Source organism: Lonchura striata, chromosome Z (assembly GCF_050655825.1).
Source record: "Lonchura striata isolate lonStrDom1 chromosome Z, ASM5065582v1, whole genome shotgun sequence".
NCBI lineage: Eukaryota > Metazoa > Chordata > Aves > Passeriformes > Estrildidae > Lonchura > Lonchura striata.
In genome coordinates this window covers 3,400,628-3,524,655 of record NC_140740.1, presented here as the reverse complement: position 1 = coordinate 3,524,655, position 124,028 = coordinate 3,400,628, and the positions used below count along the sequence as shown (strand labels likewise).

Here is a 124,028-nt window from a genome sequence, read left to right as displayed (position 1 = left end):
ACCAGTGCTGGGCAACAAGCAAGCTAAGTGATAGAAATCAAAATGCCAGGAAGACACTGTCACCAGAGATGTATATTGCAAGGGATTTCTCGTCTGACAAGACCCAGCTGGAGAAATTTTGATAACCATCATCAGAAGCTTATCCTGGAGATTTTCACCTGACAGGATTCCAGCAATTTTCCACCAGTTCTGGGAAAGCACAATAATATGCTAAAGAAGACTTCCTTCCAAACCCAAGAAACTGTATAAAAATGGACCCCATAGAACTGAGCTGGGAGACCCACGGGGACTTTGGTGTGAAAGAGGCCAAGTCCTGAGTCCCCCCGACACTGATCGCCTGGCTCAGAGTTGAATCGCTTTGCGGTTTCTTTTTTTTTTTACCAAATTTACACTTCGACCATTTAATAGATTTCTTTCATTATTAAATCAGAGCATTCATTTATAACAAGGCTGAGCCCCTTCCCAGCTCCCTCAGCCTCTCCTGGGGCTCCATTCCCTTCCCCAGCCCCGTTCCCTCCTCTGGCCACGCTCCAGCCCCTCCACTCCCTGTGTGGGGGGCCCAAAAGTGACCCTGGGGTTTGAGGTGTGGTCCCAGCACTGCCCTGCTCCTGCTGCCACCCAGGGCTGGGACAACCCTGGCATCTTTGTCCTTCTTGGCCACCTGGACACCCTGGGCTCGTGTCCAGCTGCTGTCACAGCACCCCAGGACATTTTCCAGCCCCGTTTCCCCCATTCTGGAGCTGGGGGGTTGTTGTGACCCGAAGGCAGGACCCAGCACCTCACGCTGTTGTCCCTCACCCCAGTGTCATGTAGGTGCTTCACAAATCCTTCTTCTGGGCCTCTTGGAGGTGTGTGTGCCACGTTTACCAGCTTCCAGTCACCTGGGACCACCCTGGGTCGCCAGGAGTGCTAGCAAAGGGATGGAAATGGCTCAGGGCGCCTTCCACCAGCTCCTTCAGGATCCTGGGGTGGATCCCACCCAGCCCCGCTGATCTGTGGTTGTCCCAAGGGAAGCACAAGTCACACAGCATGTTACTGACCCCTTCTCCTTGGATTATTTCATCCTTTATTCCATTTCATGAAGGTGGGTACCCTCCCTCTGCCTTTTGCTGCTCCTGTGTCACTGCTTCCCCCTGCAGCTAATCAAGATTCTCCTTGGCCCTCGTTTGGATGCTGAGGGGTTTTTTGGGGTTTTTTTTTTGGGTTTTTTTTTGGTTTTGTTTGTTTGTTTGTTTTGTTTTGTGGTTTTTTGGGGGGTTTTTTGGGTTTTTGTTTGTTTGTTTTGGGTTTTTTGTTTGGTTTTGTTTTTTTGGTTTTTTTGTTTGTTTGGTTTTTTTTGTCTGTTACAGCAGTATCCAGATTAATTTCTGCTTTCTACCTTGGCCCGTCTGAATCATGAGACAGAGCAAAGGATGGCATAAAGCACTGACACCTCTGAGTAAGGCTGTGCTTGAGCCTCTTCTTCAGCCCTGCTTGTCCACTGATTTAAGTGCTGCCCAGAGTCTAGTTTATTGATGCTCCTTTAGCAAAGATTCCTCCTGGTTTATTCACCATGGACACAATCCTGAGGACCTGGTAATTACCAGCCTGGTTTGGCTCTGTTTAAACTGGCCCACCAAATGAAGTTGCCCTATTTATAAAAGGCAAACCAGAGCAGAAATTATACTCTCATCAAGAAGTCTGCCTATTTTTTTACTTTGTTCACACACATATATGTACGTGGCCTTATGTATGCATAATTATTACATTTTTAAATATATGTTCTATAGTATATTTAAAAATACATGTATAAATACGGCTCTTTTGAATGCTTTGCCTTTTTTTTTCTCCTATACTATAAGAGCTGTGTAGAAGAGACTATTACAAGAACAGTTCTAAGCTGTAAAACACAACCATTCACGGTGCCATGGACTTCAAGAAGAAAAGTTTCTGCAAAAGGGAAGGAAAGCTGGCTTTGCTGTGCTTCTCTTTTGTTAATCCAGATTAGTAAAAAGTTTTTTTGGCACAGCAAGTCCTTAAAAGTGTCACAGGGGTTTGGTTAGGATTTTGCTGTATGGGGTGGTAACCTGTTTGCTTCAGAGCTGAGAGATGCTGTCACTGCTTCCATCTCTGAGGTGGAGTAAGACAAATGCAGAACTCCTGCTTCTCTGCTTGTTTCTGTGTGCGTTTTTCATTGTGGTTGTAGGCATTTGGGAGAAAATTTCAGATTTTCACTTCAGATTCCATTTCTCCCAACATGCAGACCTGATCCCAAATTCATTGCCTGTTTAATTAAAAGTGCTCCTCCCAAAGTCACACGGCAAATTGTGGTTACTTCCTGGGCTCTTAACACTTGGTAAAACATGACCACTTGCTTTCTTTGGTTTATACCTCCACACTGGGTGTTTGGGCTGTGGCAGTGAGACAGATTGCGGGGTATAATTTTGGATAAAGTTATTGTGCTGTTGCCATCCTCAGTAATGGCCTCTGATAAACAACGTGGAGCTGCTTTAAAGAAGCACTGATACCCTGCTTGTTTGAACCTCCCTGGGAAACTTTCTGTGCCAAAGCTAAATGTGTTTACTCCGTGGCAGGAAACACATGGGGCAAAAGGAGACAGCGCATTGCAGCACCTGACATTTTGCTAATAGGACACTCACCTGTCACATGTATTTTCTGTCCAGATGTACAGCTTCTGACAATTTGGAAGTGAGCACAAACTGTTTTACTCTTTTAATTCTGCTTCTTCGCATGGATTTGCTTTCAGGCCACCATTCAGTCTGACACCAGGGTAGAGCTCCTGTCTCAGGGCAGTGAAAACATCTGGTGACCACAAGAAGACCAGCATCGCCCCATATTCTATCTCCAGGTTAAATATTTTTATGGGTTTTTTTTGTGTATGTGTGTATATGAAAGTGCATGTGTGCGTATGGTTGTATAAGAATGGAAGGTAAAACTGATCTCTGTTTTCTTCTCAAAGAAGGGATCTGTCACTTTATCCTTGAGGAAAGAGAGTGAAAATTTTAGTACCAAAAAAATAAACTCTAGTGGATGATGTTATCACATCATTTTAGAAGATTAGAGCAAAAGAGCTTCTGTCTGTGTTTTAGAAAAAGTTCTTTTATTTTAACACAGGGAGAAGTCATGGCAGCTGGCAGTACAGATCTGAGGCATTAAAGGGGTTCTTAACAGCCAAGGAAATTTTAACTGCCAAACACCTTATTAATGTGATTTTTTCCCAAAAAAAATTGGTTTCATTATTTTACATACAAGATTTTATGTGAATGTAATTGTTTGTGGCTAGAAGCTGCTCCTCTCAGGCATCCAGAGAGTAACAATTTGTCTCCACATGATGGCACTGGATGGCAGGGAGAGTGGACTGGACTAGAGTCCAGCCCTGTGAGGAAAAAATGACTTTTAATAGCCAGCAGTAGGGAGATAATCTGCCTGCCATGTGACACATGAATGCTGGGAATGGTTTGAAAAGTTGAGATCTCCTGGTCAGTCATGAATGCGAATGGAAGAGCTCAGTAAATGTAATAATAATAATAAAAAAAAGTACATTTAGCTGCTTTCAGCATCAGCACTGCAGTAATTTCAGCCTAAAAGATTTTGGTGTGTTCCAAAAATTGTTTCCCACTGGAAGTGTTGCCTTTAAGACAATAAAACATAACTCAGGTGTCTGTGTCCTATAGCTTGGTCAACTCCTTGCAAAAAGTGCTCTTGTGGAGTTTGATGGGACTGTTGTAAAATCTTATTGAATATTTCTCTTAAATTGATAGGAAATGTTCAGAAAGTAAATTTTGGACCAAAAAACACATGAAAATACTGAAAGTATCTGGACAGATAATTTTAATCTGACTATGGAGGTATAATAAGTAAAATTGGCTTAGTCAGTTTTACTTTATTAATAAACAAACAAAAAACTCTAATAAAAAGATCAAAATAATCACTATCCTGAGATGAGGCACCTTCCCATCAGCAGGAAACATCTTAACCTCTTACCCTTCCTGTTGTTTCTGAAGATATTTCTTTAATTGAAACATTCATTTCTTTACAAGGCCTCAGAAATATCTTGCTTTTCTATTTTTTTCCCTTCTTGGATTTTTTTTTTGCATGTAGTGCCAAAGAAATGAAAACTCACTGGATCAACAGTGGCAGATAGGTTTTTTTAAACTGGATAAATTAATTAAAACCAGCTATTTTTAACAGTCCTCTGTGTTTCACATGTAACCCGCTCCTTGGAGATCCTTGGATAGTTTAAATGCATATGAAAATTGGGGAGGCATAATTAATTCCAGCAGTATTCAGCCAATTGTTTCAGGCTTCTGGAGAAAATGCTGGAAATCATGCTTGTTTAATAAAAGGTCTTCAAAAGAAGATGTACCAGATAAAATTCATGACCATAACTTCCACTAGCCATATTTGTAAGTGCCACCTCTCTCTGTTCCTGTGCCTGTGACTCCAATCTATGTCAATGTTAGCCTTGCTGATTTCTCCTGTAATAATAATAATAATAATAATAATAATTATAATTATAATTATAATTATAATTATAATTATAATTATAATTATAATTATAAGTATTTTCTGCAAATAATTTGCAGTACTCTTCTCCCTCTTACGTAGCAGAGACCTCCTTTTCTTGGATTTTCAGCTAAATGGAAAATACCATTTTTCAGCATTTTTAAAAAATAAATATACATGAGAAAATACAAGCCTGTTAAGTATGTCAGTGTTGTGGATCTTTGCAAAGACACTTATATAATAGTGTGCATTTGGCCTGAATGTTTCACTTGATTAGATGTAGGTGGTGATGCTCTTCATAGCTCTGTCATCAGCCCTGGCTGGTTTCTCTGCTAATGAAAAAGCAAATGTCAGGTTTCTTTCTGTCCATATTAACCCCGTGCATATTCCTGTTCAGAAATGCATGCTTGGATACAAAACCTCCACTTCCTCCAGAGTGGGCAGGAACTTTTAGGAAACAACACAAAACCAAAAAATTAAACAAAAGAAAACAAAACAAAAGAAAACAACAGCTAAAAGCCAAAAAAAAAAAAAAAAAAAGGAAAAAAAAAAGAAAAAAAAAGAAGAGCATTTCAGACACTCTCTGTGCCATTTACTCCCATCCTGTCACTGCTGTGGAAATACAAGTTATGGTTCACAAACACCCACAGTGCAGCCACTGAAACAAGAGGAAGCACCTGGGTGCCAGCACAGCCAGCAAGGAAACCTGTGCCTCATGTCCACTCCAGTGAATGCTGAGAGGCTGCCTGACCATCCTTATGGGAAAAATGTCAGTGATCACCCACTTGGAAATAAATTTCCCCAGAGGGAGCACCCATGCCCATCAGTCCAGCATGATCACAGTGCCAAATTTTCATCTCTCCTTCACTGACTGCTGTAAGGAGTTATAAAGTTAGAATAATGCACTATCCTCCATCCTAAATTTTATGTTGTCTTACTTTTTACATATTAGTTTAAAACAATATGAATTTCAACCAACTTTGTAGGGAAAAACTGGGAAAATCAGACTAAGTAGTTTATTAAGCAGAGGCACCTAGGATGGACTGTAGGAACCAGAGAGGATGGTTCTCTTCTCATGTTAAAATTGTGCTTGCACTTCTTTTTTAAATTAGAGCCATGTAGAGCCATGTTTACACTCAGTCCTCTTGTGCTTTCCCAGGACTGCCTGGACATTCTGCCGAAGTAGCAAATAATGAAAAATCAGCCTAGCATCTGACAAGACTTAGTAGTGCACAGCTTTTTCTGGTTGCTTGTTTAAAGTTTTTTTCCCCACAGAAATTAGTAAGGATTTAATTGGTTAATGTTATTGTTCACATAAATATCTAAACTGTCTTTTGTTGCTGAGCCCACCCATGACAAACAAGTGCTTATGAGACTCAGAGTTTCCTCTGTGGTCTCTAGAGATGGATAGCCATATGAAGGCACATCAAATTAATTTAAGTGCTCTAAGACATTATCTGGAGTACTTGTGGTCATCTCGTGGTCAGATGCATACTTTCAGGCCTTTTCCTTCATTTTTCAGTCAATTTACAGCTTGAAACAGAAGTTTTCCATTTCAGCCTGTATGAATAGCAAGGGTCTCTATTCAAAAATTAAATCAAGTTTCAGCTATTTGTGTCCTCAAGTTTACTCACTTCTAAATTGACAAGATGTTCTCTCTTCACAAATATCTTTGTGCTTTACCTCTCCTATTTTATTTTGAATGTGTATTCAAACTTTTGTGTCTTCACTGCTTCTCTTCTATATGCAGACTGGAGAAAAAAGTATCGGCATGCTCAACTTATTCTAGGGCTAATGTACAGATTTATTCTTTAGCAAACACTGTGACAGCAAAAGGCCACTGTACTTGCACTTGTCTTTACTAAGGGCATAAGCTGAAAACAGAAAATTGCTTTAGATTTTTTCTGGGTTCTTCTTCCCGATCTTTCAGTTAAGTTTAAGAGATTTAAGGACTCATGTAGTCCATCCATTTGGAAGGTAAAGTTTACCACCAGCCACATCTCATTCTGTTGTGATACTTTGGCTCTTTTTCCTCCAGGGAGAAAATTCCTTGCCTTGGAGATAATCTTCTTTGTCAGTCCTCCACAGCACACTTTGGATGGGCACATTCTGCTGCAGCACTAGGACTTTAAAGTCCTTTTTTTATTAAAAGGCCATTTTGTGTTGGCCCCTCTTAAACATTTTCCTGCTCATCTCCTCTTTTCTTGAGTCCTAATCTCTGTTTTGTCGAAATCATAGGATCATAGAGTCGAAGGATCATGGAAAGGTTTGGGTTGGAAGGGACCTCAAAGCCCACCCAGTGCCACCCCAGCCATGGCAGGGACACCTCCCACTGTCCCAGCTGCTCCAGCCCCAGTGTCCAGCCTGGCCTTGGGCACTGCCAGGGATCCAGGGGCAGCCCCAGCTGCTCTGGGCACCTGTGCCAGGGCCTGCCCACCCTGCCAGGGAACAATTCCTGCCCAATATTCCATCCATCCCTTCCCTATGGCAGTGGGAAGCCATTCCCCCTTGTGCTGCTACTACATCTTATAAAAAAGTACCTCTCCAGCTCTTCTGGAGCCCCTTTAGGCCCTGGAAGGAGCTCTGAGGTCTCCCTGGATCCTTCTCCTCTCCAGGTGAACACCAACAGCTCTCCCAGCTTGGCTCCAACCTTCAGAGCATCTTTGTGGCCTCCTCTGGACCTGCTTCAGGAACTCCACATCTTCCTTACACTGGGGACCCCAAACCTGGATGCAGGTGAGTTTCATAATTTTTCCCTTCAAGCCCATATCTTGTTTGCTGCTGACTCCAGTTGTATTTGTGGTCACACCTGAGCCTCTTACAGTATTTAACTTATTCAATATGCTTATGTGGACAATCAGTTTTATCAGGTACCTCTTAGTCTTGTGCTGCCCCATCCTTACTAGGGGTTTTTTTGCCCTAATTCCCAAGAACCTGGGGCATTGTCTTTAAGGATGATACATATGCAAAATCAGTTATTTTCTTTTATAAGTGTTACTTTTTTTCATAAGGACACTGGGAGAACAGAGAACCTATCCACAAATGTCTGGTGGATATATTAGCAGGGAAAACACAGCCTTTTTCATCACAAATGCACCTTGAAGTCAGTCAGTCACAGATTTAGTGATTTGTAGTCAGTTGTGAACAGTTCTTTAAACATTTCTGTGAAGTTATTATTTGTACGATGAGGGGCATTTGATGTGGAGTTCAAAGCATTTCCAAACCAACCTGTGCCAGAAGAAGGGGCGTAAGAAACGTGGTGCCTGTTTTTCTTGGTAGCTAACGACAGAAATGACCATGATTTATGACACTTGTGAGAACCAGTTGAGCCCCAGGACTGCCAAATTAGAATAATGTGCACAGAGAAGCTCTCAAAACAATGTCGTGTGTTTTCCCTCTGTGTGAGTCAGAGCTCCTCCACTTGAGAGCCTCCAGCTACTCAAAAACTCGCCTGCTTTTCTCTCTTAGCAAGTTCAGAGGGTGCTGCCAACTCCAGAAATTCAGTTATGGCCATTTGATATTTTACTTAAAATCCAGTTCCTACGGGCTTGTGACCATGTGAGAACTTCAGCTTCCATTTAGAGAAAAATGAAGATTCTGCCATCAAAAGGCAGGATTTAAGGGCAAGTGGGACCTAAACACACACAGCCATCTCATAAAATGAAGGAGAAGGAGAAACATTCTTTGTTGGATGTCAGACAAACATCTACCAGAGTAATTCTGCTGTAATTGGTTTTGCCCTGGGAAAAATTCATGTTGGCTTCAAATAGTGCAACTGAAAAAACATTGATTTCAAGTTTTTGTTTGTAATGACAAGAATAGGCTGTGAATGGGACAATGAGATTTTCATCCCTATTTTTATGTTTTAAAGAAGATGTCACTTGGGTATTTTTAGTTGTTTAATATTAAACTTTTTTGAGAATTTTCATAGAAATGCCTTTAATTGGAAAATGCAGTATCTGCAGGATCAAAATCCTCTGCAGGGAACAACATTTTTCTGAAACAAAAGCAAACTCAGAGAATCTTTTACACAATTAAGAGATTATTATAAATATCTATCAAAAGAGAGTGAATTTTCTTTCCTGTTGAAGAAGCCCTCTATGCCTAACATTTTATTGAGCTGTTGTGCAGAAAAATGAAATCATTCAAGTCTACCAGGATAGCAGGTTCTCCTGAGCTGAAAGTGGAAAAAATCTAATTACTCTCCCCTTCAAAAGGGAGTATTTCAAATAATGTCTGTCAGTAGGAAAAAGGTAAACAGAATTTGTTAAACTCTCTGATCAGTGCTAACAGCACTTTTGGCTTGTTGTGTGTTTCTCTGCAGTATATACTCCAATTATTTTTTTTTATTTATTTAAAAAGCCTGAGGTCTCTATTTGAAGTCAAATGAGGATTTTGAACAATATCTTGCTTGTCTTACAGTTGACTAGCAATAAAGGAGTGAATTAGAGTTAATGAATTAATATTAGCTCCCACCAAACCAGAGCTAAGTCACCTAGGCAGGCAGCAGGGAAAAATCTGTCATACCACTGAAAAGCCTGAGAAACAAAAATGAAGAGTCTCCAGTTCTGATAAGCCACCTTCTCTCTTAAATTTCACAGGTGTGTCAGTATTATTTTATGTTTTAGTTTTACATGCATTTCACAGGAAATGTGGTTTCATAATGTGGAAAGCCTTATGGGTTACTAAGATTTAAGACCACCAGGAAGGTTTATGGATAAAAATTCTTGTGCTGGGCAAAGTGATCACCCCCCCATTTGGTAACAGTGTTAATTGCTGCAATCTTTAGTTAGAAATCCCCTTTCCTGAGCCTGCCTTTGACAAGGCTGAATGTTGAGATACTGGAAGGAGGTTTGAAAACCAGTAGTTGAGATTAATCAGAACCATTTAAGAGTAATGCAAATATTTTTTTTCGTCTTTATGACGTTTAACAAGATCTCCCAGAGCAATGCTTATTGTTCGTCTCCTTTTAAATTTTGACAGATCAGATATATCAAATGAGTCATAGAATCACAGGATAGAGCAGGTTGGAAGATCCTTTTGTGGGAAAGCAGCATCAAGGAGATTATCCAGCACCTTGTCCAATACTATCTTGAAAACCTCCAGAGATGGAGACCCCACCATATCTTCAGGGAGTTTGTTCCAGTGTTTGATAGTTCTCTCCATGAAAAAATATATCTTATTTCAAGATGAAATAGTTGCCATTTCTTATTAAAATAATTTAATAAGGATAGATAACACAAGGAAGACATTGAAATAGTCTTTTTATTTTCTTAAAATGCTTAAACCATTAAAGTAGTTAACCATTTAAAGCTTTAGCTTTATCACATTAAATTTAAAACACTACAATGACACTTTTCAACCTTCAAGGAAGTGATAGATAAATGACCCCCCAGAATTCAGGCCCTGGAGTTCTCCCCTTGTTTTGTCTCATGGTCTCACAGTGAGACCATAAGAAAGGTGACTGCTGGTGGTGTCAGGGGGTGTGCAATGAGTGTAAAGAGGTGTGGGTATGGATGGCTGAGACTTGCAGTTTGCCATTAATGGTCCTTTACCAGATATGCCTTTGGTTTATGGCATGAATATAATCTTAACACGTTAATATTTGTCTCCAAGTATGCACACATCCTCTGAGCTGGTATTTTCTTGTGGTTTCTTCCCAGGTGGTTTGATATACGGGAAACTTCTGCCCCTTCCTTTCAGCCATGTCACTTTTCTCCTGCTCCCATATGCACTTAAATGAAACCATGGGTTTGCAATTTTCTGTCCCTCAAGTCTTCTCTGCCTTCAGCCTTTTTTCCTATAGCTTCTCCCTATCCCCTCCCACAGCTTCTTTTCCCCTCTCTCCATGCTCAGAGGCTGCTGAAAACACTGAGTCTGTCTGCTCCCTTTTACCCTGGCTCTGCTCCTGTCCTCTGCCACGTCCATGGGTCCTCCCCTCTGTTCTAACCTCTTTGTTTCTAAGAAGAGGTGAGTGCACAGTCATTTTCCTCCCCAGCTCTGCACCAAGGCTTAGGATGTACTTTTAATCTGCAGCCTAAAGCCAATTTAATAATCAGCTCCTGCTGGAAGAAGCAGCCCTGCTCCTCTGTCTTCAGCTTCCCATCTCTTGAGATGCTGACTGGTCTGATGACAATATCTTTGTTTTGCTTCATTTGTAATTCCTCGGGTGAATTCTCCACACCTGATTTATGCTGCAGTTGCACATCAGCTGTGCCTGATGCAAAGGGAGCAGTGGCAGCCTTTGGGGCTGGAAGGTGGGGTGGGGGTGAGTTCGCCTGTTTCTGTCACACACACTGACTTTGTTGGACTCTGGAAAGCCTCTCTCAAAGCAAGAAGCAGGGGGAGGAATAGCTGGCTGCAGATTTTTCCAGCAGAAAAGGTCCTCAGTTCCTTGGTGCAAGTACCAAGGTATGGACAGCCTGGAGGAGATTGGAGGAGGGAGTGGAACTTCTCACTGCTGCCTGTTTAAAAGCATTCTGCACTAGCTTAGGTTCCGTTTATTGGTTTGGTGTTTTTCATTAGTGCTTCAAAGCAAAGGAAAAAGGCAGACAAAATAGTGTTATTTGACACCATTGCTGATTTTTGAAATATCAGGCTAAAGAAAGTGAGGGCTGTATTAACCAATTGCTTTTTAGAATGGGAATGTAGATGAACTTTATTGACCTATGATTCAAGCTAATAGTTATAAAATTTTTTTTGTGTATTTCTATTAGTAAATAAAATATTTTTTGACACAGAAAAATGAGGTATTATACAGTGAAGCATTGCTTCTTTTGAAATATCTTTTTCAAAGTACCATACTTTTCCCTTGATTGTCGCAGTTCAAGTTTAGTACAGAATCCTTCAGATTAATTTTAATTAATGCATTGTGGGCCTTTCAAATAAAACACACTACATTTGTTATTACCTTTTAAAACAGAGTTAAGTCATTTGACCCAGTCATGGAAAATGTGAGCTTATCTTGAATGTAAATTAACTGCAGTAGTAAATAGCTCTGTCTGTGTGTGTTTCCTTATGTGGACTCACATGCTTGTAGCTTTAATTAAGGACACTAATTTTACTTTTGGAGAATTATAAATTCCATGAGTCAGAACATTAAGTGGTTAGCATGAAGATATACTAGTTACTATTCCATTTGGAAAAGAGCATTGCATAACTTATCATTTGTCACATGAAATCTTTATGCTCCCAGTTGAAATGTTTGCAGCCTTTGTTCAGGTAGAATTCTTTACACTGAATTTATGACCATTTTCTAAAATTACTATACATTTATTTTTTATCATTTTTATAATTTATTTTATTCAGTTATTTCCTGCTCCAAATGCAGTGTATGACATTAGGTCAGCGACAACAGCAAACTGTGGGGGGAAAAGTCCCAATTTGGCTGTGTCAGTGTGAGCTGTTGCATTGCTGGGTGTGTAAAACATTCACAGTGGAATTCCCCTGGGTTTCACTGAGAAAGCACTGCCATCTTTGGTGTCTCTGGGTTAGCCAAAAGGATGACTTTCATTCCTTTAAGGCCCCAGTTTAACCAAAACAGTGAATAACAATTCACTTGGGCGTTACCATATTCCTCGCCTGGGATTCTGCAGCACATTGTACACAAATTTTAGCTGTATGGGTTTACTTTAAGGGAGCTACCTCTTCCTTTCATGACACACTCTCAAAGGATGACATCATTGCAAGAAGGGACACTTCTTTGTAAAGAAAGCAAGATTCTTGAAAGGGAAAAATATACTCATCATTCCAAATTGCTCCGAAGGTCAGCAATTGTGTCGCTGCCACAGCCAGCCTTTCTGCTGAGACAATCCTGTCTCACTTCTCAGCAGCAGCTCTCAGCTCTGAAAAGTTATTGAAAATGAGGGTAAAATCAAACTGCAGGAAAACCAGCAGCCTGCTCATTAAGCTTTCACATATCTTTCATCCTCATTATTCCAAAGGCCTTTATGTTATTTCAAGATGACTTTTAAGGCAAGCTAACTAATGTGGGTAAGGTAGTGGTTATAATTTCTTACTAAAATCTGTTCAGTGATGTTATTCTGGGGTTATTTTAATGAGAGTTGGACATAAAATATGTCTTGGCTTACATTATTGAACTGCATCACACCAAATCACAATTCCTGCATAATGTCTTTTGGAAGGCATCCTTCTTCAATCTTCAGAATTATAGCAATAAAATTGCACATTACTTGTTTAATTACCAGTAAGCCAATGGATTAAAGATAGATCTATCTGCCCACTCTTATTCTGCTGTATTCATGCAAAGTGTAAGTTTAAATCAGTGCTTTTCTGGAGCTGCCAGCCACCAGATTTCTAGTAATCTCTTACTTGCATACACCATCCATATTTTACCCAGCTGCCTGCAGAAACCAGCTGAAGGAAGAGAAGCAGAGTCTTTTACAAACCTTAATATTTTTGGCAGCAGAATTGCTGTCATGTTATGCTAGGTTTCACATCTTAGGCTCTACTGAGGCAAAATTGGGAAGTAGAGGGAAATATGGAGAAAGTAAATTAATTTTGAAATCTTGCCTTTTATAATGAGCTATGTAAATGATACTAAGAATGTTTTTGGTGTCATCATAGTGCACACTAAAGAATACAAATGAAGGAAAAATAAATCAGTATGAGTGCAGGATAATTTCCAAACTCTACTTCTGCATCCAATGCCACCTGTGGGTTAAGATGATTTAAAGCTGCATGTATCATAATGATGGTTTGAAAATATGTTGTCACCCCACAACTTACCTTTATTTCTTTTTCTCTCTTCCTTCTGCAGATAGACAATGCAGCTTTCTGTGCCCCAAAATTTGCTGTTTTCACTTGTTCTTAGGCAGATTTTAGGAGTCTCCTTAGGTTGGGATTGTATAAACACACATCAGTGTTGACCATCAGATTATGAAATATATTTACACTAAGTGCAAAACAAAATCTCTCACATCTTCCTCTGGCCAAGCCAGGATTTCAGACTCTCTGCTTTGTGCAGAGGCTGAGACAAAGTTACAGCAGTGGATGCAAAAGTGAGATAATCACTTATGTTAGGGCAGGAGAGAAGGGAAGCTTCTATAAAGTAAACTATATTTATGGTGTGTGACTGTTCCTTCAGATTTCTGAACAAGATTTCTGAACATTTTTAACCTCCCCAGTATTTTATCCTTCTCACTTTGCTCTGGCAGAGGTACATATTTCCTGTCCAGGATGTACCATCCTTTAGAAAAGTTCAATTTTTAAAAAAATGTTTTCAGTTTTATGTGGTCCCACCAGAAAAAAAAAAAAATTAAAACGAAAAAATTTAATCTGGCAAAGTGAATGTATGTGAGAGAGCTCAAGCTATTGTTGTGGAAAATGCTGGCTGATATATGGATCACAGGGATGAAATTCCAATGTAGAGCATGCTGAATAGACAAGGCAGGGAAGCAGGTTGTGCCATGTCAAGGTTTTCTTCTGAGGTTGCCACAGGGGAGCCAGGTGTGCTGCAGATAGTCCTACAAATGAGAATTTAGGAGTCCTACTACTTGCTTACTACACTCAGATAATGCCTAAATTATATTTTGAATGGTTTATATTAAGGGAGATATTTCATGCACCTTCACACGCCTGCCAAAGGAAACATTCCCAAAACAGGAAAAGCATCAGTGAGAGGAACCTCTTCAGGAAAAATGAAATTTCCGTGGTCCTTTCCCCTCTGAGTGGGGTGGCAGAGGACCTGCAAGAGGAACACCTGATACAGAGTGTGTGGCACAATGCTGCATGTTCTTCTTGTGGGAGCAGCAATTCAGGGCCCCCACCTCCAGCACCCAAATAAGTCACACATTCTGTGGGCAGACAAAAATAGAAGCACACTAACAACCTGGCAGGAGCATCTCTTGAGTTGCAGTGAATGTTTCAGTATTGCAGTTGTGGCTTTTTATCGAAATTAGTTGTTGTTTTTGGTTGTGGTTTGTTTTTTGGTTTTTCTTTCCTGCAAGGCTGCCTTTATTTACATTATTTGAAATGGATGTAAAGTTTGGAACTGAAGTACATGTAAATATTAAACATAATTATCTTCAAGTCTCCATTTTCAAAAAGGGCAAGCAAAGCAAAGCAAGTCAAAGCGATGGAAAATATTTTAATGGCCTTGGCTCAGAAAAAAGCTTTCTTTGAAGGGCACTAAAGGAACTTTCCCATTAAGTACCTGGAGCTGCAAATTCACCCCATTACCAGTGTTGTAGGAAATGACTTGAAATACCAATGCCTTATGGTATTTATTGAAGAATTTTACATTATTTTCATTCAAAGGCATCTGTGAAGCATAATATTTTCAAATCAAATAAGAGTCTTGGAGTTTGCCATCTCTGGGAATGGAAGCCAGGATATGATGCACTCATTGCAAACCCTAGTAGAACTGACTCTATAGCATCTGTGAAAACTAAAAGTCACACCCAAAAACTTGAGATGCCCAAAGCAATGTTAAGGGAACTATATGAATGTAGTACTGAAATCACAAACTCTCTCTGGCTAATGACTGCTGGAATTCAGAGGACTGATTTCCTGACTCCCAGCTTGGTCAGAGGCACCTCAGGGTTTTTCCATCTTATTTCCTGGATCCTGCTTTAACCTTACTGGGACCAGCTCCTAGCAGTAGCACTGCCTCCTCTGAGGTCTAGCTCATGGCAGCAGCACCCAGCTTTTACATGTCCATAAAATGTCACCTCGGATTACTTGTTCATTTTTTTTAATCCAATAGTTACATAATGTAAAATGTATATAAAGTGATAGGAGCAAACCTTCCCTTCCTTGGGAGTTCCTTCATTTGTAGATTTATGGATTTATAGAGTCTCATTGTTGTATGATAGCTTTTCCTCTAAAAGATGAATCATTCATTTTGTTTTTGCAGACTTGCTGGGTTTCTTAGAGCTGAGTGGATAACATTTTTTTCCACAATGAGGATTGTTTAAAGGGAAGTGTGTGATGACGAGTTTCTTCCTGACAAAAAGGTACTCCCAGGAAGAACATCAGCTTGCCTGGATCATAGAGCAGCAGTGCTGCAGAAATGTGTTACTGAGTCTGCAGCACCTTGTGTGATCTGAGAGTGCTTAAAGGCAAAATATAAAGCTTTTGTCCAATATTATGAAACCTCTATGTCAGAAATCTTCTGGGAATGCAGTTCAGCATCTTTTGTCAAGTCTCATCATGAAACTTCCAGACAAGGAGGGGTTTCTAAACCTTGTGAATTATTCTTCCAGAAGTTGCTTCCTGTAGCAAAGGGGCCCCAGGATACCCTTTCTGAAGCTCATCTAGAGAAACAGATCCTGAGGAAGGAGAACAGGGAGCTGAAAAATCCTTCCTGAAACATTCTCCTGCAGAAGCAGAGAAATACCATGTTGTGAGATTAATGGATTAATAGAGCAGACAGCTTTGTGACTTACTGAGGCGTGTTCTTGTGTAAATACTCTGTTAAGAGATGTGCAGGCAGCTGAAATAATGGTCACCTTCCCTCAGAGAGTGTGCCAGGCCTATGTCCCTGGATAGCTCTGGTTACCTGCAAAGGACAAGGTTCTGAGGGAGGCATGGATGGAGGTTTTGTGTGACAGCAGGAGGTGTTTTCCTCCTTGTTTACATTTGTGTGTGGTGCCTTGGAGTTGCCTACAACAGAGTCGCGACAGAGTTAAGAGAATAAAGTGGGTATTCATTAAAGGCCTTAAATAGATACACCTTTGGCAGTGCAAAAGCCTAGCAGAGGCTACACCCAAGATAGATGGTGGTCATGAGCTTTTCACACAATTATAAGTTTGGTCTATTTGCATATCTGGGTTGATTCTGCAATTACAGCTTCAGGTAATGAAGTCACAATCCCCTAGTTTGCTCCTCTCAGATTCATTTTTGTTTATACTTTTTGGAATCTGAGGCCTGGAAGGATTGTTGTGTCTGACCAAAATGTCAGGAGAGTTTACTAACACTCTACGTGGAGTTCAGAGCTGTCCACTAATGCAGCACAGGACCTGGAAAACAGAAAGGCTAAAATCTTAATGCATCACATAAAGCATGAGAAGCCAGGTGATGAATGGTCCCAAGCCAGACCACCCATGGGGTGTCCACAGAATGACAATCTCTGCACTGTGGTGACCTGGGTGGCAGCTCTGCATCATTTCTGCAAGCACAGTTTGTCCTGTTACGTGCACAAAACCGCAGTCCCACGCTCCACGAGGTTGACCCTGACAACCACAATGCAGCTGACACAGTTGATGTTTAAAAATAAAAGATGCCTCCACGGGAAAATCCTCATGGGTCAGAAAAAGGAAGATATTTCTGGTGAGCTTCAAATCTATTGTCCATAGGAGAAGTCTGAAAGAAATATGAGAGAATAATATCCTGTGTTCTTTCTCTGGTCTGTGAAAATACAGACTATCTGAAAATTGAACTTCACTGTTAAAGGACAGAGCAAATGACCAACATAAAATGGCTTGGGGTCTTAGTGTGAGAATATTCCTATTTGTCTGCTTTTAAGTAGAAACTCTCAGTTAAAAAAAAAAACAAAACAAAAAACCAAAACCAAAAACAAAACAAAACAACCTCACATTTTTTAATCAGTCTATCTGACTGACATTCTAAAACTGACTTTATTTTTCTCATGGGAAAGGGAAACAAGGACCTTTTTGCTTTAGTCATGTATTTCCCCCTCAAAATAAAAAGCAGCTAGGTCAAGAGCAGCTTTAGTACATGGAAATGAGTAAAGCTCCCAAGGCAAAAACACCTAGAGAGAAGTCCAGGAGTTAAGCAGCAAATGTTACTGACTATACCTCTCCCATTGCATGGTCAGATAATTTCTAAATAAAGTACACCACTGGCATCCTACTATCCACTATATTTTAAGGTAAGGGATTACAGAATTTGCCTGCAGACCATAAATCATCATCAGTATTCAGAATGACTGATACAAGTTGTTGTTAATTGTAGTTGTTAATTGCAAGTTGTGTTAATTGCAGTTAAACAGAATACTGGCAACAATCAATAGAGTAGAAGAGAGATGCAGCTTTTTGCTCTGATTTTGCAGAGATATGAGAATAGCTTGTGGGATTTTTTTAATCTTTTTGTTGGTGGGTTTTGGTGGGTTTTTTTTGGTTTTTTTTTTTTTTTTGGTGCACCTTTTGAATGTTAATATTCTGCTGGAGAAGGTTTCAGACAGTCTGCAGGGTGGCTGCTGTACTCAGCCAGGCAGGATCCTCTGCAAAGTTTCACATCTGAAATTATAGCCTTGCTTTAAGAAAACGACAGCACTGTGAGCTAATTGCTTCTTTCACAGAAATAGAATTTTCAGTTGAGTTCATGGGGCTTTTTTGTGCAAAATTCTAAGCCTTAAAAATGCAGATTTCTAACTTGTGTATTCATCATTCCTTTGACAGTCCCTGATATTTATGTTTAGAAATACAGGTGCAGAAGAATGGAAACTAAAGATTATTGTAACTACTCCAACTGCTGTGGGAAATGGTTCAAGTTCCTTCACAACTAGATGAAAGTATCTGTTTCACAGAAGTTGTCTAATGTTCTTCATTTATTTAATAAAGCTATGACTGTCTATTATGTCCTATATAGCAGGGCAGAATACTGATATCAGGCTTAAAAATAGCAATAATTAAATGAATGTCTACTGACTATCTTGTTGTGTATTCTTTGTCTATCTTGTGGAAAGTATATTGCAGTTCATCTTTCATTGATGCCAAAAAGCATAGTATAAAACCCATTCATTTCAATTTTCAGCTGCAAACATTGTTTTGGTGTGGATCTGTGGCTGGTAAGATAACAAGTTTCCAGCTTGCTGATTCATCTGGATGTCAGCTATGTTGGTACCTCTAAAAGATTTAGCAATTTTGGTTATGTTATTAAGAGTACACATTTAAGGTATTTGCTGTGGAGAAGGGTTTCAGGGCTGGTGTCTGTTGTGCCTGCAAATGCACTGAGTAATTCAAGCTTTTAGCATAACCTTGATTTTTTTTTAAGTATAAATCATCCTCACACACCTTGCGTAGATGAATTCAAAATATTTTGTGCAGACATTTGCACATTAAAGGGGAGTTTGCATTTTAAACATTTCACAGTGCATTAAGTAAAATGGTATTGGGGAGGGTCTACAGCAAAAAGAACAGATCAGTTTCTAGCACTGTTTTATTGTTGAAATTAAATCCATCAACTTCCGTTAGCAATGCCAACACTTGAATAGTGCACCGATAGGCTTTTTTAGCACAGAGATCTGTCTTTAAAAGCTGTTCAAAGAAGGAGAATTTGTGCCTGCAGGAGGAAGGTAATTTCAGCCTGGCATCAAATTTTCAAGAAGAAAAGGATGATGCACAGGTGAAAAGGGCATTGCTGGTGTATCCATTTAGACTGTGCAGCAAACTACACTGCAGGATACCTTATGGAGGGATGTAATTTAATTTGTTAGCCTGGTGTTTTCTGTACTCAGAAAGTTTTGTTTAGTTAAGGTAGGTTTAAAATGTCAGTCACAGCAACTGAGGTGTGAGTGAATGGAAACATCTTTGCCCAGTTTGTGCACAGATGTTTGAGCCTGAAGAAACTTGCCATGTGTTTTTGTAGCTAAGGAAGTGAGTAATCAGTGAAACTAGTATGGGTGGTATAGGAAAATCATGCACATGGTCTTGGCACAGCTGTGTGCTTGCTAAATTCCATGAGATATTTCATAATGGAAAACCAATTGCTCCACTAATATAGGATACCTGCATATCAGGATCATGTTGTGGAGCACCCAGCGATGTCGTGGGACTGGACAGTTCCCTCCAGTCCATCTCAGGTGAAAGAGAAGGGCAAAAGAAGTCCCCACGTGTCAACTTAAAAGAGAGAGACGAACATCCTCTTGGTTGTGGTTATTGCTTAATTGCAATTTTTATCAGCAAATTTTGAAAGGCCAAAACATGTAAGTGGTTATTAAATCAGCAGAACTGTGCAAAGACTTGCAGTGGTAGGATCTTTGAGTCTCCTTAGCAAGACTGCAGGCCCCTGTGCCTCAACTGGTTTTCTGCTGATCACATTCCTCCTTTGAACTTGCTGGTTTCAGAGGCTTATCTATTTCTTGCTTGTAATTTACACAGAACATTGTGCAGTGAATGCCCTATCAAGAAATAGCAATTAGTAGGCGCTGCCAGTCCATTGTTAATGTTTCTACTTAAAATATTTGCTTGAGTGTGTCACATTTCAGCCTGGAAGCCTTCAACAGTTTCTGGAGCTACCAGTATGTCACCATTGTTAATCTCTGTGTACCTCTGATTATATTGGGGCAAATTATGGCAGCTGAAGGTCAGCTCCAGAGCTTCTGTGTCTCAGAGAAATGTGTGGTGTATTGCAGCAACATGGCTGGAGTGATCCACAAGTATTAATAGCTATTATCCCACTCAGGTGTTTAGCCTGATCCCAAAAGGAAAATAATGGACTGCATGTGCTTATCACTGACTAATTAACTACTTTTATCTTTTTGAAAATCAGGTTACTTCAAAACTGGAAAGATACTCTGTACAAAACTTTGTCTATTCTAAGTTTTGCCATTTAAAACCAGTGTATCAAAAGCTGATCTTTCCTGGCACTCACAGATTTTCCATGTGCTGCACTTTTCTCCCATGGTTGTTAACTTCATTCAGATAATGCCTAGAAAAAAATGCCAGGAAAACCTTTCCTGAAGCAGATTGGCCTGTGAAAGCAAGCACAGTTACTGTCTTGTGTGATAACAGCTTCAAGAATTACTTTTAACTGTGTATGATGTGTATATAATGCTGAAATAACATTAAAGGCTGTGACATAATGTGTGTGCTGAAAGCTTCCTGTAGCCAGAATATCAGAGGTCTTTTAGAATTGGGCACCACCACCTTTGGCACAGTGGTACACTGTCTCCATTTATATCTTTCTTCTTTTTCAATAGCAATGTTATTTATCACAATTCTGTATTTCCTTCATCAGGTGGGCAACTTCTCAGGTGAAAAAAAAAAAAAACAAACCAAACCAAACCAAACCAAACCAAACCAAAACAAAACAAAACAAAAGAGTCTCTTTATTAAACTGGTTATTCCTAAAGTTTTATCGCCTTCTATTATTCAGTCCTCTTCAATTTTATCAGTTGGTGGCTGAGCCATTGCTTTTACTGAGGTTTATAAATCTTTACTGCCCCCAGTCTCATGAAATGTCTCATGTAATCCTGTGAATGTTTCACCTTTGTGTGCTTCATGCTGCTTTTTTGTTCTATTTCTTTTCCTTCCTCCACTCCTAAGACAATGTTCAGCTGACGTAGCCCTGTTCTTCAACCATTTTTGAGGCATTTCTTTTCCTGGGAATACTTTGCAAGTAATTTCAGAGGTGCCAGTGACCGGGCCTAGACTGACTGTGGCATCCAGCATTGCCTCCTTCCTGCTGGAGGGAAGATCCAATATTCAAGGGAGGAGGAAATGAAGGTGGGCAGACACTCAGACAGACATTTTAGGGAGCAGACATGCCAGGCAGGCAGTAGCACAGCATATGCTCTGCTCTCTAGAAACAGCCAAGCTGAATCCCAAATCCTGGCAATTTTCTTTATGTGTCAGATCTGGTGATATAAAAAATATTTTCTTGCTAACTGTGTCTGTAAGTCTGACACTGGTTTTCAGTAAGAAGAGGAAACATTTGACCTTGAACTAAACTACTATTTGACTTACTTCAGGCTTCCTTCCAAAATCTTTTCTCATTTCAAACAAAAGTTATTTATGCTCTGGATAAATGCTGCAGTGCTGCAAGCACTGAGTGGCTGCTGCCTTCCATTGTGAGGGGCACATGAATTTTGTCAGCCGGCAGCAGATCCTGGTCCATCCCACATCCAAACATTTTTGGTCATTGTGTATGAAACCATGGCTACATTTGCTTTTCTAGCCTCTCCCCCACCAGCTTAGAGGAAGATCAGCTGCAGTTCATCCATCCTGCAGCAATGCTCTTGCTTAAAGACTAGAATTATGGAGGTTTATTTAGCGCCCTGACAAAGAAATATCCCAGGATGTCTCATTATTTTGTTTCTTTTTCATGTTTTTCCAAATATTGCGGCAGTTGCAATGCATAAATATGCACAAAATTATTTTAATTAAATAAAAAAGCAAATTAAGTTCTTGAAGGTAGATTAATTAATATTCTCACTGTGAAAAATAGAATAGTTTGTGTTAGCAGAACACTTCAGAATTGTTCAGAATTGGAACAATATGTACTATATATAATCTCTCGCAAAAAGCTAAGAGACACTAGAGTACATAATCTCTTTTTACAGAAACAAGAGTCTGTAGAGAAAGGTCTAATTTGGTTTTTCAAGCTCCGAAGTCTCTTCTTACTCTGTATCCAAACACAAATGAGGAAGTGTCCCATTCCATAAGATTGAAAGGTCTAAAACACTTCCAGAAAAAAAAAATTCTCTGTTTTCCCATGTATTCAATAAGATGCTCTTTCTTAGCAATAAGCAGTGATTAATATTAGTAAATCACCGTAATCTTTGTTGGAAGTGATATGTAATTATTTTGGTCTATCTTTGTCTTTTTCTGCCCAAACTAATTTCTACTGAGACTATTTTTCGTTTTGCTCTTTCAACAGCTTATCCAAATTAATTTCAGTTTGCATGTGTTTCAAGCCCTGTGTTTCCACCATTCACTCAGTCTGTTTATATGACTGAAACATTGGTGCTAAGAATCCACAAATAACCACCGTGCACCTTTATCTAGAAATGTCTTTGAAAGCATTTCTACTAGGGAGATCCATCCCTGGAAGTCAATGTAAACAAAAACATGTCTGCAGGACAGATCAGGGAAAGAAAGGTTGTAAAGATTGCATAAAAATTAGTAGATATACTTGAATTCCAAGTGGATATTTGCAAGCATTGTTGAGCAGCATTGGAACATTATAGCAGTAACAGCATCTGCTGTCCTGCCAGGAGGGAAAAAAAAAAAACCACACTGCACACAGATGAGTCTTGAAAAAGATCCCAGTGATGCCAGGCTTCGTAAACATCGTGAAGTGGGGAGGGAAGGCACATGCTGCCTGTTTTCAGGCAAAGTTTTGGATGCAGCTGTTTTGCTCATCCTCTAATAAAGCCAAGCAGTTGGGAGGCTTTCCTTGATGCTTTGGCTGGCAGCCTGCGAGGGGACAGTCAAAGCCATCCCTGTGGCTGGTACAGCTGGGGCTCTGCTGACTCATCCCAGCCGAGGCTCTGGCTCTGGCTGTGGCACTTGGAGTTATTTATTTCCCTTTGCTGCATGTCCCATCCATCGGGTAAAGGTTGCTGCTATTTGCAGCAGAGGCAGCGAAAGGAGGGGTGGCTTTCCACGGTGGCTATCACAGTTCACAGCAGGGCAACCAGACCCCAAAAGCAGCTCCCTGATGAGCTGGCATAAAGGAGCTGGGCTGTGACTTGCAGCTCGCTGCAGGGCTGATAACCTTTGGCAGAAGGTAACCTCGGCAGGAGGGGACAAGAACACAGCCACCTTCTCCAGCAGCCAGGAGGTACTGGCACTAACTGCATCACTGTTGGTGCCAAGATGCCCAGATCATAGCAAAGTGAAGCTCTCAGGTAATTTCCCAAAGGCAGTGACAGTGTGGTGTACAAGAAATGTTCCTGTTGGCGCACTAAACGCTGCCTAAAGCCATGTGTTGACAATATTTATGAAGGAGCAGTAACAGTGTTTCTCCCACTCTCCTGGGATTTCTCTCCTGTGTCAGGTTCTGTTTATTTGAGGGCTCCGTAAATGTTGTTTTCTTTTAAAAGAGAAAGACCTTTCCTTATAACTGCACCCCAGAGGGGGAGATGATGGCTCTGATCAAGGAGATGTGGAACAGTGCTCAAGTGAAGCAATTTCATTCTTATGTGGACTATGGAAGTTGCTAACTGAGGACTATTTTGGAGAACTTGGCTGGCCAGCATCTCTGGTATGTTTGGAAGCATCCTAAGGAGGTATTTTTATAAATCACTGGGATAAGGCAGTCTATTAAGGGTAATTTAATACTGCTGGGCAGTCACTTCAAGTCAGCATATCTGTGAATATTGCTAAATGGACTGTAGCAAAGATAGAAAATTCACACCAGTTCCCCCACTGCAGAAGAGAATTTTTCCATTACACTACCAAAGTCTTGCAGAGGCTTTCTGAAAACATGATGGTGATTCAGTCTTGTGACATCTCACTTTCTCTTTTCTCCTCTTGAGAAACCAGACCAGCCTTTGAATGGAAAGATTATTATTCCAGTGCTCAGAGGAGTCTCTGGCACATCACTACATCTCACAAGGATATGTATGTACTCTGGAAAGACTGAAATATTAATAAGATTGGAAGGGGAGGGCTTATGTGCTAATGCAGTTGTGCTCAGGCAGCTCTGCATCACTCTGCTATGGGCTTTTGTTTATTCCATCAGTTTCTGTAGAAAATCCTGTGCAACCTTTAAAAATTCCTTTTGGAATTAAAATTTCCTGATGTAATTAAAGCAACTATACTATACATGATGTGGAATTGAAGGAAATATGTGTTATTTTTTTAATATAGTTTTTTTAAATACCACATTTATGTTAGTTTCCTCTGTGTCAGTACAAGGAGTTCAAGTGAAAGGGTTACTCTCTCCCTGGAGAGATAAGGCCAAATAAGGACAGGCTAAAACTCTTTGTTGGAAGACACCAGGGAGCAAAGCTCTTTTACTCTAGTGAGGATGTCAAGAATTTTATATCTCAGACATGACCTTTAAATGACAGTGCTGGACTAACAGCAGGGAGCTGAGAGGGGATTCTGTTCTCAGTGACGTCTGGAGGGTGTGTGTGAGAACAGCCCTGATGCTGCTTCTGTACTGCAGTCAGTGTTGTCCCAAATATGGGTTCTACCCAGAGTGCAAGAAGATAAATTGATAGATAGATGATTGATAGATAGATAATTTGATAGATAAATAATACATAGATGAAGAAGAAATATTTGTTTACTCCCTGCACAGAGATGGGGTAAATCCACAGAGCAACCATGCCAGCTCCCCACTTTTACACCCTTCAAACAGTGACTGATCAACATCTCCCCTGCAAAAAACAATATTAAACTACATTAATTGGTATTAAATATTTTCTCATCTTCACTTAAATACCACTGATTTTACCCCTCATGCTCTGTGTGGAAGTGGATGATGTGGCTAAGGAGCATCTACAGCCAATGGGTGTGAACTTTGCTGTGCCAATGGCTACAGGCTAGCATAAAAAAGTTCAACTCAGCATCTTGCGTGGCCTTATCAACTGCTTCTTCCTGCTTTATCTCCCTCCTTGGTGGATTTTTGGTGCCATTCCCCTCCACTTGTTGCTTTTTTGGTAGATTTATTGCATTGTCTTGTTCTCAGGTCTCCTCAGTAGGACCTTGACCCGTGGTTACATGTTTCTGTCCTGCAGAGAGAGCAGTTTGATTCTTTGTCTTACACACACAATGAGAGGTTTGGGTGCAACCTGTGTGGGCATGAGCTGACTCTAGAGCAGCTCACGTGTCAGGAATGACACATAGGAATCCACAGCTCCCTGCCAGAACCACGCAGGGATTATGGATGGGTACGTGTTGGACCTTCAGGGAAATGTACCCACCCTTGCCACACAACTGGCAGGATCTGAGCTCTCTTTTAAAGGAAGGATCCATCATTAACAGCTGACTGGGAGAGAAAAATAACCCATCAGTTGACTGATGCAGCTGACAGCAGGGCAAACTTCTCCAGAAACCAGAGATGTGGTGTGTGAGGTTGAATGGACTTAAATAATGTTTCAAAAATCAGGGTTATGTGTGAATTGAAGGAAATATGAATAAAAAAAACTTGTCTTATTTGTATTTTGTATTTTTATTTGTCTTACTTGTATTTTTTGTGATTTTTTTTTTTTCTGCTGTGAACTCTGAGAAAATGTGTAATGCTTAATTTTGACACAGTGGTCCATGAAGCATAAATAAATTATCTTTTACCACATAAGGCCCCAAAGGAGGCCTGGAGGTACTTGAAGTGTGTCTGCCTGGCCTGTGAGCCCATTGGGATGGGTACAGAAGGATTTTGCAGATTTAGAGCCCTACATAGAGGTATTAGAGCTACCCACATGAGTTGTGATCTCAGGGGATAATTTCAAGGAGTCCAGCTAAGGAATTGTAACTTCTTCTCTGAACTAGAGACTGTTTGGTTGGACTTTATATTAAATTTGGCTCAAAAATCAAAAAACTTTCCCATGACAATGGAAAGCAGCCCACAGACCCCCACAGACTGCATGGAAGAAGACAGAAACCTTGGATCTGCAGCAAGACTGGGATTGTAGCAGTGACCTGAATTTTCTTCAACACAGAATCTAGTTTTTTTTCCTAGCCTTGTTTATTTAAATATGCTTAGTCATATGTCTGTGCTTATGGCAAATGTTCTATTCACACTGATGTTGTCTGCATTAAAATAAAACTATTGGTTTTCCACCTTGCACATCCTGTTTTCAGTGCTTCTGGAGCTCTGCTACAGAGTTTTGGATTCTTTTAATAGGCAGATTTGGTAAAATTTCTGCAGCATTAACAGGTGAGGCTGCCATGGCTCCTGTTCTTTTGTTGTCATTGCACTAAAAGCAGCTAACATCAAAGCAATTTCTCTATTTTCCCTTCTTGGTGCACCAATGAAGGCTCCCCATAATGCCCTTAAACATCTCCATCATCACTGTCATGGTCTACAAGGAGCAGCAAGGAGTGAAAGGTCTTTCTCAAGGCAGCAGAGACAAAGAAGACTTATAATCCATTCTAAATCAGAATGTGTGAAGTGTTTCCCATGTTGAAGTGCTTAATGCATGTACAGTCAGTTTTTAATTTTTTTCTTTTTTTTTTTTTTTTTAGGAGCAATGTCACTGGTTGTTAAGCTCTAACAGTTCCTATAAATGCCACAGCGTTCCCATGGTGACAGTACACTTTCACAAGCTTTCAGATATAGGAGAACATATCTTTATTCATGATGTTTGGCTGCTACTTTAGTCTCATAAAGCAGGCATTAAATTTACCATTGATAGCGTCACTTCTGTATTCTATCACTATTTTTGGTTAGGCTTTGCAACAGAATGAGATGTTTGGTTTTTTTGCTTTCCTTTTTGATTTATTCTTGCTTTTATTACAACTTGAAAATTGTCCTTTTTCTTTAGAATCTCTGTAGAGACTTTGAGGTTTTTAGAATAATTTTATTAATGCCTTCTAATCAATTTGGATAGATAAAAAAAAATCTCACTTGTGCAAGGTTTAACCACCTGTTAAAAAAATCTTGCTGGTATTTTCTGTGTTTTGTCTTTTATGGTGAACAGCAAAATTGCATAACAGAAAGGAGTGACCACAAAGCATTACTGTGCATGGGGCAGTTGTGTAAAAATGAGATTCTCCTCGGTTTACCATCTGGATTTCCTGGTGCCAGAAATCCAATGTGCCTGTGCACTGCACATTGCTGCTTTTCTTTCTTAAACATGATTGGCATAAGGCAAATTTTTTTCCTCCACCTACCTTGTTTTTCAGAGTGTTTTGCCTTAGGTGGACTTTTATGCCTCAGGACTTCTTTTTCCCCTGTAGTTTTTTGTTCTGTTTGGGGTTCCAAGTTCTATCTGCCTGTTGCCAAAGCTTTCCTTCTCCCAGGAAGGGTCATTTTCAGATGCAACAAGCAAGAAGGCATACTACAGTGGCCCAGGTAACAAAACATAAAATCAGAGCTTTAAATCAGAGCTTTTCATCTTGAGTTGTGATTTTCGTTTCATTTTTCCTTTCCCCTGTAGTTTACAGGCTACCTGCTCAAGATTATTTTTTTTTAGTCTTTGTAGTTCTTACTGTAAACATGGACAAATCACTTCCTTTAACACACAAAAAGCACATCCATTAACCCAGCCTGAGTGGGTTGTGCACAAAAATGGAGCTGATTTCCTTGAGGTACTCTGGTATGTTGGCCCTACATTTCTCACTAGCAATTATTTTAATACAGGGTAAATTTACCAAATGATGCAGTGCTCTCAGCTTTTCTGAGCTTCTCTCTGGACCATATGGAAAATGAGTGTTATTAAAGTAGCATAATGCTTGTGTTCAGATTAATGAAAATGAAAGGTTTGAGTTGAGCACAATATAAAGTTCTGTGGAATTTCAGTGATTGGTGTGTGTGTTGCTGGTTACACAGCAGCAGGCACACAAATAATAAACAGAACCACAATTTGCTAAATATATCCTCAAGGTCAACACAAAAACTTCTTGCCTGAAAGAAAAGAATAAGGCAGAAATGCCATATACAGCAGTATATCAAGACCAGGAAGTCTCCAATGTGTTTAGGAAATAATTATTTACAACTAAAATGTGGAGTAACAAGATTTCTAGTAGCCCAAGTAGAGAATGTTTTATCTCAGCACTGAATTCTGATTCAGCAATCCTTGCTAAGCTCCTTGTCAGACACTTGATACAGATATCCACGATACAGCAGAATCCACAGTTAAATGGTATGAACTGCACAAAAATCCTCATGTAGCACTCACTACGGCCCATGTAACTCTTCTTGCTCTTAATTCTCTTGGGAGGTGTCTGGGAAGTGTGGGTTATGTTAACATTAAAAGGATGCATCAACATTAGGGGTAAATAAAGGATTTTTTTTATTTTTTTTTTTTGTCTGCACATTAGTATCAGCATTAGTGGAGGTTGTTGATAAGCACATCAAGTCACAGACTCAGCAACACTGTTCAGTCATTCCAAGTGCATTTTCTTGCAGTCACACTGGAAGCAGATCAGCTGCCTGAAGTCCGCTCTCATGGAGGTTAATTTCTAGGGGATTTCTTTCACACAGGCCAATTTAAATAGTAGGGGGAGTTTCTCTTTGAAATTTTCATCATCAAGTTTTCAAATTACAAAACTAGAGAGCTGATTGCAAGTAATCTAATTTTCTTTTTTTTTTTTTTCTCTCCATGAAGAAGTATACAAAGGATAATTTGATGATTGAGCAATGGAAAATAGGAAAAGAGGAAAACAATATATTTCCTTTTCTTTAAAGCCCCTTTCAAATCTTCCTTGCAACTTTTTACCTGTTCCAAACCCCACCCCTGACCAAAAAAAAAAAAAAAAAAAAAGAAAAAGAAAAAAAAGAAAAAAATCAGAGAGAAATGCAAGAACAGAAGAACAGACTAAAAAGCCCTTTTCTGCAATCAATTTCAATGTCTCCTTGGGCAGGCAAGAATAGTTCTTTTCTTAATACTGGAAGGCTACTGATCTACAATTTATTTCCCCTTCATAAAGCCCCATTTGGTAAATTCTTTCAAATTACCTGAATGCCTATCTATATTCCTCATACTTGTATAACTCATTTCTTCTTCTATACTCTGATGTGTTTAGCCCATTTTCTCTCCAACAACATTAAAGCTATGAAATGCCAAGGTGTTATGTAGCAACTCACAGCAGAACAGGACAGTCTCCCATGTCATGGTTTGATGAGTAGTGCCCACACACCTTTTCATTTCAGGAGCCAGCTTTTGAGAGCAAGGATTAGTGACAAATCATTGTGGCTGATGAAATGCAAACCCACCCAGAAGTAATCATGACGCTGTTTTCCTCATCCTGTCTGGTTTCTATTGCAAATATTGAGTATACTAGAGACTTTTGGACAGGTTTCCTGGTTTTATTTATCCAGGTATGGGGTTTCAGCACCTCCATTCTATTAGATTGTATGGATGCAAGGAAAGTGCCTTTCTGTTTTATGTGAAGAATTACAGCTACCATCCATAGTTTAAATAACTGCTTTTCTAAAAAGAAAGATTTGTATTGGTTTAGGCTATGTCCACATACCTCAGTTTTTAGAGAACTCATTTTTTTCTTTTTCCTCTACAGATCCTCAGTATTATCTTCCTTTTTTATTATTTTTTTTTATTTTTCCAAAGAAAATAAGAACATACAGAAACATGTTTTTGAAAAGCTGTCATTTTCTGCCATTTTTCATTCAGAAATTTGGAATAGGACAGAAAGAGAAAGAGCTGCCTATTTCTCAACTCCTTCCCAAACTGGAGAACAGGATCAATGGAAGTTGTCTCAGCTAGGACTCACCTTCTGGCTCATTACTTGTGAAAATTAATTATTTCTCTGGGGAAGTTGTTTTGAAATCTATAAGCCCTCCACAGAAAACAAAATCTTATCTCAGTAGAACCATAATACAAGAAGATCAATAGCCAAACAAATACAGTGCAAAGCAAAAGCTGCTAGAAGAGTGTTGTCTGTTCATGACCTGTGGGCTGTTGATATAATGCAATGAAGTTTTATTTTGTTTTTATTGATCCAGAATAATTTCACAGCTTTCAAGTTGACAAGTATGTGGGATCTGTATTTTGACTTTGCTTCTTCCAGGCCCACATCTGATTTTCACTGGTACATTATGGTTAGAGTAAGTTCACCTAAGGTCAGTTCTGTGAGGCTGAGTCTGAGTGTCCTTAGCTTCAGGCTCTGTCACACTGAATGCAAAATATGCTTTTAGAGATTGCAGTCTCATCAGGGGTGGGGGTTGTGGAGGTGAGAGAACATAAGGGAACTTTCACAGAGTGGTTAGCAGACAAAATGCACCTCGTGCCAGCTGAAACCCTTCTTTCTGTAGATTCATGTAGACATGCTGGTCATTATGAACCCAAAATTCATAGCATGTACAAAGCCTAAGAAGAAACCTATGAAAACACTACTTTTCTTTCAAATAGGATTTCCTGTCTTCTCAGAAATAAGCTGCTCTTTGTAGTGCCAAAATGTTTATCATGGAGGGATTTTGTATGCTGAGGCTACCAGTGTGTTTTCTGTTGGGGTTATCGGAGAGGTGTGATCACTGATACTCTGTTCTTTTTGTCCACACATCTGTTCTTTTGAATTGTGCACAATAAAACAAAATTGGACTCTGTGCCTGATGAAGAATCTGAGGACAGAAAAACTGATGGCTTACAACAATGGGTGCCTAATAATTAAAACTATGGTTTTGTGTAACTTGGAAGTAGTCGAGTGCTATTTTTAGGACAAAAATACTTTTCTTCCAACTTTCAACATCAGATCAAGCAAGCTTTTTTGTACCTTGATAAATGTAAGGAAACAATTACTTGATTGTTTGTTTTTACTAGCTGTATATAAATAAACTGCAGACATGTTCACAGGTCTACCAGAGAGTGACACACAGTACAACTGCCAGCTTAAGGCAGAATGTATCAGAAGCAGCATGAATCAAAAAGAATAGTACTTTGGGAAAGAAACAAAACACGTCATCTGACATGTGCATGCATGAAAGATAAAAACAGAAGCAGAGGCAAATACTGCCTCTTGTGCTCTGCACACAGTAGATATTACAGAGGGGTGAAGCAGCAAGGAGCAACTGCAGACATTCGATGTGAGACCCTAACCCAAAAAAGTGAACCAATTTGCTCTTAGCTGACCTAAGCCTGCAGGAACATGGAGCTGCCTTTGATGCTGCACTGCAATGCTAAATTTAATGGAATAAAAAAAAAAAAAAAAAAAAAAAAAAAAAATAAAATTAAAAGTAGCTATTTCTATTTTGTCTTTAATTAGTGGACTTATTCCACATGCAGCAGAGTCCATTTCAGGCTATTCATCTTCATCTTTCAGTATGCTAGTAAAAATCATACAGGGGAAAAAACCTCATAATTTGTGGAAATTGTTCTTTTATAACACACCAAGAGCTATTCAGTTCGGAGTACAGCTTGTTTTTCCTCTGGCCCTCTTCTGAAGCATCACCCTTATTTATCATATCTGTTTCAGCCATGCTGAAGCACAGTATAAAATTAACTCCAAGCTAAACAATTTATACTGTAATAATTCTGCCTGGAAAGCGTTTGGGACAGATGAAAAGCATTCTTTTCATCTGGTGGTGGGATCAGCCTTAATGAGACATTTCAGGTGGGTCAGATGGGATGGTTATGCTTGAACATGAAATGTTCATTTCTCCCTGGGTTTGTGCTGGGGGACTGACCCGGCAGCAGGAGAGTCTCAGCTCCTTCACCATTAGATGACTCTGTTTGATTATACAGTTTTCAGAAGGCTTTACAGAAGATCTGTCATAAAAATAAAACCAAATTGGTCAAAGCCGTTTTGGGAGAGAAGAATGCCCTGGAGGGATGATGGAAAAAATTGACTTTTTTCACACTGTATTGATAACCTATTGATGTTCCAAAAGGTAGTAACTCCACAATGTAAACAGGAGAGTAACTATGACCTTTTGTGAATACTTATATGAACACGGATTTGATTTCTGCATGTGAGGTTTTAAAAACTGTAATAAAGTGTTTAGTTGGTGAGGTGGTTTTTCTCCTCCCCTCCCACTAAAAATAGAAAAAAATCTGTGCATTACAAGTAATCAGCAGACATACTGCAGTACTTGAAGTGCTTACTACAATTTCCCTATGAGTATTAAACTTTTGATAACCTCCTTATTAGTAATATTCAGTCAGCTGCTTTGAGTTATTTTGTATACCCAGTAAATTGCCTTTTCCTACTTTTAAAAAGTTATAAATAAAACAAATCTTTTGACATTCCTGGTAACTTGGAAAACAAGTATCTACTTCATCTGGTGATGTCATTTAATTCACATGTTTCTCCTCCACATAATAATAATAATAATAATAATAATAATAATAATAATAATAATAACAACAACAATAATAATTCACATCTGCAAGATATGAGGGTGCTAGATATACCCACAATAACCAGATAATATAAAATGGAAACTGAAATTAACATATGCAATTAAATTAAATGCAATGGAATTAAAATATGCTCAGTGAGGGGAGGTTTTATGTTATTAATGTCTATCTTTAGAATATTGTGTAAAGATTGAAAAATATAATCACTATCCTATAAATTTGGTAAGTTGCCCAACTTTCAGTCATCACAGCTGGATTTAAAAACTGGGTGTTGTTTACAAATTTTTCTGACTTTGGGGCTATATTTGAGATTGGAGAAGGCTTTGATAAAACTAAATACACAGTGCTAACATATGTGAGATTACTTCAACTATTTCCCAGCTGATTCCTGAAGAAGTGGTGACCTCTCTTGGTGTAAATGTCAAAGGCTCTTCTGTGACCTTGTTGTGACATGGCTGACTCCCATTCTTCCTTACCATGGTATTTAAACAAGTCAAGATTTATCTTCTAGAGCTAGAAGTATTTTAAGACATATATTTGGATCAGTGCTGGCTTCTTTATTCTTTTCTACCACAACATCTGGCTAAGGAGTTCCTGACTCTGCTGTTTAGTGCTTACCACAGTTTGAGCTGAATCTCAGGTGGACAGCATTGGTTATTTAAGATTTGCTTTTCTTCTTCCTAATAGTGTGACCCACTGGTGTCAGCTCTGGTGGACAGAAGAGCAGCTAGACTGGCTCAGTTTCTCCACAGCTCCCTAGAGCCCTGAGGAGCACTTTTGTCTGTCAGTAGCTGACACAGCCTATGCAATACTGCGTCAGCTGTGCCAGGCACACACCTTCCTCCCGAGGCTATGAGGAAAGTGCTGAGAGCCTGTACGCCTGATTAATCCCACTGAGCTCAGGAAGTGCCATGGATCAAACATGCCAGGCCTGGATCAAGCCCAGGAGGCTCAAAGGGGTTATCAGAGTCCTGCTCCTCAGTGCCCATTGCTAGTGAGAGGATGAGCTTGGAAACACAGCCCAGAGAGAGGGAGGGAAGGTCTGCAGGGATGGTCAGGATTACTCAGCTGGGGACTGAGCAAAGGCCAGCCAAGTGCAGTTTGACAAGGGAAGGTGCAGGATTGTGCCCCTGGGATGGTGCAAGCCTGGATGCACAAACAGATGGGGAATGAGAGGCTGGGAAAGGGACGGAGTCCCGGTCAGCAGCAGTGCCCTGGAGCCAGGAGGGACATCCCTGTCCTGGGGGCACGGAAAAATACTGCTTATAATTTCAAAAGAGTAGCGAGACTACTGAACGTACTCCAGGATCTTCCTTCTAAGTTCTCCGAACTTCTCACTGGGTCTGTAGTATAAAAACAAGCCCCGATAACTGAATTTGTTTTCCTTCTTTCATTTTCCAGCAAAAACTGCCATGCGAATTTGTGCAAAAGCCTGGAAACACGGCGGTCAGCGGCAGCGCCCGGAGCCAGGAGGGACATCCCTGTCCTGGGGGCTCCGGCCCAGCATGGCCGGCCGGGCCAGGGAGGGATTGTCCCGCTCTGCCCTGGGCCGGGGGGCTCAGCTGGAATTTTGTGTGCAGCTCTGGGCAGGGCAATGTCAAAATGCCATTGAGGAGGCCGTGGGGACATGCAGGGCCGTGGCGAGGGGCAGCTCCGCCGGGAGCAGCTGAGGGCACTCGCTCTGCTGGGATGGAGGAGAGCCAGGGGAGACCTCAGGGCAGCTCTGCAGCTCCTCGTGAGGGACAGAGGAGGGGCAGGCACTGAGCTCTGCTCTGCGGGGACGAGGACAGGGACAGGAGATGGCCCGAGCTTGTGCCATTAGGTGGATATGAGGAAAACGTTTTTCACCTAGAGACTGGCTGGGCACTGGAACAGGCTCCCCAGGGATGTGACCACAGCATCAAGCCTGTCTTGAGTAGGAGAAGGTTTTGGACAACACTCTCAGGTGCATGGTGTAATTTTTGGGGTAGTCCTGTGCAGGGCCAGGAGCTAGACTTGATAGGCTTTGTGGGCCTCTTCCAACGCAGGCTGTTCTATAATTCTGTGATTCTAAGTCTCTTCTTTAGCAGGTAATTCTGTCCTGCTCACTGGCATGTTTTTATGGAGAAGAAACTATCAAGTTCCTTGCCACTGAGTTCCTTCACAGCTGAGAAGGATAAGGGTAAAATGGCAGCAGGAAAGAATTTTGGCCTGAAGTTGTGTCAGAGAGGTTCAGCTTGGATATCAGGAAAAGGGTCTTCCCCCAGGGGGTGGCTGGGCACTGGAAAACGCTCCCAGGGAGGTGGTCGCAGCACCAGACTGAGAGTCCAAGAAGAATTTGGACAATGCCTTGGGCATGTGGTGTGATTCTTGGGGATGTGGAATTGTGATTCACGGTCTGGAGTTGGACTCAAGGATCCTTGTGGGTCTCCTCCAAGCCAGCATATTCTGGTGATAAGACACCAGAGCAGCCAGGAGGACAAAGCAGGAACTTCACTCCTGCCACTGACCTTTGGAGAGGAGAACTGTGCCATAGAAAATAGCTTTGGTATATTTATTCCAGCACTTTCTCTGAACATTCATTTCCTGTAATCTGAGTTCATGTTCCTATTGTCTTTTTATCTTTATTGAGGGTGAGATAAAAATCTTGAAGGAGAGACTTGGCATCAGGGACAAAGGCAGCAAGTGTTTTCTGCCACAGATTATTACATTGTCCAGGATGGTAGAATTATATATATGCAATTAATGGGAGATTTCTCCTCATGATCTTCTTGGTTTTCAGCCTCTCCTTACACAGTGTAAAACAAATCATGGCACATCTGGACTGCAAGTATGGGCTATTTAATGCTCCTATTCAGAAAGAATTTCTTTGCCAGCTTTTGACATTTACAAGACTAACTAAACTTCAGTCTTTCCTGAGGAGAAAATTCCATATTCAAGCCCAAATTATGACATCAGAAGTGCAGCAACTTCAGCAAACCCAATAAATCTGACTTTATTTACCATTCAGTTCAAGGTTTCAATAATGAATTAGACAAAAAAAAAAAAAAAAAAAAAAAAAAAAAAAAAAAAAAATATATATATATATATATATATATATACACCAGTGTAAACTGGTGCAGTTGGTTACTAGAGTAACTGAGTAACTATGACCTAAATTACTCTTGGCAGTAGGCTAAACATGGAAGGGATGTAGGAAAAAGTCTTTGGCTCATGCAGATTGGATTGATCACCCTTCCTGGCAGTCCTACTTATGTACTGATGATAAAGGTGGCTTTGTTCATCATTAATGAATGAATTAAAATATGATGATAATCATGTTAGTTACACTTCAGAAACATGTATTTCTGTTAAATAGTGAAAAGTTGACCACTTCGGCTATGGAACAGTTGCTTGACAGTGTGGAAAGCAAATTTGTGTGAGGCAGCAGCAGGCTGCTTGATTTGAAACGTTACATTTTACTGGGTGCAAAATTTAAGGAGCAGCATATGATTGCCACAGCTCTCTCCCTGACTGAGTGGTGTGTATTAGATCTCCCTGAAGTGGCTCTCTGCTCAAAGATGCTTTTAGGAAAAGGGTTAATTCTCTGTCATGAGAAAAAAATGCAACAGAAAAACAGGGAAGCATAGCCAGAATGAAAGAAAAGAGAAATAATCGATTTCCCATGTACTAACAGAAGTATGCAGCAGTAACAAACCTGACATGCACGCACACACAAAAAGAAGAGTGTGGAGTAACAGAGCGACCTCAACACAAAGAAACCACATGAAACCACGTAGTTACACTGAGATCCCCTGCATCACTGCAAACAATTTACTTTTGATTACCAGAAACCTGCCTGTGCCTAAAGCACCATTTTAAGCTCCACTTGCTCTTGTAAAATGGAGGCTCAGCCTCAGTAGAGCTGCTGGTTATTTATGACTTTTTTTGCTAAAAATCTGCAGGGTGCTAAAATGACAGAGCTCCTGCACTGTCTTACATAGAACAGGCTGTTTTAGAAAGAATAGAGATTGCTTCCTATCTCTTTGGGTGTATCCTTTCAGTGGAAGAGAGACTATTTCCTGTTCTTTTTGTTACAGAAGAGTTTAGGCTAACCAAGCACTCTTTAGAGCATATACCAGCTTTAAAAACACAAGCCTGTGAGATTGTTAGATGTTTTTCAAGCCACGGATAGTTATTTGAATTGGGTTTTGTGGGGGTTTTCTACGTGGTAGCACTTTCTGGCACAGCCTGTCTGCAATGGTGATGGCTGAGAATGAACAAGGAGCACTGTCTGTGCTCTGATGTCTGTTAAGCAGTTTATTAAGAAAGGATGTTCAGCCTCTTTCATTAAAGCTTAAGGAAAAGTTCCCTCTTGGAGTTCTCCACAAATGCCACCCAACAATTTTATGATATCAGTAAGGGTATTTGCTTCCATGCAAAAAGAAGGGAAGAAAAGAAAGAAAAGTAATAAAAAAAAAAAAAACAAACCAAAAAAACCCCCAGAAAAACCAAAAAACCCCTTTATCTGAAGTGGCACGTCTTCAAATTACAGATTCATGGACTTGTCAAGATTGGAAAAGACCATTAACTCAGCACTACCATTTTCATCACTAAACTGTATCCCCAAGTGCCCCATCTATGTGCTTTAAACACTTCCAGGAATGGTGATTCCACCACTTCCCCAGGTAGCATGTTCCAATGCCTCACCACACTTGCAGCAAAGAAATTTCCCTAAATATCCAATCTAAACCTCCCCTGGCCCAGCCTGAGGCTCTTCCCTCTGCTCCTGTCCCTATTCCAGGAGCAGAGCCCGACCCCCTGGGTGTCCCCCACCCCACTGGCCTCATCCCATGGATCCAGCTTGTCCTGATCCCTCTGCAGAGCCCTCCTGCCCTCCAGCAGATCCACATCCCAGCCTGGTGCTGTCAGGAACTGACTGAGGGGGCCCTCAATCTCCTCATCTTGGTCCTCAATGAAGAAATTTAACAGGGCTGGCCCCAGTACAAATTCCTGAGGAGCCCCAGGGGTGCCCAGTCCTGGCTCAGAGAACACTTGACTTCTCCAGGTTGTGAGCAGCCAATTTATCCATAAGAAGCCTGTGGGAAAGGGTGGCATAGACTTCAATAAAGGCTCCAGAGCCTTTCCCTCATCCCCTAGCTGGATCACATCCTCATAGGAGATCAATCAATCTTGCCTAAGTCCAAGCTGTCTGGGCCTTATCCCTCGTTGTCCTGCACACATTAGCACTCAAGCTGATTTTAGCAGCTGCTAGTCAGAAAAGTGTTAAAAGACAAACCCAGCTGACACAAAGGACTTCTAATTAAAAATAATAAAAAAAAAAAAAACCAAAAAAAAAAACCCCAAAAAACCCCAAAACAACAAAAAACAAACAAACAAAAAAAACCCCCACATGCTTAAATAAAGGGTAAATATACCATTATCCAGCTGGGATGAAGGGAGATGTGTGGGTGGCAGGGAAACACTGACTGACCCCGCATGAGGTTCCCTAGAGCTGGGAGAGTTTCTGTGAGATTCTGAGGGTTAGTTAGAAAATCTGAGAGGAGGGTGTAGGAAGGAAGTATCCTCTATGATAGTATCATATCATAGAGGATATGAGAGCTCACCACCACTGCTCCAATGGCCTCTGGCTGTCCAAAGTCTCGCAGCCTTGTGACTCACAGCCTTGCTGTTTTTAAGCTGGGACAACATCAGATGTCTCTGATTCTTAGCAGAACATCTTTAGTCCTGGAAGGACAGAGAAAAACATGTGTGGCATGGGCATATACCTGCATGTAAACTGAAATTTCTGGTGTTCTGGTTCTTTGTTCGTGGGACTGCCCACCCAAAGTAGGCAGCTGAGGAGGAAAAAAGTTGTTTTGGGATGCTCACTGCTTCGAAGAGGGAATCTTCTTAGGAAATGCAGAAATGGTTACAGTTGCTTGGTTGTTTGTTGTTTTGTTGGTTTGGTTTTTTTTCATAACGTCAACAGAAGAGACAGGCTCTAGGAGAAATTACAGTCCCAAATTTACTGCAACTTAAGGGTGATGAAGGTCGCAGAAAATGATGCCTTGTGGTAGAGACAAGCTTCGGCTCTTGGAAAAAAAAGCTGTGGAGTCTTGAGATGTGGTGGGATTTGTGTGATGTTAGGGCACTTAATGTATGAAGGAAGACACCAAACTGAATATAGAGATCCCGTGGTTTATGTTCCACTAAACAGAACCAGGCTTTGCCCAGCTGGAGGTGCAAAGTAGTGCCCTATACCTCACAAACTCTTACAAAAGGTCTGCTGTGCTCTACCTACAGCTAGAGCTGATAGAGCTGATCTGCTGACTGCCCCACTGGGACCTGTGTTTGGCTGCTCTTTTGCCTAATCATTTCAGGTTTGTTTGCCTCCTACTTCTGCGTGCTTCACACTTAATTTACAAGTGGCTGAAAGCCAGTTCCTGTGAGAACTTAGTCCCTTTGCAGACGTTCTCAATTATTTATGCCTTTCTTCAACAGTGAGTCTATTGTTCTTCTGCCCTGTCTGCAATGAATCCTTGTCTCCACTGTGTGAGGAGTATTCTCTGTTATACAAGGATGCTCCATTATTTTTTGCAATAGCTGGTCTCAAATTACCAAAAAGCTAGACAGTTTTTTTAGGTGATGATTTAAAGAAATCTTATTTGGAGCACATAACCATGATGCAGTGGGCAGAGTAATAACCTTTACAGGAAAGAACGTACGTGGGGGAAAGGAGTGACTGATGCCCCACTGAGCTGCAAACATTTGCTGACCAGATGATTCATAGAAAATTAATATAGTGGTGCAAATCCCAGTTGTTTTAGGGATAGAAATGGTGATTCTATTTTCTTCTCTTTTTGCCTGTATGTAGTATCTGCTTTCAATTATCCTCATAATATTCTCCGCAAGTGACTAGGTCTCTACCTTTCTTAATTGCTTTAATTATTTTTTTTCTTCTCCTTCCTTGAAAAATGTTGAATTTTGTTCAGCACCAGGCCATTCTGCCCATGCGTACTAGCAGGCAAGTTTATTACTGATCACACATGTTACTTTTGCTGTGACTTCTCAGAATTGTCTGTTGAGATTTTGCTTGCTCCACTTCAGCATTGATTTCTACACTGTGCTCCAATTTAATGTAGAACATTCTTCTTAGCTGTTGTATTATAATTTCTCCCATTTCATTCTTCTCTTTAAATAGTTCTTTTACTCTTACCTATCTCATTATTTGTTTCAGATAGCATCATTCAGCTGCTTTTTAGCTTTTGTTACAATTTCTATAAAATGTCTTCTTTGTGATTAAAACATTTATGGAAATGTTCTACTCTGTTCACATTGAGTTCTTATCTAGCCAAACCATCCTTCCTTCTCCTGTCCTTCTCAGATTGAAAACCAAGCGAGAAAAAGATTAACAGGACATCCGTTTTTCACAAAGGATTTTAAAAAAAGGAAAAATCTGCATGTTCTACTGGACAATGATGAAAGTCATCCTAAGAGACTTTTAGGCAAGGAATAGTGGTACAGATGGTAGAAGGTACAACAGAATCGTAAATGAGCAAAAATAGTATTTTAGGTCAAAGGTTCTTTTTCCCTCTACATTCTTAATTTTATTTAGTGAACTGTTTGTAGTTGTCAAACCATTTCTTGCAGGGAATGTTCTATTTGATGAATTCTGCATGTTGTTCAAGGGAATATGCTGTCTATGGGTATCTTGCTGGGTATACCTTCTGTCTTTAAATCTCTAAAAATAATTATGAGATTAGAATTTTTCTGCAGCTATTCCTAAGTTAAGTGAGCCTTACATAGATAAAGCAGAAGGGGAAAATCATTATTTTGTCCACAGTCATCAAAACCAGGCAGAATTCTTGGCACATATGCTGAATATTTACATATGCTTAATATATGCTTAATAATAGTGTTTGGGGGGTTGGGGGGACCATGGTTCTTGCAGCTTTTGAAACCAGTGAAGTTGACCAGGAAGTAAACTTGTTTAATCTTAGTGTGGCTAAGATGTAAATTCTCCATCCAAGCATTCCTAGTTTGCTTATTTTGCCATGTGGAAGGATGAAACTGGTGAATTTGAGTGAGGATATATATGGGTTAGGTACCCCTTGGCCTGCCTCTGTGCCAAAGCACAAAATTAAAATGAAGACTCAAAGCATCCTGGAGTAAGGTACTAATTATAAATCATGTTAGGATGCTTCTCTAAGAGTTTTTTATTTATTTCTCAAGGTTGAAATATGGATGGACAAACACTTAAAAATCTCTGCTCTGTTTGCAAACAACAGGTGACAGTTTTGAATTACAGTGTTCTTACATATACAAGCTGGTGTAACAGAACACATAACTTCCTCAAATTTTAAAATATTTTTACTTTCTAACAGCAGCAATGCTTGACTGAAATATAATTCCTCTGGGACCTCTGCCTGTTGAAATTAGCAGCGATTTCCGGTGATTTCTTTTAACCTTCATGGAGGGTGGTTCTCTCACTGCCCACCTTGTGTCTATAGTGTGTTGGTGCTTTGCAAAGGTGTGTTTACACTTTTCACAATTACACTTGTTAGTGTAATTAGTCATTGGAAGAGCAATGACTACCTAGGGCTATGTCTGAATAGAAGCCTGTTCATAGGAAAAACCTTGCCCACTGGTGAAATTACTGTATCAAAAATGTTTTCAAATGTTGAAAATGCACTAATATCAATGCTGTAAAAGCACTGATATTGATGTATGGTATTTTCTTGCCCACAGACAATAAATTCTGAACTTTCTGTGGTAGACTCAGTCTGTTTTGCAGCTGTAAACTATTGATATTTAGCTGCTGAAAACCTCATAATGGAAAGTTCATAACATGATGACATAAGAAAAGAGGAAGGAGGTGAGCATTGCTTTGTCCTAAGTAAGATAATTAGGAAGTTTCTTCTTCTGCACCACTAGCTTTAGTAATTTTATTACTTTATTACTTTCTAGTCATTTAGGAAATTTGGCTGTGAAATTAAGGAATTAAAAAGCTGTGATATTTTTCCCTATAATCTAGGTAAAAGCACTGATTCCTTTTAACTCAGACTGTAGATTTGCTTCAACTGCAGTAAAAAGAAGCCTGAATGTAAGGAGCCTTGAGTTCCCTGTGTTTTAGGAGGTTAGGAAAGCAAGCTGACCAAAAGAACTTCAGATTCAGACACTAGCTCTTCAGAAAATGGTATAAATTGCCCAGGTTTCATGCATCTTCTGTTATATAAATCTCTGTTTTGAAAATGAACTTCAGCCTGGTTGCCTTGAAGGTGGGGGGAGGAACCATTAATTAGCAAGAACAATGTAGTAGAGTTTAAAAATGTAGAAGTCGATGAGGTATTAATTCACTGAAATCCAAACAAAACCCCTGTAAAGTCAACCAAAAGGGGTGGAAAGGGGTGGGAAAGGGTGGATAACAAGGCAATCATTTATTCTTATAATTTGCTATGAAGACATGGAAAAATACCATGCCCAGCACATGCACTCAGCAGAAATCTCTCTTTAGACAGAGACACAGGGGAAAAAATGTTGTCTGCTGAGCTAACACATTGCTTAATCAAGATTTCACAAGCAGAATTCCTCCTTGCCACTTGGAGAGTGATTAAATTTTGGCTGAACACATCTGACTATTGTAGAAACCTAATCTAAGAAACTAAGCTTCTGCAATTATGTGACCTGTCTTACTTGATTATTAAGGCATTTCAAACTTTCCATGGATTTCAAAATGGGGACAAGAATCTTGCAGATGAGTTTCCAGACAGGCAGAAGGTAGAAGAAAGAGAGCATGCTAATTATGATATCCCATTTAACACCACATCAATTTGACTTCTTTTCCATGTAGCCATCAGCAAGACTTCATCACAGGTATGTCAATCAGGGAGAGACATAGATCATTTAGATCAACACTCCCTTACTGTCTTTTCATCTGGGAACTCTCTGAAGGCAAAAAATGAAATAATCAAAAAGTGCTGGTGAGCAATAGAGAGTTAAGAGTTGGAATTCCTGAAGTGCAAATAAAAAGGAGAAGTAATGATGGCTCATTTAGTTTTGCTGTCTCAAAGACACATCTATTAAACTCAGTCTTCTGCATGTAAAAACAAATTCTAGATGCCTTTGCAGGTTTTAAACTTCTAAAAGAACTTTAAACCTGACTTTGGAGTCACTTTTGGCCTACTTGATCTCATTAAATTATGAACCACAGCCCAAGTGTTCTCAGCTAGAGCCTTCAAACTCCTCAGTGAAAGCAGGCACTGTTGGGAAGATCAATCTTTAAAAATAGTGAGTTTCACTCATGACAGAAATCCTAGCAATTGTCCTTTATTTTCTAGATTCACAGAGAAAACTTGCACTCTCTCTTTGAATCATGTGGGAGGGAGAGCACTTTGAAAGCAGTCAGATTCTCATTGGTAACATCATACGTAGCAAGAAAAATTAGAAAATTCTTTAGTCTTTGCTCCTATATCACCTGTAATAACATGACCTGAGCTTAAGTAAATGCCTGGATTAATTAATTAAAGAAATATAATTCACTTATCAGAAAACAAACTAAGGGTATACAGCCCTGAGAACATGTTTGGCAGACCCAAAATGAATGGATGAATATGGCCATAAGTTTTGAGAATAAAAGCGTCCAAGATGCAATTATTTGTTTAATGTTATGAACTTAAAATTGCAGAGGTTCAGAATGGATTCCACAGCAGGTTAGCTGTTTTTGTAGTATTTAAAAGTACAGCTTCCAGAGAAGCCAGTGAAACTTTTTGTTATTTCACCCATATCAGTACTCTTCAAGCATTGTTTTGTATTTTCCTGTGTCATTTTTGATTTGGGATGTCAAGATAAATTTTGCATGTATCTTGATTTATGTTGTCAAGTATAATTTAGATCTGTAAACAAAATCTGAAAGTTTCCATTCTCTCTCAGCCATCTATTAATCACTCTGTGTTTAGTCAGAGCAAGCTAAATGATCCAGATCTTACAGTACTGCTGTACTTTCATAGTACTTTTCATTGTACTGATTCAAACACTGCAAGGTTTGAAATAAACATGTTTGTAAACTAATATGTTTATAAGTAAATAGGTTTGTAATGTAATAGGGCTAATAGAAACTTCAGAGGTGCTAAAGAGACTTGATGGATGATGCTTCTAGGCTCTAAATGCCATTTAAAATGCCAGTCTTGAGCTTACAGCTGACCTGCTTGTGTCCTGTGAGCCACAGATGGTGCCAGCATGTCACAAATAACCATCCTGAGTCAGAGCTGGGATCATTATTGGCTCTTTTCAAGTGGTGTTTGTCCCTTGTCCCTGATAAGTGAAAGGGCTTATCAGTTCTGATAGTGTTCTCTTGCTAGAAATTGATCAAAACACTGTGAATAGCAGATGCTGCTTTGGACATTTGGGATCTATTTTAGAGCACCATAATGATCAGCTCAGTGGCAGACCACTAAAAATGTTTGTGAGAGGACATTCCTGAATGAAAATTTCCCTTCCTTTCTGTGGAAGTAGAACTATAACTGTACCAGAAGACTCTTTGATATGACAGAATCCTCCAGACAAGCTTGGAAGCATAAAAGGTGCCAGAGGAAAGCAGGGATAATAAATATTGAAAGCTCTGAGATCTGTAGCTCTCTGTGTCCCATGAAAACAGGGCTAATATCTTCACCAGAGAAGCCACAAAAACTGGATTCCAGCATCTTGAAGTGATGGGAGATTCCATCACTGCATTTACTGGGAAGAACAAGTAATATTGCTGAGGGCTTGCAGCCTGTTAGAGTCCCTCTGTTTCTGTCCAAATGGGCTTGGTGGAGCTCAGGTGATACAGGCAGGCATAAGGAATATTCCAAGGGGCACGTGGGCTTGTAGCCTCAAGTGGAAAAGTTAAGACTTTATGGTCTCTGCCAGGATTTTAATGACTCACGGCAGGAGAGCCTGAGGGCACGGTAAAGTTCCTCTGTTGCAAGTTTATAGTTACATCTTGTTGAACATCAAAAATATTAGACACCAATTTTGCCTTATCTATAGACTTCTGGTGATGCTACTGAATTAGTAATGGAATTAAAAACCTGCATGAGTTCTCTGTGGGTTCTGAATCCATTTTGTACAGGATTCATAGAATTCTTTTATAGAACAGAGGCTCTGTGCACCCATACTGCTGTATGTTGTTTGATTTCAAGGCTATGAATTTGTCAGCCTCTTTATTAAATGTCAAAAAGTGCCTCATCAGATAGTTTTCTTAATATGCTGCCACTTCAGATTCCTGACAGAAATTATGAGACTGTGGGAGGGAAGTCTATTATCTCACAATTCACCTTTGTTTGGCAATGTCAGTGTTGATCCACCATAGAACATTTATTTTGAAACTTTGAGGCTTTTGAAAAGCATAACCTATTTCAAAATGCTGTGTACTCAGCAGTTTTCTAGGTTATTATATCTTACTTGATTTTTCAACAAACTGCACTTCTACCTATGACTTATGAATTGTGAAAATCAGTTGGATTTTCTGGGAACTTGGAAGACTAGGATATCCTTATGTAGGACTTTCAAACCCAGTCGATTCAGAATTATAGATAATAATATGACTTTGAATATGGAGCCTGTGATCAAATCCAATTGCACAGAGAGACATCCCTTTCCAAATTTGGTTTCCATATAGGCACTGTTCTGCTGAAAGAGAGCTGTGAATCTCCAGGGTCCCAGAAAACTCTGGCACCATGCCCTAGTCCTCCATTGCCACACTAATTAAGAGTTACTCCTCTTAGCATTCATTTATGTCACGTTTAACATAGGTGTGGCATCTAGGTCAGCAGAACTGCCTTGCCCTAGCAGTTTACCCCTTTCCTAAGTCTCTATGGCACCTAGTAATATTTTTTCCTCAAAAACAACTTTTTTTTTTTTTTAATTAGGACAAATTGATTAAGATTTGTCTCAAAAATGGTGGAATAAGCAACCTAACAGTAAGGTAAAAGTTTGGGCTACAGTTTTCTCAGCCTGTAGCCACACAATTTAAAAATATATGCTCCAGAAGCAGAGGTGTGAATTACTTATGAACGTTAATAAATATTTTTTCAAAGCAGAAAATATTAAGAAAAAAAGACCACTCTGCTTCCCACTCCCATACTAAGTTAACACAGATCTATAGTATTAGTTTGAAGGAGGTAATATAACAGGGTTGAAATGAAAAATTTTAGGTTTTAATGAACATATATTGCCTTTTTATTCTGATCTTCTTTGAGAATTCTTATGCTGCAGACCAGTGGCTGAATCAAATGGAAATACACATGCCTCTGATCAGTCAAAAAGGAAGCTGCACTCATTAAATATTGAATTCCAAGTAGGCTCTTCCCAAAAGCAAAATAATATAATGCTGGAGCTGAATGTGTTCACCAGCTTTGCCAGCTATGAGTGAGTGTGGGCTGAATCATGACAGTTTTCCTCATTGTTATGGAAGCTCAAAACATTTCTAAAGAACTGTTTTCTGTCATGAAAATTGATGTTCCCTCAGTGTCTTCTGTTGGCAAACCATCACTTCTGGCATATTCTTCCTAGGGGTTAAATTTTAAATAAATCATGACATTTTGTCAGTTGGCTTTGATGGTGCCTGTTTGGAGCTGCATTTCTCATTCTTCATACCTTTTCTCCCATGTTTTTTACCTGCAGGATGTACTCCACAAGGAGTACTCCTGTTTCTGCTCATCTTTCTGATTCATTTCCACCACATGGAACAGAACTTGGGTTTTATTACCTGGCAAAAACAAAAAAAAAAATCTTTTCAACTGGCCTAGCTATTGTGATCATGTTCTTACAATGCATGGGAGATGGAGAGGAGCTGAGACATCTGTGAGGTTGAAAGCCACAGCCTGAACTGATTCCTTCCTGCTTGTGAGCAGATGGGAGGTGGTTTCTGTGCAGGCTCACTGAGCAAAGATTCTCACAAGTTGCCTGATGTTAGAGACCTTTAAAAAAAAAAATCATAATTCTTTGCAAATGGTAATCCTCATAAAATCATTACTCTTTCAAAATCTTCTTTTAAAATCTCAATGACAATATAATTGTCCACAATCCCATTGTAGAAAATTTGCAGTGAGTGCAAAAAATTACAGTATTTTGAGAGAAATAAAGTAGACTGCTCACCTTCAGGACCCCCTTTGAATAGGAGAACAAACACTGGACATGGAAATAATATTTTAAATTTTTTTTGTGTAGGAAATATTGAGGCTACCAGAACAGTGAAATACAATTTTCTTGCTAAATGTAAGAAAATTCTGCTAAGAAGCAGAACCTTGTTTTGGCTGCATAACAGTTGCTGTCTCTTCTTAGGGCTTGTCAAGAGATAAGAAACTGCCACAAGGCTCTAAAATTATGTTGGAAGAAAAGGTTTGTTAACCAGACAGGTCTGGCAGCAGAGTAGTCTTGATCCTAAGAGTACAAAAGCTGCATGTGACAGCCATGGGAGCTGCAGTTCCAGTGTGGACAGGCTCTAGGTCACTGTGGCACTCACATCAAAAGGAAAGAAATTATAAAAGGGTTATAAAAAAGGATTATAAAAATGGTTAAAAGGTGCAGTACTAGGAGTTTATTGTGCATGAAAGATGGTGCTGACCTTATTGTTAGAGATGGTTATTTTATATAAATAAAAAAAATTACATTCACATTCACATTCACATTCACATTTATATATATTTATTTATATTTATATTTATATTTATATTTATATTTATATTTATATTTATATTTATATTTATATTTATATTTATATTTATATTTATAGTTATAGTTATAGTTATAGTTATAGTTATAGTTATAGTTATAGTTATAGTTATAGTTATAGTTATAGTTGTTATAGTTATAGTTGTTATAGTTATAGTTGTGTATAATTATATATTAAAACAATTTTTTATATAACTATATATATATATATATTTATAATATAGAATACCATAATTTTAATGTGCTGCAGATGACCCAAGAGAGAAAGGATTATCCTAGACACCTCTGATGTGCACATAATGTGCTGTGTAGTTGGGTTTTAATTCCATTGGGTATTGCCATGCCATGAGGATCTGAGCACTCATAAAATGATTTTTCGTAGCATCCAAGTGTTTCATATAATCTAAAATATCTTGCTAGTAAAATAGGTATTTATGATTTTTTTTTTCAGTTGTGACTGTGACAATGCAAAAGACCATTGGTTTTATGAGATATCTTGGGTTTTTTGAAACAGGCTATGAGATTGTCCAGCTAACTATGTGCTTTACCAAACCTATCCCACTGGGTGTAATATTTCTCATTTATCTCAGTGGCAGAAGGCTTCTCTGACTATAACTGTACTATTCTGGGACACAAAAGTTTTATTTTTAAATGCATATGAACAAAGGTAGAGCACTCTTTATAATTATCCCTTCAAAACCTGAAATTACATCTTTGTCAGCTTTCACTTTTCTTTTACAGAAGACACAAAAACAATCATTAAAACAATTTCCATGAGAAGATTACAATTCCTGGATATAGTAACTGAATTTCAGGTGAGAAAGGAAATTACTTTTGTGGTGATAGCAAACTGTAGAAAAAGAAACAGAAAAATTAAAGTTCCTGAAATTTGTGTTAGCATAAGCAGAAATATACAAACCTCACAATCCTTGATTTAGTAGATGAGGGCATTTTATTTTAATTATTTTCTTGAGCTGTTTGTACCACAGTAAAGTAAAGAAATGAGAATTCAGTAGGAAAATAACTTTTGGATCAAGACTACTTGATCCAAAAAATGGGAGTGTAAACATTTCATGCATAATTTTATTTCTATTACTTCTCCCTTTTTTTTTTTTTGCTACTAATGCCCCCAAAACTGGCATTCAGAAGAATTTTTTTGAGAGGGGAGGATTATTTATAAATTAATTGTACATTAATTACATGGCATGTTTTGTTTAAAAATATATTTGAAGAGGTAAATTCTTGATATCTTTAAGGTATAACTGCAGTTCACATGAACTTGTTCATTCAGAGATAAGAAAATAACATGTTGAGGAAGTTCAGGATGTCTTTATGGATTTCAATTTGTGGAGAAAAATCAAATAAATAAATTTAAATTAAGTTTTCTCAGCTACCTCATTCATGCTTACACTGGGCACCACCAAGTGGAATATATACCTGAGTTCCTGTAGTATTATCTTAAGCAACAGTGTGATTTTGGATTAATAAAAAGTGTTTGGATACAAAACCAGTAGAATGTGGCTGTGTGTTTGTGCATGAAAATATATGTATTCACACACATAAATTACACTTTGAAATATGTAGCTCAGATTTAGGCATAAATCTTGCCCTCTCTGCAAAGGAGCTTTTTTGTGTTGATTTCAAGAGAAGGAGAACTGAGTCCATCTAAACTAATATATCTCTTTACAATAGAATATGTGGGAGTCTGTATGGGTTTAGCAAGACAAAAAGGTTAACCAATTTGTAATGGTAAACAAGTATGATTTTAATTTTCTGTTTGTTGAGGTTGTGGGTGGATATTTTGGTCTTGCATTCCTCCTTTTCTCTTCAGGCATTAGCCACATTTCAAAGGGGCTATTGTTTAAGTATATTCGTGATGCAGTTGCTGACAAAAGGAACGCTGTATTTCACTATTTCTGTGCTTATTTACACTCTGTGTAAGCATATTTTCGTCCTAGCTGTGGCATGCCAGGTCAGTTAAATAGGAATTTCAGGGTCTGCCTGGAGGTGGAAAGCATAATGACCAATCATCATCCCATGTGCCTTCCACTTGCTCTGGCAGCTCAATTGCACACTTAGTGCTGTGCTGTCATTGGCAGCTGCAAAGACAAAACCTCCCCCTCTCCCAGGCAATTCTACACCCCCAAAGCTGTGTAATTGTTTATTGCAATTAAAACCTTTATCTGAGACTCCCAGTAAGGTCCAGGTTTTACCCAATTTCCTTATACACCCTAATGTGGTGACCAAATCCCAGATACCTGTCTCGAAATATCTCTTAATTTAGAGTGTAAACAGCAGGGTAAATCTGTGCAGAAATTCAGTTCCACATTTGTGACTGGGCCTTTTAGGATCTTTGGTTGGTGGGTTTTTATAGATACCTATATTTCAGGGAAAGTGCCAGGTGATTTTCTTTAAGCCAGGTCTGAGCTGTGGAGAAGGATTCTCTAATGTTCCGTAGCTCAGCCCCAGGTTTACCTTAAGTGCAATTGAGGCAGTCCAATTAAGCACAATTAAAGTGCATCTTTGTAGATTCTTGCAGCTTTTTAATGCATTGTATTTACCATAATGGAACACTGTATAATTTCACCTCTTTAACCCGAGGGCTGCTTGAAGGAAAGAGAATTACTTTCACTGCAACATCTGCCAAGTCTATTTGGGGAAAAGAACAGAGATCTGTGTGGTGGCTCTAAATAGACCTTGGTATTTACAAGCCAAGAGAATCCTCCTCCTGTCTGTCCACCACCTCTGTGTGGAGAGAAACCCAGCTAAAGGCTCTCAACACACCTTCTAGCTCCATACCATTTCTGCAGTATTTAAAGTAGCTTACAAGTAATTTCCTTCGTACCTTCTTTTATAGGAGGTTTGCCACAGTACATGGAACATATTTGTGAGAGAGGAAAATACTTACCATGCCCTGGTAATTAAATTAAACAGGAATTAAATGTCTGCAAGGTGTTGCCAAGATGCCACTGCTATTGTTTTTGAAAGGGAAAGCTGGGGCTAAATATGATTTTCTGTCTTCCTGCAAGATATGGATCAATCCAGTACTGGGAATTTGTGTTTTGATTAGCATTAAGGGCATTTTGGTTATTGCAGAAGAGATTTTGAGGAGTATGGTTTTAATTGGACACATTTAAATTCTTCTTTGCTTAGTATTGTCTTCCATTATTTTTCTGAAAACATTATTTCATTTCAACTTTTGTAGATTCTCCATGAATAAAGAAAATGGATTAGTAACTTTGAAATAGTCCACACCAGCCAACTGTGCAAATTATCATAAGGATGTGGGTTTTAGGAAAGAAAACTGAAACTAAACAAATGCAAATTTAGGAAGGAGGGAGGTGTGTTATGCATTGATCACATGCAAAAAGTTAAATATTTAGCTTAAAATTATAAACTAATTTAGAGAGCCTGAAAAGAAACTGTGACTCGTGCCTTAATGTGGAAGTGGAACACAAGGGAAAATTAGTTTCTAGTGTGGAATATTTACAAACCACCTGATCACCCATTAGCTGCACCAGTTATACCAAAGAAAGAGCTTGTCTCCTTTTAGCATTACTTTTATCAGTTTATAAATTTAGACAATGACCTTAAATCAAGTAAGTTCCCATGTCATATCCAGTTCCCTTGACTCACACCAGCACAAATATTCCTAAACTGCTAGGGACTTATTCAGAAGGCTCAGAGAGGTGTAGTGGCTTGAAAGGTACTCTTTACAAAGTGTGTCTCCAGCAAAAATGTCCCACTAATTTAATTTTTTATTGAAGCTAAGAATAGTTTAGGTATAATCCTGTCTAGGGACAGGGATGAAGGAAAAAACATCTCCCAAGGCCCTATTTTTACCTATGACTCTATTATTAAAATGTCCAGGTTTTCCTGGAATTCAATATGCATATTAAGATGCAAAAAACCTGAAGCCTAAATGCTCATTTTACAGCAGCTCAGACTTTGAGGTGTTGTTCACTGAGGTCTCAGAGGAAAATGGCATAATGTACTAAAGCAGTTCAAGTACACGTTGTGCAGATTCAGGGTTAATAGAGAACTACACTGATTTATTTTAAGAAAAAATGAAAGAAAAATATGGTTAGGCTTTCCTATGACACCATAAGAAAAGTTCAAGATTTTTTTCCAGCTAAGGCATCCTTCTTCCAGTAATTCTGTTGGGGGAAATAAATGCAAGGGGTAATATATCAGAGGAAAAAATTCTGAGAAGTGTTGTGAAGTGTTCAACAAATTTGTTAGTGTCTTGTTTAAATTAGCAAGACTGTAGAGTCACTACTAAAATAACACAAAAAGAACCAAAAAGCTGCATCCCGGGACCCTGCTGACTTTCTGAGAGCAGTGTTGTGTTTTTGTTCTGCTCTGAACTGATGCAGCATTTAATTTTCTGCCACCAAATAAAACAAACCAAACAAACAAACAAAAAAAAACCTCCCCAAGTTAAGTAAGTCACAGTCAATCTGCTTTTGCAAGATTACAATCTTCAAAAACTCTCAGTCAGAGAGTGCTTCATAAGGTTAGAATAAATTAACACAGCCAGTATTTATGTAATTATTAGATTATAGATTGATAAGATTTGTGCTTGAAAGAGGAAGCAAGTCAGAGCATGCAAGTGGCTGCTGGAGCAGTAAATTTTCAGCAAACAGCCATGATATGCAGCAATATTCTGCTAAAGCCTTATGGTTCTTGAACCCCCAGAAGACAATGGGAAACAATATTTCACTGGCATTCATGCCTGTGCCATCCTATTGTCTTCAGATTTTCCCACAGACCATCAACAGAGCAAAAACCCTTAAAAGTTTCAAGGTTTTTCTCTTTTTCTTTTCCCCACTAGCCTACTAGAACAGTATAAAAATGTCCAAGGAAGGCCTTTAAACCTAAGGGAGGAGAAATCTTGGGAATAATTCTGAACTCCTCAAATGCACTGCCACTCTGAAAGCTTCTGCTTTTCTGGCTCACTGGAAGCTGAACAGCTGTACTCTGAGGGATAATTAGGCCATGGAAATAAATTGTGGAGGCCTCTGCATTCTCTGACCCTTTGATTAATTTGGGACATCTCAAGTCTTTATCTGAGCCTGAAATTTTAGATCTGAGTGTTTCATTTACTTAGTCCTTTCAGAGTGGTTACTGCTTTAAGCATAGGCAAGACAAGCTTAGCTCATGTTCATGAATATGAAATATCACCTCATCGTGCCTTCACTCACCACCTTTTAATTTGGCATATGACCTTTCTAATAATTTATAATTAGGAAATAGTATCCTAGATACCTGAAGCGATCAGGCTGCTCAACAATGGAAAAGAATTTGCTTGAGACTCTTTCTTTGGACTACAAATGCTGCTGATCACATGGCAACGAGTGTCTATACCTCTCATTTGATCTAAATTGAGTCAGGTTTGATACTAACTTGGAAAATAATTTTGGAGAAGTGATGGAGTTATGCTGTGAAAAGATTCATCCTAATCCACTGCTCGTAACAATTGGGTTTTTCAGGGCTGAACAGAGGCTGGTAGGATTGCTTCAGATTTAGAAAGTGCATATTACATGAAGTGAAATATTTTCATCCATTTCAAAAGTGTCAAACCTGAATTTTCCTCTTGAAGAGTCAATGGGATATTGCATGTAGGTATGAGGGGTAGCCTTACATTTTTATGCTGGAAACTCATTTGCTAAATCAAGGCTGGCAGTTACTTTACATTGGCAGAGGGAAATATTTTAAATTTTATAAAGTCACTGAAATTCCAGAAAACAATGTGGATAAATTCTGATGGTCACTACAAATTTTCAGGCAAAACTTATTTAAAAACAGCTAATTGGACTGACATATGGAGCTGACTTAGCTTTGAAAGCAGGGAGCTCATGGGATGGAGATTTGCTGCATTTTGGAGTCTTCTGCTCTATTCACTTAGTTAAGAATGGAAATGGGATTCAGCTGCTAAAGGAAAGTCCCCTCACACCATGTGGTACTGGCAGGACATCTTTGTCCTGAAGAGTGATCCTGCCCTTCTCCAACATGGATAAGAAGTCCAGGACAGTGATCCTGCTTCAGCAATCAGTTGAGGGAGACAAAAATAGCAGGACATATGTTCAGTGTATGACATTTGAGACTTTGAAAAGTCACTTGTCTTACTTCACACTTCACAGCCTGTAACTTATTTAAGAACTGCCTTCTGGCACCTCTTCTCTGCTTTGAAAAGGAACACTCCCTTCTGAGGGCAGGCACTGCTCACATCCTCTGTGCGCCTGGCTGAAATTCTGTCCTGCCTGGTAAACAATCTACAAAATTGAATTGTTCTCATGGGAAAAAGTCAAGCTGGACAGCTCTGTGACAGACTTCTGGAGGTTATGGGAAATCTAGGTTTTAATATGTTACTAAATTTTCAGCTTGTCCCTTTGCTGCTGCAGAGCTGACATAGTTCTATTGACTCCTGGAGAACAGAACTGATTGACATAGCTGAAATTCCTACCTTTAATTTTCCTTACACTGTAATCCCCTGCTTTAATGAGCTTTAAACCTGTCCTGTGGTTTTTAAACCAATGTAAGAACTTCTGTTTTGCTGTTTGCAATGAACAGAATCTGTATGTTTTAAACAGAATTTTCTGTTTCTTCTTTTAGACCTCTGTTGCTTCTTGAGTGAAATTTGCTCCTTACAGGAGGAGGAAAGAAATGTGGGAGCATAAAATAACCTGACTTTCATCAAGGCAGCTCTTTGCCTCCTGCATCTAAACAATAAATATATCCAAGTATCAAGCTCAGCTTGCCTTCTCTGGGTGCATTATGTAACATAGACTGTGTTGTGGTAGAAATTTGATTGCATTTTATTGTCTTGTGAAGTGGCTGGTTTTCAAGGGCTTTGTTTGTTTTAGCAGTAGATATTCTACTAATCAATTGTTCAACACCACTTGTACAGCTTTTCTAGGCTTTATTCTGTTGAATTTTAAATTCCTCTTCACTCACTGTTTTCATTGTAACACTTGGGTTTGCTGTTAGGACCATAAAATATACTTTGAAGCCTATAAAACAAGAAAATTCAGAAAGATTGAACTTCTGGGGAAAAATAACCATCAGAGAAATACTCCAGAAAGTTCAGAGATCAGTGAATGCACAGTGATGTTCTATTCACGTACTTCAGGTGGCAGTTCAAAGGTGAGCAAAAAGTGAACACATATGAAAAAGAATGGAGAGTAATCTAGATCCTTTGGCAGGGAGAGTTACTTGTTCAAAAGTGGTAGCAGAAATACAACAGAGTGCCAATTCATTACCCTTCTTTTCTGGAACCTGAAGATACAAGTCACTACCAGGATTAAAGCAGGCTGCGCTTTTCTCTCAGGCCAACTGTCTCTCACCAGGAAAGCAAGAAGGGCAGAAACTTGGAAAAAAAAAATAGAGTTTCTGATTGTAAGTGCCAATTGCTTTGATTTATCCCCACATTTCCATTTATTATTCTTTTTTCTCTTATATATACTTCTCTGGAAATTGTGTATTCACTTTGCTGATCTCTTAAAGATTTTTTTTAAATATAGGTTTTAAATTATCTCTTATTTCACACTATTCACTTACCCAAGGAACATTTTTATAGATATGAAGTTCAAATGTAGGAGAATCTAACCTACAAAAAGAAGATGCCAACAAATTAACACTGCAAGTCAGGCTTTTATATTGCAACCCTGGGTATATCAATATAATATAAACACTTGCTCCATAAATGACATTACAGTCATAGAATGAATAACCTAAATACTCTTTCCACCATCAAAATAATATCTTAGAGATGATCTGATCTTTGCTAAAATGAATTATGAAGCTTTGCTATTACTAATTATAAAATGTCATTAACTGTATTCTTTCAGGAAACAATGGTAAGTGTGCTTTAGGAATGAAAGTCTAATAGTAGTCACATGAAATCTAACTAAATCTAGGATATCTAAGTGAAATAGATTGATTCCTATCTTAAAAAAGAATTATGGCACCACTAGAAATTTGGTTTCTTAAATTAGTTTCAGATGCTTAAATTTCCTCCTTAGTTTCAGATGCTAACTACAAGGCAATAGAGAAAAAAAAAATCATATATCTAGAGGACCAACAGATTTCATTCAAAACCTGCGGAAGATAAGTAAACTATTTCACTGAAATGTATTGGCTTTGGGCAATGGCAGTTGGAAATTAATCTCTGTCACTCAATCTCAATACTGACTTTTTTTCTATATAGTACTTGAGAGCAAAAAAATTTTGTGGTTGTTCTAAATTCTCTGAAAAACAAATTACTGAGAAAGTCATTGGCAGTGTGATGGATGCTGTAAAATGAATGGGTTTGTGCTTAATATTCTTCAAGGCAATGTGTTTAAAACACACAGATTTCCAGAACGAAATTATTGTTCCGTCATGCTCAAATGCAACGCATGGTGGCAGAACTGTGAGGCTGCAGAGTCACTATGGGGTACGTCCTCCTGATTGTTCTAGGTGGTAATAAAGTAATTTCATGTCTAGATTTGCCAGAGAGCAGCTTGTTCCTAGTCATTGGCTCAGCTTGAATTTTGGTTACAGTAGGAGAATGCCAAACCAGGCAAAATGGGAAATTATTCCATCCTGAAATCAATGGCTTTCAGCTGCTGCATTTGCTCTGTATACAAGAGTGTGCAGACAGATTTTTGACATTTAAAAGACATTTCCTTTGTTGGCATATGCAGAAAAATGTATTTTAAAGGAGTATCAGTTGTGTCTCTTTGTAGATGATGCAGCCAAGTATTACAGGTAAAGTTTGATATGTTCTTCCAGTGCTTCCAGATCAGGTCAAAATTCCTCCTTCACAGATCATACTACTTATCAAAAAATAATCCTGTGATGTGCTTTCCAAAAGTTACAAAGAGTCATTAGTTTCCACAAAGCAGTGCTAACTTTTCAGCTTACTGGGTTCTGTGATGTGTGTCATACGTAACTGACACACAGCTATGGAAAAAATGTGCAAGTGGAACAATAAGTAAGTATAGACCTTCAATAGCTCACATTACATTGGCTGTTCATTTGCACTTGGATTTGCCAGGAACATTTTCTCAGAAAGTAAAGGCTCAATTTTTCAGTTTCAGCCAAACCCTTAATCATTTCTGTATATAATAGCTGGGGGGGAATAAGGATTTAACAATATTTGCATCAGCTAAGCATACAGAACTTTTACTTTCCTCCTGCCTTGGGTGCTTTTCCCTTAGACACTTAAAAGAAGGGGATCTGCTCCAGAAATTAGATCCCTGTGCCCTTTGCTAGACCAAAAGGCAAACACATGACAAGACATGTCCTTGTCCTGTGCTCTTGGAAAAGATTCCAGGTGCGCTTTTGTGTGTGTTGACTGTGTCAGCAGTTGTCTGCATTTTGGTTATATGAGATGAATGCAAGAACAACAGGGCAGAGAAAGAGAGCAGCAGGGATTAGTATGTCAGAAATGCTTCTGTGTCCTGATTCTGGCTGGCTGTGAGCATCTGAGTGACCTTTAGAAAAGAAAAAGGGTGAATAAGAAGACAGGGAACAGGTTCTGCCTGTCTGGAGGTAGGACAGTAGTTGGCCTCTATCCATCTGTAACTTTTTTTACTTTTTTTTTTTTACATTCTGCTTTTAAACATTTTTCAGTACCATAATATTTAGGATAATGTATCTGGCCTACTATTTCATGCAATTTAATATATCATTGGTGTTTGTCTAAATCAAATTTATCTGATAAAAACATAAAAAATTATGGTGTGTCTTTAAAAGTGTTGATTACAAAAAAAAAAGCTGGATGTTTGTGTGATTTTGAATGGAGATAGAGTAAAAATAGGCAAGTTGAGGTAAGAGCAAAAGGAAAACATTACATAAAATACATGTCAGGAAATGTAAATAGCTGGATGAGACACTCCAGACTGTTGCAGAGAAGTTGGGAAAGTCAGAGAGAGAGCACAGTAAACTGAAGAAGTACATTGTGTGAAGACAGGAATCATCTTGGGAATTACAAGCCAATGAGCTTACTTATCCAGAAATACACTGAGAAGATATGAATCAGTGTATAAAGGTCTAGGGAATAATAAAAACATTTAAAATGGCCAACATACTTACATCAAAGTAAAAAATCATACCTAGTGCTTTTCTTAGGCAGCATACCTGGTAAAGAAGACAGGAGAAAAATTGCCTGGATTTCAGCAAGAATTTTAACAGTTCTCTGTGAAATTTTCCTGATAAACTAGGGAGATAATTCTTCTTGAATTACAATACAACAAGGCAGAATTACATTTTATTGTGAAGCACATTTAAGTAAATTTTAAATCATTTTATGTCAGATTAGGGTACATCTCAGGTTTATGGAGATATATGGAAGATTTGGGAACAGTCAGATCAGTTGGATTGTTGCTAAATACTGTCATGACAAAGGAATGCTTTTCTGATGCATGATCAGTTATATGGAAAGTCAGAAATCAAAAGCAAATTGCTGTAAAATCAGGCAGATGAAACCCCTATAAGTTGTGTGCATATACATAATAAAATTATAATAAGGAAGGAAAATTTAAATAACTGCCTGGGAATTTTGCAGGCAGTAGTAAATATAAAAAAAAAAGGATTAAAAGTGTCAAAAGTGTTGGGTAAAGGCAGAAAACCTTCCTCATGTATTAAGTGTGTTGCTACATGGAAGTCATGAAGGGTTACAACACTTTGTTCTGGCAATGCCTTGTGTAGGTGCAGTGTCGAGCTTAAAACATTAAATAAAGGGCATGACATGGAGGAGGAGATTTGGGGATGGTTGTGTTAGAAGTGATTTGGTACATGCATTTCTGAAAGCATTGGGTTTTCCTTGCCCAGGCAAGAGAAAGCAGATTAAAGGAATAAGTTTCTCTGTGGCTCTGATGACTAGGGAACTGAGAAGTTTACTGCAGAGACAATAATTAGTTCTCCATTATCCAGGACAGGTAGGGACACAAGGAACTGGCAGAGCAGAAGGATATGGATAATTACATTATAGGCACAGAACACCCACACTTGATTGTGCAAGCCCTGCTTTGGCACTTCAATGCTTCCCAGACCTTATTTTACCAGACTTGCAAATTAGAGCAGTGGGAGGCACAGAGGAGAGATTCTCCAATTTTCCAGGCTTCTGGCTTGGGTGTTTATTAATTAATTAGTATTGCAATAATTGTAATTAGCATGATGGGAGAAGTTATTTGTCTGAATTTCTTATTATCAGAGGACCTTTCTTAAAAATAAGCAGTACTCATATAAGCATGTTTGTACCACACTGCTCTTCTGCTGAGGGCATAATGGATTCAGCATGATATAAAGCAGTTTATGTCCCTAGTCTCCAAATATAGAAACAGCTAAATGACAGAGTCTATCAACAACAACAACAAAATCTAGTTAATTGGTAAGAAATTTAGCAGCAGTCCCAAGACAATTTATGTCTAAATCCTAACAGAAACATTCTCAATAGTAAATTGTTCATTAACAATGAAGTTATATAAATGTGGTATGTTCCATCTCCATATTATACAGGACACATTATGTTATTAGACTGCTTTGTAATATTAAGTTGAATGTCTTCTCAAATTTAAAGTATCATCACCAGGAGGTTGGAACATCTGCTGTCAGCATTTTATCAAACAGTCAATTTATCAAACAAACTTGGAAATTTTTTCCTCCTTTTTCTCTTCTTGTGGCAGGGAAAACAGCCTATGACTGCACTGTTGATATTATCTAGTAAGATAGACAATATACCAGTGTGTGGAAGTTATTTTGGAGGGGAGGAACTAGGTAGGGAAAGAGTGAGAAGGACAAAAATTGAGAACTCCAGAGAAGAAGATGAATGAGGAATGATACAAAAGACTTCCAGCATATTTATTGAAAGGAATTAGAGAGGTTAATGAAGGACATTTGAGTATCCCCACTTTTGATTGAAATGGGGCTTCCCACTCCCAGGGGAACCATTCTTAGTCACAGTACACACACAACAGTTCTGCTTCTTCATTTCTATTTCATTTTTGGATCTTTCTTCTCTTCCCAGGTCATCATTTTTCCACATATGTTGTGCTTTACAAATGCATGCCTTCTAATTATTTTCTCTTTTTTTATTTTCTTCATTTTCTCTAATCCAAATCTCCTTCACCATGCCCTACCAAGCACAAGAAATCTCAGGCTTTACAATTTTAGGCACACATGAAGATGACTATTTAGTCTTTGTCAACATTGGTGTATATTTCTTTGTACTGAGTTATCCCAGCTCCGTGTAAAACATGACTGACAGGACAACAACATTGGGACAATACTATTTGCAACAACCCAATTTTAATCACTTAGATCCTTTGATTTTGTGCATAAGCTGCAAAGGCACTAAATTTAAATCCTTCTGAATATGATTTCTTTACAGAAAAAGAGTTACCCAGTGTGTCCTTCAAATGCAACCAAATTCTTCCACCTTAGCCGACTTCCAGATCACCAGAATTTATTTTTAGTGAAAGTATCACTTCTTGCCTCCTTTGCCCAAATGGCTGATGCCAGTAGCATTCCCATTTCTACTGGACATAGTAGCTTTGAAGATGAAAATCTGAAATTTTCCTTTAAAAGAGACTACAAGCAGAATATGCACACAAATAAAAAACTGAAATGGACTAATTTCTTAAACTACAATTTGGTTTCCTGGTCTGGAGTTTTCCACCGAAAGCAGTCCCTTCAAAAATTGGGAGTTTGGTGACAAGCTGTTGATAATTTTTGGTTTTTGTTTTTGGTTTTTTTTTTTTTTTTTTTTTTGTTTTGGTTTTGTTTTGTTTTTATTTTGTTTTTGTTTTGTTTTGATTTGATTTGATTTGTTTTTATTTGTTTTGTTTTGCCTTTTTTTTTTTGTCAGACAGGTTTTCAAAGCAGAAACTGAAAATTAAGTTCTGGTGATTAAGCGTTACTTGGCAATTCCTAAAACAAAGGTGGCATGTTGTTCACAGGCTGCATTTCCTTGCCTGTATTCCAGGCTCTGCTCCACTCACTTCTCTAAGAAACAGCGTCAAAGAACATGAACTGCATAAAGCAGAACTTGGAAAAATCTTAAATAAGGATGGATTTAAAATTTAATCAAACTCTCCTAGTAATCACCCATTGCTGACAGATCTACAGCCGGTGAAAGGTTTGTTTTATCTCTCTGCTAGTGCTGATTAGTCCTTTTTAAGCTCTTTCAAGCATTTTCATCAGCACCAAGCCACTATAGATTAAAACATTGCTGAATGTGAATTTGCTCCGGATTCATATATTCAGGACACCTCCATATTTAATTTAATTTAATCTTTGTTACAACAGTATGAATCATAGCCACTAAATTGTAAGTACTATATTACCAAACCAAGTCTAGTCTGATTGACCTTCAGAATCACAGATGCTCTCTCTTTTTGGGATAAATGCTAAATTAAAATTATTAAAAAGACCATTCCACTGTTATAAATTTTCAGCTGGCCACTCAGCTCAACACTGAACTTAGAGATGTAAGGTTTTCTAGTTCAGATAGCAGTTGGTTTGGTTAATTAACATACTTTCAAACACAGATTTGTTGTTTCAAATACAGATTTGCTAGCTCTGGTGTATTTATTCTACCCAATACAGATGGAGAAGTATTTCCTACATTTGCTGAATCTACCTTAAGAATGAGAGATCTGAACAAGCCAGGGGCTGACCTGAACATCTCAAACACTGGATGTTTCTAACTGAGAGTCAGTGTGCATATATTTCTAGGTGGTGAATTAAAGTTTGAAATGTTTATTCTCATTTATTTTATCAATACAGATGCTTCAAAACTGAGGCAATTTATTCATTTAAACTCAAAAACTTAGATGTAAAAAAAAAAATCAGTCTTTCAATTTTTTCTTACTTGCAAAGAAAAATAAAGTCAATGCATACCACTTACTCCTATTGAACATCTCTCCTGTGAAAAAAAGGATGAGAAAATTGCACTAATTCAACCTGAAAAAGAGAAGGCTCTGGAGAGACCTAATTGGGGCTTTTTTATGTATAAAGAGGACTAAAGAAGAAGAGACTTTTTACCACGATCTGAGGTGACAGGACAAGGGGTAGTGGATTAAAATTGAAAGAGGCTACATTTAGATCAGACATAAGGAAGATATTTTTCATTATGAAACATTGAAACAGGTTTTCCAGAGAAGTTGTGGATGATCTGGAAAATGTTCAAGGTCAGGTTGGATGAGGCTTTGAGTGATCTGACCTAGAGACAAAAGCAGGAAGGGATGGGGGTTTGGAACAAATGATCTCTGAATGTCCCTTCTAAAAAACCACATTCTATAACTTTATGATTCTGTGATCCTATCCCTAGTGACTCATGAAAATTCACATTTCAAGTACCTACTGCATATTATTTAGTTATTTTTACAGCATAACCCTTGCATTTATCCAGATTTAAGGAAATCAACATTTTTACAATGAAGTTAGTTGTAAAGCAGCAATGGATTTAACATTATTCTATGTGTTCCCAGAAGAACATTCTCTAATATTTAATGCTGTAACTATTTCAAAAACTCACATATTTTTTATATTCCTTCAGAAAAATGAGTGTTACATGCTAATAATTTCTGGGGAAAAGCTGTGAGCTCTTAGTATATATATCTAGGAGGCATTCTGAAGATTTGCAAAAAGCCCCAATATCTAAATCTTCAGTCCTGTTGAAGCAAGAAATTTCAGACAATGACATTTGGAGAACTAGCAGGGTTTTCTGGATATGCTGCTTTTGGCCATGTGAATCTCTCCATCCATGAGAAATTTGCTGGGTTGGACATGAATGTTTTACAGCAGCCTTAGACTGATAATGCTGCATTAGTTAAGTAACACTTGCACGGGATTATGAATTTTAGACCATGAATGAACCAAATTTTTTTTGTTCTTAACCAGATTGTAGCAGCTGGGGTCAACAGCACTGCTTGTTAACCAGCTGCCAGCACGATTACCTAGCTTGTGGTGTTCTGAGCAGTGGAGTAACAGACACTGTGCACATTGTAGTTTTGTAGAGGTGAAAAATCAGACCATTAACACATTTAAAAGGATGTGATTGCAAAGACATAAGCGACATAGCACTTCTTACCAAAAATTGGTATTTTCCTTATCTCCTATTTTCCTTCCTGTTTAGAAAGCAAGGCTTTCAGGGAAGAAATGTCTTCCTGAAATAATATGCATGATCTGTCTCCTCTCCAGAACATAATGGCACGTAGAATATTAGGCAGAAAATGTTAAAACAGTTTAGCAGCTCAGAAAGATTTGCCTCACTTATTAATACATAATCAAAATGGCCAACGCCACAGATGAGATCAAGTTTATGTGACCTTGCCAAGGAAAAGAAATCAGGTAAAACCTGGATCTACTAATTTGCTACAGGTCTACTCATTCAGTGAAGATTTAGTCATGAAGGCCTCAAAAATTTCAGTGCAGGGTTTCTAACAAACAGCTCAATCTCCATTTCTTCAAATTCTCCAAAACTGAAATACTGTCTCTGTTATCAGCTTCAAAAATACTAAATTGTTCAAAAATAATCAATCAGATATTTTAGAATACTGGCTTTATAAAAAAGTAAAATATGCAATAGTGTGCTATTCCTTTTGCTAAAGGAAGTCTGCCCTCTAAATTTTTGATGGTGCAGCTATTCAGGCAGCTGTCTGCTCCCCTCCTCCTCTTCTAGTAAGGCTCCAGTTACAAAACATGGATATCAAATCCCAGGGCTCCATTATCTATCTTGCTGGATGGCACAGGATCAAAGAAGATGGGTCTGACCCAGTGCTATGGGCTGTCATGTGTCCAGCTCTTCTTCCCTGGTTTCAGTCCTGCAGGACAAACCCTGAGGCTGCACCACACTGGTGTGCATTATTACTGGGAATACTTCCACCCCGATAGAATGGATAATTTGCCCAAACCTTTACCCACAATTTCAACAATATGGTTTTCTACATGTTGTTACCCATGTCTGCAACCATGACAGAAAATAAAATTAAATATTTGCTCCATTTGTTTCTGATCCTTTTAGTTACAGCTCTTAACCAAAGGCCGAACATTTTGTCCTGGATTTCCACAGCCTGAAGCTTTTAGCTGCAGGATTTCTCATTTGCTTCAGATCTCAGGCCCATATTTATCTTGCAGCCCTGAGAACCATATTCAAGCATGACAGGACCACCTTAGGTCTCAGAAATCTCGAGGCCTGTACAGAAGTTTTATAGGATATCCATATGTTAAAAACAAAGCCAGGTCTGTCAATGTGATGTGGCATTAGCCTTGAACTGCCCATCCAGATAAATTGCTTTAATTACCTCTGGTAACTGTGGCCTGAGAGACTTAAGCCTTTGTAACGATTCCTGCTGGATATTCAGGAATTAGCAGAGGCTGTGGATCATTCCAAAGGAGGGGCTTGCTTGCAGTCCCTGTGTTTCAGAGGCTAAAGAATTGAACAGTATGTAGAAACCTTCCCTTGCCAACTTGTTTTATCATGAGATAACAACCCTGGCCACATATAAGCTACTTGTAGAGATGCAGCATTAATGTGATGGCCAAGAAGCCAAACATGTAGGCAAGAAGTACTTCCTACAGTAAGAAGAAAATATTGGTAACAGTCAAGAGAAACCTGGCTAGGGTACAGCAGCTGAGACCAAACAACAATCTGCTGCATTTTCTAAGTGACTAGCAAATACATATAATTTGGGTTGAATAATTAATAACCTGGAATATGAATCGGTGCCAAAGAGGGTTTTTATGAAACAAGAATCATGCTGTTACAAGAAGCTGCACCCTTTTTTTTAAGCAGCTCTTTACAAGATTGAAAAGTTTGAGGTAGAAATGAAAAGCAGAAGTGGAAGCTGCCATTCTGCTAGAATAAATGAGAGTATTTTCACCATTTATTTATTGCAATAAAGTAAAAGATAAAAATCTCTATGTGCACTTAACATTCCTCTTACAATAATTTTTAACAATTCATTAGGACACAGTTCCTTTAACTGCTGCAGAAATGGCATAACCATTAATCAAGCAGAGTTACTTAAAGCACTTTACATGAAGTGATTTGTTTTTTATAAAGTAAAATTAATTTTCTTTTCTATTTCCTTTTAAATCAACATTATAATTAGACTGTAATTATAAAGGCCAAATTTTACTTTATGAATTACAGTGTGTGGGTGTATACAGACTATTTTATAATAGATGTATGTCTGTATATCCTTTATGTAAGTTATATTGCATATTATATAAGGTCATCCACTCAGAAAGTTAAGGAAAAGGTCTTTCAGGAGAACTTACTTTGCAAAGGAAGAGCAAATCACCACTGGGTGCCACTGTTCTTCCTTCTAGCCTGTCTTATCTATCACTGCAGAATGATTTTAGCAGTGAAGGCCATGATCCAGAGCCCATTCAGACAGTGATAATGCCCACAAAGACTTAGCAGGACGTGATGAGAATCTAAAAGAACTAGGCCCTCCAACAGAAATGTGCCTGTTGCACAAGGATTATAAAATATGGCAGCTGTTTGTGTAACAAAACCTCTCTGGAGTTTTATTCCACTGTTGTGCATGGTTTTTTGACAGCAGCAGCTTGCAGGAGATGAGTTAGTAAGCTGCTCCTGAATTAATGAGAAGGCAGGGATAAATCTCTCCTGCTCCCTTCAGCAGAATCATGGGCAGGCCCCACTCTTCAGACATCCAGTTCTGCACATCCAGAGAGGTGCTCACTTCAGAGCACCCATGAGGAGCTGCAATCCTGTTTTCCATCTCTTCTAAGCCACATAATTTGCTCTGCAGTACCGCTAACACCCCCGCTCAAGGAGGACTCACTGTGGCTGCACTTTAAGGATGCTGGCATTATTCTTCTCTTGGCTTCACTCTCCAATGGTAATACTGTTGATTTATGAAAGACTCAGAGTACTCAGATAAGCTATTTCCTGGCTCTGTGCCTTCTCTTTCTGTCTCTATAGAGCCCCAAGTTATGAAGAGAAAGGGAGAGCACTGCCCAAGCTTTTCAAGTCAGGTTAATGCTAAATGCCTTTGGCATTTGAGAGATCTTTTCTGAATCCAATATTATCAAATGGCACAACAAAGCTAGAAAGACAATGCTCAGAAGGATCTTAAGTAACTAAGGAATGTCAGGCTAGGCTTGTAAAGATTTTTATATGTTTCATAATCAAACAGCAGGAATTTTAAATGCTTGAAGGTCAGTGGGAGGTAGATACATCCAGAGCTTCCTGGGCATTGGTGGGTTCCGTACTGGAGGCTCCTGTGTTTAAAGGAATTACCCATCACAAGCTAAATACATAAATATCCATGACAAACAGGAAGGAGTCTTCTCTGTAGAATGGTATTCAGGAAAACCAATAAACTGAGTGGAAGTTTACTTAAATTCATCTTTGGGAAATGCTGATAAAAGCCCTCAACCCCTAAAAGTGTATATCTTAACCCACTGAAGCATAACTGTTTATAGAAAGCAAAGTATTATTCTTATAGACCAAGGGTTTGTTGTTTTTTTTTTATTGCTGGGCTACATTTCAGCACCTAACTGAATTTGCTCTGATTTGTACAAAAGGAATATCAATTGAAAGAGACACTTTCTGTATCCTCTGTCCTGTCTCCTTGAATCATAGAATTGTTAAGGCTGGAAACACCTCTAAGGTCAATGAGACCAACCATTAACACAGTGGTATTGAACTGTAGCACACAGATAAATCCATTCAATTCCATCCTTTTAAATATAATATAGTTTTGAACCAAGCTTTTAGTACACAAAATATGGTTTAGCATTTCAAGGATTAGACACAAAAAAAATATTTATGGATGTCATCTGTTAAAACGCGTCTCTGGGGAGTGATTGGAGTCTGAGTCTGATAAATATCTGCAGATGGGAATGTATTTTGGCTTTTCTGAAAATATCTTCCACATATTTGTTTCTGTGTTTCCCAAAGCAGGGCATCTCCTCAGTACTGTCCAGATCAAAAACAATTCAGATGTATTTCAATGCCTTCTTTTTCTTAGTCTTCATTTGTCCCATCATTAAGTCTATGGGAGCCAGGTCACTCCTTGCACTGTAGCCAGAAGCTGAAGGCTCAGCTGTATTTATTTCAAGCCTGATGTAATTAGCCTGATATAATTAATAAGAATCTTCATCTCTTCTCTTGAACACAATAGTAGATGCAGTTATGCAGAACTGATTCACATAAAATGTGGGGAGAAAGCAGCAACTGTAAAGCAAAAGAAAAAAAGAATGTATTGTTCTAGGTTGATAGAGGAGGGAAAAGGATGAAACTATACATAGTAAGGCTAACATAAGGTTAAATATTGCATAGGCTGTTAATTTTGTACAACTAAATTATACTAGTGAGAAGGAGAAAAAATATGTATTTTAAACAGCAGAACAAAGCTCCATTAAATATGATAATTCTGTACTTAAAATTTCCAAGTGTCACAGGATCAAAGAGTATTTTAAAAAAACCATAATAAATAATCTGCAACCTGAATTTCAGATACTCAGATCAATCACTTAATTTTATTTTAATGCATTGTGTCTGAATTTTCCTTCCGTTATGTAGATGGGCAAACTTTTGGTTAGGCAGAGTGGTTTGGGTGGTTTTTATTTAAAAATAAACCTGTGCGATATTCAATCTGAGAGGATATTTGTTGAGTATTAATGTATTCAAATATACATTTGCAGTTGGACTTGGATAGAACTGCCTGTCTTCGCCTTGCAATCCTTGGTGTCACTTGAACTGCTCATGTGACAGCACTCTAATATGAGAGGAGACAATAGGCATTGTTGGCCTCACATATTAATAAATAAGAGCCACAGTGTGTGCAAACAAAGGCTGCTTCCTGGAACACTGTGTCATGTGAGTCCCAGGGTCAATCCTGATGGCTTTGCTCTGCTGAGATCAATGGGCTCCATTCTCCTGGCATTAATTTTACACCGCTGCAGAGATGCTGCTGGTGCACGGTCCCAAATCCTGGCCTCAGCTCTGTGGGTGTCACTGAGATCAGAAGTGACCTACTGATCTGAGAGCCGTGTCCAGCATCAGCCCTGGGCTCCCTGACCAGGCTGGTGTGGGCAGGGAGAGCAGACCCACTGGGCAGCATGGCATGGCTGCAATTAGACAGTAAAATCTGTGTGAATCACCACAGACACGGTGACAGAGGAGCTCTGGAGGGCTATAAGCAAGTGTCCCATTTTTCTACTGAGCAGGGAATTAATGAAAATAATAAATACTATGTGACTCTCTCAGTGGGGATTACCACCCCTGTGCTTTTTCTCTAGATTAGTTAGATTAATTAGATTAGATTAAGTTACACTGAAGATGAGTGCTTGGCTTTTTTATTTTGTGTGCTTTTGAGTGTTCTTATTTCCAAAAGAGCTCCCTGGCTCTTTGGATTGCCAAGTAATAGATGGTACAATGTTATAATATAAAAAGAATACCAGAAACAGGATGGTTTTCTTAGAAACAACAGGCAAAACAGGCAACCTGAGGTTTGCACCCTTAACTGGTACTTGCCACTTTCTAAAAATTTCTGATATTTATTTTCTAGACTGCTAATGAATGCACATGAGCAGTACTCCTCAAAAAAAAGAAAAAAAAACAACAAAAAAACAAACCAAACAAAGAGAACCAAAATAACAACACCACAAAAAAGCCCCAAAAAACAAAAAAACCTCAAAACAAACAAACAAACAAACAAAATCTCAAAACAACACCAAGAAAAACAAAGTTAAAAGGAAGGTCTTTGATTGCATGCCTATTATGTAGGAAAACTATAAAGTGGTCAACCAGGTTTTTTTCTTTTTGGAGAGGTTGGAATAGATGATCTTTTAAGGTCCCTTCCAACTGAAATAGTTCTGAAAATGGGTGTTTGTTTTTAGGAGGAGTATGAGTGTGTGCATGATTCTACACCAAAACCAGGTTTTTAAAGTTTCAGTATTATTCTTTTCTCCATTGCTCATCCATGTATCCTGTTTTATCACTACCCCACAACTTCCTCACATTATTTCCATATGAATCTAATAAAGAGTGCAGCATTGCCTCAGGAGACATGTTCCACTTAAAATCAGTTTGGTGAGAAAAGTAGTCAGAGCCTCTAATCTTGATGGACAACCTGAGGAGAAAAACAAAGGGAATATCTCTTTGTGAGATTTTACCAGGAAGGAGGAAGCTTGGGATAAACCAAATCCTGGTCCTGAAATCCCCCTGGGGTTCTGCATTCATAAAACTCTGCCAAAATATATAGTACAGGTTGCAACTAAAATACACCATGCTTTGTAGATGGCTGGTACTGACTAACCAGTATGTGGTAATTAATTGATCTACAGTCTGCTCAATATTAATTAACATTAAAATTTTTGAGAATGTCCAGACAATCTAACCAAAAGTGGTGGGGTTTATTTTGTTGTTTTGTTTTGTTTCTTCAAATACATCACTAATAATTCAGCACTAGTTAGGGCAAGAAAATAAAATAGTAAGAGGAATGAGTTTTTACCAAGATTCCTATCTTTCTTCAGAGTACTAAATAACATGTGTTTCCATCATCTGCTTTGTCTCCAGCCTCTCCCTCTAATGGATCTGAGTAGACTGCTCAAGTTCCAAGAAATTCTGTTGCTCTTGAGAGCCTCAGAAAGTACACCCCAGAAGGTTTGTTTCCTTTTGGTCTTTGACCACTGTCAAACAGCTAAGATTAATGCTAGAAAGAGTTGCAACACAATCTTCCTTATCTCTGATTTTATCATGAATTTGGACCTGCCTCTTTGTCCATCAGTCTCCTGAAGACCCAAAAAAGACCCTGGCACAGAATAACAGATACAAGTTGTAATATATAAATATATATATGCAAATTTATGTAATTCATGAAAGGTTATCTATATGCCCATATACATTATCAGAATGATAGCCACAGTCCATATTTATCTAAGGCTGCTTGTCTATTGTCTTTTTCAATGCAACACCATATCCTTAGAAAGCTTTCAGTGTACCGCTGATACAAATATATACAAGCCCAAAGAAAAGGAGAAAACTGTATATTCACTAGTAACATGAGAACTGACTGATTTGTGAGGTGCCCAGTTGATTTTTCCTCTGACTTATGTTGACTCCTCTCTCTGTGTCAGTACAAACAATTATGAAGGTCATGGTCAACTCCACATTAACATTTGAGTAGAACCACTCTTCCCTCCTCTTTTGCTCCTCTGAGTTCATGGCATAATTATATTTTTTAAGAAAATAAAGACAACTCTAACCATGTCCTCCACATTTCAGGAGACTGTCTCTCCCAGAACCTCAGTAAGTGATTTTCAGGTGATTATGGAATCCACATAAATACAGACCAACCATATTTTTCATTAAATGCTGAAGGCCTAAGATATTGTGCCATATTCCATGGCTCTGTGTACAAAGATTACTGAGAATACCTAGGATACTTCATGAAATTGTGTAATGGCTCCAGAATCCTTGATATAAACAAAGATTAGTGCTTGGCTGTGGCAGTACCCTATTTAGGCCAGTGCCCATTTACACTGTTTTCCCTCTATTTCTTTGTGAGTTCAGGTCTACAAAAGCAAAACAGTATTTCAGCTGGTGCATTTCTAGGGGATTATTGCTCTTGACGGATGGTTAAACATCATTCAATGCATGCAATGATTGCCCAAATATGCATTGCCTATTGTGTTTTAGTGTTTAAATAGAGCAATGTGAGGATAAGTTTGTTTGAAGTAAGGTAGTCTTAGCAGCAGTGTTTATATGTGAAAGTGCATAAACATCATTATTTCTGTGGAGCCAGAAGTGGAATTCCTTCTCTAGAGCTGATTCTGCCTGAACACGTGCTTAAGTTTTGTGTCATATCCAGCTGATCACAGAATCAAGAAATTCTAATTATTAGTGACAGAGAAACCTATTAGGTAAGTCCCGTGGGGACCAGCAGCAGAACCACTGACAGTAATCTCTCATAATAAATGTAGTTATACAGCTAATGTAAGTAATTGGAACTTTCTATCTCTCTATCCAGTTAATTCTGCCTGAATGCAGGCTTACATTTTGTATTATACCCAAATGATCAGAGAATCACAAAATCAGAATTATTAGTGATAGAAAAACCCATTACGTAAATCTCCCAGGGAGCTGCATGGCATCATTGACACAGTAATCTCTCATGATAAATGCAGCTATACAGCTAATTTTAGCAACTGGGTCTTTCTTCAAGCAAATGTATTACTTCTGAAGCCATTTGTATCTGATGTCACTACAAGAGAATTGTTCTGCAGCACGGCTTCAGCTTTGTTAGTGAGGAAGGAACACGAACACTGGTACAGCAGTGCTGTATTTGGAGCAGAATATTGGCTTAAAGAGAATGGCAAAGATATAACAAATCAGCTTTTGTTCTTGTTGTTCCAGGCAGGATGTTTGCCTCTGCTAACTAATTACATAACCAATGGCTTTGCTTAGTCTTAAATGTCATGCTCTTGGTGGTGTGAATAGTGTACACAGCTACACTTGTGCCTTCAACACACAATACCTTTTGTCTTTCTTCCACTTTTCCTGTGGATTTTTAGGGTTGGGCAAATCATTTATATCATGGTCCACCTAAACTCTCCAAAGAGATGTGTAGGCTGTATCACCACTGGGAAATAATCACCGGTGAAATTACTACCAGTCAGTGTGTGTGTGCAGAAATCCAACCTGCAGCTAGAAAACCACACTTAAATCAGTGTGTGGGTGCCATGCACACACGGGTTGGCCCTGAGTATGATCAGTACAACCAGCAGCTTAGCTCAGGATTTCTCAACCTGGAAATCATTGTCTCATTCCACACATTTCTGCAGAATACGATGGGCTCGATGCCTTGCCAAGTCAGGAGACTAAAGAAGCAAGTGCTTCAGAGCAGGATGGCTCTGCTTTCAACACCCAGAGCTGTCTGAACCCCTGATGTGGAACTCCAGTTCCCCATGGCACAGTTAAATTCACGCCCTCATGGAATCCCATGAACAACAGGATTTTGCCTCTCTCAGGATAGACACAGGAAGGCATTCTACCTGCCTCAACAGCATTTTCCTACTCCTCTGGCTGAAAACTGGAGACAACCAAACAAAAGGCTAAAGCTGACCCTTTGTTGTACTCTGGCTGAGTCCAGGCCCTGAAAATCTGGAGTGACCATGTTCTGTTAAATGTTACCAGTGGGATTCTATTCCTCTACAAACAGAACTGCCAGACTTCTAGGCAGCGATTATCTGATTGTGCCTCTTGCTGTTGACAGGTTTGCATCTGCATGGTCTTTTTGGTACTGACCACAGAGGAGATCCCAGGGACCCCTTTGGAGGTGTCCACGTTGACCAGGTTGCCAGGAAGGGTCAGACCTGCCTGGTGACACCGGATTTCTTACAGTTATCCTTGGCCTTTCCATCAGCTCTGTGCATTGCCAGCTGGTTTGCTTGATCCTGTTACGAGCTCCTGCTGCTCCAACTTAGCTCTGTGCAGCAGAGTTTCCCTGTGGGAGATTAAAGCCCTCTTATAAAGCCAGTGAGGAACCTGGATTCTGATGAAATCCTCCTTCAGGTGTGAAAAAAACCAGATTAATCACTTTTTTTGATTGAGGCTGAAGGTGTGTGATCTGTTTTATTTAATACCAGACAGAGAAGTGTGAGTGGAGGAGGTGACAGCTTGGAGGAGCTTATGGAAAGGTGGGAGGAAAACGAGGTGTCAGATTTTGAGATTGTCGTGTCTGCACGTTTTCATTGTGATTATCTTTTGTTATCAGTGTTCAGAAAGAGTAATTTGAGGTCTGTCCTAGACCTCAGGGCATTGTGGCTAGGTTGACACACATGATTTTAAGGTAATAGGCTGTAGGAAAGACAGAATACTAAAAATAGTAAATAATAAAAATAATAAAACTACCATCCTCATAACACTTGCAAGAATTATATGTTTCTTTGCTGTGGAGAGTCATCAAATCTGTGTGCAAGCTACACAATAACAACTGTTAATTGGATGATTTTAGTAGGTAGAATGAAGAGGAGACCAAGATTTAAACACAAATTTTACAGTGATGAAAAATGAGAAGTTCAAGTATGCACAAATAATAAAGACCTTGGGTTTCCTGTTGTTCTAAAAGACAGCCTAGAGCATAACATGTTAATATGTTCAATAAATGGCGATTTAGCTAAAATTTCAGAATAATGCCACTTTTTTTTTCTTGTGCTGAATGATTTCCATCCCACACAAGTTCTTTAAGATTATTGAACCTCAGAAGTCTTAACATATACACACACAGCCTATACAGAGACTAAAATGCAAGTCACATAAACCCACCTGATCCACATAGATGAGTTTTATCAAGTCAGTCTAACTATATTTAGTAATCTGGAAAAAAAAAAAAAAACCAACCAAAAATCCAACCAACCAAGGAAACAAAAATTCAACCAAAAATCAAGCTGGTTATATAAAAAAAAATGTTTCTAAATTTAAAGAAAATACTTCTTAAAGAAAGTACTTCTTCTAGTTTAAAAAACTGTCTAGTTCACTGAGAAAATAATTAATCCAGTGTCACACAGCTTTAGACAGATATTATAGTTCATGTTATCTATGAAGTCTCCATCTCCAGGTAGCTGAAAGATACAGAGGAGCCAGAGGTCTGCTCATCTAGTTCTGCTACCAGTGTCTAGGAACCGTCCTTGTTTTTTACAAATGGAAATAAAATTCAAAGGTTGGGAATAACCACATGCACATATTCCAAAACTGGGCTTACTATCCCCTCAGAGGTGTAGCTCAGAGGCTGGTAGCTACTAAAATTGTTTCCACAATTCTCTGGCATGTTCAGGCCCAACCACAGCCATCATTCAGCTATTCAGTGGAATTAATGGAAGCTGTGGTAGCACAGCATCTTTTGGTCATACTTTGTTTTTTTTGACTTTGAAGAGCTTCAATGTTAAATCCCTAGGAAATGAAAAGAAACTTATGGTGAAAAGAAAGTGGGGAGGAAGACATGGGGGTGGAGGAGAAACTTCTGTGCCTGGAAATACCTGTTCTGTGAATATTTTAAAAATTCTTTTATTAGTTATATTGTCAGCCCTTAATGAGATTTTTGAACTCTATATGATTTATATGAGACTCCTATTTGTCTCAAAACTCACCCCCTCCCTCCCTGTGGTGTAACATCTCCCAGACTTGTCTGGAGCTTTATCTTTATCTGATGTGGAAAACGGTGTAGATTCCATCTTTGCCAACAAGTGAAGAAAATTATCAAAATTGCTTCATGAAATAGAAAGCAACATGATACACAATTATTTTTCTTTGTTCCTTTATGATTTGGTCATCCTTTCTTCATTGTACAGATCACAGGGTCTATAAATGTTTAACAGTTTATCACATTGAGCTGTAGAAACATCCCCAAAATTAAAGGAAAAATGAGAAAATATGCCCTGTCTGTCATTTCTGAGTATCTCTGTGTTTCACTAGCAATTTAATTTATCACTTTTCAGGTCAATTGTTTTTATTATTTTCAAATCAAACACTTTTTTCAACAGAAATTGATATGTTTGTCTGATTGTAGCACTGAGGTTTATTAAGCCTAAGCAAACATGGCCATTGAATCCAAAATGATGGCTGAATTTTTGTGAATTAAAGTTCAATTCATGAGGCCAACACACTCTTTAATTCATAAACCTCACTAAATGTTGCTAAAATCCTCCTCCTATATGGGGCAGGTTTTTTCCTGTCTTTTTAAGAGCACAGAAACAAGTTCTGCTTGGTTTGTCTCAGTAACAGGCAAGTCAAGATTTCTGTAGACATCCCCTCTGAAGATTTTGTTTTTCCCCAAAAATATTTTCTGGAGAAAAAAATATCAAAATTTAAATGTTAAGTTGATTATTACAACTTATAATTTTATGACAGCAAATCTGGGACATGAGTCAATATGTTCAAGGACAGGGCTGCCAGCTAGAGAGACCTAAATAAGTGGAAGGAATGAGCCAACAGGAACCTCATGAAATTCAAGAATAACAAATGCACAGTCCTGACTTGGGATTGAGTAACCTGGTCTGATCATGCCTGTGAACTGCACATTGGATCAGGGCCCTCTGAAGCTCCCTCTCAGTCTGAATTATCCTAATCTCTTATTGCTTGACTCTAAGATTAATTTTATTCCTTAAACACATTAATGGTCTTAAATAAGCAGTTGAAATATTTTTCTTTCTTTTTTTTTTTTAAAGATTGGACAAGCTTTGTGGTCAAACATCCTAATTTTAAGTTGCATGTGGCTTTGTTTTCCTTGTTGATTATGCTTCATCTCTCAGTTCCTTTATCTGGAGTGACATATGACAGTATCTTGGCACTGGCTTTGCAGACTGAGAAAACCAAGGTCATGCTCTTCTTTTCTCTCCTCTGATGTGAAGGCTTTATTAATTGCCTGGCCTGCTGCAGTTAGCTAATATGCACCAAACCAGCTTTCACTGCAAGCCACACGTAAAAAGGAAATCACATTCACGGCAGCTTTCTCTGATTTATCAGTCAAACCCAAGCCAAGGGACCGCGCATCCTTCTCCATCCCTGCTGTGTCCAGCCACACCGGGCTGCCATAAATCACGCCAGGCCAAACTCACAAACCACAGAGAAAACCGGCTCGCAGCAGCCTGACCACACCAGCAGGCTGCTAAGGCACTTTTTGCCGCTGTGATTAAACAGGGGAAGGATTTGGGGCAGATAGAGAGCAGCTGTGAAGGCGTCACAGGAGCAGCAGGGCGATGGCAGCGCCTGCCTCGCATCCCTCACTGCGGCTGCTGCCTCAGTGTGCCTTTCCCACAAGGATTACCAGCTGGGAAGGGCCATCTCTGTTTTGTTTTGCCTGGTGACACCACTTGTTGCTCAGAACCTGCTGTGTTGCTACCCAGGAGTGCAGCTCAGCAGCAGAAGCCACCTCAGGTTTGCTCTGTCCTTGCTGGGAAGGACGGGCAGCCCACCATGGAGCAGGAGGCCAAGTTCTTCCCAGGGAGAAACCCCTGGAAAGTGGTTAGCAGCTGTTTTATTAAAGACTAGTCAGTCCAAGTGTTGAACACTGAATCCCCGAGAAAAGGAGGCATATCTCCAGCAGGCTGTGTGAGCAGCAGGTTTCCATTTAAAAAAAGAAGCCCACCTGTAGGGATTGCGTGGAGCTGCCACTCCGTGACAGGGGAAATTTGCATGAATACCCAAGGCCCAAGTTTTGCACAGTTTCACACATTTGTGTAAGAGGAAAACACTTTGTGAAGAGAAACAGCCTGCTGGTCCCCAACAGCAGCATCATCTGTATGGGGATGATAAAAAAAATTAACTGACATAAAACCAAGCATCAGGTTAAACTTAAAAAGTAACAAATGGGAATCCTCAAAAAAGGGAGGCTTAGCATGGGTGAAATTATAAGTGTTTGTGTGTGTTTTGCTCAGTAATTAATCTACAGACAGCAGAGCACCAGAAACAGATCCTTCTGCAGCTGCACCATCTCCCAGCCCTGTGGTTGAGCAGGGGGATCTGTGCTTGTGCCTCATCTGACAGAGAACTTTGTGGGGTAGAGCAGAACTGCTTCTGCAGCCCACCAAATACACAAAACAAACAAACAAAACAACAACAACAACCAAAAAGCAAACAAAACCAACAATTGCTGTCATATTTAACTGCAAATAATGCCCAGTGACAGTCTGTGTCGGTGCAGGCAATTACCATCTTCTCTGCATGTATGAATTCCTCCTGTCACTGATGGCTGCAAAACTGAGTGTGAGGGAAAGCTTACCTGGAAGCAGGTTTTTGTGGGATGCAGGGTAGAATTCATGGGGTGGAAAAAAAAAAGACAACTCATATATTTAGCCATTCAAATAAACCTTAATTTTTAATGAAGATCTATGTGGATAAAAATGATATTATTAATCTTAATATCAGTTCTTCGTGCAGAACAGCATCATTTCCAATTTGATTTACTGGGAAGTGATTTCAACAGATTTTTAAAGAAGATAAATATTGTGGCTGTGGTTCCTGATTTTTTTTCCTTTTAAAAATGCTTTACATAAAACAAAAATGTCAATTATACTTTTAGCCTGCTAGTTCTAATCAGACAGATTTATAAGACCAAGTGTCACAAAAAATATTTGGAAATAGCTGTCATTAAAGGAAAATCTTTGGAACAGTAATATATGCCAGAAATTGAATGTTCCAGAATAGCATAAAAAGAACCAAGGTCCCAGGCCTTGAAAGCCCCAAGAGCCATAAGTCTCATCTATGGTAGCTACAGTAAAATAAAGCAATTTATGCCAAACCATTTTGCCTGAGCTACATGCAGTCATTTAAGGACAGCATTGCAAAACCTAAATATTTGTCTTCCTTGAGACAAGTTATGTGATATTTCCTGCAGAACATTTGCACAAAGAATCTAAAGATCCAGTATGAGCAGAAAAAAAGCCTGACATTAATCCAATATGTGCAGCTCTTTTTTACCCAGGAAAATCTTTCAAAATGTTAAAGTAACATTTCATAACTGCAGATTCAACTATTTAGCCAAGATCCAAGGAAGACTAAATTAATCACTGACAAGTAAAAACAAAAAAAAACCAGAAGAAAGTCTCCTTTTAAGCAGAGCTCACAACCTGGGAGAGATCACCAGGCCACATTTGAGAACAGATTAATTTATCCTTAGCTAATTACCCTGCAAGTTTCAGCTGAGCTGCCAGCACTGCTAACAGTCAAGTCATATCACAATGGATTGTTCTGTCTGTTTGATAAACTCATTCACTGAACACATTGATTCCTGGCCATGCATGTACAATAAAACCCAGACACTCCACAGAGCCACCACTCATCTCATTCAGATCATTTTCTGAATTTTTGTTACGGCTCATTATTTTCAACCCAGTTTTTGCATCATTCTTTCTAGTTTTGGGGACAATTCTGGCAGTCAAGACCAGTGTGCTCTAGCTCATGCTCTGCTGCTCATTATCTCTGCAGTTTTAACAGCTCTGACTTCAGCTGGCCCATCTGCAAAACTTGAATAGTATTTAAAGTCTCTGGGGGGGTCTTTTAAAGTATAAAGTAATTCTCACAGTAAAACACACATACATTGCACAGGGACATAAAACTGTAACGTCCCAGAGTGTATTCATTTAGTTGTAATATCCCATGGCAAGCACTCAGTTTGATTTTGATCTGAAATATGCACATAAAAAAAAAAAAAACCAAACCCCCAAAAAACCAAAACAACCCAGAAAAGTCATCATTCAACAAGAAGTCAGTGTTTTCTTTGGTCTTTTCAGTATATAGAGACATCAAAAGTACTGAAAATTTCATGGAAAGAGTGTGAAGATCACACAAGTTTCTTTCCTTTTTCTTTAGTTACTTAATAATGTAGACATAAATATGGGGGAAAATTGAAGTAACTAAACCTGGTATGACTTCATGACTTGGCAATGAATAAATTACACTCTCACTAAAACTACTGCTTTTTGCAAAATCAGAGAGTGCTTTCACTATCAACCAGTTATTACAACTGACATCAACAAGAATCAAATCCTTTATCAGGATTTGAATCAGGTCCTTTATACTGAAATTTTAAGAGTTTGCTGAATCTTAGTTGATATATGGTGATGGCTTGCTTTGAGTGAAAATAGTGAAGTTTAATTTGGATATTATTTCTTAAAAAGACAGTCCTTAGATTCAGAACAGTGTTTTCATTTTAATTTCTGTTTTTGTTAAACAGTAAGACCTAAAAGAAAAACTATTTCTTTAAAGCCTGAGACAAAATATATCTTGCTACCTGCAGAAAAAGAATGTACTTTCTTTTTAGGAGTATAACAAAACTAGAAAGTAAACATCCTTTTCACTGTGAGCAAGGAAAGAGGTATACTGTTCATTAGATTACACCAGAAAGGAAACTTCCAAAATTTTTAAAATTCTATGTGTTTTAGATTGTACTCTGACTGCTATTCTACAGAAGAAGAGGAAGAATCAGAATAAATAATATGTAAAATCCTCAAACTCCACCACATGTTGTTGTTGTTGTTGGGTGTGTCATCAACAACTCTGAGTTACTGCTTGACTACTTTTGTTGTGCCAAATTTCTTACTAATTGAGACACAGCAGAAATATCAATGATTAATGATTGTCCCTCTGGTGCTGTGGTAACATCAGTCATAAAAAGTACATAATTACTGGGATAACAAGTCACTGGTTTGGATCAGATTACGGTGAGAGTGTTTGGTGACATTTGGGTGCACAATGTGCAAAGTTCCTGCCTTTACATTGCTGGAGGCTAGCCTTGGCTGCTTTGATATAATCTTAAGAGCAGAATACCATTGGTTCACAGCACTAAGGGACAATAACAGCCTTCAGCTGGACCCTGGAACCATCACCCGTTCTGTTGACATTATCTTTTGGCTGTCTGCAATTGATTTAATTGCAAACAATGCAAACAATGGCGTTACATAATGTGCACTACATAAAATTACTGTCTCGTTATTAGAGTTCTCAGCTGACCTTGCCTGTGTATGCAGCCACCTTGTAGCTGGTCTAGAGAGACTTCAGAGGAAGTTTCCATCCAATTCTCAAGGGCTACGTCTTCATTTCTGCATTAATTCAGCTGATCTGACACTGAGCTTGGGCATTTTGTGGTCTGACACCTTGAGAAGCTCTAGGGATGCTGCTGTGTGCTCAGTGGTGCTGTCACCACTCTGTTAGGACAAAAAAAATGTCTGCATTCTAAATTAACACAGGTTTTTCCAGCCCAGACGTCCTTGCATTAGTCAAACATGGAGACATTTGGGAAAAGTATAACAGCATATTGTAGTCATAATTCTCCATTATTTCCAAGCCAGCATGGAGAGTTGGCCCAGGAGTCTTTTGTTCAGATGCACCATTAAAAGGTGTTATATTTTCATTTAATAGTCCTTTGGAGATATTTCCTGGGAATTTGTTTAATCTCTTTCAGACTAGATTTTTGGGGGATTTTCTGGAGGGGCAGGATGCACAACATCCTGTGGCAATGAGTTCTGCAGCTTGACTGCATTTTGTGAGTAAAATCCACTTCTATTTTCCCTCCTTGCTTCATAAATGCAACTAATACATATTCTTTCTTGAACTAGGCAAGACAGTAAATATCCCTCTTCTATCTGCCTTTTTTGTTTGTTTGTGTCATACGTGGCTTTAAAGTTCTTAATTGTGTCTCTCAGCCATTTGTTTTCCAGGCGGAGATGTATGTACAGGAAAACTATTCCATATCTTTGCCAATTCTTTGCCCATTTCTCCATAATCTTTGGTTCTTCTATGTCCTAGTTAAGATGGGTAAAATCTCCAAATCACAAGAAATACCTGCACTATTTAAATTCATAAAATATCAATGTCATATGTAACAATTCTTGTGTGATATATGGAAAAACACGGAGATTTTATTTTCTGTTCCTTTTCTGTTCTGCTCCATGCTTTCTTTTACTATTAACAAGAATGGAATAATGTTTTCCCAGAAATAGATAAACTATCATTAACTTAAAGTACCCACCTTGGTCATTATTACTCAACTTGGAGTCACTTGCTGCACATGTACATTAAGGATAACATTTCCCCCCCCCTGCTTTTATCTACACCGCATTTTCTGTTATTTTATTGACCACCCTTTTTCCTTCCCTGCTTCCTTATAGCTTGTTTTTATTGACCTGAATGACTTCAATTTCATGAGAAAATTGCCACTCTGGTACTCTCAAATAATTTATTAACATGCTGAACAACCTGTCCCATGTCATTAGGACATATTCCTTTTCTTCACAGGACTGTTAAACACCTGTACCCCCATTCTGAGTTCTCAGCAGGGGAAGATTCTGAAATTCTCTCAGCACTGAGCTATTTACACTGCAACAACCATTTTTTTTGGTCTTTGCAAACCGAGCAGTTACCAAACCCAGCTGAAGTTGCACATGGCCAGAAAATGACTTTTATTTTCTTGCCTTAAGTACTTCTGAAGGTAAAGGAAGGTTCACAATAGCTGATGCCTTATCTAGCCACCACAATCTGCCATGTTATCACTGTAATGGCCCTGGGAATCACTCTGCCCATAAAACACTGGCATAATTCAAACAGCCTCAAGTGTTTGATGCAAAACACACTTTGAAGTTTAATCATGACCATAAACACTTATTGCTTCCCCAACGGTGCACGTGTTCAAAGATCACACATTCTCTGTGCAGTTCAATGTATGAAAGGACTGGGATAGGAGGGTTTTCTCCATATTTTTATCTCATGTATATCCTGCAAAGATTTCCTGCCCTAATAGGTCATACTGATTTATTTTTGACTGTTGCACCCTTAAATAAACAGACTCCAGCTTTGTCATCTAGAAAGCTTAGTGGTACTGGAAACTAAAAGTTTAAAAGGTGACTGCAGTCCAAAAGGGAGGACAGGAGAATCAGGGAGGAAGTGGTAATTTTACAATAATAAGTTAAACACTTTTAAAAGGTTTAAAATTTAATAGTCCAATATAATGAATATAATTACATTGTAATTATATTGCAGTTACAATGTGTAATTATGTTGTAATTGCATAAATAAGGAGTGTTTAGACTGCTGAATAAGTATTTTAAAAGTTTTCTTTTTCAAATTATTTAAACCCAAAATAGGAACTGCAAAGAGTTGCCTTCTCTCACACATCTTTAATATACGTTACAAATTAGGAGTCTTTAAGGAGAGTAATTGCATTTCCAACTTGATCTAAATATTCAAATTCTTTTTACTATTTTTAAGCTCTGGTGTGGTAACAAGCAAGTAACTAAAGCATGTGAGCAGAAAAAAACCCACAAAACTTGTAAGTTTTTAGTAAATTTTAAGAGTAGAAAAATTATCTACCTACTCATACCACCATGGATTTTTGAGGAAAACTGGCTCAGGGCTCAGATTTGAAAGGTGGGCAGTCAGGAAGCCATCAGACCAATATGAAGCATATCTAAAATTTGGGGGACCTATATTTTACTACACAGTGTAGAATTATGCATATCTGTAGTTATCAAATTATCATAATTTTTATTAAGTCTACTTATTGATGTTATTTCTTTAATATACAGGAAGTTAGAAAAGGAACATTTAATTCTTTTTTGTGTTTGCAATCTACTGTTACAGTTGCTAAAATGTAGTATGAAGTCTGAGGGCAAACTGACTGACTGACAGCATACCACCTCAAAATAATGAATTTTTGTTTTCAATACTTTCCCTTTTCTGAAGATTCTTCTTCTGTAGACTTGTATATGCAGTCGACTCTTCTATGTCATCAACAATGTAATGAAATCATAAAACCCTTTAGAAATTTTAAGCTAAACTTAACATGTGCTTAGACAAAACACAAAACAAATTAGTATAATATGAGGGTAGCACACACTTTTAAAGTTCTATCACATAGAAATGAATAAATGAAAAATGTGTTGTTTCCTAAATGAAATGCTTCTTAAATGAAAAGCATCACAGTGGATGGCAGTGGTTTTTAGTACAAATTATACAGGTTGTCTCCATTGTCCCCCTGACAGGCATGTATTCCATGGGATATTAATCCACGAGATATCTGAAAGTGTGCCATCTGAGCTACAAAGTTGGGACTTTTCCACAGAAAATCTCACTTCAGAGGGAAAAAGATATTCCAGCCGAGAAGGATGACATTTTGATATACCTGTAGATTGTACCTGCATGGTCTTCCTTTACACAAAAAATTCCTTCAAGGTCCTGAAGGCAAATTCCTTTTCTGTCCTAGGAGTAAATGTACTGCACGTTTTTCACTGAGTGTTGAATAAGAACTGTAATAGGATCCCACAGAGCTGTGCAGGTCTGGAGCAGAAGTGACAAAGTTTTCACAAGAATGGCATCAAAAGTGTCCTCTGAAAAATCCCCCCAGTGTGTTCTCTGTGTGGTTTTTGCTCTCACTGTTGTGCATTTTTAGCTGAACTATCTCTGTGTGCCACAGCACGAGGGAAGAGACAGATCAGGAACACCACCATAAGAGAGAAGAATATGAAAATACAGAATTTGAACAACTTTCTGCCAGAAGCACATTAGAAGCTCCTGCAGAGACACAATGATGTCAAACTGGACAAAGTACCTTCATTTCAGCAAACTTCCATATCAGCAAATATTACTTTTATCAGTGTCAAAAAGCCCCAAACTCCACTCATCATCTCTACCCTCTCAAGATATAAAGCTTAGGCTACCAGAAATTGCTTCTAGTGTAACAAGTCTCCTTTGCATCCAGAAGTCATTCTAACTTTTCTGTGAGGTCTCTAAAGACCTGGATATTGTTTCAATTGCCTATAAATAAAATCTGGTTTATTTGCATTGAGTATATTGCATTACGTGCATTAAACATATCAGCAATGCATGTGAAAATTGACAGGCTAAAGATACTCAGATTTCAGGCTCCCAGCAACCTAATTTTCTCAACCCCTCTTCTTTGAAGGTTAAGTGTCTCTGCAGCACTATTTTATATTTCTTGTGGATCTGTGGGAAGAAAATCTTTTAGCCACTTTTAACCACTCCTTTACGTAGCAGTACGTGAAACTGCCATTCATTTCAGTGTCAAAAATGAAGTGCTGACAAATAGACCCTTTGTTTCCTTTAGGACATCTATGCACAATAGGTTCTATATTTGTTTTCATATTGCACTATTTTGTATACACAGTGTCTATGCCATGCATTTGCTCTTTTTTACAGGGTGTGGCTGGTGCAAGTGATCCAGTGCTAATCTTGTAATTTTGTGGAGTGAAAAAAAATCTTATTTCCAAGCATTTTTCAAAGTCGGGAAGCCCCAGTGGAGAGGATTGATCATCTCATTCATACCCAAAGGGCAAGACCCAGAATGTCGGGAAACATCCTGAAATTTTGGGCATTAATTTATAAACTGGATTCAGCTGCAGCCAAAGGAACTCAGCCTAGCATGAAATTAAAATTTTTCTCTGAATTACTTCAGAAAAAGGGGAATTTTGCTTTTGGAACAGAGGGCCACTAAAACTGTGCCAGTTAAAAGGCTGGCTTTTACATTATTTTTGTGTTTTAGTGAATAACGCCTTACAAGTTAGGAGGAGGCTGAATGTAGGGTCATATGTAAATAATGCAAACACAGGGAATTTTTTTTTTTTCCTCCTGCTTAATATCTTTTTTAGCTTTGACCAGACACTCTGAAACCATTTTCTTGTCCATGGACACTATCTGTAAATTTTCACTCTCTAATTTATGTGAGTGATTTTGGTTCTGCTTTTCTGTATTTCCATAGTCATAGTCAAGGTCAAACACTATGACTTTAACACAAGACTAGGACTAAATAAGAATTCTAAAATCCAGTCTGACTATACAAATGGGGTCTTGAAGCTTCTTTAGCTGTTGGCGTGTTCTGACCAGGAACACTGAGAAGGCAGAAATCAGAGCTGTGCTGGACTCTAAAAAGCCATTCTTGGCTTTTGTGACTTCACTTTGAGGACATTTAGAACAAAAGGAAAGCAAACAATTTCCAAAACATGTAAAAGTAGAGAGCAAATTCATCCTGCAGTGGAGACTCTTGTGGGGGGAGATGGTGGTGTTCTTCCTTCTCAATATTTCCTGTTATGCATTAAACATCTATTTTGCTTAGACAGGAGAGAAAAATGGAAAGAAAAATATTGGTATATATCTTAGTAAAAGATTCAGATCTTCCTTACTGGAAATCTCATCAATCTTTTATTGTTTGAATTGCTTTGGCCTGTAAATATTTTCAAAATATACATGCTCCTAAAGAAAGGAAATATTATGTATTGAATCAGCATGTTTTAAAATTTATTTTATTCTGATGACAAAATTACATTAATTACTAAAATCCACTAAAATTTTTCTGGAGATGCAACATTGCCACTTTTACCTTGCTGTAACTGGACAATGTCAGCTTTAGAAAGAGAATGTCTTCGCTAAGTGTTGAACTGGCCTGCCTATGAATTTGGCAGTTTTCCTGCCAGAAGTCCTTCTTTGGGAGAAAAAAAGCTGAATTTTAACTTGTGATAAACTTACTGGATTAAAAAAGTATGGAATATAATCCAGTGCTAGAGCTTCTGATTTCAAGCTTCGGATGCATACTTTCCTCATTCCTCACACACACTGTTTTTAGCCCAAGAGCTTGAACTAAACAATATGTTTGCTTTCAGAGTGTGGGACTGTACCCCATGGCTTGATAAATATAAAGAGCTGTGATGCTGCAGCAAGGAAATTCCGACGAGCCTGCTCTGGCTGCCAGGGTGTTGCCATGCCACTTCTGTGTTGCTTGAAGGTGCCATTGTGAAACACTCCTATTACACAGGCTTCTAGCACTGCTGACATTTGATTTAGAGCAACACTTGTGAGAGTTTGGAGGGGCTGAGCAGCACTTCCCCCAGCCCTTCATCGTTTGACACAGAGGGTGTCCAAATGCAACCTAATCGCTGCAATAAATATTCACCTGTTTGCCAGTGGGTGTTGGGGCACTGCACTCTGTGTGTTTGAATGCTTCTCCAAGCAGTTACTGCTGAGTTTTGCACAGCTGTAAATTACAGAAAAGTCATCTGAGTTATCAGATTATATCATTTCCTCTAATGCACTGCACTTCAGTGTCTGCAACATGGTGCAGAAGCCCATGCTTTAGTAAGATGACTATTTTATGATTCTTCTTTATTTTTTTTCTTTACCTTTTTTATTTTTTTCCTTTTGTGCTGTTGAAAAGAGGGAGATTCTGTTGTTCTGAATGATGTATCCAGTATCTTTACTGAACATTTGGCTGAGTTAAAGCAGATTATTGTCATGGTATTGTACAGCCAGTGAGACAAGTTAGCCCAGTTTGCAGTGCCACTTCACCTGGATATGAGGGTTTTATTTGACAGTGCAAAGACAAAAGAGCAGGATCTCTGACAATACCACCAGAATGAGATATGTTCTCATAGCTTCTCCTGGGACCACAGATTACAATTGCTGTATTTGATATCGCAATCAAATATATTTGATATAGCCTGCACCACAGCTGAGCAAACAGTGAGCAAAGTGAACAGTAGGAAATCTTTATCAAGCAGCAGCTTTAACCACAGCTTGGTTCTGCCAGTGGCAGGAAGGAAGATGGTGGAAGAAAACAATTGGCCACAGCTATAGCTGCCACAGGTTTTGACATAAAATTAATTGCTGTGCAGATACAATGATGGCTAAGCCAATTGCTCTGGGACTGCATATAGGATATATATTGATTTATGTAAATGTGGGCACTTCACCTGTGGCAGGGGCAAGCCCCATGTTACATTGAAAAGCTAGAACTAATCTCTGTTTGTGGGGGAGAGTGCAGGAGAGTATTGTAAAGTAGTTGTGAGCTTTACAAAGTGTAAGGATGGCTAAAAAATATTTTTATATGTAACACCAGACATAGGGAGATTCTGAGTTTTTGCATTTAACTTTGTGGTGATTATTCTAAACTGCAGCAAGTCAGATCTAACATCTCATGCACAGGACACTATCCCAGCTCCTTCCTTTGTGGTGGCAGGGATGCTTTGATTCATCTCAGTCAGGTTGCTGCAACATCTGACACTCTGTCCCTAAGCACTGATTTTTCTGTGGGGTTTCTCTTTGGCAGACACTCAATGGCATTGACAGGATCCCTGAAACCCTTCAAAAGCAACAAAACCATAGGAGGCAGATTGAACTGATCCATAGTGTAACAGCACATGTGGGGGATTAAAAAAAAAAGCAACCAAAATAAAATTTTAACATTTCAGGACAAATCTTGGTCCTGATCTGGTTGAAATCATTAAGACTTTTCTGTAGATGTCACTTGGTGGTAATTTGCTACCAGGAAGAGATAATTAAAAGCTGGTTTTGATTTATTTTTTTTTTTTTTTTTTAAGTTGTCCAACTGCTAAATCATGTGTCCTCTTTTATTCCCCCATTTTTTTCTTGTTTTCTTTAATCCTTTTTCTCTAAATACTATTGTATAATTGTTATATACTCAATTTTTATCTATTGAGCTTTCTTCAGTAAAGATTAAAGATGACCATCACTTTATGAATTATTTACTTTAAAATTATTGCTTTCTATTCCCAAAACAACTCATGATGTTTTGAACACAACTTTGTGCTATAGTTAAAAGTGTACGGGAACTTGCTTGGGGTATTTTTCAATAGAGTTATGTCAACACTACTTGGATTAAAACCTTCTGTTGCAAGCAGAAATGTGTTTATTCAACTTACAGATATCTTTTTATGCGTAGTTTATATTAAACACATCTATGACTTTTCCATGACTTTTGACTTTAGTGTGAGTGTGACATCTTTGTTGTTGGAGGCAATCAAAACTTCTCTCTTTTGGCCAGCATGATAAATAACCAATATCTTCTCTACTCCAGCTTGTGCATTCATGTCATCTGAAAAATGCAAGTTCCAGCAAATCAAACCATACCTTCCTAAAGTGCTACACGTGCTAAAGTTCTTTACTGTTTAGTGTGTGTAATTACCTTTGATCTCTGCTAACTTAAAGGAAAAAGTCAATGATCTATCTCCCATGCATTCCAAAATAAAATATCCAACTACCAGCACTTTCCCATTTAAGCCTCCTTTTGTTTGCTGCTGTTCCTTTTTTAGGAACAAGAATTTCTTTAGTCTGAAAGAAATCAGGAATAAATCAGATCAAAGCCTTTTTTTTTCTTGTGACTTAAGACTAAAACTCTGCAACTCACAAATTATGACATGTCTTCATGAGTGCTTACTGTATGTAAAAGACTGCATTAAAACTTTTGGCAGTAGTCAGAAATATGAAATAAAATTTTAAGGGAAATGAGTAAAATGGTAATTTCTATGCCATTCTGCTCTATTCAGCATGATTAAAGACAGGCAGAGTTGTACCTTTATGGAAGTTTTGGGGAAGCTGTTCTACACTTATATGGTTAATGGATTTTTATGTAACATTAATAAAAATTTGTGTTTTTCTGCTAGCCCAAGACCATTCTAAGATGGTTCTTTGTCACAGCAGAACACTGCAATCCTGCAACTGCTCTATTTCACATGGTGCAACAAGACTCATCACAACAAAACAAACCCAAATAACACAGAAGTTCTCAATTAGCCACATTAATGGTAAAATCTAGGTGTCACAGAGAGGCTGCCTTAGGTGTGACTTATTTGTCAGTCTGATGAGAAACTAGACTTTGAATTCTTTAAGCCTCAAGAAATCTTTAAAACGCCAACTAGATGGGAAAGGGTTACAGAGACAGTTGATATCCAACTGTTCTGCTCCTAAAAATTTAATCACTGTGAAGGAATTAGGTGAGGCTCGAAGAACTTGTTTAGCTGCAAAGTGCCATCAACACAGCCTGAATTGTTACTTTTCATGCTGGACCCAGACAAGTAGAGGTAGATGAAATCTTTCATTAGAACAAGAATGCATATAATTATGCAACAGCTTCTGTCAGTGACCTGACCTTTTCAGGTTGGTTTCTGCCTTCAGCTCAAAAGGTATTAGATGTTTTCAGCCTATACATTAATGTAGTTGTGCCATTTTATACTGATAGTGGGTCTTCATGCTGTTTGGCTCTGGACAATTAATGTGGTGTCCTGGCTGTTGTCTGTGGGCACAGGGGAGATTGAGTAAAAACTGAATAAAAAAAAAAATGACAGCTCTGGAGCTGGCCACACTTTATTATGAACTGAAGAGATGAATTATAGCCATTTTCTCTCCTTTCTACTAAAAAAATCAAATTGAACAGAAAAGGAAAAGAAAGAACCAACCAATCAACTAACCAATCAATAACAACTCAACAAAAAAACAAACCAACAATCAAAAAGCCCAAAAACCAACAATAAAAATTAAGCAAAGCCAACCAAATCAATAACCTAACAAAACCCAAAACAAACCAAATGAAACAAACAAACAAAAAAACAAGCAAGCTAAAAACACCCCACCAAACACAAAAAAGAAGGTGAACTGTAAGAAAAATTATTATGTATAGTGTAAATACACATATGGATTAAAGTATACATGAATTGCTTCTGGTTTCTTTTCCCCCAATTCATCATTCACTGAATTATTTCTTAACTTTTTTTTTCAGCACAAAAATTCAATGCTTCTTGGTTGTCTAAGTAAAACAGATTCAGCCCTGAGATTCACAAACTACTTCTTTCTATCTCAAGAGTTGAATTATTTGACCCATCAGCCCCTCCAATGAGGTTTCAATTAACTTGAGCCACATTCATATCCCTCAACTAGTACAAAAATGCTTCCCAAGAAATTAAGAGTGTACTGATGAAGGACTCTGTGTTTCTTGGGAAAAAACCACCAACTCCCTCATGAGTGTAAGAAGCCTTAAAAGTGAAACTTGCTGGGGATGCCACAGTAATGGCCTGGACTAGTTTAGATGTTAAATGCTTTAGGTAACACTCAAAATATTTTGCTAAGAGAAAAGAATATACTTTGCTGCCTGTAGGCTCTAAATCTGTGTAAATCATAGGTGAAAAGATGAGCCACCCTGAGTGCTAAAACTTTGGAGGCCTTGATTCTTATTCACTGCCTTTTGGGAGATAGACAATTACACAACAAATTCAGTAGGAATTTCCCTTTTTTCTGAAGAGTTGTAGAAGTGGCTCAAATGTGTTACTGCATCACAGTAGACAAATTTCCAGAAGCAGAAGAAATATTAACTGTGCTAGTATTTTCAAAAATGCATTGGGTATTTTCATATTACATATAATCTGGTTTTTCACAGATCTTACTATCAACTACATTCCTACCCATTGTGACTCTGTTTCAGCAATTTCAGCAATTTACACTGTCATTTAATCAACTAGTCTACTATATTTATTGCTGCTTAATGACTGTTTTGCTAGTGCTTAATGCTTGCCCAAAATGGTATTGTTTCTTCACTGTAAAACCTCTAAAATTGGTGCCAAGTTCAATGGGCTGTTTGATTCAACCTTTGTCCCACCTCTTCATTCTCCTTTTCCCATTGTACACCTGTGAACAAAAGCAGCTGTCCAAAGGGATATTCCAGATATGCTCACCAATTTCGTTAATAAGTTGTCAATTTTAAGATCTTGCCATAAAAAAAAACCTGAAGGACAATATGTATTTCTACAATTTTAGCTGCAGTTACAATCCACAGTTTCCTTTTTGCAGGCTGATGAGGACCTAAATTGACAGATTTCTTGCTTATTTTTCTTCCAAGAAAACATGAGGCATCCTGAACATAGTTCCCCCAAAAACATGGATCTTAGGTGCCTAGTTTTTATTTTAAGGAATAGCACATCCTGTCCAGGTTTCATGCCACATGGCTGCATTTGCTTCAGAAATACCATATTTTCTTTGCTTTTGCTGAGAAGCTGGAATACCAGCAAAGTTTTATTGGGCTGAAAGGGGAGCTGCATATTTGCTGAGGATCCTTTCACAGACTTTTCCCCAGTACAGAGGTCTCCATCCAAGCTTAAGGACTGAGCTTGGGTGTGATGGTTGAAATAGTCTTCAAAAAGCACTTGACTAAATCAGATCTAGTCTAAATTGTGCATTCATCTGTTCCCTGCTCCACTCAACAGCTGCTTGGCCTTGAAATTCTGCTGCTTAATCTCTTAGTTTCTTCTTTCTACCTTTATTAGGGTAGTAAATTACTTTTTTGATAATTCTGAGCCTTCAACCTCTGTTTCTACCACAGGTAGGGCCCTGGAAGCTGCCAGGTATTGACATTTTAAATATCAATTGTGCTGTCCACAAAGCTCTTCTGCTGCAATTAGTGTTCTGAATGGTGGTTTCTTCATCAAGCTTCTGATTCCACACACAGGAAATTAAAGCCATGACCACGTGCCACTGCTGTGGAAGAGAAAAATTGTTAGACTCCTGTCAGATATGGATGATGGGAAAGAATCCTTCTGAGTCTTTGTGTGCCATAAAAACTGCACGTGTGACATATATTTAAACATTTTCGTGGTGTTCAAGGTGTGCCTGGGAGAGAGGAAAGATTGTTTTCTTTTAATGAGGTAGATTTCTTCAGAGTGTGCATGGAATGACTGTTCTTTGTGTGTTCAGCTCCTCGGGCAGCCAGGCAAGCCAACGTTGCTGAGTGTTTGCTTCCTTCATTGTTTTGTGCCAGCAGTGATCCCGGAGGATGAGCCAGGAGGAGCCACAAACACAAAATAATTGTCATAGTGACAGAGCTGTCAGGGTTGGAAATGACCTCTAAGAGCACCGAGTCCAGCCATTAACCCAGAACAGCCGTGCTCACCGTCCCTGGGTGCCACATCCACACATTTGCTTTTTCAAGATTTCCAGGGACGATGATCCCAGTGCCTCCCCAGGCAACTTTTCCCAATGCCTCACCATCATTTCAGTGAAGAAATTTCTTCTAGTGTCCAATCTGAGTGTCCCCTGGCACAAGGCAAGGTCGTTTCTTCTCATCCCTTGTTCTGGTTCCACTCTCCTGTCAGGGAGATGTAAAGAACCAAAAGTGCCTCCCAAGCTTCTTTTTTTCCATATCAAATAAAGGGATGAGGATTTAAAAAAGGGCTCAAACTTGCCAGGCATAATGCATTTTGCACTCCCCAGAACAGATTAAAAACACAGGATACCTTTCTTTGCCCTGGTTATCAGAAGATCTTTTGCCTTTTGCTACATACACCTTCAGAAACCTCCAAAAATATTTTCCCCTAAGTGGAATGTTGACTTTGGAAAGAACCAGAGTGGGAGTATCCATTAAAAGTCTCTGCAATTTAGAGCTATATTTATATTTCTAATTGTGCTAAATTCTTGGCTAATAAAATAATTATGAAAATACAGCATACTCAAACATACTGTTGAATTAAATTACAGAAGCAAACAGACATTCATTATTACTTAATTTACTTGTTTATCCAGCCAAACTCATCAGATAGCTTACAAAGACAAGACAAACAGAAAGAATATATGATGCAGACCTTACATTTTTATTTAACTAAAAATGTTTATAGGATTTCTCCTGACTAAAATGATACTGAATTTTTTTAACTTTCATAATTTTAAATTAACAGCAAGCATCTTGAATTTAAATTCATTTGAATAATTTTTAATTACTCTCAAGCTCCTAAAAATTAACAGTGAAAAAATTGAAGAAAAACAGCATCGCACAAGAAATTTAAAGGTATTAAAATTCCCCATACATGTAAGAAAATGTTTACTTGCAGTGTAGGACACAGATGATATCTCTAGCATGTATTGCAACTCAATGAAGAAGAAAACATTTAATAAAGTCATTTAATGGTTCTTAATGTGACAATTTTAACAGCTATGACTTTTCTGCTTATGGAATTTCTTTTTCATCTGACACCCTTATATAAAGGCTACCTCACCTAAATAACCCCCTAATTAATGTCCCGTTTTAACTAGATGGTAATTGAAGCTCTGAGCACTCATTCTGAGTCATCTTTAGAATGTTAACAGCAATGTATTTTCTTTTCCTCTTTTTTTTTTTTTTCTTAAATAGAAAGTTCTTCAAGGTGAATATACAATTCTGGGGTTTTCTTCTCTCCTACCATCATCTTCCCAGTGCATTGGTAAACAACTCTGCTGACACAGAAATTACAGCAAAGGAGACAGAATGAGATATAGTTGGAAAATTTCTTGAGTGTGACAGGGACAAGTCCTGCTAAGAGAATCAAAAGCCATTCTATAGCATTTGTACCTCACAGCAAATCACTCTGAATTAAAAAAAAAAAAAAAAAAAAAAGAGCAGGAGAAGCCAGGAAAACACCTCCACAAGGACAAAATGACCTCACAGTGATTCTGCAGCAGAGAAAGAAAAGGCTCTCAGTTCTTCCTCATGTGCACACCCCCCACCAAGAAGCTTTTTATTATCCTGATCTGACTTGATGCTGATTTACCACAGAAACATCAGTAAGGATCTGGTGCACCCAGTTAGCAATAAATTGCATTTTCAGTTGGCTGACAGTTCATATTTCATTGAAACCCTGTACAGCTGAGGAACATCCACATTTTAAAGCAGAACATAGGATTTTAAAATGGACTTTACAGATTTTATCCCCATCATTTTCAAAATGGCCCAATCTAACTTAAAAGTTTCTAGTACTGTAAATTTCAGCAAAAGTTACAGTACTAGTTATCACTTGCTGCTCATCAGGGTAAGAATCTAAGAATTGGGGTTTGTCCTCATTTTCTTGATTTTCATCCTTAAACAATGCTGGTCTTTTTTAACAAAAACAATTTTCAGAATAACTTTGAATATATAAGCGTGTGATAATTAGTTTTGAGGATTTAGTCTACAGAGCAGATAAGATAAATAATATTTTTCTTAGCTGAGACCTCTTTTTATTCTGCATGTGTATTAAGATGTGACAGGTCTTGATAGCCAAGTGGAAAAATGTCTTTAGAGTTAACAAGAAAAAAAAAGAGTGAAAAGGGAAAATAACTTTGTGTGTTTCTGTGAATGGAATTTAAGCTGGTATGGGAAAGGATTCTATGGTACTTGTGATGTTTTCTTTGGCTGCCATCACAGAAAATATTTCAGTGGTGAAACCAAAGGTTAAATGCAACCGGCAGGAAGTTATAAAGGTGAATTGCATAAGATGTTTCTGAATAACAGGAGTTTACAGCTCCAGCTATTGCTTCTGTTCAGACTGCTTTGAAGCACTGTACATTAGTAGGGGTATATAAAATGCAAATTTTAGGGCTTAGGGTGCTAAGTTTTTCAGGATTAAATTTAATTAATATAATAAATGTTATATGGCACACAACATAATTATAAATACAACATACAATATAATTATAATACACTCTACAATTGTAATTATAATTATTATAATATAAAAGATAGCATTTCATCAGTTAGAACAGTGGAGTATTACATGCTGCTTTTTCTTTGGCTAGATCTTTTGTGCTCCTGCTGTTGAGACAGTTTGGGAAGAAACTAAGGAAACTTGTATATGGCTATTACACTTGTTTGGAACAGCAGAATGACACAGCAAAGTGAATTTATTGACACTATTCTACCTGTGCACTTTCCATAGTGAACACACAGCAGTGCTGCTGCTGCTTCTTCTTCTGTCTTTCTGCCCAAACCATTCCAGAGTTTGCCTGCCACTAATTTAACTACTCAGTTTTTGAAATGTGAGCATTGCTTTGAAAATAGCCAGAATTGTTGCTTTTATAAATGTAATAAATGTAAAAAATGTAGTAATGTGAGTACAAATGGGAGGCTTTTCTTCCAACATGACCATAGGCAGAGTACCCAGTGAGCTGAGAGTTTTGGTATTTAATGTGCATCCTTGTTAAGGTTTTCCAAGCTGGGTGTATTCCATGTAGCTCTGTCCAGCACGTGTGATATTTCTGGGGGATGACCAAGGTGATGAGCAGTGGAAGGATGAAAAGCCACATCTCTGAGCCTGTGACAGGTGTATTAAGCTTGCATGACAAGGTAATTTTAAAAATAAATGAGATCCAGGAGTCACAGTGGTTAAAAGGAATGCCTTTTGATGGTATGAAATGCAAAATTGCATATGGTGAGCTGTGTGACAGCTCTTCAACACCTTAAAGGAGTAAGGGAATATTTTCTTACTGAAACTGGTAGAGGGAGTTCTATCAAGCAGATTCAGTTTATTTCCTGGCCATCTGTAAATAAAAATAAATAAATAAATACATTATCACCACGTACTAGCTGATATGTACTATAAAAGGCAAGGAAGTAGTTTTGACTCCCTAAAAATTTTTGACGTTTGGCTTTACTCTGACCATCATAGACAGCATTTCTCTGTTGTATTTAACACCTTTTGCATGCTAAGATTTTGCAGCTCTTCCAGGAAAAGGGTGAGAGAATCCTTCTTGGCATGACGGATCACACTGAAATTATACTGAGATTAATGAAGTGCAACCATGCAGATATCACATTTCCTATGTGTTGTATGTGATGTGATGTATTTTATTTCAAGTACAAGAACCGCTGGGTTTTCTACTTTGCCCTGGGTCTAACAGGGACTTGGCAAATATTGCCCATCATTTTATAATGAAGAAGAACAGGAAAACAAAACCAAAAAAAACCCACAAAAAAGCAATTGTAAATAGCTATATCAAAACCTGGCAGGACATGGTTGTCTCACAAATGTTGGTTAAAGTGCATCATAACTTTAAATATCCTTTGATATATAAATTGCTCTGTAGATATAGATATATAAATTTCACATGGGCTGAATGAAACTGAGATCCTTGTTAGATCCAGTGAGGACACTGGCATAGCTACAGTGGCAAAAATTTCAATCAGCCAGCTCAGATTCCAGAGAGGACCTTTTATTTAGAAATGACATTCTGTACAGAATCATGTTTAGAATACCATGTTTGTCTCCTGATAGGATTATTTCCTATTATGTTATATAAAGGTAAAAAAGAAATGTTCTTCCCCCAGAGAATGAGGGGTCACTACCCAGGCTCCCCAGGGAATGGTCACAGCCCCAAGGCTCCAGAGCTCCAGGAGCCTTTGGACAATGCTCTCAGAGATGTACAGGGAGGGATTTTGGGTGTCTGTGCAGGGCCAGGACATGGATCAATTATCCCTGTGGGTCCCTTCCAGCTCAGGACATTCTGTGACTTTGTGGTTCCAGATGAACTGCAGAAAGAATGCCCACAGCACCAGGCATTTTGCAATAAAGTATGGCACATACAATGAAATAATTCTCAAGACTAAGTCATTGGGCATTTTTTTTCCCTACTAATTTTCATGTTCTGCATATGAAAATCATTGGGATGAATTTGCCCAGCTTTGTTCAGAACTGGATTTGTCAACAGCTACTAACTAGGAGAGCTGGTTAATAAGTATTTGCCACAAAGCACTTTGCTTACGTAGCAAACTGTGGCAAATGAAAATATAGTTTGACTAACCAAACAAAACTGGTATTTATCACATCATGTATTTGACATACAAATAATATCTTAAATGGTTTTATTGTCTATTATAATTATAAGGAGTTCTTTCTGTGTTTTATTCCATTATTAACTGACAACTGCCTTTTAGTTTTATATAAAATAATAGCTCATTTTACCATGTGAAGCTGTGAAAATGCACATTATTTTCATTTAGCTCTGGAGCTTTGTCAGGGAGAATAGCTTTCAAGCTGTTCATTAAATGGATGATGCTTATTACTACTTCTAATTTGGACTGCTGCAACATGGGGAATTAGTTTTAAGCAGCACCTAGCAACCTAATGTTTAGAACCACTCTCAAAACTCCTCTTACATTAGCAGGAAGGGTACTTTCTACAACTGTTAACCATGGAACAGTGGTAATTATATTGCTGCATTTCAGTTCATCCATCATCTGGACATTCTGCAAATGAGTCTCTTTGAACCCATGTGTAACACCACCAGCTCTAGGTTTGGGGTTTGTTTGTCGTTTGTTGTTTGTATTTTTGGCGTTTGCTCAATTTGCTAAGTTGATCCAACACATTGCAAAATCCAAACTGAACTTTTCAGCTCAGGATATATCATTTTTGTACTTAGATATTTACCTTGCTTTTTTGAAGCCAGGCTGTTACAAAGCAGCTCTCCAACAGAGGCTCCCAAACCTGACAACACCAGGGATAATTTCATAGGAGCCCCACTATTTCTGGGAATTAAAGTGCCTCTCTTTTTCTTAAAAGCAACATCCTCCTCATTCATAGGATGATTTGGAGAAACTGTGAGAGATTTTGCTTTTCTGGGTGTATCTTCTGTAAGATATTCTGCCAAAAAGATGCACAGGACTGGAGCTTGTTTTGAGGACTTGTAGTAGATAAAGGATGATTGAGAATGATTCTGAAGTTCAAAGCCTATGGTTTAAAATGTTGGGAGGCAGCTGCATAAAAACTTTGGTGTCTGATAAGAAGAAATCACATTTCTCATAGAGGTGCTGGCCTGTGTGGAATTACTGCTTGTGCTTTGTTTGCCTGCTATGAGTGGGCTTTTTTGCAGTGAAAAAAAACCAAAAGGTAAGGAATTGACACCCATGCAGGTCTGGGGCCTGAACCACCCCAAGGATAATATAAAATAATTCAAGAATGAGCCAGAGAATTCAGGGACAGGACAGGAAAAATCTGTGAAAACAGACCTCAAATGAAATTATAGAAATTAGGTATAAAAAGTCTACATGGGACTGCAGGAAACAGAAGCCAAGCTAAAAGCAATTTTAAAAGAAATTGAAGAACGAAGACCAGGAATTTGAACCTGGTGAGCAAAACAAGACATGTCCAGTCCTTGACTGGAATTCAGCATTCCTCTCCAGGTGTAATATTTTCTGATGTTGCTGCCTGAGGCTGTCTGACATGCAATTTATAAAACAGCTAGGAGTTCTATCTTACTACCATAGTAAATTCAAATCTAGGTGACAGCTAAGAGTCACCTAGTTGTTGTATTTGTGCCCTTTATTTAAATTTTGCCAGTTTAAGTTGTTCTTTTAGGGTTCTTATATGTTATTTTTCTATACTATATCTAGTCCTGTTGACACTGATACAGTTTTTTGCAGTGAAACTCACCTTCAATTCAGATGAATTGAATTAGGATTTTGCATCTCCCAGCTATGGATTTCATAATTATCTGGTAATTCCAGATGCATAAACAAAAGCAGAAATTTGGAGTATTTTGGTGGGAGGGTGGGGGGAACAAGCCAGTCTGCTTTACCAAATTTAGATTGTAATTTTTTGGTGTCTGTAAGGAAAATATTTAAGAATAGCATTGCTCATTCTATTTTTAAGACATTTTGCTGTCAGGCCTTGAAATTATTCCAAATTTGTCCAAGATCTTTCCTCACCTCTGAAGCTCTGTTAAATCTTACCAGGTGCCCAGAAACATGTACCTGTATGTCCTTTTTTTTCCCCCCCTTGATTTGTAAAAGAAATTTCAATGTGCAAAACAAGTGAAAATACAGCATCACTGGGACAGCTGAGCAGGGAACTGGCCTTGCCATCCTGCAGCCAAAGTTAAAGACTCAGTGATGGAAAGCAAACCCCTAGAGGTCACTATAATCATAAATATTCACAGAGGGTTTTAGATCTGAGTAATGTCAGGGTTAAAATAAGCCATCCTCAGAAAGGAGCTTACAGTCAGATCTCTGTCCTGTCCTGAAGCGACCCCTCCAAAGCCATGGAGGTCACTGGTGGTGGTTTGCAGCTCAATCCATCACTCTACGTCAGGGCACAGCATCAAATTGTCAAAATTTACCAGAGCAGAGCTGGAGCTCTGGGGATTTGTCCTTGCAGGGGAAGGCAGGCTGGCTGTGGAGAAGGAAAACAGAAAATAAGTGAAGAAGAAGCTGTACTCGTCACAGTGTTTGGACAAGATGGCAAAGTTTTCTAAGCATAATTGGCCAGCAATCCATATTAAATGGGTGAAGGTTTTATATTAGTGGCAGCTGCAGAGCAAACACTGACTCAAAAGAGGCTTTCTCATACATTAAATGTGAACAGATCACTTGGAAGCTCATTCTGAAAAATGGAGCAAAAACTCCTAAGGCTTGTAACAAATGCTACAGGAAGGGTAAAATAAATGTTAGATGGCCTGTACAAAACAGAATAAATACATTTCATAGTATAAACTGAATTGTTCAGCATCACATTTTAATTATAAAGATTCCACACTACATGTGGTTGAAAAGCAGTTTATGATGCTGTGCTCTAATCTTGAATATGCTGATGGAAACAAAACCCTGTTGATACCTGTATTCAGTGATTGCATTCAAACCCAGATTAATTCACTACCCCAACCAATTCACTATGACATGAAACAGAAGGAACTTTGCAAATGGCAGCAGTTTATTTGGAGTTCTGGCTCATACCTGGTTCTCTAAGGAGCCACAACCTAATTGTATTTGTCCCCAGGGGTATGTGCTATAATTTGACAGCCAAGAGAAGAATGTGGCATGAAGGTGCTGGGATGTCACTGTTTTCATGTCTGTGGTCTGCAGACCATGTAAAATTCATATAGACACCTTTCCAGTATATTGAAGCATTTAAAGGGTGTGTCCCTTATCAACAAATCATAAAGCTGAGGTTTTTTTTCCTGGTGATGACAAGTGATGAATACACAGAGAGGTCTTGATTCAATTGGCTGAGCAAAACTCTCCCATGTCGTTTCAGACACTGGAGAATTTGCAGTCCTGTCAGATATGATACCCCAAGAAAGCAAGGATTTCTGGATTTGCATGTGAATGCCATGTGAGAAATCCCAGGGTATCCCAAATGTTACTGGATGCATGTGTTTGGACAACTGAATCAGATTTTCGCTGTTCATACATTCCCTTAACACTGATGCTCACTGGCAGCACATGAAATAATTAATTTTTTTCCCTCGTGTTGGTATGGACATATCTCATTACCTCATTACAGTAGTTCTTTGTGTTAACTTCATTAAGTTTTCAACACGGCTTCTGAAAACAATGAAAATTCCAAAACAAATTGTATAAGATCTTAGATAACAATGGCTTCAAAAGAGAGCATTAATCAAGACCTAGCCCCTGGTGCCTGAATAACATTCAAAAGGAAACAACAGTGTTTGTTTTGCTTTTTTTTTCCTAGTTTCAGACTGTCCTAACTGAACTTAAGCCTGAGGCAAAATGAGCTGAAAGGAAAAGAAAGTCGAAACTGAGTTCTAAAACAAAAGGAAAAAAAAAAAAAAAAAAAAAAAAAAAAAAAAGGAAGAAGGAAAGAAAGAAGAATATATATGCAATACAATATCTCAGTCAAAAAAAGCAAGAAAGCCCATACTACATACTACATCCCATCCCAGCTTTACAATGCTACAATGACATGGAATTCTGTAGGATTGATCCAACTGAGCACAGAACTGGTCCAGTGCATGGTTCTGGAAAAGCCACTGAATTTACTTCAGAGGTATTTTTTAAATATAAAATTTTAAAATAGCCTAATGTCTGGTTTTGGAAATATATTGCTGGCAGTATAAATGAAAGGAAACTTTTGTGTTTTGAAACCCTCTGTCCTCTTTCCCATTTTTTTAGGATTGAAATAAGTAATATCCTTGTTACGACATGACATTTGTTTCAAAAGCAACTCAATATGATTTTATAAGAGAAGCTCAACACATTAACCAAGGGAATAAATAGCTAGAAAGAAGGCAACAAGACTGATTAGACTGAAATATTACTTAGTGGGGGTAGAGGGGCCTTTCTATACACAGACATTCATGCAGAGAAACAGTGATTATTGTCAATCCTCTGGCTGGGTTGCCTGGTGAAATGGAATGAAAGACATTGATTAAAATCTTTAATTCTTCACTCAAAATTTGAGTTATCAAAGAGCAAAAAGAATATTTTTTAATATCTGCCTGTAAACAGCTATTGTATGTTACTAGCTAGTAAACTCCAACGTGCTTTCTGAGAATCATTATGTACAAAATAAATATACATAATAATATTATAACAACGTTATGTATTTCAAAATATATATAATTTTTTCACCGACACTTTTAAATCATGTACAGAGCTTCCCTCAATCCAAAAAACTTTTTTTTTCCCTGAAAGCTAGCATTATCTTGACTGTTGTTTTTCTTAAAAATTATTACTGTATATAACAATTTTTATATATATATATATATATATATATATATATATATATAATTGCCCTGTTCAAGTAGGAGAGGATATAGAGTAAAGTATGCAAATAAAATGGTACCAAAACCTGATTCCAATGAGCTACTAACTTCAGTTTGCACAAAGATCTACTTGGCAGAGGTAGAAGTCATCCTGCTTTTGATATGTCAACACAAGAAACTGTGTGCCAGGCAGCAGAATCTGTATTCCTATTATTTAGGTCCTGGCTTTTCCCAGGTGATTTCCTCTTTGCATGAAGCCCCTCTTTTTTGCAGGTTTCTGCTTCCAACAATATTTAAATTTAGACAGACAAGTCTAAGTCTACTTAGACCATAATTTATCTCAGTATCTCCTAATTTATTTTATTACAAAGAACTTATCTTTTTTTCCTTCATTTTTCTTTTTCATGGAATAAAGAAAATAATTTTTCTTGACTGTCTTAAGAAGTTTTATATGATTTAAGAAATAATTGTTCTTGGCATTTATTGGGTACCAAAGGTAAATTATCATATTCAGATATTATCATAATCAGATATGATCAGATTGCACAGGTATGGTGAAGAAGCAGGCAGGCAAATTTCTCTGTCATATTTATTCATGGACAACTCACAGACTCACAGCTGAGACCCACTCCAGTTGTATTCCCCTCTAGTACCAGAATGCACTTTTTTCCCCTTTTATTTTCTTTTATTTTTATCACACAGTTGCACAAACACAATTTTTTCACGTGCATGACTCCTGCAGAAATCCCTTCCTTGCACGCACATCTCCCAGGTGTTTTCCCTTCATTATCCCGCAGGGAGTTTTGCCCTTGAGAGAAGGGAATTGAGAGGAAGCTGGTAACTGGAAATGAGTTTTCTGCTCACCCCTGTGAAGGTCAGGGACAAGCACAGCGCCTGGGAGAGCTGATTCCCAGGGAGGACACCGGGTGACATTGCATTCCCACAGCCCCTGGAGCTGGCTCGGATCTCAGGGAATCACTGGGAATACTGCAGTCATCTCCCCTGTGCCTTGGGACGCTGCTCCAAGCCTCCCTTGGTGGCTGGTGCAGGTTCATTTTGCCAGAACAGGGTTTTGTTGATTCACACAGCGTGATCCGGGCAGCATGTGACAGTGGAGAAGTGCCAGGAGGGTTTCAGGGGCACCTGCTGCTCCTGCCACTTCTCCTGAGCCTGTGGCCTCAGCTGTGGCAGGGAGACAGCTGAGTGCCTTCTGCTCTGCTCGTCTCTCTGCCTTCATCCCAGCTTGCTCTTAATCAAATAACATAAAACCCATGGAGTCCTCATCAGGGAGAATCTGCATTCATTGTGGCTGTCCTGTAATTTCTGGTAGTACTGCTCTAGCATCAGTATTTCATTAGCCAGATTGAATACGCTGATATTTTTTTTATATATATTTGTCTGTATCTACACCGTGGAAGACTGGCAAATCTGACAAGAGCATCAGCAATCCAAACCACTCTCCTCCCTCATCTCAGCACTGATGGTTCTGCTTAGGCAGAAACAGCAGAATTTCGGGAATTCTCTACTGACAATTTGTCATGTCCCTTCACTGCAGCCACAGACACTATTTGGAGAGAAAAAAGAAGAAATCAAGACAGAAAAATTTGCTGATTACTCTTGAACAGAGATGTGTTTGCATTGTCAGTTTGCATAAACCTCTTTCCACTCCTTTTGAGAGGACAGATGGGGCTCTCCCTTGAGCACAAGTGGAACAATTGGTTCAAATAACATTTATTTAGTAGTAAAACTATAGAGGCCCTGATGCTGCAAGAATATGAGGCAGAACAAAATTTGTGAGGTATTATATGCCATTAGACCAGCTAGTTAGTACATTTAGAAAAAGTCAACAAACTTGTGAGCACACAAGGCTTTCCTCAGGTTTGAAACTGTAGTTTTGACTTGAGTTCTTTCCTGTGTCCATGAATTGTCCTTAAGTCACACTGGAATTTTAGAATATTTGTATGTCCCCTACCTGTTCTGTTTAACTATCATTCCATGACTGGTTATGAAGGGTTTCCTCTCTGAAACACCCACTATACTTTGTTATATAGTCAAAATAAAGCCCAGAAACAACATTATACCATAATTGAGGGTGCTTAGGCCAGGTTTTAGTTTGGGATTTTTGTTCTTTGCTTTATTGGGAGGGTTTTGTTGGTTGGTTTTTGGTTTTTGTGGGTTTGAAGGGGGTGGTTCCTTTTTCTTCCTTTCCTTTCCTTTCCTTTCCTTTCCTTTCCTTTCCTTTCCTTTCCTTTCCTTTCCTTTCCTTTCCTTTCCTTTCCTTTCCTTTCCTTTCCTTTCCTTTCCTTTCCTTTCCTTTCCTTTCCTTTCCTTTCCTTTCCTTTCCTTTCCTTTCCTTTCCTTTCCTTTCCTTTCCTTTCCTTTCCTTTCCTTTCCTCTGATTTTTTCCTTGAGACTTCTACAGAGTTGGATGGTGTTATAAATGGCTTTCTCTTGGGTTCAGTGTTAACTGATTAGGTTCAGGAATAAAAATCTCATCTCTTAATTATTTAGGATATTGTGCAGATATTTAACTGGACAGAAATTTCAGGCACAAGGGAGGACTGAGTGCTCAGCTCAGTGTCTTGAGGCACCTTTAAAGAGGAACAATTTGGACGAGCAGAATTCCCTCAGCCCCTGAACTAGACTGCTGGATGCTGCTGTGGGTTATTTTATCCCCTCTCAGTTTTCTTTTTGCTGAGGCAATCTGCCTATCTTATACCTGTTTTAAGGCAGAAGTTCTTCACACAGGCTCAAAATCCCTGAAGTGATGATTATGCTCTTACAGTGACTGCAAGCAGCTGTTGAAATAGGAGAGAGAACAGGTGAGGGTGCATGACATATAAGATTCTTGAGTTTGCTATTCCTCAGATTCCCTCAGAGCAGAAGAAATGTTACAGGCCTGCTTATTTTGGTTTTTTTTTTCCCTTTCTTGTCTTTTTTTTTTTTTTTTAATAGAAGCTGAATTGCTTGTTCTTGTTTTTCCAGTTCTTTTAGGAACTCTCCCAGAGGAAAAGCGTGGGCTGCATAAACCTCCATCTGCCCCAGCTGTGATAACCTTCCTGCAGACACACAAAAGCACAGGACAAGAGCTGGGGGTCAGGACCTCAGGGAAGGCATTTGAAATCCTGCCAATTTAGCCAGTTGTCTCCTGATCCAGAATTAAGCTGCAATCTTGGCAATCAAGGAGCTGGACAGCATGGCAGTGCAGGAAACATGGATCCAGGGAAAAAAATTATGAATATACTTTAGATTATTTGATTTACACAGGACAGCAATTATTTTTGATAACTTTATAGGGTTAGTTTTATATAGGAGCAGAAGGACTAAAAAAAAAAAGGCTTTTGAGTCCTGTAACCTAATACTTAATCCTCCAAACAATAATTCTCAAGCCCTGAAGAAAGGTAAAAACACTGAGCTCCAAAGTTTGGATCCCAGTTTCCATGAGATCTTGGGATGAGTAGGAGGGAAAAGCTGTTTCCTTCACCTGGGTAGACACCAAATATTGAAGACAGAAGACACAAGTCTCCTCTCTTCAAAATATTATTTTCTTTGGGGGAAAAAAACACAAAAAACAAAAACAAAACACAAAAAAACCCCAAACTAAACCAAACCAAAACAACAGCAAAAAACAAAAAAAACCCCAACAAACAAAAAACCCAAACAAACAAACAAACAAAAAAACCAAAAAAACAACAGAAAAAACACAACAACAACAACAACAAAAAAAACAAACAAACAAAAAAAACCCCAAAAAACCAACAGAAGAAACACAACAACAACAACAATAAAAAAAAAACCCAAAAAAAACAAAATCAAAACCAAAACCAAGAAAACCTAAACAACAAAAAAGCCAAAAAAAAACCCCACAAAAAACCAAAACAAAACAAAAAAAAAACCAAGCAAACATACAACTATAAAAATAAATCCACCAAAAAACCCAAAGAAACCAAAAAAAACCCACCCAAAGGCAAACAACTCCAACCCACTTCATATTTACTACTGAAATAATGTTTCAAAAATTCAGATAGCATCCAGATGTCTATTACTATATAGTCTGGGGAGGTAAAGTGGGGTTTAAATTACTCCTATTCAGAAGTAAAAATTTTTATGAACCTCTTTTGCTACCTCTATTTTCTTGATGCTGAAAAGGAAGCAGAGTGTGGCTGCTTCATGTAAGTCTCAAGTCCATAATTTGAGTAGGCAGGGCAGGGTTTGGAGTTTCAGTTGACAGATGCTCAAAAATCTGAGTTAAAAACTTGACAAAGACAGAAGCTTGTTAAGATTTTCAGGGTTTTCTATCTTCATATCAAGCAGGAATGACATTTTTTTCGTGTCTGTTCCCATTTTATCCAAAAATAATAGGTTAGGTTCCTCTTATTTGAGCTTTAAATTAATGCTCTGACTTCTGAATTGAGCCTTCTTCAGGCTGGCTTTCATTACAAAAGATCTGCTATTCTTTTTTAAATTCAATTCCAATCTTGAAAAGATTCCAATCAATATAATCGGTAGATCACACCAGCATCTGAAACTGTTCTCTTTCACAGAAGAAGAAAGCAGCATGATAAAAATAATAATGCCTGCTTTTATTAGCTCTATAATTTATTGAATATAATAAATTATTGCAAGGTAATTCTGTTGGGAAGAAAGGAGAAATCAGATAATGTGCTTGTAAAATTGGCACAAGAAAGAATTTATTCAAATCCTCAGTTCTGTCTGCCACCTAAATAAGTAATCACAATTTTTTACTATTCAGATATTTTAGAGCTAGAAGTGACATGTGAAAATTGAATTTTTTTTTTTTTTTAATGGAAGAACTGTAGAGTTTTTGACATAATTTAGGTGTCTGGCTATCTTCTCACTTTGTGGAAGGAAGGTGCAGTGCTTCTGAGGTAAATGAGGTTGTAACTGCAGTAGGTGAAGTTGACCCACAACAATGTGGTTCTTGGCCTGTAGTAATCATAACAGATAATAATGTTAAAGTGATAGAATCATGTATATTTACCTTTGGTGCCTGATAAATGCAAAGAACAATTATTTTTAGAACCCTATAAGATTGCTAGATACAGACAGGACAAATTAATTTTTTTATTTCGTAAAAAGGGCGGGGGGGAAGGTTTTGGTAATAATATACGGTAGGAGATTTTGAGAAAAATTATGATCTAAGTCGACTTAGGGAATTGTCTGTCTAAATCTCAATATCTCAGCAGTAAAACAGACAAATAATTGTGAATTGCATGGGGGTTTTTCCCTAATAAAAGGATCTAACTAAAGAGGTCTCATTTGTTTTGGTAGAGAAATGGGCTAAAAGGATCACTTGAATAAACAGTGTCAGTTTTGAACATATTTGAGGATGGTAATTGAAAAATATGGACTTGGAAATCCTATATCCCAAGTCCTGAACTCACTGTAGGGACTCAGGAACAGCTTAAATGGAGCTGTGAAGTGCAAATACTAAAAGACAGTGGTCATAGTACCAATATTATAAATATTCAGTTCATATCTCGTAATCAGGATTTATTTTGAGCCAGCAAAATCTGGCCCTGATTAGCTGAGCCCCTCACAAATTTTGAGGCTTTGGTCATGGTGGGAAAGGATTAAATGTGTTTTCCTGCAGGACAAAGACTGATGATGCCTCACCCAACCCAAATTCAAGAGAGAGATAAGCAAAGAGGTGAGAAGAGGAAAGTTGGAGTGATTTCAGCAGGCCTGAGGCAAAAAGGCCTGGGGGCATTTAGGTTGGCATATATTAATTAGTTTTTGAACAAAGAAGAGCCCTGGGATAGAGGCATGACAGTGTTGGAAGTCACTGTGGGTGTGACTTATGAAGACATGTCTCTATTTTCCACTTATCTTAGTGGCATTTAAACAGATGCTCCAATGTTTTCTTTAATATTGGCAATTTCCTAAAAATGCTTTGGTTCCTTTACTTTAGGAACATTTGGGGGAAAACGTAGCGAGTTCCTTTTTGACAGAAAACATTTGCCTCTGAGAAAGGAAAAAAAAAAGAAAAAAAAAAAGCAGACTTCCTCCTGACATTGAGTAAAGGACTTAAATAGCTGTTTCATGAACATTTGCTCCAGGAGTCCTGGGTTGCATTTTTTAAGGCTGCCTTGACCTTTAGAAGTCAAGTTCTTCAAAACCTGGGTTCTGAACACCTTGTTCCTAGAGGCAGCCAGTGGGAAACTTCATGGAGCAAGGAGGAGTCTGGGTGAGTAGGTGGCATGGGGACAGCTTTTTCATCAACAGGCAAAAAAACTTTTACCAAGAAAAACATTTTTCTGTTGAATTCTACATTTAGTTAGTTGGCCCAAAATCACAAAGTCATGGAATGGTTCGGGTGGGAAGGAACCTGAAATCCCATCTTATCCAAGACCTGCCACCAGACCTTGGTTTCTCCAAGCCCTGGCCTTGAACCAAGCCAGGCAAGGCTTAAAATAACCTGAACATGGTAAAGAAATAATTCCTGCTGCCATCAAAATGAGGAGTTGACAAGTTCTCAGAAAATTCCTGTTGCCTGGACCTCCTGAGTGAACTTGTTGGCACTGCAAATCCTTGAGGTATCCTGCTCAAAACTGAACTTGAGGAAAAATAACAGTCTTATCAAGCAAAAATACTTAAGGGTAAAAGTTCTAAAAACAGAAGAAATTAATGGCTGTTTGTCCAAGCACTCCTGGGAACTGCTTTTTATAAGTTGAAAAAAAAATCAGATGGCAGCAGAAAACAGTAAACAACCACAAATTCTCTCACAACAACCTGGGATTATATTCTTCCCTTTGATGATTGGAAGTGTTAAAACAGTGCTACAGATGTTGCTAAATAATGCCATTGAAAAAAGTGATAAAATTATTGTTAGTGTTACTATTATCACTCTTGCTATTGCTATTATTTTTTTAATTATTATTAATTATGCAAAGTTTAAAATCACTATACTGTGTTTTTTAATAAAGATTTCCCTAGAGTTTTCAGGAGAACAACATCGGAAAAAGATCTGCACTGGTCAAAATAGTTTAAATAAATTTGGGTATTACAGGCAAATTCTCATATTGGTTGCATAAGAGTTCAAGGAGAGCTTAATTACTAAAGATGATAATGACTGTAGAATTTTTTTATCTTCTGAGCTGTTGAGGATGAAGGAATAGGGTCCACTGACTAATGATTTATTACTGAGGTCATTAAATAACATGTGGTTTTCTTTTAGCAAGGAATAGAAGGCTGAAATAAAGAACCAAACAATTAGTAGTTAAAATTAAACTTTAAAAATTTAAGGGAAAGCTTTCCTTTGTGTACATGAAAAATATTCTGTGTTGTGGTAGCTATTAACCAGTGATTTCTGTTTCTGATATTTTTGTATTTGAATCAAAAGATGACTTTATTTTGAAGAATCATATCCTAAAGTCTTTATTTATTATTCCCCAGAAGTAAATATGCATTGAAGCATTGGCATGCTAAAAGAGTAAAAAATTGGTGGAAGAAGAAGCAGAGAGATCTGAAAACCATAAAACCCCAAAGTACTCAACAATTTATTTTCCACTTTTTCAAACACTGCTCATGTTTAATTTGTTTATATTGACACGCCCTGCTGGACTCCAACCTCCACCAACTCCCCCCCTGAATTTATGATATTTTATCATCTCAAAACTCATCAAATTTGGCACTGGGAGCTGCAGATGCAGTGCCAGGTGCTTGACACACTCAGCACAACCTTTGTATACATGAAAACCCCTTTATCTTGGAAAGGAAGGGGTGATAAGATTAAATGTCCTTCACAGAGGTCTAGGAAAGGTGTATTTCCTGAGCCCTGCTCCAGGACTTGGCCCTTTCAGGTATTCAGACTGAACTTTTCTCCTTGGCGTGCTGGATGCACAAGTTCCAGACAAAAATTGAACAAAAATATGCAATTATTGTGTTTTCTGGCGAGTTATGCAATGAACCATCAATTTCAGAGTTCACAGGAAAGGTCTGAGGACATCCTCACTAACACGCAATGACTTCAGAGACAAATTGGATTTTTTTTTTTTTGTCTCCTAAATCATAGCAGCACATGGGGTGTGCTGTATGTTCGTGCAGAATGTGAAGTTACCTTGTCAAGAGGTATTTTTTCAGAAAGTAGTTGCTGTAAGAGGAAAGGAGCAAAGCCTTGTTTTGGAGCAGAACTGTGTAATTTTTGCTTTTTCAGATGTCTGGAGCATTGTGTGACACAGCTGCTCTTGCCAAAGGAATGGGCTGTCCATTCCCTGGACCACAGGCCTGTGGGTTTGTATCTTAAAAGCAGTGGAAACTATTTCTAAACAGAATTTTACATCAGGCATGATTGTTCACATCAGTTGAACTGTTTTAATGTGTGAATGTGATGGCAGGAGATCCCCTCAAGGGTTAATTCTTATCCTAAATTTGCCAGCCACGGTATGGATTACATGTTTCATGTAAACATACAGGGGTAAATGTACCTAAACACACAAGTATGTATATATATAAACATATATTCACTGAAAGTGGGAACAGGCTGCCCAGGGGAGTGTTTGAGTCACCATTCCTGCTCCAAAAACGTGCAGATCTGGCACTTGGGGTGTAGTTTAGTGGTGGATGTGGCAGTGCTGGGTTTGTGGCTGGACTTGATGAATCCAGAGGTCTTTCCCAGCCTAAACCATACCATGGTTCTCTGGAAAGCACACAATCACACAAGTGTGCAATTAGTAGATTGTATTTTCTATTTAAATGATGCATTTTTTAAAATTAAACACACACATATATGCAAGGCCTAATGCAATTGTCTTTATTTAAATAAAACCTGGTTTATTCTAAGCAGGAAAGGAACATTTTCTACAGTGAAGATAAATAATTTTTGAGTTTCATGAGTGACAAATATTTACTAAGTGTGAATGGTAAGAGCAAGATACAATACTTTAAGCACCACAGGACTTCTTTATAGGGAATAGTGTAAGCAACTGAAAATTTCCCTATTCCAAGTTCCTACAGGCTATGTATTCACTTTATTCTTTAAAAATAATGCATAATTCATAACAACGCTTTCAAATCTGCTTTAATCTGCATTTATGAGATGAAGTATATGCAGCTGTGAACAGTCTTTCATTTAGCTTCAAAATAATCTGGCATTAAGCAATAGTTTGCAGGGGCTTATTAACAGAAGTTACAGATGATTTTGATCAGTTTGTTTGTCTGTTTATTACACATTATTTTTTTACTCCTGTAGTGTGTTATTTTCTTCTTTCTTTCTTCTGCACCAGGTGCAGAATTAAATCAAACGGCGCATGCTATAAATACTTTTTTTTAATTAAAAAAAAAATATATCTGCTTGCCTTCCTTCATTATTCTTTCTTCCCAAGTCAGCAGTGCCGTATTTAAACAAGTTTGGTCTGGTTAAAATCTTCCACTGTGAGCTTTGCAGCATAGACTGTCTGCAGTGCTTCTTCATGTCATGCTAGTGCAGTGTGAGAGTAATTCATGGCTGAACACTCTTGGTGTAACTTTACACCAGAATTCACAGGCCTTTTGTTTGTTGTGGTTTTGAACAGCAGTGGGAAGACAACAAAACCAACGTTCCGATAATTTATTCCTTGGTTCTGAAGAAATGACAAAACATCTGAGCTCTGGGGAGAATGAGATTAGATTTTTATTTTTAAAGGCACAGGAATAGATGAAGAAGACTGCTAGTGATAAGTATGTTATACTACAATCAAAGGTTTTCATCGGGAGAGAGGAAATCCTTAAAAGACTAAAATCAGTTAGTAAGGTGATTCTCCACCCTACTGAACATTATTTGATTACTATTTACAATATCCTTTCCCCACATCTAAGTGCATCTAAGAAGTGATGGGGTTTAAGGCTTTATCCATGGATACCCATGAAAATAATTTTGACCATTCCTGATGTTCAGAAGACAGAACACATTCTGGGGAAATACCTTATGCTCTCCCCTCTCCTCCTAAACCTTTGCTGAGACTGAACCTCCTGTGCTACGTTTCCAGCAAAAATACCACTGCAAGGTTTTCCTAGCCAAAACCATAGAATAACACCGTTGTCTTCAGCACTGCAGCTTTACCTCTGTTGTGTCTTTGAAAAGTGACATTCTCATTTAATTGGACTGATATTTGCACGTACTGTGTGCTTTTTACCAGTAATGTTCTTTCCTATTATGACTGGATGAAAATCGTCCACGAATTTTCCACGGTTTCTCAGTGGAAAAAAGGATTTCTGATTTGGTAGGGTTTTTTTTTGGTTTGTTTTTTTTTTAAATCCTGCTGCTCATGAAAACATTCCAGTATCAAACTGCAGAAGTTCACAGAGGGAAGCTCTTGGCAAGTGCCTGAGTTTTACCTTCAATAACCATTTTCATCTTCCTGCTGGCTGGGCTTCCCAACCCGACTTCATGGCTCAGCTCAGCCTGGAGACCACCAGAACCTCTTCCCCAAGAAGAAAGAGCAAAGTGAAGATCCACAAATGAAACCCAAGTTGTCTTTAGGGAGAGAAATGTGAAAGTTCAGCCTCTCAGCTAAAAACGCTATGTGGAACACTGAAAAAGATTGCTTTGGAGTTTTCCAGCCCAAACTGGAGATTTTCACTGCAGAGAAATGGGGAAGCAGAGAGGCACGCCCTGTCCTGCTCCCACCTAATCATCTCACAGGTAATATCACTTTTTATTTCCAGCAGCACTGCTAAACAAAGGCAGTTTGGGGAGAAAGAATGAAAAGTTTCTTCATTTTGGCCCATCACCTCCAGAAAAGCCTGATAAATCTATCTATGCATTCTGCAATCATCAGTGTAAATGTTAGTCCCATACCTTTGAGAAAACACGTATCTGTTCCATAGATTAACCTGTTCAGGAAAAGATATCTTTACCTGTCCTCTCAAGGGACAGATTAAGGGCACTGCAGAGGCAACTAACAAACTTTTCATTCATAAACCAAGCCTTTGTGAGACAGGTTAAAGAGAAATAATGCAGACACTAGCCCCAAGCCTGATTTGGGGGTATTTTTTTGGAGACTTTTCAAGGCAGAACACCAGTAGGGAATGCCTACAAGAGCTACCCTGTTTCTGTGACCAGGACTTAGCCAGGACATCACAGTAATGTTAAATCTTTAATCTGTGTACACAGATGAGCCTGGTTTGGACACCCACATGTGGTTTCCGCACTTCTCACACCTCATTTTGGGGAAGAGACAGAAACTTTTGAGTTATGCTCTTCAAATCTCCTGCTTTGGGGACTTCCACAAGGACTAGTAGTCACTGGAGTTCTGAGCTGGAAATAACTACTGCTTGGCCGTTCTGTGGCTGAGTAAAGGGAATTTTGTCTCCTTTCCCCTGGCACAGAGCCCCTGAGCTGGGCATGGACTGGCCCCGTGGCTCTCAGGCGTGACACAGCCTGCAGTGAGCTCCAAGCAGGCAGCAGCTCTGGCCTGGGAGGTCTGGCTGCTTCCCATTGCTCATTCCTGATCAGTTTTGCTCTGCTCTGCTTTCCCCATCAGATGGGTTTGTAATTCACATCAGCTGACTCAAGCAAACTTCACCGTTGTGTTCCCCACACTCACTCACACGCCTGAGACGATGGAGAGAAACCAAGTGGGGAAAGCTCAGTCACTAGTGCAGATCTAGATTACATCTAGGCGCTTGTGCTGGGAACATTATTGCCTTCTTCAGCACTTTGGAGAGTTTCATCATTGCTTCCTTCTGATGAACGTGATATGGTCAATTTCCAAGGTAGAGAGCAGTGATTCCATTGGAATACACTACAGCATGACAGGGAATTAAAGTAAGGCTTATATTTTTCAAGTGCACATTTGGTCTTGGGTTTCGTTTTTTTTTTTTTTTCCCTTTGTATTTTCTCCTAGAAAGTTTTCTCCCATCTCACAGCCTGTGTGCAACTGATTTTTATCTGATTTTCCAACCTTTGCTTCATCAGCAATACTGAGTAAAGCATCAAATTTCTTTACTGCTCTGTCTGGACCACAGACATTGATAATGATCTCTTCTTGTGAAGATATCTCTTGCAGGGCAGCTGTTCTCCTTCACTGTGAAATCTGCCATGAATTCCTACCCAGCTGCATCCACTGGATGATTAATAATGTTTGATGCCTGGCCATGGAACCCACACCTTGGACATATACCCCTCTCACCATCTTTTTTCTCTTTCACACTCTTTGGACAGCAATAACAAAAAATGTTTTACAGTCTCTTGTGTCATTTACCTTACACTCTTGCTTTTCAAATAAAAGTATTGTCCATGTTCTTCTTTCCTCTGCTCCTTCTGTCCACCTCTCTGCTGGATTTGGGGTGGAGAATTTGGTTTGGAACTTTCTGCCATTCTCAGTCAGGGCTTTAAGTCCATTAAATGATATTTTTTACATTTTTGTCATTGCATATCCTTGTTTCAAACCACTCTTGACGGCTGTCAGCCCAGACAGTTTTCCTTTTTGGTGACTTTTCTATCAACAAGATGAATATGCAGTGGGAGCCTGGTACAGCCACTATCATACAGTTCGGAGGGATTAAAACCTGTCCATTAACACTTCACATTCAATGTTTTCACTAAAGCCCCCCTTCTCTGGGGCTAAATGCCAAATGAAAAGGTGGACTTTCATCTGCTGCATGTTCACAGTTAGGAAAGAGAAGCTTGGAACATGAAGGTTATTGTAGGAGTATAAAGACTGTGATTTTAGTTCAAACTTTGGAGTTGAAATCTCTGTTTCTGAAGGCATCTGACAACACCTTTGTCCTTGACAGAGGTTTCTGGAGGTCACCTGGCAACCCAAGAACAGCAAATGCTTGTCTGTGACTGTTCCTGACGCTGGTGCCTGAGGACCTCAAAGAAAAAAAATATCAAGGTGTGTAAATAAATTGCAGGAGCCAAAGGTTTAGATTAAAAAAACATTGTACAATATAATAAAGCCTTTCTCTTATGAGTGACAGGGCCCTTTCACACTTTATCCTCCTGAACTCCTGCTAAAAAGAGTAGCTGGGCCTCAGAAACATATTGTGTACTTCCCTTCCCTTCACTTCCCTTGTTCTTTATTAATGAAAATATTTAGATAAAAACGGGGTCCTTATTTCCTAACAGTTCATCCGCCTCGCCTGTTTATTCTCTACCTGGTGTCACAGTCCTCTGAGTTTTGGCAGTGAAATAATTTCCATAGCAGTCCTGCTGGGATGTCACAAGCAGAGGATTAGGATTTCAGATTCTTAATAAGAAAAAGGAAAAACGAATACTTAAACAAAGACTCCATCCTCAAGTAAATATCCTCAATAATGTACAATAAGGAAAGAAAAACAGGGGAAATGTCTAATATCCATGCAGAGCTGTACAAGAACAGTTTAGCTTTTGCAAACTTTTCCACAAACTCCCAGATGGGCTTCAGGAATGCCATTGCCTTTTGTCTTCGCACTCTGCTAGAAATCTGCCTCTCTATTTTTTTTGGGCAGAAGAAAGCGCTTGGCAAAGTTTCAGACTGGATTGAATAAAATTTTAATGACCTCTTTCGCACAGCTAAATGGCAGGATCCCACCTTAAATAAAGGCCTGGATTCCCAAAACAAACAGAGAGAATTCCTGTCGGATGGAGGCAGAGCAAGGTAGGTATGAGGTGGGCTGGGGAGAGCCAGGCTGTGCTGCTGGTGGTCGTATTGAGGGCCTGGGGCTGTGGAAAAACATCAGATGTGGTTCTGAGAAGTCCCTCAGTAGTTTTTTTTTTTTTTTTGGGTTATTGTCACTTGCATGGTGGATCACACCTAAAGAGGGAGGTGGGCTAGCCAAGCACAGAAATAACTGAGCTCGTAAGATTTTAATTTCAAGCACCATGAAGCCTTCCAAAGCAATTAGAGTTTGAAACCATGAACACAAACCTCCAGGTACAGCTTACCTACCTTGGAAGCAAGTTAAAATAATCACTAGGAGCCAGGTTGTGACATCAAGATTCCCATGAGGAATTCTTGTTTATTCTCCAAGTAAATCTCTTTGAAACCCATCATGTTTAGAACAGCAAAATCTGCTGTAAAATAACTACTAGCGAATGGCCATGTGGCAAAAAAAAAAACAGAATCCTATGAAAAATTATGCTTCCACATCTAAGCTGTCTAACAGAGTTACTAAAATAAGGCTTTAAGTGTATTTTTACTGTTACCAGAATAATATTTCAGTGATGGCTCTCCAAGTCACAGCATTCCAAGTCTTCATGGGATGGTACAACTACAGTCCTCAAAAAACCTTCATTTTCTTCTGAGATGAAATCCTACTGACATAAACCCCAAAATTCTGAGACCTTAAAAAAAAAGAATGTGCTGTTTTCCATGGAACATGTTCCACTGCAATTCTGCAGATCCTGCAGGCAGGTAATTTCACTCTCTGGCTAAAAGAAACAGCACAGTTAAAAAAAAAAAGACAGGTATTTTAAACGTTATATTTTGTTTTCCAACAATGACAATGCCTTAGGTTAAACACTTCTCTCAAAAGCACTGGGTTGCTTACCTATGTGTCTCTGAGTAAGTCCTAAATTCCTGAAAATACAGCCCAGAAATAAAAAGTGGCCCTTGAGTACACTGGATAAAAGGTCTGCTATGCTCTAGTTCCAGCAGGTTTTCAGGACTGAATTTGCATTTTGTGTGTGTTACATGGACCAATTAGTAATACTCTGATGAGTTTTCTTTTACGTGCCTGTAGCAAGACATTGTGTAATTTGTTCAAAGTGTGGCTTCATTTGCACATGCAGTCATTACAGCTGTGTTTGCAAATGAAGCATGTATTCCTGCACACACGTGGGATAACCATAGACATGTCTTTCTTTTACTGTTTGGGCTAAATTTATATTTTCAGGTCAGCATTTATCCAGTTTGCATAAGTCTTCCTTCTAGATGGGAACAACTGTAGGCTGCAAAGTAATAACCTACCCCAGAAAATTAGTTTGCTGGCAATTTTACATCTCCATCTCTACACCAAGTTGTAGAATATTGTGATGTCAAAATCACTTTCCATTGCAAGTGCATTTCCTGGTGGCTGGAGTGCAAAGCTCTCCACAGCTGAGCTATTCCCTCAGGCATTTCACCTATTGTCTAATCAGCCTCACATTTCCACAGCTTTTGGGGTAGATTTCTGGCTGACACCGAATTCTGCTGGTCTAAGTGGATTTGATATGGGTTTTACTACAAGTTGAAAGCTACTCCCTTTTCCCCTACCCTATGCTAATCATTACACATACACACACAGACAGCCAAGAAAATCAGGAAAATGAGAATTTAATGCCAGAGGGGGCATTTAGGCATGTAGATGTATTCCTTTGGGTGGGGTGTTTTCTGGGTTTGGGTTGTTGTGGGGTTTTGGGGTTTTTTTCTTTTTTTTTTTTCCTCTTTTTTTCTTTTTTTTCTGGGTTTGGGTTGTTGTGGGGTTTTGGTTTTTTTTTTCTTGTTTTTTTTTTCTTCTTTTACAAGAAATTGTGAGAAATTAATTTATTGCTGTGTTCAAAGGCAAGAGGAGAAATGAAAGGTGGGGTGAATAAGCAACTCCAAATTGTTTTCCCCTGAGTGGAAACAATCTGTCACCTGTAGATCAATTGCACGTTGGCAAGTGGTGGCAGGTCCCAACTGCAGGTATGTGGCCTTAAATAATGGTCTGAAAACACTCTGTGCAGGCACCCAGAGTGGATGAATTGTGTCACCTGTGCTCTCTCAGGGCTTTCAGGTGCATGACCACCACTCATGCATTACTCAAAGCATGCTGAGAAATCCCTGGTGTGAAAAAAACTCTTTGGGTTTTCTTTACCAGGGGAAATTTGGTAAGGAACTTGAGAGTTTTTGGTTTTTTTTTTTTGTTCACAGCATCCAAATCCAAGCATCAGTAAACACTTCAAAGCCCCCAGCCCTTCCAGAATCAGTCCTGGGAAACAGGATGTGGGATTTAGCATGCTGAGTACTGAAAAAAAAACCCACCACTTTTATGTAGACAACGTTGAAATAACAGGAAAGCCAACTTCTCATGGAGCCAAGGATCCCTGAGGACTTTAAACAGGAATTGTCTTTCTGCAGTCGCACATCTGCAGGTGCAGATGGAAACATCTTTGAGCAGGAGTCACAGAGCAGACTTTTCTCAACTGTGGGTGATGGAAAAATATGTGTTTTGAAAGTCAGAGCAACTCCCATAGGATTTTAGGGTGTTCCTGTTTTAGGCTGGATAACCTGCTACCACAAAATCCTGTCCAATTCAGGATTCATTTAATTCTTGTTCCTGAAAGACTGGGCTTCAATAGTACTGCTTGTCTCTGTGGGGCTGAGGGCTATGGGGACAACAAAATCATTTTAAGATCCCTTTGTAGGTGTGTAAGGACCAGGGAATGCAGCTGCTGCAAGGATAATATTGCTACACCTTTTTAAAAATACATTATGAAAAAAACTAGGCATTCCACAGCCTTGTAATGGTAATATGCACCCTGAACTGAACTTTTTCTGCAGCTTCCACCAAGGAAGCACACTGAGAAGTGTGCAGAGAGCAGGAGTTTCTGTTTGGAAACTAAAATGGAGTTGTTACACAGGAAAAAGTATGGAAATTCTTTATTTTCTGACTGGAGAGTTAATCCCTGGATGGCCAAAGGAGCTGGATTTAGACTAGGCATTACAGTAGCAGCCTCTCTGACAGCTCATTTTGGAACCTTGTTTTTTGGTTGGGTTTTTTTTTTTGTGTTGTTTTAATTTTTTTGTTTGTTTATTTTTAGTGGTTTTTTTGTTTGTTTTTGTTGTTGTTTTGTGGTTTTTGTTTTGTTTTGTGGAATTTTTTTGTTTTGGGTTTTTTTTTTTTGTTTGTTTGTTTTGCTTTGTTTTTTTAGTTGACAAGGATTAAAGAGAGACAAAGCAAAGCCAGGACCTGGGAGAAGATAATTTATCTGGTGAGGGGACAGTGATGCTGTGATTTCTGACACTGCTGGACTTTTTTTTTAATCAGGAAACTCCTCCTGCCCTCTCATCTCCAGTGATTGCACTGGAAATACAGCACCCCCTCTGTAGTGGCTGGGTGGCTTTCATGTCTTTTTCCCTGCTCATTACTCATTTCTTCTGTGAACCATGACCATAATTTTGTTCTAGGCATATTTGGGGGTTAAAAAAAAAAAAAAGGTATTTGTGTTCTAAAAATCACAGCTTTACAGAGTCAGGTTTACTCTTTTTTATTTTAGGAGAAGAAAATTTTTGGGTAGGGGGTTTTTTGGTTTTTTTGTTTGGCTGCTTTTTATGGGAGATTTTTTTGTTTAGATGAATGAAAGATAATCAGGGTTCTTACCTTTTTAGGACTCACTGAGGTCCTTTCATGGACCCCAAGTTAATTTCTAGGACACACAACTACTATTTTACTTTCAAGCTTTTCTCAAAATGCACTGCATTTCTCAAATGCATTGCAACAAATCAACCAATTTATTATCTTTATCATAGGAAATTAATGGCTCCTCATTTGCAGCCTCAAACTTTCCTGAAAAAGCATTGGATAATTTGTGGATCAATATGACACACTTGTAATCCATTTAATGGAATATTTTCATGAAACAGATACATATGAGATAAATATTTCTACAAAAATATTTTCTGTTGTTTTCCTTAGCACAGACAATGAAATGTTTCAGCACTGTGCTGAAGAAGAATTAGAAAAAAAAAAATTGAAATTTTTTGTTTTCATTTATCAAGATTGAAGGAAAATCAAAATGATAGAAATAACTTTTCAATTTGTCATGTATGTTTTCTTTTAAATTATCATTTGTAGAATATGCTTCTTTAGGGCTTATGGGATGCATCTGGATGCAAATCTCATCTGCTGAGCTCAGGGGTAATTTTATTTTTGTAGGAACAGGATCTGCTGCTACTCAGAGGAGAGACATTGTGAGAGAGAGCTGGCTGGGACTTCTGCTGTGTTCAAGCATTTCAGCTAAAAAGATATTTCAACTAAAAAGATATTAAAGACACTACAAACTTTGTAGCTTGGAATTTTATTGGGAGTTTTCTTATTTGTGTGGTTAATAGTTGCTTGTTTAATGTACTGTAATTGTTCAGTTTTTCTTCTGCATTACTCTGCAATAAAGTGAAATTATTAAATGTGGCCAATATTAAAAATCCTTGAAATACGAACAGTAATTCATAGCATGCAACTTTCCCTTACACATAGAAGATTTAAAAAAACTGAAAGAAAAAAGTCTTTATGCATGTTCAATTATTATTTTTTTCTGTTGAAAGTTTTATATGGATCTATCCAGATTGGGGCCTTCTAAGACATTGTAATTTTTTGCTTTCACAAGTAAAAAAATTAATGTATTAAGAACTGAACTTAAGATTAGAATGCCAGTGGGGTTTGGTGAGTTACCCATATATCCAAATACCAGTAAATCAAAGGTTTCACAGTGTGATAAGAACAAAAATTTGATGCCTTTAATAACAAAAAATTTTGCACTATAGGAATAAATCAGGAGCTAGCAAGAATACTAGACCTCTAAAGATATTATTTTTTTTTTAAAAAGGGCAGTGTGTCTATCAGTAATTTTCTTCAGAGTTGCCTACAGCACTGAATTTTTTCAAGTGTTTATTAAATTTTAAATGCATTTTTAAAATTCATTTAATATATTAAACATTTTAAGTGTTTATTAAATCTGGTCTGGAGGGACTGCTGAAGTTAGTAATGAATTAAGCTAGAGGAGGTGAAAATGACCTCTGCGAGCTGATCAAGCTGTTTTGGGGGGGTTCAAACACTTGTTTAACACTGCTGGCAACCCAAATGAAACACCAAATATTGCTTTAGCATCAACAGCAGACATGCAAGAGTTTGTCACACACTTCTTTGCTTCCTGAGCACTGTGAATTTGTGCTAGAAAGAGAATTCCTTATATATTGCCCTTTAATCTGGACTCCAACCTTTTCTTTTTCTTCATGTTTGCATTCTAATATCTTCAGTGAAAAACTGTTTTTATCTTGTAACTCCCAGGTGCTCTAATAATGCAAATAACAATATAGTGAAGGAATACCAGGAGCAGTAATTCTCTATTTTGTCTTAAAAGAGGGGGAAAGGGACCAAAGGCTGGAAAAAAAACCAGCTTTAGCACACCAGACCACTTAAGGAAGATGGAGAAAGGCATTTTGCAAGGGCTGTAGCAACAGGAACAGGGGCACAGTTCCAAGCTGAGATATTGAGGCTGGGTGTGGGGAGTGCATTCTGTGTGATGGGGGTGGTGGGACGCTGGGACAAGATTCTAGGGAAGCCGTGGATGCTCCATCACTGGATGGGCTCCGTGTCAGGTTGGAGTGGCCTTTCATGGGCTGGTGAGGAACATCCCTGCCCGTGCTGGTGGGGGTGGACCAGATGATCTCCAAAAACCCCCTCTAAACGAAGCCACTCCATAAACTAAGCCATAACATAAATTAAGTTTATTTTCCCATGACAGCTCTCTGATTCTCCATTCACAAGGTCCCAACCCCCTCTGGGAAAATGCCTTGACCTGGAAAGTCTCAGGTGAGTTACTGCTGCTGAGTAAACAAGGTGGTTTGCCAGACCATGCTGCATGGAGGTTCATTCTTTATTTAATCCATTGATTGTCTGAATTGTCTGAATCCTGAATTGTCTGTTTCAGGAGGCTGAAACAATCAGGTGCTCACCATGGAACAATACAAACATTGAGTACATTTCCAGAGTAAAACACCCCCTGAGGTTTCCTTGCCTTTTAACAAAACTTATCACAGACCTCAAAATAAAATAAAATATTTATTGACTTTTTTTCCCCCTGGCCCCAAAGAATGCTGAATTGCACAGGTGAAATAAAACATGTATTTGACTTTGAGGTTGTAGTGAAACACGACATTACTGCAGCCTTTTTTACAGTTGTTGCTAAGAGGGGAAATTGCACACAAAGAAGAAAGCTTCTAGAACAGTTTATTGCTACACAAATTTAATTCTATGTAAACAGGAAATGTTTGCCACATAGGGGCAGTGGCATGTTTATATGTTTACTACAAAAGGCTCGGTGCATATGGAAGGACACAGATATACAGCTTGGGGAAAGCCAGTTCCTTCTGGCAGGCCTGGAGCTTTCTAGGAGGAGATTTTACAGCACTGACCTCTATTTATGGTCTTTTGCCTTGTATCCTGTGTGGTGAAATGAAACGTTCAGCATTTCTTATCTAAAGCTCTGCTTCAATGATTATGTTAGAAATAAAATTTTACATAGACATATAAATTGCTTGTGCAATTTATATGTCTTTATTGAGTTTCCCACTGAAGCCAATTTAAAGTGTAGATAGATGGAGCTTTTTTCAGTTGGTATTAAAGAAACCCAAAGCATTACTGAACCATATTGTTAAATGGTGAAGTCTACCATAATTGAATTATAGAAGTAATTGTATATAGAAATATAGGAGTAAAATATCTGAGGGAAACTGCATTTCTGCAGAGAGTTGAAGATCTGTCCCTTATTTCCAAGTGACTATTGTAATAGCCTGTGACTTCAAAAATGGGTTGTAATCTGGATTATGTTTTCTTCTTCTCATTGTTGTGGTTTTCTGGCTTTAAGCTCCCCTGAGTATTTGCATTTCTGCTCTAGGTATGTGAAACCTGTGCCTAGTTCAAATATATCAGCACTGTTGTGGATTATCCTGTCCTGTCCTGGCTGAAACAAACTCTGATCTCACATTGATGTGGCAGGCTCATGGGACACTTCAATGTGGCACTGACTCGTTCCACGAGATTCACAGCATTCTTGTGCTCTGAAGAGCCTCCAAGCCAGAACTGGTTTCTTCACTTTATTTATTTATTTATTTATTTATTTATTTATTTATTTATTTATTTTTTAGGCAACAGACTTGTTTTAAAACAAGCAGAGTAGTCAAAACTTTAGAAATCCCAAACACCAACCCATAAAAGAAATCACAAAACCTGCTATGATAGGCACCAACCATCAAGGTGGCAGCTAAAAAATTGTGTTACCCTCACTGATTTAGGTGTTTAAATCCCTTTAAAAATCTGGCTTCCAGTCATGTGTATTGTACTTAGACATCAGAACACTGGCAGGGATTCTTTTACAATTTATGTTTTGTTTCTGGAGTTTTTTTGAGTGCATTATTTCTGTGAACGCTATACTGACTGCATTTCATATGCTTTCCTTCCTGCTGGGCTTCATCTTTTTGTTCCTTAACTTTCCTCTAGGAAAAGAGTATGAAAAAAAAAAACCCATTTGGATATTGGGTTTGATGAGCTTCACATTTTTCAATGTTTAAGAAGCCAATAAATCATCAAATATTCAGCCTCATTCTATGGTAGGCTTTAAATGTTCAGTATCTGTTCCAAATTCCTCTCTCTCAGTATCATCATAATTGTCAGCTGTTTGCAGCAGTGATAACAATCTGTTTGCACATAAAAATTATGGATAAAAGATAATAAGAAATCTTCAGACACAGCTGCTCTAGGTTTTACCTGAAGGATTCCAGCAGGAACCCACACTTGTCAGCTTCAGTTGCAGGTCTTTAACCTGGGTTGTGGTTTTTTTTGTTGTTGGTGGTGGTTTTTTTTTGTTTTGTTTTGTTTTTGTTTTTTTTTTTAACATTTCTAGAAATATGAGTAGCAAAGTGACCAGAGGAAAAGGAAATTTCTCACTTATGCCAAGTGAAATGGAACAGACCTTTTTTTTTAAAGTTTATTTCAAAGGAAAGCCTGCCAGAATAGGTCTGTAGAGATCTCAGACTGGTCAGGGAGGGACACTAGGTTTTGTTTCCTTTTGCTGTCATCTACTCTGGCTTCACTGTAACTTTAGAAGAGAAAGCAACTGGAACAAACTTCAGAGGAAAGAGAAAAGAAGATGCAGCAGCTGGTAGCAGATTTGGAGTCCAAGGCTCTTCTCCTTGCTAAAATATCTCAGAAATATTTATCAGATGTACCAAATGGTAATAATGTCAGGATAAATCTCACTGAAACTTCTGGGAAATGGAGGTTTCTTAAATGAAAGTACCCAATTTATAATTCTATATCGCATCAAGCCAGATAATGTCTACAGAGTTTTCAGAAGCAAAATATGCAACAGTAATTGCATGCTGCATTCAGCAATAAACAGAAGTCCTTATGCTTAATTGTATCACTTAGAAATAGAAAATAGAAAATAGAAATAGAAAATGGGCAAATTTCAAAGCCAAATCAGGAAGCTGAGGCTTAGTGATAAGTTTATTCATACAATTAGCAAGGTATGAATAACCTTGGGTGAGGGAGACGTGGTATCAGTTAAACTGGAAAAAATTCAGCCACCACACTCATTAGGGAAAGCACTGGAAAATAAACAGAAATTCTGGAGTTCAAAGTTACTAAGCAACTGCCTTAAAGGAAGAAATATTAGACTATGCATTTATCTTTCTTTGTCCTACTTATTGAATTCACTGCAAAATTATTGCTAATCAATAAACTAACCTGGGAAATTTCTTAGCTATTATCTCAATTTTATTCCCAGTGCTTTTTATTTGCCTGGAATGCATTTCATTAACATTCTGTAAATGTTTATGACACTAAAAAAAGACAGTTTAGGCAAACTGTGGTGTGGTAATTCCAGTCAAGTGGGCAAATTCCCTAAGGATGTGAAGACTAGAAAATTGCATGAGAAGCACAAGATCTGTACTTTATCTCTGTAGCTGGCTAAAAAAAGGAAGTGGAAATACCAATGACTGCTCTACCTCGCTCAGACAGCATGGTGGGAGTAATTCTTGGGGAGGGAGAAGATTTTTTAAAAGAGAAATTTCAATAAATCCAGAACCACGCTGTGTCTGACCCCTGTGCAGAACGCCACTGAGATGACCAAGAGCCCCAAAAATGTGATGGATTGGTCAGAGCTGCTGTCTAAGCTCTTTTCTTCTTTTCCTCAGCTGATTAAATCCCACAGGATGGACAAGAGGTATGGTCCTGACCACAGCTCATCAGTAGCTCCAGGTGGAACAAAGGGGAGGATGTTTCTCCTTGCAAATCAAGGGGGTTTTTTGGTGGGCACAAGCAAAATTTTGATTTTTGTTTCCACCATTTCATGGCTGAGTATAAAACTTACTACAACATTCAAATCTCATTAATTCTCTGCAGTCTCTAAGGACAACTTTTATCTCCAGGAGTGCAATCCTTCCTCACGACAGCAGCTGTCTTTCTGCTGTATATTTAATTTAGACTCTCCCACAGACTCCACAGTCTCTCCTAGAGATTGAATTAGTGTCTCCCAACTCCTACTTGTGATCATACTTAAATCTTTTTTACTGATCTGTAAGTTTTTTAAGATCCATAACTTATTTAATCACACTGTTTGGTGAGGAAAATCCAGCTAGACTTTGTATCATTTTAGGACAGAAATTCAGTTGTGTGAAGAAGGACATGATGAGATATTAAAATATCACTGAATGGAGCCCATTCAAGTGACACTTTAATTTTGTCACATGCCATGAGATGATATATCCAATTGGCCCCCTCCGAATTTAGGAGGCTGCTGAGACTGTATAGCATTAAATTGAAGGTTGGCAGAAAAATGGTGTAATTGATTTTCCACTAAAGAAAACTGCTCTGACAGAAACTTGTTTGTTAAACAAATCATAACGCTTTTGTTTTTTCATAAAAATAAATGTTGAAAAATGTTTAAAAGTATCCAAAGGCCTGTTTTTATATTTTAAATGCATGTTTTACAGGTAATTTCAAAATAAATATTTGCTTTTGGATTTTCTTGCAGTGTTTCAAAGGGATTTGAATTCCAAATAAAATATTTTGCTTTTATTAAAGTAAAATAGTTATGTTGATTCACTTTTGTCTTTCCAGACATGTGAAAGTATTCATGAGCTTGAAAACCAATTTGCTGACAAGGCATAACTAAGATTATGGAATAAATGATGAATTAATATATAATAATATATAAGATCAAGATCAATAATCTCACATAAAGTAGTGAGTCACTTCAGTTAGTCAAAGAGCAAATACCCTGTAGCCATGTAAAATTTAGTAAATTCACAGTAAAGTAAGTTCAAAACAAATTTACTTTTACAGGAAAGTAAGAGCTATTTCAGAGTCTGTCCTTCTGGAGTGAAAAATTATCATTTTCAAAGCCAGCACCATCAGGCTATACTCAAATGGTGATAGTCACAAACGGCTGCAAGCTGCATCTTCATTCAGTGGGTCACAGAGACACAGAGCAGGTGAAATGTACAGCACAAAAAAACCTTTACATTCCTGTGTGTTTTACAGAGGCAAGCAAACGCTAAAATTCCAGTTTGACAGACACAAGGTGTGACTGCAGTGGGGCGGCACGGGCAGGCAGGCAGTGGTGGGGCTGGGAAAGAGCTCTGTGAGTGCTGGAACTCAAAATGTCCCTCAGACATTTTTGGAGGTTCCAGGCCTTGGTCAGAAGCATTTTAGACCCTGGCAGACAGCTGAAAAACAGCTGTGATTTTGAGTTTGAGCCATGGAATGAATTACCAACTTTGGAGGTGGAAAAAGCAGTCACAAAAGGTTAGATAGTATAGTAAAAGTAGTTACAAAAAAGAGGGGAAACTTTTTTAGTATTGTACAGGGAAGTTTTAACACTTGTACAGGGGGGCTTTTACTTTATACATGAGGGTCAGAAGTTCTAAGATGGAGGAAAGTGGGCTGATCCTGTTCTTCCTCCTTCTTCTTCCTTCCCTCCATGTTCTTGGTGATGTTGGCACTCACAGATTGGTTTAGAGT

The 124,028-nt window shown here is 38.4% G+C and overlaps 2 long non-coding RNA genes across 8 annotated transcripts; both read left to right on the top strand.

Moving 5' to 3' along the window:
* The first annotated feature begins 4,552 nt into the window (after window positions 1-4,552).
* LOC116184575 (uncharacterized) lies at window positions 4,553-18,140 on the top strand. The gene is made up of 2 exons (XR_004149331.3): window positions 4,553-17,359; window positions 17,889-18,140. It is a non-coding gene; the product is annotated as an uncharacterized LOC116184575 (long non-coding RNA).
* A 32,408-nt stretch (window positions 18,141-50,548) lies between these two features.
* On the top strand, window positions 50,549-119,554 carry LOC146763572 (uncharacterized). Of its 7 annotated transcripts, XR_014951150.1 has the most exons (5): window positions 50,583-53,076; window positions 53,426-54,208; window positions 112,080-112,180; window positions 112,840-112,924; window positions 117,165-119,554. It is a non-coding gene; the product is annotated as an uncharacterized LOC146763572 (long non-coding RNA). The 7 variants fall into 7 exon arrangements; XR_014951149.1 differs by lacking the exon at window positions 117,165-119,554 and having other exon boundaries at window positions 50,588-53,076; window positions 112,840-114,680; XR_014951151.1 differs by lacking the exons at window positions 112,080-112,180; window positions 112,840-112,924; window positions 117,165-119,554 and adding exons at window positions 68,355-68,441; window positions 81,311-91,485 and having other exon boundaries at window positions 50,589-53,076.
* The last annotated feature ends 4,474 nt before the right edge of the window (window positions 119,555-124,028 follow it).